This window comes from Vanessa cardui, chromosome 6, assembly GCF_905220365.1.
Source record: "Vanessa cardui chromosome 6, ilVanCard2.1, whole genome shotgun sequence".
In the NCBI taxonomy this organism is placed as follows: Eukaryota; Metazoa; Arthropoda; class Insecta; order Lepidoptera; family Nymphalidae; genus Vanessa; species Vanessa cardui.
In genome coordinates this window covers 1,660,626-1,804,804 of record NC_061128.1, presented here as the reverse complement: position 1 = coordinate 1,804,804, position 144,179 = coordinate 1,660,626, and the positions used below count along the sequence as shown (strand labels likewise).

The 144,179-nt window shown below is 31.9% G+C and overlaps 1 protein-coding gene across 2 annotated transcripts; it reads right to left on the bottom strand.

Annotated features, from left to right (window-relative positions):
• Positions 1 to 67,037: 67,037 nt before the first annotated feature.
• Positions 67,038 to 138,253, bottom strand: LOC124530415 (netrin receptor UNC5C-like). 2 transcript variants are annotated; one of them, XM_047104581.1, is made up of 13 exons: positions 138,032 to 138,253; positions 125,898 to 125,982; positions 115,268 to 115,840; positions 109,461 to 109,660; positions 104,430 to 104,508; positions 90,557 to 90,727; positions 88,492 to 88,545; positions 81,990 to 82,142; positions 70,914 to 71,051; positions 70,390 to 70,537; positions 69,990 to 70,111; positions 69,483 to 69,716; positions 67,038 to 69,141 (listed from the first exon to the last, which is right to left on the bottom strand). In XM_047104581.1, exons 2-13 carry the CDS (start codon positions 125,956 to 125,958, stop codon positions 67,970 to 67,972), a joined length of 3,105 nt encoding a protein of 1,034 aa, XP_046960537.1. In that variant the 5' UTR covers positions 125,959 to 125,982; positions 138,032 to 138,253; the 3' UTR covers positions 67,038 to 67,969. The 2 variants fall into 2 exon arrangements, with proteins under 2 accessions (XP_046960537.1, XP_046960538.1); XM_047104582.1 differs by lacking the exon at positions 88,492 to 88,545.
• Between the last annotated feature and the right edge of the window lie 5,926 nt (positions 138,254 to 144,179).

The following is a 144,179-nucleotide window of genomic DNA, read 5'->3' as shown; positions in this document are numbered from 1 at the left end:
ATCGGCAAAATTCGTAAAACCGATCACATCCGAATTAAGTACGCTATCCCAAATTATCAATATTTATTTCTCACGCGAATATGACCTTTGCACAAACGTAATAACTTGTAATATCATATGACCTAATATATTCGTCAATTTGACGCGTCGATTTACATGCACTTGCTTTCTCTAACGCGTGAATCTATAGCGACGACTAGCGTGGAATGGCGCGATAGGGAGCAATTTCTATTGGTTGTGTAAATCGGCAGTAATCGGTTTTATTTTCATTCCATTGCATTTTCCGATGCTACATCTAATTTGTGTCTTACTATATATGCCTGATGTAAATCAGTGGAGCTGTTCTGTACTCAAAACTAACAGATCACAATCGTAATATGTCAGTCATTTGATTTGTGACGTCAAAATAAAGTATCGTCGTGAGTCATTTTTCGAGTAAGATAACCAACGTTTATCATCTATATAAATATAATAATATCTTTATTACTATTTTTAAGAACATCCTTCAGTCGTATCAAAGAAACTAAAATATTCTTGTGAATGATGTACGTAAACTTTAATATTCAGTTCAAATTCCATATAGGATACTTCAGCAGTACGCTCGATAGAGAGAGCTAGTATGTAATTAATGTGCTTCCGAAAATAGTACTCAGTCTTAAGAACATACTTGACAAGGTAAAATTTTGAATGTTAAATATGTCAAAGCTTTTATATCAGTATTAAGTAATACATTTTACAAGAGTTTTATAACATTTCCAAACATCTTCCGATGTATGTATAGTACGAAACAACTTAGATGTAGCATCTGCCATATTTGTAAAACTGATCACATCCGAATTAAGTACGCTGTCCCCAATTATCAATATTTATTTCTAATGCGAATGTGATCTTCACACAAACATAATAACTAATAATATCATATGACCTAATATATTCGTTAATTTAACACGTCGATTTACATGCATTTATTTTTTCGGTTTGAACTTACGCGAGAATCTAAAGCGACTAATAGCGTCGAATGGCGCGATAGAGAGCCTGATTGCTGATGCCACATCTAAGTTCTATCGTACACATCGTATGTGTATTATTATTCTATTTCTAAACTATTATTTTATTACGACGTAAGTTTTGACTTGACTTTGACTAGCAACTGAGTTTTGTTTAGTTTAAAATATATAAAAACATATTCAGCAAGAAAAGGCGTTTGTTTTAACTACAGAAGCAGGTAATGGTCACATTCCCTCTTTATGTTCTAATAAGAATGGAATTTTTATCGAATCTATTAGAAAAATCAAATTTTTACACTCATACATTCACATACAAGTATGATGATCGAGCTATGTGTTAATAGGCAGCGAGTAATACTTGAATATTTAGTAGATTTAAAAAAAAATAGTAGAATGGCACAAAATTGAAGCACGTAAAAAACTTTTCAGAAATATTCTGAAATTAACACCATAAAATTTTAATGAATTGGATCCATAAGCCAAGATAAAATACCGATAAAAGTGATCGGGATATAAAATTGGACAATAAAGGATTTCTTCTCATTTTAGGGCCTCGATTATAACTTTTTTTGAGAGTTAAGGGAAGCAGATTACTTTTAATCAAACGAAATGAGGGACTTTGTCATTTTCATTGTTAAATTTTAATATATTTTCCATAAACCATTCAACCTTTATAAGATAAAAGGTTAAGTAATAAAGAAGTTGTAATCATCACAGAAACTGCTAGATTATTTTTATGGACCATTAACAGGGGAAACAGTTGGCAGGTTACAATTTTCTGTAAAAGAGTTTTTTTAAAATATTAAAACGTGTATGTTAAAAGCACGTTTGTAGAATTCCCTTTCTCGTTTTCCTCGTTTTCGAGATTGTATGATTAAAGAATAAAGGGGGAAAATGTTTAAGCTCCATATCAATTTTCATTATCATTTAATTCTCCAAAATCTCCCAACTTAGTATATTACTGGCATAAAACAAAAATATGCAATAAAGCCTTTTTATTTCAACGTTAATGAGTTCCTCAGTTACTGGACCGACCGAGCTGACGGGGATTTGAGATACTTCTACTAAGCATTGTCGATGACATTTTGATTAATTTTTTTCTCTTATCATCTCGTAAAACCTTTAGATATCATAATTATTATTGCGATATACAATCATATCGTATCATATATGATATCATATACATATCATATCAATATCAGATGCGATTTATTATCGCATCCGATATGCGATTGTAAAGCCATTTGATAGAATTTCTATTTTCTAGTTTACCCTGACTTGTAGATTGGAGGCTACCACAAACTTTGTATTGCTGTATCTATATATATTTCAAAATTACAATTTTAACACACAACACAGTCATCATACTACAATTGATCACAATATCTGTAAGGCTAATGATGAATGACATTTTTTTAATAATGCTTATGGGTAAAGTTTTTTTCATAAAATGTATTCGAATTTTAAAATGGTATTAAAAAAAAATCTTTGCCAAAATATCAAAACTTTTTTCTAAAGAAGTTTATCGTAGTGAGTATGGAAAGTAGGGGCTAGTAAAAATTGCAACGTTGCTTGATGGTCTAGTCATTTTGCTCTTATTCCGAAGGTGATTTTGCAGAGGAATTAATAACTGCTTTCGAGATTGATAAGAAGTGAAAGTTGTTTTAATGATGGAGGAGTTTGCACAGTCTTGAGGGGGATAATTATGCACATCATCTTAATTACGATACGCTTCGATGGAGTTTGGACTTACTTTGAAAATATTAAGGGGTGTACAAGTAATAACACCCTCGACGAAACCGTATCTTAACAAAAATATCGATACACCACCAGTTAATACATAAGAACATTTATAATAACTATAATTTGTATTATTATATTCAAATTTACAAATATAAATTGCATTCCTTTATTAATTCTAATGAATACAATGGATGAATTTTGACAAGAATTTTATTCAATAAAGATATTAAGAAGATATCTGGGAAAACTTAAAAAATTCCGAATTGTAAAGAATAAAGTCAGTAATTGCGAACAGCAGATATAGTTAAAGTAGAAGAATATAATCGTCCTTATATAAGAATTTATCATATATTTTATCCGGCTTAGTTACTACTAGGAAGAGTATTATAGATGCGAACAAACCAATAATTGTTCAATAATATCCTCTCCGAAGATGACTGGTATTTGATACTGGCCGCTAAGAATATATTAAAAGAAAAGTTTTACGCTAAAGTATCTTTCACTTCTACGGAAGACTTAGATGTGACATTGTAAGTGCTTTAGTGCAACAAATTAAAAAATAATAAAGAACAATTAATAAGAAAAATAATGATAATTATAAATTCTTTCTAACAACACTAACAAACTATTCTGAGTCGTATGTTTATCATGATACGTATCTTGAGCACGCATACGTATGTGATGATGGAGGGCGCAAGAAGTGCGTTTGGATTTGCGTGTACTCGTACTCTCGAGCACTATTAAATCTCCCGCGACAATTTATCTGTAGTCAGTTCTCTGTAGTCGAATTCAGGAGAAGATCATCATCAAGTTGCTTTAATTCAAGACATATTTATAATATCTTCAATATTCAAAATCCACGTAAATGACTCCAAGCCACAATTCGCACAAAATAAATTTAGTAACTTTATTTTATTAGTGAACAACAATGACTGATAACCGCAGAACCATAACTTTCCGAAGATTACATGTACACTGTAAGACGCAACAAAAACACCCAACAACAAAGGCTTGTGGTACAATACCGCAACGAAAGGAATCATTTCGAATTTATTTCTTACTTTGTTTTCTGTATCGGTTCTTTGTGATCGCCTTAAGCTCACTTTACCGAACCAAATGCTTGTAATGGATCATTAAAATTCACTTTCAAATCTACTTTTAGATATTTTATCACTGTTGGCCTGTATATGAAAACATGTGATTCGATTACTCTGGCTTTAGTCTTTAAAATGACTTAAGTTTAAGGTATTAATAACTTTTAAAGTATCTGATTTAATGTCACAGATCATGGCATAGTACACCTAATTAAAGGATCAAGAACTAAAAAGTACGATAATTTTTAGTCATTTATAGTTAAATAATTCCATTCTTAGTCAGCAATGTGCTTTAATTTTTTTTTAAATATAGGCTAGTATAAAATTAAGTGAATAAGACAATTTAACATATCTATCTGTTCCAAAGAAATAAGTTTGATTTTTCAGTCATTGCAAATATAGAGAGTAGAAATCATAACAGTAATTAGGTAATAACTACACGTAAACCCCTTATAAACAATATATCTTTCGTCTAAAATGTTTAAAGACCAAACTAATAAACAAGATGTTGTATAAACTAGAAAATACGTGTTTCAAAACATTTTAACTGTATGGAGTGTTTTGTTTAAATTTAGGGGATAGTACGTGACCTGAAGGCTCCTGAAGGGGACGACTTACGAGCTAAGTTTCTAACGTTCAAAATATATACTCGAGTTGGGATCTTGGAATCACGGCGTAATGGGTACGTAGCAAGTTGGAACAAGTCCGCCAGTTGGTTGTGATTTGTTGGGGTCATGTGTGACGTTTTAAGGTTATGGAGTAATATAATAGGCTGAGTATGAGGGAATATTGAAGTAGGGAATGAATTCTAAATAAATGTTATTATATTCAATAGAAATTTGTAGTATTCCATAGAACGAAATACAGAAATAAAATATATATTAAATATCTATAGAAAGTGAGTGATATAGAAGTAGTTTTTGCTTAAAGGTTGTATACTATTGATTAGAGGACTTAAAATCGAAAATAGTGCTGAAAGATTTACAAATGATTCCACGCAGTCCAAATCACATCTGTGAAATAAATACACCAGAAATTACACGCCAAATACAACATATGTAAATAATAAGCACAAATTAAGGGATGTATAGATTTAGATTTACAGTCTGTACCTCTATAAATAAAACTAAAATTATAAACAAAATTTACCCTCTATGATAGTAGTATGATATCAGATCAATAGAAGTCAATAGAAGTACAGTAAGAAAAAATACCAAAAATCAATAGAATTACTATTGATATTCAAAAGGTTTTTTTTATAACAATTTGTCAAATTTAATAGGAACAAATCATCTTGAAATTTATCCACTTTAAAATTCAAGTCTCGAGCGATTCCGATCGAACGAACAATCGCATATAAAATGCACTGAATCACGGCTCGTTTGGAATTGGGCATAAATAAATTATATCCATGTTAAACATGCGCTTTCAAAGTTTTCCCTACTATGACATAAAGGCTAGTACAGATATACAAATGGGCATAATATTAATAGTATTAATAAGAAACTATATTAAAAAGGCTTAGAGGAGCAATTTTCAAGAAGCAGAATTTAATTAAATTTAACTACCGTCATTTTAGAAATTCTATTGCTGATTGTACCAAAAATAATTGACAATTAAACACTAAGTTAATCTGACTATAAACTATAAACGAATGAACGCATAAATAATTGTATATGTTGTATAAAAATAAATAGACACAAATTCAATTTTTTTACTGTCTTCATAATTGTATATAAAATAATTTGACGTATCTATTAAGGTGTCAGTAAGATTTTACTATGAGATCGAATTCCAGCTGCGCTAGTCTGTAGGATTTCACTTCTGAACTCATCGCCTCATCGAAAGCTGATTCACCGACTGACGTGATTTGTTTGTTTGATGTCTAAGTGCTATAATTAATTATAGACGATGTTTCACATCATCTCTCATCAATAGCCGATCAGGTTTTGACGTGAATTTTGAGTTTGTTCTTAAAGAATTACTCTTCTTTTTAAGTTTTAGCTTTTTTTAATATATTATTGTTAGGTTTTGTTTCGTGCGTATAGTAAGTCATTTATTCATTAAAATTTATGTTAAAACATATTAATTGTTCTTGTTAACCCGTGGTTTTTTATCATATTAGCAAATGAGCAATATAGTCCAACTCAACTAAACGTCATCTCAACCTAAGAGAAAGTACCGGATTTTCAGGCTCAATATTTTTAATATATATCTTGAGCTCGATATTGAAGTAGGTCGTAAGTCACACAGAGTTGAACAAAATTCAGTCATATCTACAAATAGGTTCACCTTTTCCTTTTAAGGAGAGGAAGCCCTAACCCAGCTGTATGAGATTAAACGACTGTTACTTTAGTAGCAGGAATACAGATGAGGAAATCGCTATTGAGCAAACTGCTCATAAATGTAGGCAGTGGGAATATTAGCCAACCTTACATTAGAGTAGCTGTTATCCGTGGGACCTATGTTGTTAAGTTACTTCTAACTGTATTCACTGTGCTAGACTCGGCAGACTTACCGTAATATAGTACAGTGATTTAGTAAAATATATAAGTGAATGGTATCTTCTTAAATATAGAGCACGGAATTTTTTTATGGCAATCGCACAGTGGCTCATTTGATGGATAGCTACTACCACTGGACAACTGCAATACCGAAGGGCTGGCCTATATAGTTCTTGTTGAATATAACTGTTTTTATTGTATATTTTTTACGTATTATCTATAGTAATTATGAAATGATTTCATTTTCATCAAACAGGCTATGCTTGAGAATTGTTCCACTGATGTTAAGAGAAGGAAATATCCCTTTGTTTCATTTAAGCAGTATAGCTAGAATATCTATCTTTAATATACTAATAGGCTTGATAGCACCACAACGCTAGAGAGTGAATAAAGTTAATCAATCCGAGGGTCGAAATAGATTGGGATGGTTAATGTTTCTAACATTTCCAATGTCAGGATGGGACTTAGTGATAACCCTATATTATCTATATACATTATTTCTACATCTACATATATATGTTTTTATGAATATAATATACGATTTAAAAAAAAATAGAACGATGGTTTTTTAAATGATATACGTTGGCGGGCGAGCATATGGGCCACCTGATGGTAAGTGGTCACCATCATCTATAGACAATGACGCTGTAAGAAATATTAACTATTCCTTACATCGTCACTGCGCCACCGACCTTGGGAACTAATATGCTATGTCCCTTGTGCCTGTAGTTACACTGGCTCACTCACCCTTCAAACCGGAACACAACATACTGAGTACCTACTGTTATTTGGCGGTAGAATAACTGATGAGTAGGTGGTACCTACCCGGACGGGCTTGCACAAAGCCCTACCACCAAGGTTTCTTCGGGGTTGTAAATAATTTTCAAAAGTAGAACCACTGAATACAAATTGTTAATTTTTATTCTGAGCCAATAATTAAAAAATAATAAATAAATATACATTGCTTAAAAATTTACTTAACGATCAGTGCGAACTAAGCTTAAATATAAAATCGAAATAGTGTTCAAACTTCGAGGCAAGGAAGCAGAGACATTTAGATAAACTCCGATGTTAATTTATTATTCACACGCCATTAATTCCGCCATAACTGAGTTGCAACAGTAACATAACTCATGGAAATGCATAGTAATGTCTTCCTAGACGTTGTTTGTTTCACAGGATGTCTTGGCTTGTAATTTAGGCTATGTGGACATCAAAGTGAGTCCAATGTTTGTGCAATTAAAAAAGTAGTATGAATGAGAAAGTGTATGTTGATTTTGGTAAATACGAGATTTGATTTATGATCTTTTAATTTTCAAATGAATCAATTTAAAATATTAAACCAAATTAGTATTGAAGATGTCGCTGCAGCGAAAAGCCTGTCTATGCACGCTTTAAGTATGCTTAATATCGTATGATAACGTATGTTGTTTATCTGCAATATGGAATAAAATTACTTAATTGAATAGTCCGCATGAAACTTAGAAACATGCACAGCTTCAAAATATTATAGAATTAAATGTACTATACACTTCTACTGTATAATATTAAGTTGTAAAGTCCATTTTGCACACCTAGTTTTTTACATCTTCTAGGAATATCATAAGCTCTTAGAGGCCTTTTGCAGATTTCTTTTGTAGATTTACCAAAATCTACTTTGTAGCCGTACTTAGTACACTTGACGTTTAAGAAAAGCTAAATACATATCTAGACATAGATAAAATTATAGTATAAAAATTACAATTTCACCTATAATTACACGCCGTAACAACATTAAAAGTTGTAAATTTTGCAATTTTGGACAATTATTTGATACAAATTTATTTGTCTTTCGATGGTTGTTTTCGTAATTTTCACTGTATCTAAGGCAGTATCAAGACGAAGTAACTACTTAACCCGAATTAATATAACTCTAAAAGCCTTTGAAAACTCTTAATTAAGACTTTCGCGGATTGCCCGAACAATAAAACAAGTTTCGAGCGATGAAGTTACAATTTCTTCGAGTTTACGTCGATTTATAACAGAGAGGAAAAGTTTCGTAACAATGGGATAAAATTGATGGGGCATTTTGTTCGAAACCGAAAGGTGAAGACATTGGGCGCTGGACGTTTAAATTAATTATGATAGACTTAATGGATTTCGAATAAAATACGTTTCATAAATTAATTTATGGAAATAAATTTATACTTACCTTCTCCTTCGTATATAACTGTCCACGGCATTGTTATTCTTCGTCATATATTATTTTATATACAGAAAATCTAAATTTTACCTAATAAGTGCCATGAATTTTGAAACCGTTAATGTTGGGTTAGTTATATTTCTGTCATACTTACCTCCTCGTATAGCGTTGATGTGGCACAAGCTAGTTACAGTTGGTAGGTACTCTTCAGAGTGCTTGTTGGCCTTCGTTAATGATGAAAATACCTAATGTCATACCTTACGGCTACTAATAGAATGACCTGTATGATCAGTCTTGGCAAGCGAAAAAGCAAGAATTGGCTTATTTGGCGCTGTCAAGTATCAGTGGGTGAGGCAATCGTCCTTTATAATGCTACCTCATGCGTTGTTGTGTATTGAATATATATCACAGCGTTACATGGGATCGGAAGAGTTGTTTTGCTTGACTAAAGCAAGAGATTCGATACTTTACGAATACTTCAAATGATCACAATATTTTAATCAAATTTGTATCGCCTTAATCTACTTATTTCATATGTGGTCGAATTATGTGTCGAAAAAAATAATTGAAAGTGATTATTTTTATTTACTATCAAGTATAATTTTCAGAAAGTATCCATACGCCATAATCTCCAGACACATTAATTATTCGGATAAACATGGCAACATAACACCATAACAATATTAACACGACTCAGAGCTAGATACGTTCCATACTAGATTATTAACTAAAAGCAAAACAATGTCACGCCGTTGGACCACTTCGTGCATGAAATAAGCCTGAATTTTCGTGTGTTTCCTTAGCGGGATCGCGACGGTAAAGGATTTTGCTTAAGACTTATCATAAATATGGAAATTCATGCTACGAGAGTGTGTGTTCTTATAATATTTACCTCGAATTTGTAATTTAAACTTGACATTTCGTAAAACGTGATAACTATTTGAGTATTATAAATAACGGGCTTGGATGTGGATGGGAATGAAGCTATCGCGCCACTGATTTACGCGATTTTAATTTGTCTTTATAATACATTTTGCGTTCGGCCTTGAACTATTAGAAGAGCCCCCTAAAAGGCACAATTACACTTGTACGTAGCTCACAGTGGACCAGTGTATTATTTCGTTATTAATTAAGAACAATTCTATCTTCTATGATGATCAAAAACAGGGTGTTACATTTTATGTCAGATATTATTCACGACTATCCCAAGTTGCGATCTAAAATTTTTAAGCAGTACTGATATATTATTTAGATAATTTGTAATTAATAACAATTAATTGACATCTAATCAACTTTATTATCACTCGATGGTAAATTTTCGAACGATGCGGTAATTTTATTACGTTGAATTGATTTCAATGAACTGCGATACGGTGTATAAATACGAAAATCAATATTCTGCGGTTCAGCGCTATTCAGCCGACTATGATTTATATCGTATGATTAACATCACCATTTATCGTATACACGTAAGTGTTATCAAGTTTTATTTTGTAACTAATTGTCACCCGGGGCTTTGCTTACGTTTTAGGTAAAAAACTTTATTCGCCTATTTGCCGAGAAGAACCGGCAAGAAGTAGTTACTCTTTCTCAACATTTAAAAAAAACAAAGTCATTTTAGTTAACACAATTATTTAAATTAATATATCCTGTTTGGAAGTCAAAAGGTATTAACTCCACGCTTTTTCATCATCTATATATAAGACCTTTCTTGGAGTTCAAGTTTACTTCACATCAAAATTCATCAAATTCGGTTCATCGGTTTGGTCGTGAAAGAGCGACAGACAGACAGACAGAGCTACTTTCACATTTATAATATGATTATAGAAGTATAGTTTAACTATTGATTTTTTTATTCTTATATATTTCTTAATCAATATAAGAAACCACGAAGACAAACACATACGCGTTCTAATAACACATGCACATTTCACAGTTCAGCCTTAAAACCGAAATGAAAAGTGAAAATAACATTGAATATAAACGAATAGGAATTTATTGTGCCAATAAGGTAAACATTACCTAATCTCGAAGTTCTAAGAAGTTGGCTAATTTTCGCTACATCCGTGGCAGGTGTGCCAAGAATAGTCGATGAGTGCCAAACTGGCAAACTAGGCCAGCGGGAACATTTAATTAATTTTTAATTGATCAGGAAACTTCGATGGCGTATTATTCTGATCACCGTGGCAATTTGTATTATGATTTTCTAATTTGATTTTAATTTAACAACTTTGTTGCTTATTGATATATTTTATACTGATATATATTTTAGTTGCATACGAATAGGAACGAAATAATTTATAAGAACGAAGAAAAAATTAATTACTAAGCATATTTAACTAAAGAGTATTTACTGTCCAAAGGCTAACTTTCAAACAAGATTGGTATCGCAATCATGTTCATTGATAATGATTCTAATTTCAAAACTAAGGAAACACACAAACTAGTACCCTTATTTGGTAAGAGACATACCATAAACTTTAATTGACAAAATAAATTGTACTGTCCCTACTATTGTATCTACTATTCAATAATTTAGTTCCCATTTACGACGAGAATGTCGTACGATTTAATTCTTACAAAACTCTTTTCAAATAGATAACAATTTCACTTGGTGTAAATAATGGAATTATCAAATCAATACTCTTTTATTCACATTAACATACATAAACTAAAAATACATATACAACCTCAATAGCATTGCGGGAGCTAATTGGTAGAAAATTAAAAAAAAATTTAGCCTTTCAGGAAATTTTTAAATTTAGAATATTTTAAAAAAAGAAGGACGTGAGTTTAAATTCAGTACGAGGAAAGATTACGCAAATTAAATGTGAAGTGATATTTTATAGACGGTTCACGTGATAGGTGCCTTTTCACTGGAAGGATATCCTTGGCTCTATTCCAAGCAGGGCACTGCGCTATGCTAACTGATTACAACCGTCCGTTGGCAGAAATAAATTAAATATTGAGTAAGAAAAAGTTAGTTTTTAAGATCAAAACTTATAGGTTTGTGGGTATGATTATTATTTAAAGAATTTTGTTTAAAAAAAAATTGTTATAAAAATACATAACCTGAAAATTTGAGTTGCTGCGGATAAAATGGGAGCAATTGTCCGAGGATCCATTATTTTGATGAGATGCTATATTTGAAACATATTATTTGGTTTATATGGAATAAAAAAAAAAATCCTTCGAGTATCACCGGCTCCGCGGAGGTTGTTGTGGACTCCTGCATCAGAGTACTTTTACTTAGCGGTAGTGGTCTGGGTAAGTACCTCCCATTCGTAATTTATTCTACAACCTTAATGTGTTCCCTTTGAAGGGTGAAAGATCTTGGTGAACTACAAGCACGAGAGACATAACTACCTCTCCCTCTTACAATGCTAATGTGTATGTGTAGTTGTGACCACTTACCATCAGGTGGCCCTGTAGCTCATCTATCCATTACCTATAATCTAACTCTTCTCCGTAATTAAAATAAGAATTAAAAAGAAAAAAACGTAATCTTAAATTTATTACTCGCCGAATTTAAAATGTAACTTATTTCGCTTAAGTCTGTTCATTTTCTCGTATAAACTTAAAGCGACACCGTTAATCTCGGTACAAGTATTCCTTGCATTTAAATAGTTCTAAAATTTTCTGCAATGTTCTTAGAAGATAAACAAGCTATTCCGATAGGTGGTAAGCAACAGAGAAAATATATATGAGGGTATAACGTGGCTGACGATCGAGAAAGTTTAGCTAAAACCTTCTCAACAATGCAGTGAAATTACTTTTTCTTGTTAAATATATTGAATTGAAATCTCTTTAAATTTCTTTTTGATATCTTAGACTTCTTAAAATTATAAGCTAGATATTTGTATATCATTAGTATTCATCGTATAGGTAGTTGGAATACGACCATAATTGTTATTGAAACATTATTTCTAGATTTGACATTGAAAATATAATATACGTTTTGATTCATTATCATCGCGTTCAAAATGTATATTAAATCAAAATATTTTTTAGTCAGTTAATTTTTAGTTTATAAAATCAATAATTGTTAAAATAAAATTAAATGATAGTATATAATATAGGCGGAGAGGTAGATTTTTGTACTGAATGAAGATTTTTGACTTTGCCAAAAGTTTAATTAATCAGAGGTATAAGTTGAATGCAGGTTTCTCTCTATGTTTTTTTTTTTGTATATTATAATTTATCTACACTCTACAGACATGCTACCCGTGCGTGCGTAACTCTGTGTGTTACTTACGACCAAACCACAGAACCGTATTTGATATAAAGGAAGCTGGAACCCCGTGTATAATATTTTTATACACTGACACTTTAAAACGTAACGCGAGTGGAGTTTTATGTGCGTATACAGCAACACAATTTTAATTTTTGGATATATTGATTGATTACCAATAAGAACTTCGTCATAAAATAAGCATTTTCATAATAAGATATACTTTTTTAAATAGTTCTAGCAATTCAATAGAGTTTTAAATTATTCAACGAAGAATATACGAGTAAAGAAATGGTACGAAAAGTCGCCACAATCCAATTGAACTACCTTAATTTAAAACTACTTCGAACGTCTTCGTATTCATCGTATAACGATTCTTAAGTTCTCAAAGACTAAACGAAGTGACTCATTTAACAATGCAATTAAAAGTTCGCTGATCGAAAAATGAAGTTATCTTGTGTTTTATTGAGTTTCACCTTTAATGGAAATTAAATAACAAGTATTCAAAAGTTATTTAATTAATTAATCATATTTACTGTCTCGAAGTATATTCGTTTAAAAGTTTACGACTGTTTCCTATAATTAATCGTTTGTTCATAAGCATTATTACATTTTTTTTCTTAAAATGTTGATACATAAAATGTCATATGTTCGTCAGATATTTAATATTCCGTGTCAACTTTGTCAGTATTTGTGACGTATGCATTTGAGTTATCTACCTTGTCATGTATTGGTTAAGTTTTCGGCCAGAGAATTGGAATTAGAGTTTCTACAAAAGAATACTACAGCATTCTTGCATCCATGAACATTGAACGCGCTTATGATTTGTATCGCAGTAACCTATTTCAATTAAATTTACACATATATATTTGATTATAAGTTTTTTATTTGAGTATAACTTCATGTTTTACATTTGAAGTTGATATTGATAATAAAGATTAAAGGTTATTTTGATTATAAGAGATAATAATGCCGTCATTATCCAGTGGACGTAAAAGGAGAGCGAGGGTTTGATCCCGGACAGGCAGCACCGAATATCATTTGTTTTTTATGGTATAGGTTGGCGAACGAGCATATGGGCCACCTGATGGTAAGTGGTCACCATCACCCATAGACAATGACGCTGTATGAAATATTAACTATTCTTTACATCGTCAATGTTCCACCAACCTTGGGAACTAAGATGTTACGTCCCTTGTGCCTGTAGTTACACTGGCTCACTCGCCCTTCAAACCGGAACACAACAATCATGTGCTTAATTTGTGCTTATAATCTATCTCGCGCTTGAAGGTGAATGAAAGCATCGCGAGGAAACCTGCATGTGTTTAATTACAGTTTTATGTCACATGTATTTCCACCCACCCGCAACTGGGAGGGATAAGGATACCTTCTTTAATAAGGGAGAGGATGTACTATTCCAGTAGTAGTATATACAAAGGCGGTTACTTTAATTTTTAACTTTACAAGATATACTCGCGTCTTTATTTATTTCGCATATTAAATCTTTATTTACGGTAGTCTCTAAAGGGCGCAGGTTATATCAAATATCATCAATACAATCTGCTAAAACGTTTAGCCACGATGAAGCAATAAACGTTATATGTTTATGTTACTAAATTACTTGTATTGTTTTACTGTTTTTTAATGTTTTCCACTATTATTTATGTATAAATTCTTAATAACTGTCATAAAAAAATGTCGAGTTTTGAATACTAACTGCATCATAAATAAAGACACATAGGCAGGTAATAAAATTGAATTTAACCTACGAATAATTTTCTTAATCTTTTTCTTTCTTTTTTTTCTGTATTGCATTCGTGATATATTCCAAATTTGTGCAATATTGCGACCATTAATACATTTAAAGTTCAAAGGGCTTCCTAGAATAGTTAAAATTGCACATCTTCGGGCAGGTACCAGCGCCGGTATGTTTCACTAGTTCCACTACTTAGATCATTCCGGGCATACTTCTTGTATGGTACAGGTACAGGTGGTAGGCGATGAAATTTAAAATATTATTGTTTTCAGTTGAAATATAATGCAATTCCACGCCTACTTAAGCTGTATGTAGAGTAATGCTTAAAGATTATTTTCAATTCTGAATAAATACTAAGAATTAGGTAAATATAAAATTGAACTAGGTGGTCTTGTATCTCTTAACACTATAGCACTTTTCAAGAAATTTCATTATGTAAGGTAAAGGTGCTACAAATCTCGTAGCTCCGTGGCTGCTTTATTTCGAAATTATTTATTATTTTCATTGCAAACATCATTGATGTAACATTCCTTATCACGGATTTTCTATCTGTGAAATAACCTTACCTTACCTTATACATATATATTAAATATATATCACACATTTCTATTTTAGAAATTTTATATAGTTGATTGGAATAATTACAATGACTATTTTTTAACAAACTATAAAAATAATTGAACCACCAATTAGAAGAAGGGAATAAACGCCACTTTTCGACATATTCACTTTTATACACTCTTACATTCTTTAGACGGAGGGTTAAATATTATACATTTAAGGCAGGTCTGTCGGTGAATAAATCAGGATTGATATTTTCTTCATAATCATCGATGTCCTATAAGTTTATAAGTTGAGAGACAATATTTATAAAGTTTTTTTTTATTTGCACCGTTCCAATTTTTTGGATTTATTCCCTTCTTCCAATTGGTGGTTTAATTACGGTACGCACGATGTGCTGTCGACGCAGTTTAAAGTTTCATATAATCATCTTCGTTATTGATTGTTGAAAAACACTAACTACTTTGCTTCTTATCTGTTCCTTTTGATCCGAACCATCTAAGGCTTTACACTTAATTAACTGGTGTGAAATATTGATCCGAATGTGCTCGCAAGACCCAATTTGTATAATATTATTACATTTTGATTCTCTTATTTCTAAATCTGTCTGTCTTTAAAACTTATAGGTTATATTTAAGAAAACCATTGTTATTTAAAACGCTTGCCGCTCGTGACACCTTGCTCAATTTTAAGAACTTTTCCAATATACGTTACCTCCGGATAGCGGTACGGTCAAGCCACCATTGTTATGCTCCCGTCCGATTTAAAGTCACTTTTAATCTTTTAACTCGTTGATTATACCGGATTCGTATAAAGGAAGAAATTCCTTACATTTCGGTTTAAATTTGTCGGTTTCGAACAATGGATTCAAGCTATTTCATTTATATTGAATTTTGAAGCTGTGCTTCGAGAGAGCGGCATAGTTTTGGATGTATTCATTAATTCATTTCTTGGAAATATAAATAATACTTTATGCAATCAGGCCTTTACATAATTGTAGACAGCATAAACTTACCATCGGTTCGGAATTGATATACCGAGATGAAACGGCAAGGAACTCAGTAGTAAATCTTTTCCAACATTTGAAAACCCACGTTATGTACAAATGTATTTGTATAACATATCCTTGAAAGTCACCTAGTATCAAAAATATAAGTAATTATAAGCTAAAATTTGAAAAATTGTATTGCACTATTATTTATTTAATTGAATAACTACTTTAATGTTTTAACAAAAAATATTTATAAGTAACGTATACACATTCTTAACCATGAGAAACCTATTTATATCAACTTATTAAAATTGGTAAAGCTAATAAAATAACATTTGCAAAAAGAAAAGTAACGGTAACATGTTTATTTCGATATTAAGATTTTGTAGTACACAAAACTAATAAATTTGCAGGCGGCATCCAGCTCTTAGTAATATAATATCCAACGAAACAATGACAAACAACGTATATTACTGTTTATGAAAAGTAAATATCAAAGTAGCATAATATGACTTAGAACTTTATTGCCAAGCCCATAAGGTTCAAAACAAGCTAAGATAAAGTCTTAACCTCCCCTGTCAACGTATAAGTTACGATTTTTTCTAATTCCCCGACACGCGACACCTGCGGCCAGTGTCAAATATTATTTTCCTCGTTAACACGATGTCGGGAACTCGATACTAATAATCGAGTCGAATATCGATTTCGGAAACCTTAGAAAGTTAGTGACATTTTTCGTACGTGTGCCATGACAGCTGATAGTTTTCTTAGTTAACAATTCAGTCGATGAACTGTCTTTTGTTAAGAAAGCACATCATTAATGCGAAGAAATATATGTATGAATATTTTGACAAATACTATCAAAATCTAATTCTGCACGCACGAACTGCTTGAAGAAGAGACAGTGGGCGGGGCAAATTGCTTTCAGAACTAATGGTACTGGTGAATATAAACAGGAAGCTGTAGCGTTGGTATGCTTGCTATGAAGTAATCCGGAGATCTGCAAGAGTCGTAGGAAGCGGATAGCGCAAGACTGTCATGGTGGAAATCCTTGAGGTCTGGCTTTGTCTAGCAGTGGACGTATCTCAGCTGATGAGTTTGATGGTTGAAGTCCCTAAGATGCAACTTCTGAAGCATGGATTAACAAAATAAATAGGTATCACCGCCTAGGAACATAGATTCTATTGTGAATAATATCCTTCATTATTAGTTTTTTGTTAGTCCAGCGATTAACTTATTTAGATATATACATTTAGTTTAAACTAATATAAATTTGATCGATTAAAACTTTCGGATGGGCTTAATAGGCTCTACTAACCTTTAGACTATAATTAATAATAAATATTATCAAATATAAGTATTGGTAATTTGCCGATAAGTAAAATCGTGGACTCGAACTGGGATAAACATTGTCGAATTTCTATTTGTTTTTTTGTATTACTCATTTCGTGTTCGTTGGTGAAGAAAACCATAGTATGGAATCTGTATGGTTTAGATGAAAATCTGCCACATGCGTATTAATCGTGGTTGAACATGCTCCAAATCATAACTGCAGATGGAATAAAGGCTTTAGGTTACGATAGTAAGACAATTACAGTGTTGTGATTTAAAAATATGTCTTTAGAAGGCGTACCTTAGATATGAGAAGATTTTATATGAAAACTTTGTCACATTATTATTATGACAAAAATAAATTATTTTGGACAATATTCAAAAACCGTCTTTGTTTGTTTTATCTTCATAATGAAATGATTAAAATTTAGCAGTCCTTAATTAAAACCATTCTTAATTTTTCATCTAATTTAGAAAAACATTAATTCAATATTTTAATTCTCATTAGGATGATACAACATCAAAGAATCACTTGTCTTAAAAAATATGTCAAAAATCGTAGTTATAATTTAAATTCGTTAAAGAACAGAGATGGGAGATGAATTTATCAATTGTTAAATATTTAAATCTAAGGTAGATCGAAATCCCAAATTGGAGATATAATATTAATTTCGGCGATAAGCTGGCATCGTCTGAAATAGCGACTCAATATCATTCGGGCATAATTATTATTAGTTTGTGGTTTCTTGGCTAACGGTGGGATATCGTTGTCTCGAAAGTGGTTATACTAGGAAGCAAAATGGGTTATAAAATGGTTTTATAAAACTATATTGTACATAAATACAGTAATTAAATTTAGTTTCCAAACGGTTTTCATAGAATGCGATAAATATGTACCTACATATATATGTACACTTGATGAATGAAGTTTACAATACTAGATGGCGTTACGATTAATTGTAGAAATTTCTTCATCGCGGTGGCAAGATTCGCGAACTATTGTATATAATACTGTGATATTTTTATCTTACCGCCGGTACAGACAACACACACCGACCCCGCCGGCGGGGTCGAGGTCCCTATTTACCGACACGTCGGCGCCTAGGCGCACGACGTTGAATGCACACGTCATTCCTCCCTGGAGTCGACGACGGCGTCCTAAGCCGAGGTCCGGCCTCATAGGAGGCACCCTTAGGATGCGCGTATTCTGAGCCCTTCAGTGGACTCCCATCACTAGGCCTGAGCATATAGCTCGCCTACCCCACCCGGTGACGCTGTAGAGGCCAATAGGGCCAACAGCAATACACATTTCGAAAAAAAAAAAAAAAATCTTACCGCCCCCACCGACTATCCTACCGAACGACCGGTGACGCTGTAAAGGCCAGTAGGGCGAACAACACTTCTTCACACGGACAAAAAAATAGATTACACATGTTTATCAATGGCACCTATCTATAGTTTTATCGTTAAATAATACGACCGCGAAGCATCCTTAGAATTGAGTGATCTAAGTTGTATAGTGAAATCAAATTATAATGCTTTACTCAAACAGGTGTCTGCTTAAGATTTATTTTTATATTAAGGTAACTGGCAAGAATCTTAGCAGTTGTACATTTTCAAGGAAAATATTGTTTATCTTCTGTAATTTCAGTAGTTCGGGATGGCCAAAATAATATTATCGTTTTTACAATGATGCTTCAATGTCTCTATCTTTTTCTAGAATGCCCCACGCTATAGTTCAATTGTATTATAATGACAGCTCAATAATATTTAAAATAAGAAGTAGTGTTACATGCCAGTATTAAATGCTATGCCATATAAAATAATATTAATTACAGTTTTACAAATTATTGATCAATTAATTACAATAATAATTGTATGTAATAAAGTAAATTCAATAGCTCCTGTTATATTAATAATATGCAATAATAATGTGATATATATTATGATATAGAATCAAATGTCATAAAACCGTATTGAAGGCTAAGGTTACGAGACATTTCTGTTATGTTCGTTTATCCTGTATGAATGAATCAACGAATATTAAGTCGAAGCTCTTCTATCATGTATTGTGGTTTGAATTTAGTATAGACAAATGTAAAATGATCTGCAGAATTTAGCGAAGTAAAAGTCTTTAGGTGTCTTTCTTTTTAAAAAGAAGGTCTGAATCATATTCCATCACATTGATTTAAAACGTGCTTATAATTAAATCACTCGAAAAAAAATTGCATCGAATCAATACAAGTTTCGATGTTGTTGAAAATAAAGTGGTTTTAAGGGTATAGACAATGTTTTTCCCAAGATCATACGATGAAGCAAAAAATTTCTTGATGTAAAGAAATGTGGACCAGCATAACGCCATTTATGTCGTTGTCCCTTTCTTTATTTATAGCTTAGCTAGGCAACTTGACAGTAAAATAGTCCATCCGATTTTAAGATATAATTATAACTATTCCTTACATTGGCAATTTGTTTCAAACTTTGGGATCTGAGATATAAGTCCCATGTGCCTGCAGTTACACAGATTCTGACACCCAGTAAGCGGCTTGGCGGTCTTACGAGTACAGAGTGGACCTACAGTACCTATAGGTTAAGCACCTAAATATATAAAAATATTAAATGAAAGCACAGACTGAGGTATGTTATTTAACATTCATTATTTATTAAGGAAAGTTTGTATGTATTTAACCAGTTAAAATTTTAATAATATTTTCATCATATTTTAGTTATTTTTAATTAATTTATATGTATTTATTACTGCTACTAACACGGTTAATCCTGATGTTTTGAATTTAGGTTGGAAAATAGACAAGAGAAATTAGAAAATAGGAACAGTGAACAATGTCAATAGTTCTCAAATTGAGGCTATTTATTATTATGTAAAAGACCGATTTGATTTAAAATAATAAAGCAGACTGTATTTTCCTCCTTCTTAAAGCGAAGGCTTGTATCACGTAACTCCAATGAGATTTGGTGGAAAATTATTAATTTCCTTCATCATCGAGTACGAGATGCTTAATTCAAAACACATATATATCATCAAATTAATTTTACCTTCTTTGTCATGACTCAAGTCACTTTGAACTAGAAATAGATAATAAATAAGGCGAATATAGTCTTCATTATTACATATCTTAAAATTCTAGTCTTTAGGTTTTCCTTATATCTGAAGTTCTCGCTAACCTAACCTAGCTCAGCTCTTAACCTTATATCCTGTGCCGTCCAACACATCGTTTACTGCAGCCATGTTATAATAGACTTGATTATTTACGGGTTGGAACATACTTAAATAAAGACTCATACACATTGCTCCAAATTTAAAAAAATATATATGTGGACTATAAATGTAATAGTATCATATTATCTAATCGTAAGCTTTCATATACTGCTTTCTGGTTACGTCATACATAAATATAACAAAGCCGCTTTGAAAGAGGTAATAATAAATATTCAATAAATTGTAACTTAATTTACAATAACATAAATAATGAAAAAATTTATATAATTTATTTTCTTTATTTAAGGAGGGTTTTTTCTAACTAGATACTGTCAACCTCATAGTTCTACAGTTACATTATTATTAAACTAATTTATAAAAGAAAAATAAACTAAATACTAACACAAATACGTTACTAGGTTACATTAAATAAAGTTAAAAAACCATATTTCACTTCTGGTAACACAATTAAGACATTTATCAAAATTAACGTTAAACGTAGTCTTTGTATAAATGTATCGTAAAAAGCATTAAATTTGGCTCAAATGTGGTATCTCGAAAAGCGCCTCATCTCTTTGCCCGACTTCGGATGTCGTACTCATCGTATTAAGACACAGATCAACTGTTTATAAATAATTATAGATAGTTCAAATATGTGTGTAGTATAGTGCCTTTGGTTCATAGAGCTAATATTGCAATGGGACAGGATAGCTGATATTTAGAGCGGGATCAGTTACTTTCATTCAAATTGTAATGATATTATTAAAATTAACTGATACCTGTTAATACTCTTCATGGATTTTATTTTCTGTTCATTACTCTACCTCACTTACTGATATTTGTTTTACTTACATAAACCTTGATTAAATATTATAAATTTCTATAATAAAATTCCGCAGACATTTTTAACTTTACCGTTTCGTAAATTCAAATCGTTTGTAAAAAATACATTGTTAGAAAAGGCATATTATTCGATACAAGATTTTATAGATGATAAAAAAGCGTGGATTTAATACCTGTTGACTTCCAAGCAGGATATATGAATTTAAATAATTGTATTTAACTAACATGGCTTTGTATTTTATAAATGTTAAAAAAGAGTAACTACTGAGTTTCTTGCCGGTTCTTCTCGGTATAATCTACAATACTTTCCGAACCGGTGGTAGCTTCACTTAATTGTAAAATGACGATTCAAAAGCGCTTCTAAAAGCGTACTTGAATAAAGTTTATTTTGATTTGATTTGATTTGAAATACAGTATAAATATATTTAAAAAATAACCGCAACTTTGAACGCGGCTTTATGTAGGCTTTTGTTGTCCAGTGAGTGACGACATCCGCAACACTTCGGAAGCGTTATTGTGTTGTTAATTTGTTGTATTTTTGTTTGAATAATGAATTAGATAGAGTTTTGTTGTTTGACATTAAAAAGCTTTTATTCAGTGTCGTTTGTTATTTACGATGAAATGGATACAGTTATATTTGATAGAAAAGTAGCAATTGTTGCTATTGAATAGTAATTCACAGTAAGTTGAAACATAGTATTTGTATATATGCAATACATTTCAAAAGATTATCCTCTAAGAGAAATTAAATTTCATATCATTAAAATTTTCATTAAATCATTACAGATACTCTTTTTAAATTAATTACTTAAACTCAGCTTGTATCTACTTATCGTTTACAATCCAAAAGGTCCAACATTCTGGAGCTTCAAATAAACAGAATAACTTCAACGAATTTGTAATCCAGCAAACATTGAATCATCGAATTTCTAAACAATCTTACGCTCGCAGTACCGGAATACCGAAAATCCGGAATAATTCTGATATTGAATTGTAATAACTATTAATATTAAATTGATGAAATATTTCTTGGTGGTAGGGCTTTGTGCAAGCCCGCCTGGGTAGGTACCACCCACTCATCAGACATTCTACCGCTAAACAACAATACTCGGTGTTGTTGTGTTCCGGTTTGAAGGGTGAGTGAGCCAGTGTAATTACAGGCACAAGGGACATAGCTTCTTAGTTCCCAAGGTTGGTGGCACATTGACGTAGTAAGGAATAGTTAATATTTCTTACAGCGTCATTGTCTATGGGTGATGATGACCACTTACCATCAGGTGGCTCATATGCTCGTCCACCAACCTATTCCATAAAACAAAAAAACAAACAAAAACATTTTCTTACGAAGCAGTAAATTTACTAGGTATTAATTTAGCTTTGTAATAAGATGGATCTCTAAGTGTATGTGTTTTTTTAGAGTCTTCTAGAATATATGAAGTAGTTTTGTAAATATGTTAAGATAAGTAAGCTATTTAGTTAACGATTAAGGCTGCAAAAGTTGAGAAACAAAATCGACTTCTGGAAGTATTTTCCATCTTAAACATTTTCAAACGTGAATAGTTGTATGTTATCAAGTTTTAAATAAATCTATAAAAGCATTTGTTTTAGACAGTACAGTAACATGGTGCCATCGAACTATCTGATGAGAAAGCTTGAAAATTCTTGAGTTATTAATTTGGCAATGTGTCTTGGCAATGTGAGAAAGGATTTTTAGGCTGTAGTCACAATCTATAAGTCCAGTATTGAATTGAAACAAAACGAGGATTGGGCTTAGTGATGTGACCTAGCGAGAACATATCTGAATTTTTTTATATTAAATACTTACACGATGGTATTGGTTCTAACTGTAAATGTCCAACTGCTGTGCAGGGCCTCCACTCCTTAGCCAAGTTCCAATATGGCCTGAAAAAATATAACACCGTAAGATTATATTAAAATATGATCAAAAATAAATACATGAAATTCAATGCTACTTGCTTGGGTTTGAAATTGGAATCATCGTTTAAGAATCACGTCTTCTAAGCTTCATCTTTCATACTCTCAAATTACTTAAATCTTTTCCAGATCTTTTAAATAACTGAATAGATGTATTATACATTATTACACGCCTTGTCCTCAATTTGCGCTTAAGCGATAACAATCGATATGTCTGTAATGTACAGTTTAGAGTCTCTTCACATATCAATTGAAGTATAAAACGCTAAACGATGCGAAACTGGTTTCAATATTCCAAGTATATTAAAATTTAACAACCTATGCAACCACGTACCCTGCATTAGGACGGGGACCACATATTAATGAACCAGAGTACGTTTAGTCTCGGAGGACTCGCCATGTGCGGTTATACTCGTATATTGTTACTTCCTATAAAAGTAAAGTTAGGATTTTTTACTGTTTTAACTTCTGGCTCATTTTTGGTGTGTCCAATTATTCCTGTCTATAATTCATCTCGTGCTCGGAGTAAGGAATATATTTGCCTGTTAGGGGTGAAAACCTACGGCATGTGCAATAAATCCGCATTGGAGCAGCGTGGTGGAATAAGCTTCTCACCTTCGCCCCATACGTAGGGGAGGCCTTAGGCCTGCAGTGGCACATTTATAAGCTGCAAGATGCTATTAGTACAACTTCCGTAGTTGTACCTACTAGATGTTCAAGCGCGAATCAATATATTTGTTTTGCTCTATTTGTATTTGCAGTAATAATTATTTAATTCATTTACTTTTAGTCATCATTTTCCTGCCATAATCCCAATTTTATTTGGAGTCGGCGCAGCATGTCTTCTCCTTCCATACTTCTCTGTCGGACGTCATCTCACAAGTAAAATTATTTCTAACTGTATCTTCTTTTACACAATTAATCCATCGCTTTTCTCGTCGTTCTCTAACTCCATATCCATCCAATTTCAATTACTTTAAGTATGAAGATTAAACACTTTAAAAACTATTTTAGATTTAGCCAATCAAGTATTAACGAAATTGGGGTGCATTCAGATACAGCGTAGCTATCGGTGTATTATAGATTTGTGTTGGCGGCGCCGTCTGTCTTTCGATATATCCGGAATCGTACCGTTTCAATTTGAATCTAGCTTCAAAATGTCCGGCTTTCATTTAACTAAGTAGCGAACGGAAGAGGTGGTCGGGATTAATTACTATGGAAATGAATATGCCAAGTATCAGTTGGCTATTGGGATTATGGATATTTGGAATCGTAAAATTAGAACGGCTTACTTCCACTGTGACTGGTGTTGATTACGTGGAAAACAATTCTGAGGAACGGTTTACTTTTGTCGGTTGACGCTGATAATTCTGAACAGTATATCTAAATATATTTGACAGGAACAGGACAGTACTATTTATTTTTTTATATGATTTGATTTTCTGATAACTTTAGTAGATATTCTTTTATCATTCGTGCATCACGTAAAATGTATTAATAAAATCTTGTTTATTTTTGCTGACAAGGGGAAGGATAGAATTAATAATTAATATAAAATTGCTTACGTAACATTTGAAACGCTTAATTAAAATTTACCTATAGTTTTTAAGAAGCACCATGAAGCTGCTACAAGTTATAAAACGGTAATAAACATATATCACTCCATCTAACCCGCTACTGCCCAACTGTCGATCACTGGTACCGCAAGAACAATTTTATCAATTCTAAGAAAACTTACTGTCAATGTTTAAGTACCTTATCGTACGATAATAAGGGTTATATTGCAATAACAAGGTCAGTCACAGAGTCGGTCGTATGAAGTGACGCGGGAATGACGCGACCAGCCACCCGTGAAGCCTCGATAGCGATGTTACGATAAAACTAATAGAGTTTTGGACTAACGTCCAGTTAATGTAGTTTGGGTAACGTTTTCAGTAAAAATTAGTGGACCGTGAAACGTGCGTTTTATGAAATTATTAAACAGGCACATTTTTGGGTTAGTATGCGGTCGTGGAATTAAATTGATTTAGGAGAAATTGTGTTACACGTCGATCATGAATGGTTATTTAATATGGATACATTATATTTATTTGAATTTGAAGTATATCTGTATTGTATATATAAAAATACGAAGTAACTTAAAGAGGAATTTTAATTAAGGAGTCATATACTTACTTGGAGGGTTTTGGTCCTAATACTCCTAACTCTCCCACGGTGACCAGCCGGCTTGGAAATTATTTTTTTATTTTTTACAATGTATTCATTTCGTTGTAATAATATTTAATTATATAATATTGAAAATTTTTGAATCGTCAAACAATTTCTCAATATTGCGACGCTAATATCGGTTTAGTATGTTAATTGGGTAATTTTAGTCCATATACATTATACTACTATAGCATACAATATCAATAGCACAAGCCAATATGCTACTAATATCACGTGTCGTTTTCTCAATTATGATTGCTATTACACTGGGCTTACCACCGCTATGCTATGACTGTTAGTTTTGTCGTTAACTATTGAAAGTGACTCTAAACACTATACTTACTGGAATATATCCTGGCTCAGTGGTTAGAAATTGTGTTTTTTTTTAATAAACAAATATTGGAGAACGTCACATACATTACTCTGATCTTGTGTTACAGAATATCAGAAGTAGCGACGGTACCACAAACACCTAGACTCAAGACAACATAGATAATTATGAACGCCGGAAATCGAACCCGGTACTTGGAGTGGCGTACCCATGAAAACCGGTGTACGAACTGTTCGACCATGGAGGTCGTCGTGTGTCTTATGGGAACAAATCTGGGTCTACCATTGAATTATTTAAGGAAAACGTCGTAAGAAAAATTACGTGTGTCCGGTGAAAGATTACTACGTGAGTACAAATAATGGTGGAGCATGGGTAAATAAGCGGCAAATTTTCTCCTTAAAGGGGAACAACCTTTAGCCTTGTTTTGGGACTTTTACAAGACGTTGCTGTTAACCCAATTTTTTATTGTCATGTCCCTTGTACCAAAGAATTATATTGTATATTATATGTCGGCGCAAAATCACGAATTTAAGAAAAACACGTGTCCAGAAATTATTATTTTAATAATAATAATAATTTAAAACTGTTTGATTGATAAATTAATATTTTTTAGTGAATTTTGTCTGAATTTTGTTTGTTTTGAATTTTGTTAGTGAAATATTTTAGTCTTTGTAAACAGCTATTATGTTGATTGAATAAGTCTACCCACCTATTTTTGTTATAAAAGATCAAGCGCCCGCCGGTATCGACAAGCTTGGTCGAGCCGTCGGAGCGATCGGACCGCCTCATATTGGAATAAATCAGAGAAGAATATTCCCAGAGTTTAATTTCAAACCTCCGAGCATGTATAAAGATAGAAACCCTGACACTCGTGACGTCAGCTATACAGACGTCATGTTTTTTAAAAACGGGCTCGGACATGCCTGCTCCGTTACATATTATAAGTATTATTATTATATCACTGATTGACGGTAGATGGTGTTTTTATGTAGACACGCTATTTTGTCATACTTATATTGTGTAGACACCCACTTATGAAGGAATTTTGGAAATTCTACCCCTAAGGGGGTGAAATAGGAGTTGAAAGTTTTTATAGAACTGAAGATTTTTTAAGTTAAAAACATGAAACAAAACACACCAGTGTGATATACAAGAAATCTGATTAACGTAATATTTTAAGTTAATCTGCAAAAATATCCAATTTGTTATTTCCGCGTAAAGAAAGTCACCGGTAGCTGCTAGTTAATTATAAAAAATATTAAAACGAATTGTAAACAAAGCGTTAGTGCAGTGTAAAGAAAGTAATTCCAGCTTTTTCCAGTTCCAATTTGTCATGAACATCGCGATGAAGACTTGCGTCATGGCAAGGCGAAATCAAAACGTGACTTTCAGCTCTACTGAGGCATTTTGTTGTTTGCTGGTAACTCATTTCATTTTAACTGTTTTATTTGATTTTTTGAAACGACATTCAATTAATTTTTATGTTTTATTTTTCTAATTGATTCTTAGATCTATATCTATACATATAATAAAATTGGAGTGTCTGTTTGTAATATATGTGTGTATACACAGTACATATACCAAAATAACATTTTTTACAATTTTCGTCTGTCTGTCTGCCTGTCTGTCTGTCCTTCGGTCTATCTGTCTGCCTGTCTGTCTGTTTGTCTGTCTGTCTGTCTGCCTGTCTGTCTGTCTGTCTGCCTGTCTGTCTGTCTGTCTGTCTGTTTGTTTGTTCCGGCTAATCTCTGGAACGGCTGGACTGATCTTGACGGGACTTTCACCGGCAGATAACTGATACAATAAGGAGTAACGTAGGCTACGATAATATTTTTTTTTTGTTAAATTCAAACGCGTACAAGAAAGCCGCTCGTTTATTAATAAAAGACGTGATGTTCTGATGGCTAGGACATCAAAATTTTAGCCGAAATTTAGGAATTGAATGCAATCGGTTTAATGATGCGTGCGCTCATAAAATACACACATACAAAAATAATAGCTAACTAACAGCTGTCTAGTGCATATGTAAATTATTTTCTGGTTCAATACTTTGTTAAACGGTCGACAGCCGTATTAACACCTGGACTTTAATAGAATGACATAGGGCTCGACCTTTTATAAAACAAAGTCGCTTACCGTTTCTGACTAGCTGTCTCCAATTACTACTAAACCACTTAACGAATTTTGACGTGGTAATTATTAATAAATAGCGATACACGAGTAAGGCTTTTACATATACTTTGTATAAATTAGCTGATCTGTGACGGTTTATTAACCATAAATTGATTCATTAATTCAATCAAAATTCATCAAGTTAATTAATCATTGTGGAAAGTACAACAGAATGGAAAAAAATATAAATACTCTCAGTCAGAATATATTGCTGGACGATATATGTATGTATAAAAGCCCGAACCTGCTAATCTACTACTGCTAGACAAAGGCCAAAAGCTTCCCTTATGAGGAGCCTAAGATTTATAGACCGACTGACCCCAACACGCTGCTTTTGTTAGATATTCGTAGCAGATTTTAATCTACTACAGGTTTCCTCACAACTTTTTCTTTCTCTAATGAGTACGAGATGTATTATAAACACAAGTAAATTACAATCATTTAGTGGCTTGCAACGGGTTTGAACTCAGAATCATCGGTTTGGATTCATGTTTTGTAACCACTGAGCCATAACGGTTCTTACTTATTTGTCTTACAAATAAACTGTCTATTGTTTTATATTTTAAAAGCTTAAAACTTGTACCAACAACAAAATTTTGACTTACAATGCAATTTTATCTACGTCGATAAAGAAAGCGCATTGCGTTGGTAATATTTTTCCAGCTACCAGACACAAAGTGAAGAAATTCTCACAGGACTCATAAAATATGCGTCACATATGCAAAAGTTATCGTCACAGTGAAATACGTGGCCATTCGAAGTTTTCGCCGGCAGATACTTACTTATAATACGCTCTGTAGATACAGAAAATGAAACTTAATTTTCGATTATAAGGTATCAACATAATTTTGTCGGATTATAAGATACTGAGATAATAGCATTAATACACGGTAAATATTACGAACTATTGATCATTCGTATGGGTGCCATTTTTTAATACAGAAAGGTCAAAGCATTTTTTTTGTTATAGGTAGATATCCCTGTTACTACATTTAAATTATATATATACATATTTTCAGTACATATTTTGTTTGTATGTCTTTATCTTCTTGGACTAGCTGAGTGAACTAAATAGGATTTATACCCTTCGTAATTGGGAAATAATTTAGCTTTTCAGCAGTGTTTTTTAAATTTGGATAAATTCTGTGATTATCTTTTTAATATCAGCACGCAATCGAATGATCATTACCATTTTCAAAGTCAACCACCAGAAAAGATCTTAAAAACTTTATGACAATTCTTAGCTTAGGTATAACTTTTTTATAAATATTTATATTTGTGTGATTTGGGCTAACTCTGTGATATCATATTTAAAAACGACCAAGTTTTAAGTTACCGATACTGACTTGACTTGACTTAAGTTCCTATGTCCCCTAGATGGGGCAGAGGGCCTCCACAGTGCTCCGCCAGCCGGTTCGGTCTTATTACCGATACTACTATGCCTAAAATCCACACATCAGCTGTTTCTCAAAAATAAATATTGGTAATACTAAGGAATCATATTAATTTTGAAACACAACGTCTGATATAGCTACAGTTTAATCTAAATTCAACTCAACGTCAATATTGAATATTCCTATATAAAAATATGCTGAAAATTTTAATCATCAGATATATTTAAACCTACAGTACTACCATTACATTTGACATTGACAAAAATTATTAAGAATTTAAAGCACTAGCTAAAATAGTTCATATATGTACCTACATCTATGTCGCTTTTCAACATTATACAAACGAAATACAATGCGAGTCCATAAAGAATAGTACTGCAAATCTTATCCAATATCAGAAAATGTCATTACTTATAAAATATCAACATTAATTTTGTCCGTGCGAAATCGGAACAGCTACCAGATTATACATTACTCACATGTCTGAGCCTTTTGTCTAATCTTCAACAGGATTTGTTTTGTCATTTGAATTTTACGCTACTGCTCGCACTTCAGAGATATATCTTGACGCTTTACTGATATTGCTATATCTTGAAGAAGCGTATGATATTTTCTTTGTTGTAAATCTCCTGGAGGTGATAAAGTTATTCTTGTTTTAATGTCAATTGTTGCCTTTCTTCGCGACATTTCTTTCATTTTCTATTTAAATTTGGATTTTTTGATAGAATTGAAAATTAATCATATTGAGGTAGTATGTTAGAATTATGATGTCACAATTCGGATTCCACACTGCAATTAGAATATTACCATAATAGCTTTTTTGCTGTACAAGTTATTACTACACTTAGGACATTTTGGTTGAATAATCTTGCTTGATTGTTTCATTGACTTTCAATATTATTTGAAACATTTGCTCTTAGACTTAACATTTCTGGGTATCACAGTCACAAAAATCCTTGCCGTTCTCTTCAATGCAAATGCTTTTGTGGATAAAGTGTGGAAAAATTGAGGCATAATTATAGTTATTCAAATTTCAATTAAACTCAAATTAAAAAAAATAAAATAACAAAAGTTATTGTTCTTGTTGTGTTTAGACTCGTAATTTCAAAACTTAATAATATTTTTTTCATGCCAACGTCTCTTTCGCCTAAATTCAATAACTATTGATTAATCACAGCTACGATAAATATAATACGAGGCCTTTCACATTGTAAGCTTGCCTTTTATAAATATGTATATCATTTAATTCCCTATATTATTAAATAAATTGTCTGATTCATCTTTCACCAATACCCATAAATAAGCACGAATCACAGTCAATTAACTACAGAATAGCTAGTCTGTGGGTGGTAGATTTTGTGTGACGGCACACAAGCTCTGCTGCTATTGGTTAAAATATTTGAAAGCAATTACGATCACCTGAATTTTATCAAATGGGAATTGGACAAGATACGCTTACGAATGGACCGATAATTTAACTGAGCGATAATCAAAGAAAATAATTCCTTATTAAGCTTCTTGTTATTAGAATTTTATAGCTATGAAAGTTCATTAATAAAACTTAATTAAGTTCACATTAAGACCGTCAGAGCGGATTTACTGAACGTCACTTAAACGAATTAATGGGGATCTGGAGAGATTAAAGGGAACACCTTTAAGTGTACATACGGGTAGAGATCGAGTCTCAAAACGCAGCGTGTGGAAAACGTCAGTCATTGACACTTAATATTATTGTGAATGATAAAGTGTTGTAAAATTATTAAACAATTGAATAACGTTCAGATATCCAACAGTTCATCAAATCTAATGAAGTAAATTCATGTTTACCAAGTCTATTTTATTGATGTTTGTAATTGTTTTTTCTTAATTATGTATGATATTTCTATGTAGATTAAAATTAATCACATTAGGTACAGTATTTTTAGCTTTACCATAAACGCCGATTACACTGAAATTATTGTTAAAAAATATCCTTCGTTATTTTTAATTTTCCTACCACGAGTATACAATCAACCAGCGGTGGCTTTTTATTAATTTCTAATGAAAAAATACTATTCCATATTAATTTCCACCCAGCGAAATAAAATTGTAATGGTAAAAGAAATGATCGTTTTCGACAAAATATTGTGCTGTATGTAGATGGTTAGTAACGTTTTCGCTTCAGTTTTGAGGTGCTTTGACCGCCTGTTTTCGTGAGATTAAATCTGTAATATAATGGACTTTTCTTCATCGTTAATTGTGGGCAATGATTAAATCATGGTGCGGTAATTTACCACAAAAGAAGGAATATTTCAAAATTATAAGGATATAATAAACCCAAAAAAATAAATCGATTATTATCTTTAGTACGGTATTAATACAAAAAAATCTGTAGACTCTCATATTTCATATTTTTCTAATAAGATCTATATAAGTACTGATATAATTTTTCTTTAATTTTGTTTCAGTTCATTTGTGATGATCTTATATTAACGAAATGTGAGTCCACTACAATCCACGACAATCTTACAAAAGTTTCATTTAGAGTTTACTCCAAAATACTTTTTTACCATAGTTGATATATGCTATTCTCATTATAATGTATATATATAATATATATATAATATAATGTATATTTAAGCCATTAAAATAACCTATCCTTGCATTTGACTGAATTTTGACTTAAATCTGATATAATGCAAGTGATTATAAAAAATATTATACACATGCTGATATGTTGCTGTAAACGATATCAATACAAAATTGTGTTTTATAAATCATTGATACTTAAATGAAGCCGGGGCGGGCGCTATTCATTTTTAATTCAAAACATCATAATATAATTTTTTGTTAAAGTTGGTTACTTTTCCCCTAATAACGCGCACGTTACAATACACGGTAATACTATTTAAATAAACAAAATCTAGCAAACAAAGCCGTACCGAATGTAAAATTCACCTCGTTATTTTTATCTTTCAGTTCGGAGTGTCAGACAAAATAAATATTCGTATGTCACATCAAACAGGCGAGACGGAAGCAGAAACGCAGCGTATACAAATACGACGTTTATTTCCGAAATTGTCTTCCAAATGTTATCTTTCTTCATACTTTTGTTTCTTATTTCATTTTCTATTTTGAACAATTTACAAATATTTAAAATGTAAGTTATTAAATAAAAGAGATTCTAAAAAGTATCTGTTTTGATGTCGATGGAAAAATCGCGTTTCGCGGAGTGTCAGTAGGACACACCGGCCTTTCACGCGGCTTCTTCTTAGGAAGTATCACGAATTGCTCAAGGATTTTAGTGAGAGATAAACATTCTTAAAAGTAACAAAACCTAATTTATCTACTAATTACAATTATCTTCACACATATATTATCATCATTGCTTATTAGTACATTACTTTTGATTTAGTGTCGGTTTGAAGGGTAAGTGAGCCAGTGTAAATGTACATAGATGATCAATCAGCTACCCTCAAATTTATCAACTTATCATTATCATCATTATCATTTCATAGTATAAAATAAAGACGCTTACCGCTGTCTGTCACTATGTATGCTTAAATTTTTAAAATTACGCAAAGGATTTGGAGGCGTTTTGTTTTAATAGATAGAGTGATTCGAGAGGAAGGTTTTTGTATATAAGACATGGACAATGTAGTTAGGAAACACTGATCATTTTGGAAGTTTTTGATATGATGTATATAAACAAATCCTGTACTGTATTTAGTATCAGTATTGCATCAGTGCGGAGCCGGGGTGGTACGCTAGTTATAAATAAAAGTTATTTTGTATCGCGCATAACTTTGATCTGTGTAAATATATTGTGACAATGGAATGAATAAATACGGTTCGATAGGCTTATAATAATTTTGTATTACAAACGAAATGTCATCGAAAATTGATTAATGGTTAGAAATACATAGCGGTTAGTGGTTGTTTTATCCCAAATAATATTGTTATGAATTCATTTCAGTTTGGTTTTATAACAATAGATAATTTTTTGATATTACTATAGAAACAATCGCAATTAACATTATAATTTATAATATTGTCATTAAAATAATTTTGACTATAGTAATAGTTTGTAAATGTTTTATTGTTGGATAAAGCGTTCAACACTTAAGGAAAAATTGTATACTGAATCAAAATGTTGAAAAATTTATAAGTGCACTGAGTATATCATCTGTCTTATATATATACTTATTTAAACTTACTTAAATAGTCTTTGTTTTTGTATAAATCAAATGTTTAAAAATTTACGGGTATTGAGTATCGAAACTGTTTATCCGTAGCTTTATTTAAGTATACTGATAGTATAAAACCTATAAGTATTGTCAGTATAAATTTCTCACCTCGGTTCTGAGCAAAAATTATGCTAGGATTACGGGCGAAGGCGTTCGCGTCGTTGCGGTAACTTTCCATGCCCATCCATAAGCCTGTCGTATATACAGGCGTATTTTCTAAAACTGTTAATACTATATTGAAAAATCAACCATTAAATTCTGGGCCAGGAACAATTATTATTCATCTAAGAAGGTGATTTATAAACATATATGGAGAAAATTATATTTATAATAATGTGTCTAGTATTGCCAGTAAGTCTCGGATCAAACTCTGCCTAATGCTAATCCGCACTGAAATAGAGTTGTAAGTTCCCAGTTCCTAGTATATGACCAAGCAGTCGTTTTTACTTAATTGAAAAATAAAAATACGTTTAGTAACATGCTATGTAAAATAATTAAAAATATTGACACAAAATTCGAATGTACATGATTTAGGAATAGACCACATCATAAACCAATTCTGGGAAATTAATAGGCAATTCTTTTACGTTTTAATACTATAAGCAATAAGTCAGACGTTATATATGTGAGTATAGTTTCGCATATAAAATCATACTGTTCTATATATACGGTCATATTTCTTAGTATAAAATTGCGTGATTCAATAAAAGATGTATAACTCAATTTTTACTACGAGTCAATCATTGTACACAATACGTTCTTATCTTGACCAATCCTCTTTGAAACTATTTCAAAGGGAATACCATTAAAAAGAAATCCGCTTACGTACATACCTACAATACCGTAATCAATTCTGAAGTACCCTTCTAATATTTGGGGTCGATTACAACATCTGTTACTGCAAAACTTGACAAATTTTCAATAAACATTCAATCGTTCGAATATGATTCTTATGACAATGTAATAAGAGTCGTTAAAATTGTAAAATAATGCAACACGACTCGTGTTTGCCACATACCGAAACATCGATACAATACAGGCTGTATCAAACAAATATGACCCTTATGTCTTTATGATAAGATTGGATTGGAATGAAAAATTAAATTTTTATAAATCCCGCGTTTACCACATGCTAGTCCGTAGCAGTTATTAATATACAATTGGGCCTTTTTTACCCCGGTTTTAAGCCCCGTTGATAAAAAGATAAAAATCATGCAATTTTCGATTTTTTATTATTTATTAATTTAGATAAATTAAATTGAATTCTGTTGGGTTCCTTCATGTTGATTGATATTTCAATAATAATTTAAAAATATATGCGGATTGAAAGCTGTCTATGGTTTTGTAATGAATCCTTTGGCTGGTTTTTACAAATGTTTTGGTAAATACTATGTGTAGTATAGGAGTTTGACTTGTTGTTAGCTTCCTTCCTGCAAGACTTTTTTGCCTTACCGTTAAGCGTGATACTTGATTTGTGGTTGGCGGACTAATTACCGTCGCCAATGCGCCACCAACCTTGAAACAGAAGATTCTACACGAATAAACACAAATATTATTAAAAAAAAATTGGAAATGTAAATAATAGTGGTAATATCAAAAATATCCAGTAAAAATTCCGAATACTAAAAGCTAATAAAGCAGTGTTTACACTAGCCGAGCTAGCAGTCGAGTTGAAACTATCCCTATCACTAGCGTACTATAAAAATACCAGGATAGAAGCGATGCTTACTAAGATAATAATAGTGCCAGCCATAACAGTGGATGTTGCGATAGTACCTTCATGTTTTACAATTTTAATTCTTCGCTATCAATTTCATTGAAGTAGTTTTTCACGAGCGCTTTGAAATCGCTTTATATCTTTCTTAAAAATAAATCACACATTATTCAAATTTGATTTTGTAAGAATTATAAATAATTAATCATTGAATTTTCCTTTTTCTAAGCCGTAAAACCGATCACATCTGAAAGTAAAATTCAAAGTCAAAAATCGTTATTCAATATGGAAGTGATTAAAAATCTTATCATCGGTTTGAAATTTAACACCTTGGACCTGAATATAACAGGCGAAATAAACTCAGCGGTATATATTTATTTTTATTTTTCAATAATAATAAACACATTTTTGTTATTTGCAGTAGCCTGGGTGCGATCCTCTGTTTCCAAGATATACAATCAACTAATTAAGTGACAAGTGTAATGCCAAAATGTAGTCTTTATGCAAACGTAATCTTTAATGTCATATAACCAAAATATACACCGAATTGACGATTGATTGTTTTTGTTTTAAGTTTTCGATGAACTTTTGCCGTCTCGTAAATTCAAATCGTTTATAAAAAATACACTGGTTAAAAAGTTGTATTACTCGATACAAGATTTTGTAAATGATAAAAAAGCGTGGAATTAATACCTGTTGACTTCCACGCAGGATATATTAATTTAAATAATTGTATTAACTAACATGACTTTATATTTTTAAATGTTGAAAAAGAGTAACTACTGAGTTTCTTGCCGGTTCTTATCGGTAGAATCTACTTTCCGAACCGGTGGTAGCTTTACTTAATTGTTAATTAACGATTCAAAAGTGCTTGTGAAAGCCCACTTGAATAAAGTTTATTTTGATTTTTGATTTTTTTTTTACATTTAAATTGTCTGACAATATAAGTAACTGACAGTATAAGTAATATTGTCAGTAAAGAGTACTACCTACTCTTTACTATATTTTCATTTTTTTAAATAAAAGCGGGAATATTAGCTAACTATCCTGCAAAAATACAACTATACCCACTTAACATACGTGGTCGTCGTACACGAAACTTGTATTGCTCGAAGCCATTGTATATAAAAGGTATTTAAAAATTTAGGAATTAATTTTGTGCAATTCTACAGTTCAACTAACATTCTCAATATGTGCTATGTCTTAATATATCTTATATGAGCACAACATTATCGATACTTCATACCTACTTACTTAAATTTAATTTTCTAAATTTTAATCAAGCTATTTGAGGTGAATAGAGGACTTCAGCTTGAGGTGAAGAATTCAGCCGGGTTGGGCAGCGTTTGGGAAGTTACGTCGAATCTTTACATCGTCGATGCCACACTGCCTTAAGACGAAAGTCTTCAATCAGTACGTCCTACCCGTCGTGATATACGGAGCCGAAATGTGGACACTCACGACAAGGCTGGTTCACCAGCTTAAAGTCGCTCAGCGTGCTATGGAAAGGGTTATGCTCGGCGTTTCTCTAAGGGATCGCATCAGAAATGAGGTGATCCGTCAAAGAATTAAAGTCATCGACATAGCCCACCGGATTAGTAAGCTGAAGTGGCAGTGGGCTGGTCATATTTGTCGCAGAGCCGACAAACGTTGGGGAAAACGCGTTCTAGAGTGGAGACCGCGTCTAGGACGTCCTCAGGCACGGTGGAGTGACGATTTACGCAAGGCGGCAGGCAGGAGCTGGATGCGAGTAGCCCGAGAAAGACCACAGTCGCGTGCACTTGGAGATGCATATGTCCAGTAGTGGACGGAAACTTGCTGATGATGATGATGATGATCAAGCTATTTGAGCGTAAAGGTAGTTTAGCAGCGTTAAATTAACTAAAAATGCAAAAATTTGAAAAAACTTGGGTGACCTCGCAATTACCGATTGTTGCTGTGTAGACATGGAACTAAAACATTACGCCCTCGAGCCTGTAGTTACAAAATAATATGAAAAATAGATATCATTAAATATATGATTAAATCATTAATCTCGCTATCTCTGAAAGCTGTTTTCACAGAGTTCAATAATACAAGGCAAGGGGAAAATGCAATTAATTTTATCACAAAAGCCATTTCGATTGGGGCGACCAATAACATAATAGTTTGGAATGTCTTATTCGCAACTAACAAGGGAAGAATTTTCTATAAATCTCCGGGGAAAAGTCTTAATTGTTCGTTATGGTATTTGTTATTTGGTCTCGTACAACGTTCTGAACAGTTTCCAAAGTTATGAGTACATTTTATTATGACTTAAGTTCAGTACATAAATCATCAATATCAAATCATTGTGGTTCTAGCAACATAGAACAAATATTTAGATAATATTGATTCATCAAGTGTATATACTTTTTATCTTCAACAAATTTCCAACGGATACAGCTACAATAGAAGTACCGTAATTACACTGCTCTTAAGGAAGGTGTTCGCTTATAAATGACTAATAAAAATCACATGAATTGAAATGAGGGTTGAATAAATTTATTTCGATTTTCGGAATCTTTGGATAATTTAGCAAATTCCATCTAGATTAACAGTTTGTTAGCATAAAGGTCGTAACTAAAATAAAGTGATTACGTAAAACTGTTCTACGAATTATGATCATTAAATAACTTATTCATTGAAAAACTGTGTGGAAGGGAAGGGACACTATAACGACCAATGTATAGAAATACGGCTTGTTGGATTAAGCTTGATCCTTAACGAAACAGCGAGAGGCAATTATTTACATATTTAACGCTGTAGAAAGTATTTTTTATTTATTTATTTAGATTCACCAGAGGTATTTACACCGAATAAACATTGATACATTTGCTTATATTTTAGAGTATCTTAATTTCTTACGATTTAATATTAACAAATATTCAGATAACATTGAAAAAATATATAAGTAAACAGTTTATATGATATTTTCGTGTGGAATTAATTGAAGAGACACTAAATGGATCCCGAGAGGTAGTGTGCTCGTTTAAAATTGTGTATATACCTGGATTAGATAAAGCAGTTTTGCGAAAATATATTTTAGAGATACATATGAAAGATTTGAGACTTACAAATCTGAAACCTAGCAAAATAAAAAAAAAAAAATTTGTTCAGCAATTAAGGAATCTTTATTCAAAATACAACTCTGTATAATGCCTCACAGAATTTCCTTCGTTTAATCTTTCAACCCCAATACTCAATCAAACGTTATAGCGTATAAAACCGGTTCAAGTTCTCGCTGAAAAAAGTTAAACACAAGAGGGCTGAAAACAAGCAAAATCGCATGCAACCTGTATTTACATAAAACATCGCCCTTATCCCTCCTAAGCCAGGGTCTTGAACCCTTAGCCTTTCACAATTAAAATAGGTCATTATCGGCTTTCCCTAATCCAGCAGGTTTAGGGTCCCACCTGACCCGACCTGGCACGACTTGAAAATGCAAATCAATAGACGATAAGAAGTAATGTCTGCCAGGGAAATGTATTTTGCTAAATTTTCCTTGTACACTAGAGGGAGATATAAAGTTGAATGTAATTTGGCATCATGGTCTTCACGCATCACGCAAGGACGAGCGCTCGGTCGCTGTTTGTATGGTACATTTGTATTCACTAAAAATATATTTCTTATAGTTATAGAACTTAACGAATTCAGCATGTGTGAACAGATAACAACGTATTGGATTTTTGGTTAGGATACAAATTTATTAGGCTATTGCCTTATATTTATTTGCTTTACACTATGTAATCACCAGCATTGGAGCGGTGTGTAGGAATATGCTCCAATCATTCTCCTGAAAGGGAAGTCTCTCTTAGCCCAGCAGTGGGAAACTTACAGGCTGTTGATGACACCATGTAACATCTATAATAATATAGATAAATACTAAATGCTACAAAAGCACATGCTTTTGTATCTTCAAATTATAAAAATAAATAAATTACACACTCTCAAGCCGGGAGTGTGCCAATTATGGACGTAGGAACGATTTTTAGAAAGAGACAATTTATATCGTAGATCATAAAAAAAAAATAACGTTAACATTGTTTTTAATCTGAATCTTTAATATTTGTGAATAATTAGCTACACATTTGTGTACTTATTTTCTCCCAATTATTATACGTACATACATAAAAGGAAACAATTATTTCCCTACATGTATTTCAAATTGAAACAAAATTATGACATCACAAATGGCTACCGAGCAAAATTCTAATTGCAAAAATATGCTCGACCACGCATGAGGATCGCTCGTTGGCAACTAAATAGGAATCTTGAGATAAAATCGACATCGTGTCGACGCCGCTATTGTCTTCAAAAGAAAGGCAAGACTCTACGAAGTTAAGAATCTAATTAACATTTTAAATGCGAATCAATTATAGCCCTTACCTTTTGAACTCGATTATAGATTATTTTTAAAATATAGTACAAATTATAATAAAAAAGTAATAAATAGAAAACAGTATGAATATAATTGTCTTTTGCTATGTTGTGTTCTTAAATATAAATAAACATTTGAAAAGTCATAAAAGACTTTTTATTCTATTTTTTTACTGTTTTTTTTTTTTATTTTCATTTAATAATGTAAGGATGTAAAGGAAAATGTATCTTGTAACTCAATATTTATTTACTTACCTAACCGATTGCTGTTCGTGATACAAAACAGGATAAAATTATACTGTAATAGATTTGTTTTAGTCGAGATGACATGAGATGACAATGACATAATAACTAACTTGTTTTTTATGATTTTATTGAAATATAACTGTAAAAAGTTTCTATACGTATTAAAATCAAATGAAAATAATAGCATCGAAAACACGTGGTAATCTATCAATATTTATTCAGCCAATTATGCGTGCGAAGCCTTTAATTTATCGAATAATACCGCCTTGTATTCGATAATCAATTTAAGTCGTTTGCACAATGGTTTTACGAATGTATTTTCTATGTTAACTAATTATTATAATAATACATTTTAATGCTAAGCTCTTTACAATATAAAGCGTCGATTTTTGTAATTGATTTATAGTTATTAAATAGTACTTTATTTTATTAGTATTGGACCAGGATATGCATCTTAACCGATGGTTGCGGGTTCAAACCCAGGAAAGCACCGCTGATTCGTGTGCTTAATTTGTCTTTATAATTCATCTTGTGCTCAGCGGTGTAGGAAAACATCGTGAGGAAACCTGCATGTGACAAATTTCATAGAAATTCTGCCACATGTGTATTCCACCAACCCGCATTGGAACAGCGTCGTGGAATATGTTCCAAACCTTCTCCTTAAAGGGAGAGGAGGCCTTTAGTCCAGCAGTGGGAATTTACAGGCTGTTGTTGTTGTTGTTTTTGTTGTATAGGTTGTTCTTGGTACTACAAAATTCTATTTCACTTACCTCAAGTTTTATTACTTACACCCATATGTGTGTGTTAGTGTGATTGTTACACTTACATATGCAAGTGCTTTTTGGTTAATTTATCCTTCCTTACAAAACATTATGTGACCAGTGTTTTGACATTTTGTGTTGGAGATTGATTTTGAACATCACAAGAAGGAGAGGACTGATTATTACAAGAAAAAAGTAAATAAAAAGCCTTAAGTCATTTAATATTTAATTAGAAGTATTACAAATTGTATTAGTGCTTCGCTATAACCTATTTTATAAAACAAATAAACGTATTTTTGATATTGATGCAAAAATACATCAAACCGAGCCCTCAGGCTCGAACCACGCAGGACTTATCTGCCTGGGGGTCTTTGTTCAAAGTGGGTCATATGAATAACGAATTGGTTATACAAAGAAACAAGAAAGTTGCCACTGTACAAGATAAATTGACTACATCCAGTTAAAAATACGTGGAAATAAAACAACAGATTTGTACATTTAATAATTGCACAAACAACTTACATGTCAATAGTATGGCTTTCGAAAGCTACGTTCGTTAATTGGAATTCCGCTGGCCTAGACAAAGTAACGTATCGATTGACAAATTCGTTTGCAGAAAAGAACCAAAATGTATGCAGCATGTGTATGGAAACTGTGTAGGTATTTGAAGTGTCGCGTGATCAACGAGCTTTGAAAAGAAAATGACGTAGATAGTTTATTTTTTGAGTGACATATTACAAATTCAATGGTTTTTTCATGACTTTTTTTTTCTTTATGACTCAAGCAAGTGATAAATAATTAACAATGAAACTACAGCGAATCGAATATAGGTTAAACACTTTTGTATATTTCAAGTTTTTTTTTAATTTTATTTTTTCATAATCGATTCAGAACCTAAAACGTCGTAACAAATACAAATAACGGTTTAAAATCGCTACATATATTTTTTGGCATAGGCAGACGAACTGGCAAATAATCCATTTGACGGTAAGTGATCCCCAATGTCCATAGACTTTAGAACTGTGAAAAAGAACTAATCTTTAACTCATTGGTGCACCACCAACCCTGGGAACTGATGGCTACAGTTACACTGGCTTACTCACCCATCAAACCGAAACCAATGGACACGTTACCTACCTACCACGTTCGTTTCAATCGTCAGTGTTATGTTGAAATCGCTAAAGTAGGCGAATCACTGATATAATATCGAATGCACTTTCTTAACTCTGTGACGTCATAAAAATAATTTAACCTGTGTATATATTATTCGAAACAATTTATTCGCTAAATTACATGTCATACAAGAAAACCCTTAAATTGTAATAATTTTAAACTGTTTATTATAACATGAATTCACTCATGTAAATACATCTCAATCCGCATACATCCTAGTGTTTGATCGAGTTATGCATTATTAATGAAAACCGATAGTAATTATGGGGCTTACAGATTTATCGCTGCAGGCCCTCGATGTTTAAGGCGTTTCTCCGAAGGGCGGTGCGTGCGGCCGAGATTGATACGTCCGATTTTATATTGAATACCGATGTTGGTGTTATAAGTGAGTTAATATCGAGTCACGTGTGAGATATGAATCGAATTTGAGGACTCTGTTAACATTTCTAAATAAATACAATCGTGGAATGTCTCAACATTTAAAGGATAATAATCGTGGTAGCGTTCATTCTTACAGAGAAGTACTGCTTCAATTTTCTCAACGAACAAGCGAGTTCGAGTCGAGTTAATACAATATTAGTAGTTTAATTACATAGTATATAATAACTTAATAATGGCATTCATAAATCATTAGTGGAGGCGTTGGGTGTTCGAAAAAATTAAGGTATAAAATTCATATAAGTTTTTTTATTATTTATACTTGATTGTCTTTACGAGTGAGAAATGTACGTGAGGATGTTGCGAGTGAGAATCGACTAATAATTGCAATAGTAGGAATGTTAATTATGCATTCAAGTACAGAACTATTCTTATGTTAGCTACCTATTTTGGTTCCACGCGGGTATTATGTGAGCATTATTAACTCTTTTATTAAATGGGGTTAAAATAATAATAATAAGAATACAAAGTTATTGTGTCAATCCGTTTCTTCGATGTGTATAACACTATTATGTAGATTTTTTAATGTATTTATGTCTTACAGAATTTAGAATAGTCTTATTTAAATAATCCAATAATTGTTGAATCTTGAAGATTTATCAGTACGAGTATACATAATACTCGTACTGATAAATCTTTGACGATAATTTTTGGTTAATTGATCAGCTAATGAAGACAGCCCGATCTAACGTGATGTGGAAACTTCAAAAACCTGGTATATGTCCAGCAGTGGATTAGATGTAAGATGATGTTGATAGAATCGTACCTATGACTATTTACGTCACGCACAAAAACTGTGGTGAAAATCTTATTTTGTTTTATTCTAGAACTTCATTTTGATCTTGAGATTTAATTTCTTATATTCATGCATCTAATTTATTTAACTTTAATAAATATAATTTTAGGAAGCGACTTTACGGGCTTATTTACTAAACGTAGATAACGTGTTTTTATCCTTCACAACAACACAACACAACAACAGCCTGTAAATTCCCACTGCTGGGCTAAAGGCCTCCTCTCCCTTTGAGGAGAAGGCTTGGAACATATTCCACCATGCTCTTCCAATGCGGGTTGGTGGAATACACCTGTGGCAAAATTTCTATGAAATTTGTCATATGCAGGTTTCCTCACAATTTTTTTTGTTCACCGCTGAACACGAGATGAATTATAAAGACAAATTAAGTACATGAATCAGCGGTGCTCGCCTGGATTTGAACCCGCAATCATCGGTTAAGATGCACGCGTTATAACCACTGGGCCATCTCGACTCAATTTATCGCTCAGAACACATCAAATATTATGTCAAGTATAGTGACATATGTATTGCGCCAAACTAAATAAAGCACCGCATTTGTACTACTAATGAATTAAATAAATTATAATTTTGACCCAAAACTTCATCAATAGACGTGTTGTTTGCATGTCACATATGATGACTCTAAATTTTGAATAAGTTAATTAGAATGGTCAACTATTTAAAGTTATTAAATATTTGGTGTTTGAGATTAAAATTTAATAAGTAAATAAACGCAATGTGATGTTCTATAATGATTACCTTGATTACACCATCCTGTATGAAAGTGTCACGGTGAAGAAGGCAGCCGTGGATTAGGAGCATAACGAGAATGTCTCCGTTGACGGGCTCCAAAGAAGAGGACTACAGTGAATGCGCCCTTTATCTGGAAGGCCTGCAATGTTGGGTCAAAAATCAGAACTACAGGGTAGCACTGATGGAGTGGGTACCGCAAGCCTTTTAGTAAATATTCCGGTGTACTATGACGTACCAGGAATTATAGGCATCAGTAAGCCCTAAATAACGAGTCCAGCAGGGAAACGAAAAGACCGCTAGCTTCCAATCTCTCCAGTACTTACAACTGAAAATTTCACAAGAAAAAGCTTTATCACTTTTTAAGCTATTCCCGGGTATGATGAATCATTAGCCACTAGATCTCCAAAACAGTTAACCTCATATTAATAAATTTAAAACATAACCTGACATTACCGCTTAGTCAAATTAAAGAATATATATGTTATATGCAAACTTCGCTTTTCATTTTGTTCAAACAATAATGAAGAAATAAATAAGGCAGAACATACGTAAAGCTATTTAGTAAAATATTTATGTCATTTATAAAAATGGACGGAAAGAAACACGCAAACATAAACAAAAACGAGTTGGCTAACATTGCGGTGCGAACAGTTAATGGAATATGCGAACATACAACGCGATGTGAAGTGCCGTCATAACGTGTCCTCGCATTAGATAATTATCTGATGACGTTATGAATATTATGCATGCAATAACGAAATTTTAGGACAAATTTGTTTAGGTTTTTAATAAATTACTGTAGATTTAAATTATATTTAAAATAGTAAGAGCTGTAAAATCTGTCCGAAAAATTAATGTCATTGAACCTCTTGGAAATACCCTTATACTTCATTCCATAACGCTGGTCCAGTATGATTTAGGACACACAATCGTGTTACAAATCGGACGAATGTTTCCTCACGATGTTATAAAGAGGTACGTAACTAACCATGTCTTTTTTCTGTTATGCGTTTACAGCTAATTCACTGAACAGAATTTGAAATTGAAGGCAGCTTGCAAGAAAAACATAGGCTACGTTTTAAAACCTTATTAATTTATTTAACATTATTAGGACAATATAACACACAATTATGGAATTTTTTCGAGTCGGCATCAGTCAAGTAATAATAAATAAATAATAACTATATATATATATATATATATACAAGTGGTAATATGTATATGACTACTTATATATGGGAATTTGAAAGTAGGTATTAAATTTGGTATCGAGAAAGTACCGTAGTAACTACCGGGAAAGGACATAAGATAGTTTTTATCACATAAATAAAGGGTGAAAAGTTGGTTGGGATTTAGCATAGAAGTGCCATTTAAGTATAATATATATGGAGACGAAGTCGCAGGCAACGTCTAGTTTAACATAATATGTGAAAGTTCATTTTGCGGTTTTTCTCCATTTTGTTCGTATATAAATTACTATAAATTTGGACACAATAACAACAATAACAATATCAGGCTAAGGCCTCCTATTCCTTTGAGGAGAAGGTTTGGAACACATTCCACCACGCTGTTCAATGCGGGTTGGACGTTCCCACAGGGTCACAATGGAGTAAAATTCAATATGCAAACCGTCTAAGATAAGATACTTTTCATTAAATGCTAAAACTAGTTTTTTGTATGTCATATTCCAATAAAAGAGAAATAATCGATTTTAAAGTTCGTGCGTTGCAAAATTGCCATACAAAATTTATAGTTCACTGACACGCGAATTACAGCGCATCACATTATTGGAGTCTCGTTCAAAAATTCGTTTATAATAATTAACAACGCACGGCGAGCTCGTATATCGTATGTGTGGAGTGAATTTAATGTGAAATAAAATTGTTGAAATAAATTCGATGATACATTTTTTACCTCCATTCTGCTTTTCAACTCTGTGAAGGAAACCAGGTATTATTGAGCATAAAGTATTCCAATATGGAAATAACAAATTGACGATAGCTATATTACTATGTCACTTTAACAAGTCTTAAAATTGAATATTAATTACTTTTATATTATTGGCCTTCATATAACAATCTGATGAAATAGATTGTAGATTGATTTGATGGTGGTGTATAAATCATCTACGAATAGATTTATTAAATCAATTTGAATCCTTGTCAAATAAAATGAAAATGATGGAATTTTGCGAGGTTTGCGAGGAGATGACGGACAAAATAGTTTTGGCGAACACCTAAATAAATCAATAATACAAATAAATATTCTTATGACAGAATGTCGGCCCTAAAGAACTCTCAAGTTGCGCAGAATAGGATTAAAATGCACAAGCATGAACGCAAACAAAATGAGACTCACAGAGTTATGTATATGGTTTATGAAACATGAACTGCCAACTGTCTAAATCTGAAATGAAATCGTTAAGAACTATCGGGTATGGACGATCATTATCTTGGTTTCACCCAAGGTCAAAGTGCCTTTAAAAGTCTACTTGAACAAAGTATATTTTGATTGTTTGATATACATAAGGTCGCAGAACTTAAGCTACAGTGTTCAAATCCTAGATCGCGGTGCTTCACTTAAAATAGTTGTTGAATGACGATTCAAAAATGCTTGTTAAATCCTGCTTGAATATAGTATAGTTTAATTTTAATTTCAATTTTATAGAAAGTTTCAGTGTGGACCGTAGAAAGTGTTATTCATAACATTGCATCCAACTGCACTGAGAGCGACGTCACAGTGTACATAATTATGTAACAATACAAATGCCTCGTCATCGTCTGCGATCAACAAATAACGAGCTCATTAACTGTTTAAATCCGATTTGTTTGCAGTTAAAAGCTTGTTCGCTCTGATTGGGTTAAGCTGTGGTAAATAAATGGCGGTTTAAACACAACTAACGGTGTCACAGAACAGATATTGATGAAATTGGTATATAAATACAAGATCTTATGTATCTGATTGTATGCAGTTTATTATTATTTTTTATGGCAAAAGTGATAAATGCAAAGGAAGAACACCTGGAGATTGATATGCCGATGCCTATAAAAAATGAATGGACCCTTGTCTTCGCAAATTGTATCGAGTCGTAAAAACCGCCAGTTAAAGCTGGTTCTACAGAGGTGTTGTGTAAGTCAGTAAATGCTTCAAATTGTCACAATATTAGTCTGCTTTTTCTTCTTGAGTCTACTGGAAATATATTTACCGAATAATAAACTTCAATAACTAATATAGTTAATAGAATAATAACCACGTATATTAAGGTACATGACACTATATTACATGATTATCATCCGTATTCATTCAAAAATACATTAATGATTAAAATATTTGATATCATAGATTTGTATTATATATGTAGGATAAAACGTAGATTATCTTAAAAATAAATAAGGAACTGTATTTTTTAAACGCTTTGGTAATGGATAGTTCGATATTTAATCTAACGATTATTTAATGTATATGCAATAAGCTACAAAAAAAAGTTCATGTAATAAATGTTTCAATATGTTGATTATTATTTATTTTATAATATTCAATTGCAAATGATAAATTTAATACCATTACAGTAGAAGACAATGGTGTAAATTCTATATATACTTGCCTTTCTATGTAGTATATCACATTTGAACTAACGCTAAAGCTTGTTATATCGCTTTTATTTCGACGTACCTTTAATCCGTGAGCTCGATAAATACGCCGAAGATGCCAATGTACGGCGCCCACGTGCAATTAAGTATTTAGATAAAGGACAGTATTGTGTGCGAACAGTGAAAGCAATTTGGTGATGATAAAGTCTTGGCTCATAATGTATAAAATGAAATAAAAATAGCCTTTATTTCTGTAGCCTTTGTATTTATGAGCCAATATTGTATCGATTGCTATAATTATAAGGGATGTTAGGTTATAGAAAATTAATTTAGGGCTAGACTTAAAGCCGTAATGTTTTCTGCTGATATTATAGGTATAATCTATAGTAGATTCAACACGTCTTACACTTAATTTATTCTTGTCCATTTTTTTTTAGTCAAATCAAACTACATAAGTTTGTTTTTTTTCCTTGCCACCATCAGACTCAGACCTACGAAAGTAAGTATCATTCCTGCTATAGCTTTGATTGACATAATTCCATTCCATTGATTACCATTGGTATGTAAAGTGTACGGGTCAAATCCGGTAAGTCTATTTTACAAATTTTAGAATGTATTGGAGCATAATTTAAACGGTCGGCTGGCTCGATTCCAGGTGAACAAAATGTATTTTGAATCTAGACATTCTCATTAGCATTTCGGAATTAGGAAAAGGAAAATTTTTATGCTTCATTTCTACCTTGGAAAATATGACATTAGCTCCCCACCCGAACTATGACCGGACCGGTGTTGCATCGTTCGGATCATTAGTATAATAGAAAATTGTATATGCGTTTGCGTACATATTTTTTGCACTAAAATTTCTCTTGCGGTATTTGAGGTCAGTTGTGGCTGAAATTCGATCAGAAAGATATTATCATCATATATTATTTCACACCCACAAACAGAATAAAGACAAAACTTTTTTTTTTAATGTAATTTTACTTAAGTTTATAAATAACATAATTATATCTAATCACAAATTAATATTATTTGGAACGGATGAAGGATTTCTAAGTCAGTATGGAAGACGAGACGCAAATAAATCGACGGACTATTCTAATCAAATTTACCAAAGAGCGCACCTTCCATCATTTGAAAAATCGTCCTGCTTCATTCGTCCAGGCCCAAGCTCCATTCAGATGGTTTTCCTGATCTCAATAGCAATATTCCGCAAATCCGACCTACAAATGGGTAAGGTCAATGATCCTTAATTTTTTATTATATAGAAAGGATGGACGGTCAAATAGGACGTTTGATGGTCAGTGGTCACCACTGCTCAAACAGATTAGTGATCTAAAAAAATTAATTAAACAATCTTTCCTATCTTGAACTAAGATGTTGAACCCTTCTGCTTGTAGTAACACTAGACTCCATAATCTCACGACCATCACAATCGCTAAGTATTGCTGCTTGGCATTAGATTATATGATGAGTACTTACCCAAGTGAGCTTGCATAATCTAAACCCAAGAATGCCCTATAAAAAATCATGAATCATAAATAAAACAAATTAATATTGAATCGGAGCTATTGCTTTATATATGGCTGTCTCTCATATTCTATTACAATTAACGATTAAAAATTCGAAATACCGACTAGATTAATATGCTAATGTAGTTCATAAAAATTGATTTACTGATCCAATCGATTTTACATCTCAATCATTAATAAAAAAACAATTATAATTAATCGATACATTTTTACAACCTATGTTATTATATTCGTTTTATTTATGCTCGATATCTTTCAATAATAAATTGTATTAATTACATGTTAGATGGAATAATAGTATATGTTTCATTATAGACTTTGTTCCCTGGTTGAATTTATAAGGTTTTTATTATGATTCGGTCGAGGAGCGCATAAGGCCTTATTCACACTAGTTGATATTGAATTTACGTCTATTACTTTTTGAATATATTTTTTTCTCATTTCTGGATTTCCGAAAGACTTTGAATTTAGCTAAAATAACAAGATGCCTTAACTTTACTGTATATAGTACGTGATTACTCTATTGAGGTAGTTCATAACAAACCATAATTCCATAAGAAATAATATTATAAATAATAATAAAGGCGTACGTACACTGTCATAGTAAAGCAAAATTTGTTTGTTAAATTTTTTACATGTCTATGTTGACTAAATGCAATTATTGAAAATTATTGGCTCGATGAAAACAAAAAATTAATACAAAAACTACTTTTGAGTTTTTATTAATGCGTATATCGATTTATCACTTTAATTATTTTTTTATTAAACAACGTTCTCGGACTCACAGTTACCCGTGCCTTTATAAACTTTGTGTTTTTATTTATTTCTGGCGGTTTACAATTTTATCACAGTAATTTTGTAAAGCTGGTACTAGTTGCTGAGTGCTGATGACAATGATTTAAGGATTGACCCTCAACTTATATACGGACTTTAAAATAAATTTTGGTAGATAATATGTTACTGTAATTAAAATATATATTTTTATATTATTCAAAAAATTACAAAATATGTCTTGAATTTCATTACAGTTTTTCATAATGGAAACGTTCTTTAGTTTATCTGACTATCGAATGCGAATTCCTCAAACTTTCAACAAACTCACACAGCGTCACTTTGAACATTACACGTTTTTAATCACGGTGTGTACAAAGCATCTTCATCAAGGACCGGCCATTAAAGTTTGTGATTGTTTTTACGAGTTAATGAGCCGAAGTTTATTTATGGATAGGGTTATTGACATGATAAGTAGGTAATTTCTTACTTAATGGGCAGCACGGAAACTATTACTTAAAACTATTGTTAAATACAGACAACATGAATCTAAAGAGTTATAAAGTGCGCTTGAATCAATTAGGGAGAACAAACTTTTATATTCTATATCTATATATGTATATCATTATTTGTATTCGTAATTTCGTCGTTGATCTAGTTTATAAGACTGCAGATTCTGAGTTGATTACAACCCAAAAGGGTTGTAATATTGTTTTGGGCTAACAACAAATCGTGTCCTAGAAGATTAAGATTTTTTTCAAATTAAGACATAAATTGATTTATCCGAAGAGTTATGTTATTATCATTATTTTTGTGTTTCAAATGTCGGTTATAATGTTTTTCTTTATTTATAAGTGACTGATATAAAAATAAGGTTGAAGATATTACTTCTATTTTCGCGTATACTTCAAATATTTTTAAGATTTATACCTGACATTAAATTTATTTGACTGGGAAATATTATTTCAATAACAACTCCCTAATCAAAAGCGACTTCAAGATTTACCTGTGAGGTGAAATCATTCCGAAAAAACGAACCCTCAAGTCAATTTTAAATTTACCCTCGTCATAATAAAAGTCTTAATTTTTATCAGTATTGATCTCCACATAAAGGCGAGTTCATATTCGTTACTAATTTATAAAATAACACAAGTACGTATGAAATAAATAATGATAAAATTATTGATAAGAATAATTTTAAAATAAAAAAGGGAATTTAAAATAATTTATATGTAAATATATAAATGTAAAAATGATGACAGATATTATATGCTATGTTAAAATTATTGGAACATAATTTAATTACCGTAAAAAAATGTAAAGTATGAGTGGGTAAATAGCACTATTGAATTTAATTATTTCAAAATATCGTAAATTGATTTCCAATTTAAACATGCCTTTAACTTCAAAGTTCTCACCGTATCTGATCCACCTGTCGTGAAGATTCGTATAACATTTTATGATTTTGTTCCTAGCTCGTTTGAGGAAAGAGACGGCCTCACATTGCGCCATGATTAGGGTTGCCAGCTAATATAATATTTTTTTATTATATATATATATATATATATATATATATTATATATTATATATATTATATATTTTTCTTACCTCCTAATTTTCCCTATCAAAAAAAAATATTCATATCTAAATATTTATTCTCCTTTAAATTATTTGTTAAAATACGAGAAACTAAAGAAATTATAACTATACTGGTTTTATTAAAAGTAAAGATGTAAAATTCTTATAAATAAAGAGAAACTTGTGAGTTGATTGTTTTATTTGAATATTGGAATTCCAGAAATAAATAAAATAGTTTTCAATTTAGGGGTAATATTCCAAAGTGGTAACACTGGCTGATATATGGTGAGCGATTAATGATAATGAAAATCGGGTGGATCAAAGCGACGAGTTAAACGAATGACGCTGATGTTAAAAATTCACAGTGGGTGGTAATTAATAAAGAAATGTTTCGTCTTGTTTTGTTTCTATAACATATATTCTGGCTTAAGAGAGTGAAGAATAGCCTTTACGATGCAAGCGATTGCTATACGAGTGCAATTTATAACAATTGATGCATATTTTTGAAGTAAAACTCTTTTAAAATCGTTGTGATTTGAATCTCGTTGAAACGAAAATGCGTGATGGCAAAAGACAAACACAAACACACACAGTTTTAATAGACTTTTGTAGTAAATATTGGTTTTATTGGAGCTTAAAGTCGTAAATCTCGGTATGTCGTTATTAATGTAACTCTAGAATTTGTTAAATATAGCTTATAACAGCTAAACAATTTACAATACAAATTTCAAATAAAACTAAGAAGGAAATCTTCAGAATGTATACGGAAGAATGAAAGTAATAAATACATAAAAGTACGGATGTACATAATTTACAAAATAAATTAGAACCCTGTATGTGAAGTCAGTTATAGAAAAAACCATTACATGATCATAATCATTAACTTTAATATGTATGATGGTAGAAAATAATTAAAAAATGAACAGTAATAACAGAGCTTAGGTCTCTCCTATTTAACTATTAGATTTACAGTTTCACCATTATGCTGCCAAAATATGGATTGGAGGATATACTCGTGACTTTAGTGAATTTAAACACATTCCGGTTTCTTTTAAAATTAAGTGAATCAGCAGGGGTATAAACACGCAATTATTCAGTTAAGATGTACATGTTTTAACCACGTGAATAATTGATTTACTATAAAGACTATTTTTATATATATATAATAATATATTGATGAAATTGCAATTAGGGCACCTAATGTCACCACACTAGTACTAGTAGTACCCATAGCAGTGCAAGCAATATTACCACCAATCTATGGTATCAGGTACTAAGATGTTCCTTTGTGCTTGTATTTATACTGATTCTACAATATACAATGCTAGGTTTTGCTATTATGGGGCAAAAGACCAAATGTGTGGTACCAAAACGGCCCTGCACAAAGTCCTACCACAAAGTGTTTCTCAGATCGAATAGATCTCTAAGTTCGATTTCATCACCATAGAAACGTGAGCACATTGAAATATTTTAATGAGGATTTTATTAATTTCTTTAACGGCCCTTAGTAAGCGGAAAACAAAGCGATTAACAGCTGGCTTCCTGGCGCGATCAAAAGGTTTGAATAAATAAATATCGCTTTTTCCTTTGACTTCACGCCATATGGATATAACTTTGTATGTTGTGGATTCTATAACAGTGAATAGCAGTATTGCTTATTTTTATAAAGCATTGATATGGCTTTGCATGAAATTAGACTTTGAACTCATAAGAAATTGATCAGTGCATTGAATGTGTGGATTTTAATCAAAGGTCAAAAGTTAACATTCAAGCATGAATTAATTTGACTTTACTGTCTTTGGCTCCGTGGAATAAGAAATAGTGTTAGGAATCCTGGATTCATAGGTTTCAGATTAAATTGTCTGTCTTTGGCTCCGTGGAATAAGAAATAGTGTTAGGAATCCTGGACTCATGGGTTTTAGTTTATAAAAAATATTCAAAAATTTTCAGCATGAGGTCCCTAAATTTATCATTAATAGGAGAGATAGTTCTTGTCAATTTGTGGGACAAAATTGACATTGATGGAATACCATTTTTTGTTTTTTTTTATTACTTAAAGAATTATATAAAAATATCGGCAAGATTTTAAATTATCTTCATAAATCTTTATATTTGAAAAGTTATTTGGCGAGCTTATAAGCACATGTTATTGTCTCTACCCGATTGTTTTGCGGAATTCGCCGTAGCATGACTCACGCGAGCGATCGTGGGTCGCGGAGGCAAAGATAAGGATTTCCGAGGTCTAATTTTTTCGCTACACTTACCTTAGTTCTAATTGGTTTTCTTTGAAAACTGTTATGTGATGTCAGATATTATAAAACTTTTAATCCATTTATAAGTTATCATATGTATAATAAATACATACATATTACACTACAATAAAACCTCGGTTTATATAAGACTAGCTGAACCTGTGGCATTACTCGCAAAATTTCATCTTCCAACCCCAATTTTACCTTAAGGTTTCGTAAAAATCATCCTTAGTTAAATGCAATGAGAAATCTACCCCCCGAATTTAAGTCGCATTCTCTAAGATTTCGCAATTACTCAGTATATTTTATGTAGATATTGTCTACTAAGATTGTCTTTAATAAAAATTACAATGACAATGAGAAAACAGTAAAAAATGACATAAATATTTTTCATACTGAAAAATAAATCAACAAAATTGATGTTCTTTTTTTTAAAATAGCATATACAAAGTATAAACAAGGAAATAAATAAAACAATTCATTGAATATCTTAATCAATTCCAATCGTTACAACATTGCTCTTAGTCTAGAATATATTGTAGTCTCTGTTGGTGGGCTTTATTATCAGCAGAGATCGCTGTTCCCAATCATTAGGGCATGTTTGATTATACCGTGTGTGGTAAAAATCGTTACGTTTTATCTCTATTACATCGGATAGCGACGTGATCGTAAACATGCCCCTGAGATCGCTTTGTATCTTCATAGATAAAAAAACATGATGTATTGTTTGATCAATTTGACTCATTAGGTTCAAAGTTCGTTTGTGTTGTTAAAATTAGAATTTCCGGTGTTGCCTGGTGAAAAAAACTTTGGAATAATTAAAAATCATTCTTAAAAAAAGAATACCTAGTATTAAAACAAATTAACAAGTTTAATAATAATTTGAAATAAATATATCGAATACGATTAAAGTTATGCATTGTTACATCGGTTTAATATGTTTTTCTGCTTATGTTATTTTATGATATAGATAGGCAGACAGGTAAACGGGTCAACTGATGACAAGTGGTCACCACTGCTTGCAACTTGTCATAAACAGATGTCATATCAAAATATTAACTAGAATTTTTATCGTCAGTGCACCGCCAACCTTTTGACCTAACGGATGTCTTTTGTTCTTAAGTAAAACTACTAACTAACTCACTTCAAGCTCTAACACTACAATACTAAGTATAGCTGAGTAGGTTACTTTAGAGTAGACTAGCATAAAATCTAACGACCAAAAATCGTTCCATTAATATAAATCGAATTCGGTTAGATTTATGTACATTGTTATGGATTTTTTCATAGATAAGCTTTTTACTTTATTAAATAAATATTTTAATGATTATAATGATTGTGTACCGTTCCAACGATCGCAATGACAACCGCTATACATTTGGGCACGAAGTATTTTTTACAAACAAAAAAGAAACGTTACAGCTAATGTCGGACATCAGCTAGTATATATTCTTGACGTTTTTGTGTAAAGTCATTTCAAGTTATAGCTTGTCCCAAATTTTTTTAGCTAAAATTATTAATATAATAATAATATGTGAAATATTAGGCCTAAGTTCTTTTAATTTTATTTTTTGTCATCAACTATTGGCACTGTTGATAGAATTTACACTTTTGCTTCGAATACTACGTGAAGCAGTTGGTCCTGCGCTTCTCTTCCTAGTGGCACTTTAACGGTGCCTTTACCGTCACCGCTGAAGTGCACTTGTGTGTGTTCAGTGTTCACTTATGCACTCTTATATGTCTGATGTAGTAGCTTGAAATGAACGCCATAATCAATATCAATTAAGACTTCATCACTGGTCAAACTAACTTCGTGGTTTAAATATGTTAACGGTATCGCGCTGAGCTGGTGCTGATATGTGGTTTTAAAATGTGTACGCAGTATTTCGGCTATTGTGACTGCGGCTTCAAGTACAGAAAGTATATTTTGATGCAAGAAATAGAACTGGTTTTAACAGATATTCAAACCTCTTTAACATTCTTTGACTTCAGTATAACTGTTATTTAGTCAGAGGAATGTTCTCCTTTAAAATTTCCTCTATTTTCGAGACTAACGCTCAATTTTAGACCATTACCGCATGTCCTGAGCCCTTGAGTACTGAATTTTCAATCAAGATCCATATCTTCAGCTCATTAAACTCAAAATAAACAGTATCCACTCTTAAATTAACAATTGTAAAGCCGCTCGCATCATTCTTCGCCCACTCCTTTGTCCGAGCTATTTAGGATACAGGTACACGATGGAAGATGTAGCGGATTTACAAAACATTGTTAATAAAAATTATAATTTTATTAATATGCCGTTTGAATAAATCAAATTATTGAGCTGTAAAGACAATATAATTTTCGGATGACCGTTTTTTTTTATCGAAGGTCATAAAGTAGTGTTCTCAAGTACGACAAATGTGTAAGTATGTTATAGTTAATGTTCCTAACTTTAGAAAAAATGCAATTTTATTCATTTGCATGGCTTTTAATTATAGTCGCTTCGAAAAGTTAAGTCTCTCATAATAATCACTATAAACTTCAAATAACAGATAATTGTTTCCTTTAAAAATATTTAATAAATAATTTCGGTAGGTTGAACAAAAGTAAGTAACTTATTGTTTTCCATCATTTTTAAATCTCCAAAAGTTAACTGTAAATTTTCCAAGAGTCGCTACCGCTCATGGCTTAAACCAGGAACCGAACGTGTAAGGTAAGTCACGACCGGCCACCGAGCCAAAAGCGACATTTGATAGTATCGTTCCCGTTTTCTATTGACCCCTTACGAACCTTTGAACGCTATTGGACCTCGCTTTGCATTGGCTAATGTTTAGCTAAAATTATTTAAACCCTCTAATGAATTAGTTAAAAGCCAAACAATGATAAAATTTGCTACAAAATTGTGGTTTGGTTTATCTTGCAGCGGCTGCTAACAAAATTGTTTGCATTCATTATTAAAATATTCATGTTTGAATCATTAATAAGGTACGTAATTATTTGTAATAGTTTGTCGCTGAATTTATTAAAAAAATATTGCTGGACTATATACCGGTACTAGTACAGGAACTTTTAGATATTAAGTTGAAAAGATACGGCATTTGGATTCAACCAAAACACCGACAAAAGATGCTGGTGTAACCTTTTTAATGAGAAGGTTTAAAGCTTTCCTTAGTGGTTAGTGTAATATTAACGTTATCCTGCACATCCAGGTTATTTATTATCGCTGAGCACAATATAAATTATAAAAACATTAAAACACTTTAATTTAACCTTTAAATGGGATGCATTTGTGTGTGATATTTAAGGGCTATTGAATCTTGTCTACGAATAAATGTACGTGTATAATGTTGTTATAGTCATCAGATGTACAATGACATATTAACGCAAGCATAGATTTTCAGATTCAATAATAAATTTAAAACAAATCAATCCATACATATAATAAAATTGAAGTATCTGTTTGTAATATTAAATTAACCACTTTTACCAAATACGTATACGCGGTACATATACCAAAATAATCTTTTTTGTGTATCTGTCTGTATGTTTTGGCTAATCCCTAATGGAATTACTGGACCGCTTTTGACAGGAATTTCACAGGCAGATAGCTGGTGTAATAAGGAGTAACAAAAGCTGCCAGAATAACTTTTTATTAAATCCAAACGTGTACCAAGTCGTAGGCATAGACAGTGTATTATATAACATAGTACAAAATCGGTTCTAAGTCCAAATACACCTTAATGATAGAAGATATATCAATGTTCATAACCTGTCATAATTATACGCCTCCACGACATTATCTAAGTCGATAAAAACATCTCACCCCTAAATCCATCAAAGTCTCATACCAGAAAATGACACACCACACAACGTTACATGACTACAAAATTGACGCCGTAATTAATTTGCCACCTACAAAAAGGGCTCGCAGGAAGTCCCTCCTGACCTTCCGTTGATGAATTACCCTTCTTAGCCCTTTGTCGCTGTCGATAAGGGCCCGTGCCCTTTGCGATTGATTAGCCGACATTTTAGGCCCTTTCATTTGTAGGGCGTCTTGGAAGAAGCCGCACAAAATAATGCATAGGTCGACCCTAGCTTTGAGTTGCGGTGTTCATGAAAGGCTGATTGATTTTTGACATATGGAAAGGTCACATTATACAAGCTGTTTCTTTGCAAAGGAAAAGTTTTATGTTTAGGTTATATATTTCAACCATTAGGGTTGGTGCCGACGGAACATTTATTGATTCGGTACATACTATAACCTTTTTGCTTGATTGAAAAAAAAAGACATTCGATTGACGATTATTTTTTCTTATATTTTACGTAGCTGCGCTGGTAAGTGAGCCATTTGATTACCACCGATCATAGACACAGGCACTGACAGTATCAAATATTTATTATTCCTTAACTCACTGAATAGTGCTTGTTTTAACACAATTTCTGCTTCCACAAAGTCCAACCATAGAGTGAAAATTCCAAACTTATTATAATAAACTAAAAAACACATAATTTTGACAGATCCCTGACTACATACCTACATAATTATATGTAACATTACACACTGTTGAGCGGATTGGTGAGGTAAAGAGGGACATAATGTGTTACTTTCGTATTTAGAGTATTTGTTTTGTTTAGGGTAATTTATATTAAACATAATTTATAATGAATCTTTTCCTCGGCGGTGAAGGAAAGTTCAGAATACCAAAGAAAAAGATGAAACCTTCTAATGTAGCATGAAAATGTTCATTAAAACAGTGTGGAGCTATTACCTGTAAGCCCATCACTGAAACATTTCATGCTTATATTACAAAAAATATTTCCGTACTTAATTAAAAATATAGACCGATCAGTCTTGTATCATAAATTTTTTGTTACGTATTATACATATAAGATAAACCCTTTTCTCCAGAGATAATTTCCATCACTCACAATAAAGAAAAGAAAAAAAAAACATTTATTGACATACACACATATAAAGAAAAAAATATATATATAAAAAGGGATATAAAAACAACATAAACAAAGAAAGATATAATAATAATAAATATAAAATGAATGTAAAACTAGTGTGCAGTCAAAAGGAGACAGCTCAGGCTATGAGGGATTTTTATCCCTCTGCTGATTTTCATCTGTCTCCCTTGTAGCCAATATTTGCAATAGTAAATATTTAAGGGGTGTGTATTGGTAATTAACTGCAACTCAATACTTTATCTATTTCTCAGCACGTGACGATATTTTTATATTGACATGTTATGTTACCTATAAATATGCTTACATCTGATAAATTAAGTTTTCCACCGGTTTTCTTGGTGCTTTGTGCTTTTTTGGCTTTGTGCAAGCCCGTTTGGGTAGGTACCACCGGTGATTCTACCGCCAAATAACAGTACTCAGTATTGTTGTGTTCCGGTTTGAAGGGAGAGTGAGCCAGTGTAAGTACAGGTACAAGGGGGCATAACATCTTAGTTTCCAAGGTTAGTGGCACATTGACGATGTAAGGAATAGTTTATATTTCGAACAGCGTCATTGTCTATGGGCGACGGTGACCACTCACCATCAGGTGGCCCATATGCTCGACCTCCTACTTAAACGATAAAAAAAAAATTTAGTCCATCGTCCGATTGACCATCGAAGACAGCTATCCATTTATTTAACCACAAGAGATTAGACATTAATCTCAGGATAAATGGATTTACGAACTGCCGGTACATGAGACCTTTTTTCTCGCTGGTAAAATACATTAAAGTGGAAAGTTATGTGGTACCTGCGGTTCATAGTAAGCATAGTATCCACAGCTTACTGGAATACCCACAAAAAAAAACCAGTGGTACCCATTCCGTCTTTTCAGTGTGCTCACCTTAGGGCCTCCAATTTCCTAGTATTCTACTAATAAAGTTGACAGAAATTCTGACCAACTTACATGACTCAGAATTCGAACCCAAAACATCGGGATCCGTTGATTTATAGCGACTAGACTAACAAGGCTATATATAGTTTTGTAATAAATCGTTTAACTGTACAGTAAATTAAACAGATCAAGCCAATCAAAGTTTATAACCTACAATAAAATTGCTAGTGTAAATTAAAGTAATTCATTAAAACGCAATAAACTTTTATAATTTGTAAAGCGATTATAAATAACGGTAGCATAATTATGGTTCCGTTTTAAGCGGCACATGCACTGTTTATTGTTCTCACTGTACCAAATGTCATTTTAATAATATATTCAAATATATACCAAAAAATTTAAGTAAAGGTGTTGCATCAGTATCAGCGGGAATGCTATGAATAATTGATGGATTTGTATTGAATCTTATACAGTTTTTGTCACTCAAGCAATTTTTCCTTTTGATTTTATTTGTTAGGGAAATGGCTGCTTCATTGAAATATAACCAATAAATTATAAATAAAGTAAAGTAACAGCCCGTAAATTTCCCACTGCTGGAGTAAAGCCTCCTCTCCCATTAAGGAGAGAGGGTTTGGAACATATTCCACCACGCTGTTCGAATGCGGGTTGGTGGAATTATAAATATAACTAATCAAAACACGTGACATCTTAACGTAAACCAAAATGTCAAAGATTTATTCGTTTTATTTAGATTACTAAAAATAGTTTTTAAAGTATCATAAATTCCTTAAAACCACATAGATTTGTGTACTAGATAATTGACATAAGTATTTAAAAGATATATATTCTATGTGTTAAATTTCATTTTTAAAGCCATCACCGTTCCGTCAACCCGCTATAACTGACACCACAATAAGGTCAATTAGTCACTGCCCTGACGTGTGAAGTAACCCACCGACACACCTGCTCACTATACAAAAACACCGGTCTATTACTATTTGCATTATAAAGTAGCACTATTTATTTAAGTCGGTAGTTAGAATGTAGACTGGTATTGTAAGAAATTTAAGTAATGGTAACATTTATTTTTAAAATATACAATACTAAAGAAATATTTCTATTACATATTGACACACTTGGATAATATAAAATAAATAAATATTGTACAAAATCACATACATTTCTCTGATCCCAAGGTAAGTAACTAAATCACTTGTGTTATGGAAAAGATTAAAGTAATGACGGTACCACAAACACCCAGACACAAGACAACATAGAATCGACCGGGAGTCGAACCCGAGACCTCGGAGTGGTATACCCATGAAAACTGGTATAGTTACTTAACCCTGGAATTCGTCTACTATAAGTATGACATAAAGTTACATCAGTGCAAACTATGCAAAATTTATCGAAGGAACAGTTAAATAAAAGAACTGGATAGATTACACCGTACAGGCGATTTGGAATATTTTTAATAAGTTTTAATCTTTAAGTATCACACGTGGCATTGGCGAAATAATCAGTGCCGTTTTGGCACAAATAAAAACCAAACAAGAAGAAAAAAACTTCATTGAGTTTTGCTTCTTAAATTGAAGGTATTTTTATTTTGCGTAAGCACTAACTTGTGAAACGATTTTTTTTTTTCGAATATATTACCAATTTTTGAAATATCAATAGTCTGTGATGAAATTTGATTACCAATACCAATCGGCTAATAACAATGGTAAAATTGTTAATACAACCAAAAGAGGATTAAATTATTCGTAGCATTAATTAAACAATACAATATATACATTATCATTTTGTAACAATAGATTTTATTTCATTACTGATTATATGTTAACGGAACGATTTAATTGTTTCTGCTTTTATTTAATTCCATATTGTGGTAACAAAATGTTTTAATTTTATATTTGGTAATTTTTGTTTCGTCTAAATAAAATAATTATATAGGGATGTAGCATCGACAACTGATTTAACGCCAAACTTTTTTGTATTTAAGGTTTTTATTTTTGTTATAAGCCAGTATCCTTCAACAGGCGTCTTACAGAGTATCTGTATATAATTTCTACGAAATATCAATATTTTGTACATTTGCTTTGCCTTTAATAAAAACTAATTCATATGACAAAATTCAAAATGATAAAAAATAAAGTAATTCATTTGCAATCGCCGTGTTCTCTTTGAACAGACAGGGTTTATTGTTTAATCCTAGACTCGCGGGACATAAATTGTGATTCTGCAAGTTTAATACTTTTATTTGTTTTGTTATGATATCAACAGTAGATACAATATCACGTCAAAAAATAAAATTAAGTTTCGAAATTATTAATGTATCATTGGCACATGCTCTACTATTTACAGGTACTCTTATTATTTATATTTTAGTCCTAAAATGTCTAAAGTGACTAACAGTGTAACTTACAGGCCGATTTACCTTCATCTTCTAAATAAAAACAAATCTTGAATACGTTACAAAAACAAAGTCATATAGCTCACATATCGAGCCATTACCGCCAAATTATCGTAAGCGACACTTTTGTCGAAAAATCGTTTTTTATTGATACTAATATTTTAAACCGTAACGGACCGATACCTGTTGATATTTTCCTCAGAAAAAAAACCGTTACAAAGTTATAGCAAATGCTAAAATTATCGTGAATACATACGTTTTTAAAGTCTTAACGTAAGCGACAATAGGCATTTTTATCTTATTTGACTAATGACCGATTTTTTTTAGCGCAAGCGACCCTACTTAATATCGCAACCGACATTAGTCCTTGATCGTAAGGCGCTTACTATAAAGAAACCTGTCGTGACATATTTATTTCCGCGAAAGTTATTAGGATGCAATTAACAGCGTTCCAAAGGGAACGATGTTATTTTTTAGGATTTTTAGGATTATTAGGATGCAACTAACATCAAAAAAATAGTTTCACTCATAATAACAAATAATCAAAAACAAAATCAAAATAAACTTTGATCAAGTGGGCTTTTACAAGCACTTTTGAATCGTAAAATTAACGTTTTAAATAGTGTTTTTTATTGTGTAGTATTTGAATTAATTGAGTTATAAGTGTACTGCAAATAAGAAGCTCAAACATTTATCAAATAAAAAAGCAATGTCGACTTCAGCAGCTAAGGTATGTATTGTATTTTAATTTTTTTAAACGAATGCAAGAAAAATGTAATATGCATACAATTTATTGCCTGTAATATTGTTCTCCCATTTTAATTGTTGGTGTGTTAGTTTAGTATTGGTTAAAAAAATAGTTAAGTTAGGCCATTCTCGTTGATACGAGAATGGCCTCTATTTTACCTAAGTTTAATTAAAGAAACAAAGAGTGGATGACAGAAAATTCCTTAACGATCTCTCAAAGACGGGTTCTTAATAGGTTAGTGAGCACACTTTTTTTACTACAACTTTGTCCGTCCGTTTATATGTTTTACATCATGCGATTCTTTTTAAGATATCTCTTATTTGTTATAGCTAATATCACCACTCCCCGCAGAAAAAAAAGCTATCATGAAACTGCTTTTCCTGAGAACATACAGCAAGATGCAGAGGCTTTAGTTCTTGATCCATTCTTTCCTAACAGGCAGCAACAACGATATTAATATAGACCCTACACTAACTGTGACGACATCACGGTCTGATACCGTTTTAAATTCTGAGCAAAATACCAATCCACGTACAACAATAACTCTAAATAAACTTGTTGATTATAGTGATTCTGACACTGAAAATTCTTATACTTTAATGGATTTAGATAATCAAAATGAAATTGCACAAGTAGATATAATAAATTATGATCAAACTAATTTAGGGGATCCTGATTGCATTGATCAAATCAAATCAAAATAAACTTTATTCAACTAGGCTTTTACAAGCACTTTTGAATCGTCATTTTACAATTAAGTGAAACTACCATCGGAAAGTAGATTCTTCCGACAAGAACAGGCAAGAAAATCAGTAGTTACTCTTTTTTAAAATTTAAAAAATACAAAGTCATGTCAGTCAAATACAATTATTTAAATTAATATATCCTGCTTGGAAGTCAACAAGTATTAACTCCACGCTTTTTTATCATCTATAAAATCTTGTATCGAATAATACGCTTTTTCTAGCAATGTATTTCTTACAAACGATTTGAATTTACGAAACGGCAAAGTTAAAAATGTCTGCGGAATTTTATTAAAGTAACGGATACCTTGCCCCAAGAAGGATTTATTGACTTTGCGGAGTCGGAAGCTTGGCGTTATAAGCTTATCCTTACTCCTAGTGCACATACAATGATTATCACTGAAAGTGATCAATGTTATAGTGAATATACATAATATTGTTGTAAATATACTGTGACGCAACAGTGAGTATTCTTACTTTGTTAAAAACATCCCGAAGAGAGTCTCTTATTAATACAGCCTAGCACCAGTTCATTTTTCACCAAGAAGAACTAAACGGGAAGTCTTTGGATATCTACGACAATAATGCCTGCATTGATAGTGAATACTCGTGGAAGCCTCAAGAGACGAGTGTTGGTCAAAGAGGATACAGAAAAATAAAACCTTTACCGGAACGTCTTTTATCAAAAAAAAAAATCGCAAAGCTGCTGTAGGGAAATCTGTGCAACCTCATCCTTGTATGAATAAAAGATGTGGTAACTCATGTTCAAATAAATTTACTGGAGTTGATCAGGCTAATATCCTTGAAAACTATTGGGGATTAGGTTGTGACAAAAGACACAAAGGTTTCCTACTGTCATGTGCTAAAGAGAGGCCGATTGGCAGAAAAAGAGCTAGTAGTAATGTTCGTAAAATGTCATACGATTATTTGATAAACTATAATGGATAGCCTATTAAAATATGCCAAAAACTTTTGCTTAAGACCCTAAACTTATCTCAAATGTCTTTAAGATACGCTATCGAAAATACCAATAATTTTCTGAATACCGCTTGGGAAAGCAAAAAAGCTCTTCATACTCATAATAAATCTGGTGAAGTAGAAGTCGCACAGTTAAAATCGTTCATTGAGATGTTGCCTGCTGTTCCATCCCACTGTTGTCGCAATAAGAGCACGAAAGTATAATTACCTCAAGAATTTCAAAACATATCGTTTCTATACACACTGTATGTTGTCACTTGAAAGAAAAGAATCTAGAATGATGATTCCATCAAGAATATTTAAGTATGCGGCATAATGAAACCATACGTGATGCTTTAGCTGAAACGGACGAAGTATGATGCAAATAATGAGAATTATAATACTTTATTTATTTTTATATAAGTACGTTGTTATATGTATAATTTGCTTGATCTTATTATTCCAAATGATTAACATAAATATATTTTTAATGATACAAAATTTATTCTGTTTAAAAACTATGATGGAACAGTACGTGGTGTTAAAGCGGACGAAGTAGATTCGTACCACAAGAAATACTTTATTTTATTTTATATACGTTGATTGATCTCATTATTTTAAATGTTTGATATTATGAATAAATATATTTTCAATTATATATGTGACTATTTCCTTTAAAAACCTTTTAAAATGCTTATTTATTTACAGTTATACTTACTTGGAAATAGTCATTTTAATAGACATTTTTATCGTAAACGCCAAAATCACTATCGATTATGACAGCAAAAATAATGTAAGCGCCATAAATGGCATAAATACTTATAATTTTCGTTTTATTTTCAATTATATATTTAAATGTTTAAAAAATATTAAAGTATGCGAAATTTTTATCTCCTAGCACGCTTCTGTATAAAAATATTTAAAAAAAATCGTCTCCTGTAAAATTTGGTTTTTGTCGGTTACGCTAAAATGGCGGTAAAGGCTCGATATGTTCCTCACATAGCTGACGTAAATTTTCTTCGATCAAACAATTTTATTATTATCTTACATCGAGTATGTTGCACATTAAGTTGTGGTTCACCAGTGACTGCGGTGTACCACAACCTGGCTGAATGTACTGCATGGGGGTTCCAAAGCGATCAGAAATGCGTTCCTTCTGCGAAAACGTCATGTCGCAGAAGGCAGTGGAACAGGATCAAGAGGTGAACGCTGCAGACCAGATCTTTCGAATGAGACCGGAGTAGAAAAATTTATATTGAATAATTGAATTAGTTTTAACATGGTATTTGTTTTTTCGGCTTCTCGATTGCAGCTAACGTAATGTTGAATTTTGCTTACAAATAACCGTCAGTCAAACTTAAAAATGTTTTGTGTCCAAATACTTAAAATGTGTCGCATAAAGGGATATTTCATAGTTGCATCCAACGTGACAGCTCATTGTAAGCTGAATGTTAAACGTGTTACTAATTCTGTGTTTTCACGGTCGATTTTACAAATTTCCCGCCTGTCACTTCTATGAATTCAAAGTCGAAGCTCAGGTATGTAGACTACGTTTTAGGAATATGTGTTTTGGTTTGTTTATTTTTCTTTTAAATTTTTTCGTAATTCATATGTAAAGTTAAACTCAAATTAGTTTGTATTGTAATACATTATGAGTAATAGCATCTTTTTTTTCTAATTTTCAGCTTTAGTGGACAGAAATAATATTTTATTTTTTTTAAATACAATATGAACGATAGGTAAAGATGTAAATCATTGTGCCATAGTAAGACGCATTTTTAAATATTGTTTTTTTTTTTTTTTTAATATGTTATAAGTGTTTTTAGGATGTCTTTTCTTAAGCAATGATTGGTTTTAAGGTCGCATATATGACTGACAATGTAGTGAAACAGTTAGAATTATGAATTACTAATGTAAAATAAAATTAGACAATACTTAGAAGACGTCAGTCATTGTTTGCAGGTCATAAACAAACGTTGTTATTTATAGAAAATAAATAAATAGAAGACGGTTTACTGAATAGTTTAGGCTCATTTATTTTCATGAAAGTCTGAAAGAAAGACTGAGTAATTGTTAATTGTTTGAACATAAACATTAAATATTGGAAATAAGATAATTATGAAAATGTATGAAAATATTTAATTAATCTTATATTACAAAATAACTATCACTTAAATTTTACTTGCACTAGGATTTCGTGTTCGTTCGAGGTAAAGAAATAATTTCTCACCTATTAATATTTGTATAGTTCAACAAACTTTGATTTGGGTAAATAAGGCAAGATGTTTTTATTTATTATATACATCTATTTGGTATTTTATATGTGAAGTATGAATTAATAAGGCTTACTTACTTTAAAGAGACTAAAGTTAAATTTAAAGTTTTCACGACTGTTTATCCGAATTTAATAATATTTAATAAAAAGATAACTTGACCATGAATAAAGAATTATGTTAAAAACATCCATCAATAAAACATAAAATATTAGTTAAAAATTTTCGTGAACCAAACAGAGTCATAGTTTAAAATAAGTATGTTAATTAATAATTTAAAATGAACGAACGAGAATGGTGTCATCGTAATTAAAAAACAGTGTTCACAGTTAAACATAATTTATTTCATATTATTTTAATTATCACAGATCCATTTATTTTAATAGTCATCACGTTAACAAAAATATATAATTATAGTCTAATGTGGTGACGATTTCATATACAAAATCATGTTTTGTTATATTGATTCTGTACCACTACATGTATGTTTTAAGAATATTTACAATCTATTACTTTATATACATACGGTAAGTAGAAAATTGTGAGTCGTAATTAAAATAGCGTTCAAGCCAAAAATCTTTTCCGACAAAGATAAACATTTCTTACTTTAGACATGTCCAAATAATTGTTGAATTCATTCAGGTTATTTAATATCCTTGCGAGAAATTCTTAAGATTGATCGTTACGAACGAATGTGAGACTAAATTTTTGGCTCGAGCACGAGGCAGTGACCGTTTAAGTGAGATAAATGCATTGGACAAATTATTTTGTCTAACAAGATAACGCTAAAATCTACTTTTCGATAGTTCAAGCTCAGCATAGTGCGTATAAATTTTATTATTGCCAAAATTAATGCTGTGACATCGTTCATTTGGCACGTAGTCTTAAACAATTAAAACTCGATACATCCAAAAACAAAATTAATTCGTAAGCGAAATAAACGTTTACAAAGCGATATATTTTCGATATAATGAACACTCAAACACTTATAAAAATTAACAAAATAACCAACCGCGTACCAACCATAAAACGTTGGAAAATTCTTTAAAAGATATTAGGCACTATTATTGCTACTATAATATAATTTATTCTTCCGCTTATCTACAGCATAGATAGCTCTATACAAAATAAACTACCACGATTTTACAATTTAGACCGGCGGTCTAAGAAACTAACTCTTTCTCTAAATAACATTTAAACTACACAAATTTACCAACAAACGTACGTTAGAAATGCACATTTCCTAACATTCACTCGTATATGCGGAGTTAGGGATTCATAACCAAGAAGGTCTTCCGTGCAATAGATCGGCTGCATCGTGCCTGTCCATTTGACGTAGTGCGGCAGCCAGCGAGGCGGTGGCGCCGGGCCCGCGGTCCCGGCACTCCCACAACTCGAGGATAGCCTCAGTGGGCGAGCTCTTTGTGGCGAACCACGTTGTATAACGATCCACTCCCAACCTCGATGCGAGCGCGCGCCAGTCGTTACCGCGAGCGTTCGGTGGATCCAATATAGCGCATAGTTGCCTCTTAACTCGAACGCTCAATTTAAATGGGCTCTCTGCACATTCGTTTATGCCAGTTTCGTTAACAGTCACGTTCCTTTTAGCACTACCCTCACTACCGTCTTCGCTTCGACACATCCTGGATTCCAGGAGGTTTTCTGTTATATTGAAACTCCGTTGAGATTCACGTGGCGATCTACCGCGTGGTGATCGGCTTCGTAAATCGTCTATTGATATTCGGAATGTTTGCTTATATGATGGATTAGTTCTCTGGCAGGCGGAGATGCTAAAATCAATATTGTCACAGTCGTACGTCCGTTCAAGATTGAAAGTACAATGAAGAGCGTTGTAATTCGAGCCCCAGACATGATTGAATGGAATTTCCTGATAACCAATTCCAGGTTTAGCCTTCCACCCGGGACTGAGGTGTTCTAAATTTAAACACAGATTTGATCCGCCATCTTGAAACAATAGTGTTTTTGTGCGTTCAAGTAGAACTCCGCCTAATTTCTTTTCTTGCTCTTGACAGTAATACGGTGCACATGGCGTGTCTTCGAAGACATACAATCGTATAGTATATTCAGTACAAGAGTCAATTAATGTCGCAGGTGCGTATAATGCTAATTGAAGTGTTTTAACAGCTTTTCCGTTGAAACTTTCACCGACAAGTACAAATGTAGAAAGCATGTCCGTAACAAGGAAGATTTTGTCAGTGTCGAGTTGCGTAAAAACTGGTGTGTTTATTGTCTCCTGCCCGAGACTTACGACTTTTTTCCATTGAGGTTGGATGTCTGTCTTTGCGTTATTGTGGTCTATAGCGTAAAGGGCAAGATTCCAGAAGCCGTGTTTAAGGCTAGCACAGTGAGGAATTTGAAGGATAACCGACTTATTAAGCTGAAGACGAGGCGGACCGCATTTAACTACTGGGCTCAGTTGCGTGATACCTGCGGGCAAAAAATTGTTTTAACAAAATGTTCTACGATGTTACCGAGGTCGCCTGAGGCTCGCTTGATATTGCGTTGCATAAATTACGCGTTTCGTTTTCATTTTATAATTACATAGAACGCTCAATCGTTTAGACTTCTTTATAGTTAAATCTAGGTTTATTTTTATTAAGAGATCTTATCAAAAAGCAATCTTCACAGTACACAACGTGTAGTTATTATAAGGAAATAACTCTTGTCGTAAATATAGTCAGCATTTTGTATTTGGAATATAATTAAGAATTAAATCGATAGATAAATTTTGATCTGATTATTGTTGAAAGCAAAATCATTTTACAAACCTTTTCCTAGCTTCAATCTGTATCTATCGTCTTTGACAACAGCTACATATATTTGCTCCCTGCGTCCTCTATTGAATGCACCTTCTGGTATCGACAAAGCAACGCCAGCTGCTGGTAGTGCTAATCTTGCACCAGAACTCGACACCGATAGTGATTGAGATATCGGTGAGTTCGAGACGAGTTCCGCTAGTTGCAGTGTTACCGATTCGTTTGCTGCATCGTACATAGAACCGGCTGGAACAAGGTCTATTATGAGCCAATTGTTGGTCGTTGAATTTCATTTGTGTTTATTTTGATTGTATTCCAACTACATAGTTTGTTATTTATTATTTCCTTTAACGGACTTTAATGTTTATTCTAAAATGTTCTCTTCAATGGGATATTTACGAAATAGAATAATTTTAGATCATGTTAGAGTTATGTTAATTGTCAATTAATCAATCACCATGTAGTTGGGTTTGAGCAAGAAGTTGAGATCCCTATCAAATGAGTTTGATTAATACTTACAACTTGTAAAACAACTGGAGGCTGAATGTTCTGACTCTGTATACGGCTTGCTGTCGTATTCGTCACTCGGACCCTTGCTTGAAGCACATGGAGTTGTTTGATGGTCTACTGGTGATGCATAACTATAGACAAATTATTAAAAATTGCTTTTAATCTTCCTTTTTCATTAGGTTTTAAATGTATTATAATTAAAAGTAATACAATTTATTATAGAAGGGTGTTCTGTTATACGTTAAATTATTTATGACTTTATTATTAGTTTGTTGTATTATTCTTATTTTCTCAGTGTTGTTATTTCACAGATGCTATCGATTTTAAAGACATAGTAAATGGGTACAAATGTAAAGAATATTAATACAAATTAAAGATATTTGATTAGATATACTCATTAAGGCGTTACCTATTAGTTAAGTGTGGAACATCATAATGATGCTCAGTCCTCGGATCTGGTTGCGGATGTTCGTATCTTGGTGGACGGTGCTGCATCAGATCCGGTGCCAGTGACAGCGATTGCTTCTCAACAGTTGGGTACATTTCTGGTTGAAAATCTGGTAGACAAGATAAGATTTTTTTTTAATGACGTCATAAAACTCCTTTAAAAACTTATTACAAGTTCAACTTTAGACTCGATTGATAAATCTCATTACTGAATTTCTTACAAAAACTTTAAATATAATTTAATAAAGAAGTCTAAATATATTCAATTTATAAAATAAATTGAATATTGTTGAATATATGGCGTTAACTTTTGTTGCATATACTTAAAAGTTATTAAAATATTAAGTGTAATACTGAAGTACAAAGTAACGAGAGGAGTTTATAATAAATTTAATTTACACTGAGATAATTCCTTATACACCGTGCTTCACAAGAGAAACTTAAGACGGAACAAAGTTTGGCACAAAAGTTATACTGCGAGCTTACCAGTCCTGGTCATTGTGTACAACGAGTGGTCCCGTGTCTTCCTCTGCAATAATTTGTAGACCACAGCTGCGCCAGCCAGGAATACAACCACGGCGACCGCTATTCCAATGTAAAGCGGAATATCGTTGTGGGCCGCAACTGTCAAATCGAATTTTAGATTAATAAACTTATAATTGCTTTTGTAATATTATACTAGTAAGTTACAGATACACGGTTCATATTTTTGGGCTGTAGATAATTCTTTATATGTTTTACTTATAATGTATCTTCACTAAACATTATATAACAACCCCAGCCGCTTCTGTCTGTCTGTATGTTCGCGTTGAACTACAAAACCAGTAAACGGATTATCATGCGGTTTTCAATAATGGACAGAGGATTTCATAAACAAGGTTTAAGTATTTAATTTATTAAGTTTTTGTGTAAAAAAGTGGCTATAAAACGTCAATTGTTAAACATCGCGAAAAGACAGGGTAAAAATATTTAAAAAAAAAACTTATTTCCGCCTTTGCGAAGCCGGGACGGGACGCTGGTATTGTATAAAAGATTATTAAATTACTTTAATTTTTAAATAGTTCATAGTTCTATGATATAAATACAGCTTAATGTAAGCATTAGACGAATTTATATTTCGCCCCTTTTAAAACAACCCTTTAAATTATCGACTAAAATTTAATCTTAATTCGAATTTAGTTCGAGATCAATTTAATAATTAATAATACTCGAACAGCTAAAGTAACTCAGGGAAATTAATTCCTCTTAATCCGGTGGGGTATTACGATGATATAATATGCCTGATAAATAATAACTCTTTCGAACAAAAAATAGTATAAAACATAACCAGCCGTTAAATAGTTTAAGTAAAGAAAATATCTTGAAAGACAAAATCTTCTAGCACGTTGTTCTAATCCGTTTATGTTTGGATTTATTTTAAGAAGATTGAGTTTGTAGCGGTATTTTCACTCACAAAATGTTTTCAAAACTGAACGAATGCAGCATAAATTACGAACTTGGTCTTGAACGTCGCAAACTTTTATTACGACAAAATATTACCGCGTCACTCTGAACAGTGGAAAAGTTGTTTCACCTTCAAGAAATTAAAATGATATTTTGATCATAATGAAAATACACCTGTACGAGCTTCTAACGTACCGGTACGTCTATAAAACGAAACGGTCGACAAAAATAACGGTGGTGTTCGTTTCAATGGAAGGAATCGTTGCGGTTAGAACATAAGGTGCAGTTTCGTTGTGGTTAAAATTTATAAAACGAAATATTATAGTGAATTTTTATAGCATTCGAATGGAATAGGCATCGAGTTTCTGGCAATGGGCTTTAATATTATTTATGTCATCGCTTCTCCGAGTTTACGATTGGTCTCGCGGCGCATTTTAACGAGTCATATTTTTTGTGTAATTTGGTGCCGTGAAAAGGACTTAGAATTAAGGGACGTTTTTAGTTAACCATTTTATTGCTTGGAGAATTGCTTTTAAGACGCGCGTGTCCTTTTTGGGTTTGTCGTTTTTAGATGTATACTAGTGTATTCTGTTCACGCGTTTGTGACGAGTTATCAAACAAAAAACTTTCTTTTATGTTCGACCGAGAGATGGTCTGTTGAGTGGATAAAATATTTTGTCATTATTTGCAGACAAACGTATAAAATTATAATTGAAAAGACATACATAGAGAACTTTATTCAATAAAATTGTCAAACATATCACAATAAAATAAAAATTTGACATGATTAATTTATTACTTTATTCATTTAGTTTTCTTTGGAAGGCCTCTGATTTCAACTTTGAATGAGCCAGTATAAACACAAACTGTGTAACTATCTTATATAGCACTAGCAGCCCGTCCCAGCTTCACACGGGTTTTTTAAACCTTGGGCTACGTTACTTAAGTTTTAGTAAGGATTCCTTATCTCTTCTAGTAATAAATATGTTACTCGTGGATAATGTAGCTTTCGAATGGTAAAAGAATTTTTAAATCGGTCCAGTATTTTTAAGCCTATTTATTACAAACAAACAAACAAAGTTTTCCTCTTTATAATATTAGTATAGATTGTTAACGATACTTTAAGAAGGCAGTGTGTATGGGTGAATATTAGGGTATACCATAAGATATTGGAACGGAAGTGTGAAAATAATCAATTGGCGCCACGATTGGTGTTTAGTATCGGGCATTCCCCACTATACAAGAAGCATTTGCGCAAATGCATTTTTTATATAATTATTGTATTTTGCTGACCAATTTAATTGCTTATTTATAAATAAATTTAAAGAATTAAATAATGGAGGTATTTTAATGCGATCTCAAACCAGTTAAGAGATAGTATTTTTTACAGTCAACACACACACTTATCGGAACGTTTATTTTTAACAATCTCATTTTAAAATAACCCGAGGCGTAATATACGATTCGATTAAGTTCAATTACAGCGACAGAATTTATAGATTGAAAGAGTTCTTTCCAAAATTATCTTCTCAACTAATCAAGAGTTACGATGAGGCAGTCGCATTCAATTCCGATAATGATCGCAAGAATCGATGGTTGGATAATTAAAAAGACGATTTTGAAATTGTTTTATAAGAGACTAGTAATCGAACGCGGCTTCGCTCGTGTTTTATGGTATTGGTTGTCATGTGTTAGGTAAAAAAGTAGCCTGTGTCTTTCTTTGAAGTTCAAATTTGTTTCATTCCAAATTTCATCGGGTTCGGAGCGACAGACAGACAGAGTTACTTTCACATTTATAATATTAGCATAGATGGCTTCATTATGTTTCTGCTAGGCGATATTTTTAGATTGTCAATATTGTTTTTTAATAAAACTATAATATAATATTTTTTGTTGATAAATAATAATAATAAATATGAGACAACATCACATACATTACTCTGATCCCAATGTAAGTAGGTAAGGCATTAGTGTTATGGAAAATCGGGAGTTACGAAGGTACCACAAACACCCAAATCCAAGACAACATAGAAAACTTATGGTAATCTACAATCGACTCGGCCGAGAATCGAACCCGGGACCTCGGAGTGGCGTATCCATGAAAACCGGTGTACACACCACTCGACCACAAGTCGTCTTGTGATAAAAGCGATGTAGCTTAAATTTAAACTAGTAGACGCAGGATGTTATGTCCCTTGGGCCTGATTACACTGACTCACTTACCTTTCACACTGAAACATAGATCTACAAAGTATAGATGTTTGACCGTGGTTTAATTATTGAGTGGGTGTTACCACCTAAAATGGCGTAAAGTCATGAGTGCAATAGTATATTTATTTACTTATAAGATACATCGCAGTAAATTTATACTTATCGGTGGTATATTCATAAAAATGTATGCGGTACTTGTAATTCGAGTTATTTAAATAATTTCGAGTTTTTATAAAAATGACCAACCGCGTTCTGTTCATATAAATAAATATTAACGCAAAAAGTTGTTATGTCGCCTTTGACGTAGTTATTGGTATAGTACAGAGAATTAATAGCAAAAAACGAGTTCATGTTTTATGAATGTAAAACAAATAAAAAAAAAGCTATTTGCGGCGAAAACATTTTTAATTCACGTTAAAGCTCTTTTTTTATTATATCCAGAAATGCAGAACGCATATTTTGTATTACGATTTGAAATGTTAAATTTTTAGGAATGGAGTAATTGACTTGTATTTTCGATTTTATGTGTATAATTATTTAAATTTAATAATTATCAAACCAGAAGCTGGGTATCTCATACACATACGCTTTTCCTTGTTGCTACATAAAGCATTTTGAATTGCTATTGAGGCAAATATAAATAAAATTAAATAACACAACGTTTACTTACACGAAATTCAATAATTGATTACATTAAACGTAATATTTAAGTTTGCATCACTATAATAAATTTATTCTGATGCAAATTAAAAACTTAAATTCAACAACAGCTTTACAATATTATTCAATATAAGACAAGAGTGTGAAGCTAATACTTGCTGACTTCCAGTCAGGATATGTTACATATATTTATAATTGTGTTTTACTAAAATGATTTTGTATAATTAAATAATGAATATTTTTAATCTAGATTCCGAACAAGGTTGTTACTTTTATTCAATATAGTTTGTTAAATGACGATTCCAAAATGCCTTTGGAATCGTCATTTAACATTTGCCTTCCTTTTAAAAGCCTAGTTGAATAAAGTATATTTAGATTTAGTATAAGCACTCAAATAACACCGATCATTAGTCAAATAAGGGACTCATTACGGGGAATGATTCATACACCATTAGTTTAATTTCGATAAACTTTAGTTAAATCTTAAATCACATTAGATTTACTATCAGCTCTGCAATGGACGGAGCTAGAGGTTATTTATTAATGCTACAAGTCTAGGCACTTACATTTAATCTAGACTCGATACAGTAACAATTGTCACCCAGGCCACGTTCGACCTACATCTAAGCACCGAGATATTGCTAACTTTAATACATAATATGTCGGAGTTTTTAAATTACCCGTTACATGGAATATTTAATATATCCATGAGGTAACTAATAGTTGTGTGAAAAGATATTTTAATTGCGATAGGAATATATTTAACATATGTACAGTACAATACATCCATAAAATAGATTGACATGTTATATTTTCAGTCCGTTTGTATTCCACATGTTGAAAAAGAGTGATGACTTTTAATTAAGTTTAAATGTCCAAGTGATGACCGAAAAATTAAGCCTAATATAAGGCATCAATTATAGAGGTATTCTGTAACAAAGAAACTCAAAACTCATCCATAACATGAGCGTGGAATGTAAAAATTTGATGCGATATCGACTATAATAATTATACAACTTTTTAGATATACGTATCAAAATTGTGTTCACAGTAAGGCGTTTGAGTCGTTTTACGAGTGAGAATAATTATGGAATACTGGTCAAAGAGCAAGGAAAATTTTGTATAATATAAATATAAGCATATGATCCTTCGACTTAAGACCTTGGTCTGTTTAACACTTCTGCTATCTCTCATGATCTTAGGCTCTTATAAGTATAATGGATCACGAGAAGTAAAGTTTAACTTGCAGTTTCCGATTTCGCAAAGTCAATATATCCTTCCTGGGGCAATGTATTCGAATTTATAATAAAATGCCCTGGATACTTTTACGTTGTATATAAAATTTTATTCAGAAATATAAAGCTTGGACTTTTTATAACTTTATTTTTGTGCTGGCTATATAAATTTAGTTTTATTTTATAGGCAATATTATTAAACAAAAATATATTAATACACTCTAATAAAGAGTCTTGATACTTCTCAGTAGAAGATATTATTCTAAAATGGAAATTTTATACCTGTTAATTATTATGACTTAAAAGATCTTATTATCAACGATCAATTATTTAATTACAGTAAATTATTTTGAATATGTCATCGTAAAAACATATTCTTCTGTCACATCTCTGAGTTCTTTGTCTAGCTTTAAATTTGTCGATTTTTATTGTATAGGTAGGCTAAAAGTCAAACATGTCATCACTTACATAGCCAAACCTCCACGATCGTTGAATATTAAGACGTTATGTTCCTTGTGCTTGTAGTAACACTGGCTTATTCACGTTTCAAACTAGAAAACAACAATACTGAGTACTGCTATTTGGTAGAATTTTATAAGTGCGTGTTACCTAGACGGGGCATACAAAACAGTACACCGGATAAGGTCTTTTAAGGTGTTATGGAGCTCTTGTTTTAAACGACAATAAAGTGTACACTCGTACGTCAAACGCCAAAAGCTTTGCACTCATATCTCACACGACAAAATCCTGCGCTCTCATTTCACCTAACTAGGACACGTTCTATCTAGATGTCTAAATGTCATTTCTTATGTCAGGAAATGGAGCTCGAAAACTTATTACATACATTTAGAATATTATCAACCTTAGAAGAGAGATATATTAATAGGAATACTTATTAATATATCTCTCTTGGAGATAATATACGTAGGTCAGGTAAATCTTAATCGAAGGTTGTGGGTTCAAATTCGAGTAAATGCTATAAATAAAAATTTTAACAAAAATAAAAACCGATTTCAAACAAAACACTAATTTAAATATGCACTAAAATAATAAAAATAATTGCGTATTCAACATATTTTTTACAATCCAAGTAAAATGAAATGAAAAAGATTAGACTACTTAAAAGTTGATTTACGATTATATAATGTAGTTATAGTTATTGTTATATTTGGAGCCGCTATCATTGATAACCTCCTCGGTTTTGAAGTCGGTTGATAATGGTAGAAAACCAACAAAAAAATTTGCGTGTTTAGAATGTAACTCACATTGGGAAAGCGTTAGTTCTAAACGTTTTTAAAAATCGAATTCGCAGCAGAGTTCTGTTTTAGGTTGTTCTATATTTAAAAAGTTCAAGAAAATTTTGTGGGTACTCTTTTTTTCATTTGATTTTCGACGAATTATTTGCTTATGTTCTATTCCCTATAAAGTGTGATTAATCTAAGTTTAATCTCCAGTACAAATATTTGTGTATCGAGAATGATATCACTGGTTCGACAATAACAGGATTTAGTATCTCTCAATCAGAATAACAATAACTGTCGGCTACTTCTATTAAAATGGAAAAGGTATCGGTTTCGTAAAATAATATTATAGTGCTATTAATATTTACTACTGTAATATCTTTGACGTGATTACAATAAAATTCCAATTGAGGCACGATAAGGGATTGTAAATCTGATTTAGTATAAAAGTGAATTATTCGTTTCCTTTGACTTTTCGTCTTTATATCTGTACAGTTTTATGTTTGTGTGTGTGTGTGTGTGTGTGTGTGTGTGTGTGTACTTGGTTGTTGGGCTTTTTAAGCTCATCTGGATACGTACCACCTACATATTACATAATTACAGACACGAATGTAACTTAGTTCCTGAGGTTAATGGTGTATTGGTTGATATTATATTTTTATTTCTTACAAAGCCAACGTCTGTATGTCTATGCATGTATTAGTCGATTTTATCTGACATACATACAGATAAAACATATTGTCTATTTTAGATATTATAATCACTTGGTGGTAGGGCTTTGTGCAAGCCCGTCTGGGTAGGTACCACCCACTCATCAGTCATTCTACCGCCAAATAACAGTACTCAGTATTGTTGTGTTCCAGTTTGAAGGGTGAGTGAGCCAGTGTAACTACAGGCACAAGGGACATAACATCTTAGTTCCCAAGGTTGGTGGCACATTAACGATGTAAGGAATAGTTAATATTTCTTACAGCGTCACTGTCTATGGGTGATGGTGACCAATTACTATCAGGTGGCCATAAAAAAAAACATCATTTGCTTATTCCATCCGTCGAATCCTTAATATAAATATTATTTTAAACATCAAATTGAAAAAAAAAACGAATACAAAATTTTATTACAATGTAAGCCTAAGCCTTTAAATTAAATGTAAACGATTTTTATACCATAATATTAACTTAACAAGTGTCCACACTTAAATCGATATCTATAAATCTCGAACGTAAACAAGTTCCGCGGTTCCATAAGTTTTATGGCGGCTCATATTTATTACTATAAATTATCCATCCGCTACTCGACTAGCTATAACTAAAATATCGTAAAACCTTGACGACACCAGAATTAATTTGCGTGATACGTGCTATCCGATTAACCCTTCGCAGCCTTAAACTGAGAACCGAGTATTGAACACGTGCAGGCCTTTATGACCCATCACAATAATGATGTTTACGATTTTGTTGGAGGCAGATAGTCTCTCTGTGATAAAAATATATCCGGGGGTTTGTAAACAAATCATTGGTCACAAAAACAATTTTGCAAATATCATTTTCTATCTTTATTTTATGTGCTTCGATAATGGTTTACAATATTTATGTTTCAAGAAAAATGATTGTCAATATAAAGTCAATATAAAACAGTCGGGGTATAATGCACCCCGCTGATCTAGCCAAGGGTTACGTTGAAATTTGTACACTGTGTAAACATTTGTCAGTGCCAGCCGTATATCCGAGTCCACTGCAGAGAGATTTGAGATACTGAATCCAATCGAAATCTACGAACCCTTGTCGCTTAGCCATAACGTGGTAGGAGGCCATTCTGAATTAAATTCTCGACCTCAGCTGTGCATCGAAATATAGTCCTATTGCCGTTGAGTATAATGGTTATTACAGCACGTAATGGTTAGAGGATATGTGAATGCAGTTTGCGATCACCCGCTGAGCCCTCTCGACGAAATCACAACAAATCATTTACGGAACCCACCTCCAGTAATGAGAATTGCATCGCGTACATCCCTTTACTTATTTCGTTTGTGTTGAAAAAAAAGTTTAGCGATTCAATTTATTTCAACGCCAAACAAATGAAGACGTACGTTCCGACATTTTTTTTTTTTTTGATTAGATCTACATTTAGATAACAATGTCTATAAAATATAGGTACATAAATGTGTAATGAAAACATTGATTACACACGAATTATAATAATTTAGAATATCTATTTGATATTTAACGAATTAAATAAAATTTTGTTTGGATTTTGTAAGTATGATATCATAACTCTTTTTTTCACCTCAGTCGGGTAAAAAGAAAGGCATCTGTTCCCATGTCTATAGATAAACTGCTTTGTCACTCGGTGATAATACAAAAGAAAGATTTACAAGCATAGAATTTACATTTGAAAAACTCACATGACATAAACGATGAATAAAAAATTTACGCCGAACATAAATGATAAAAAATATACGAATTCGACGATAAATCACCGACAACAGATTAACAAAACACTTAAAAAGCGGTAAGATGGAGCATTAACAATTCAAATTTCTTCAAAGCACCTTCGCATGCCTAAGCGAACGTTTCGTGAAACAAACGGGCCACTATTCTAATGTTTAGGCAACAAAAGATGAAAAGAGGCTATAAAATTTCACCATTTCCCCTTTGTATGTAGGCAATTAGGCTAATGAAGAGGGCGCTCGCCAGTGCAAATGAATGAGTCTTTTCCACGGTCTTCGCATTCAGCGGTTTACCTTTCATGTGGGCAATTTACTGATGCTCCACTGTTGCTTTACTTGAATTAGTTAGAGCTGCGTTATGAGATCCTACTGACCGCTTTATGCTTTTCACGAATAAAAATTTAATTAAAGCAACCCCATTTAGACTATTAGCGCTTTTATACGTTCTGTTATAAGATTTTTAGTTGGAATATTTTCATAAGCAGTTTTTATAACTTCGATATTATTTTTATTAACATTTTATAAATATAAATATTTTTTATATGACATATTAAAGAAGAAGAATCTTTTGGCATCGATTGTATGATAACCCAGATGTACTATCCTTTGTCCAAGTTTTAAGTGGCAATATAAACATAAACAGATAATTTTAGAATCAAATATTTTAGTACGAAATTTTTTTTAAAATCCCTAATAGATAAACCAAATCAAACGAAACATAATAAATACAATTCGATAAATAAATTGATACAGAAAATGATTCAGGAAAGACGAAAATCGTAAGACCAATAAATAACGAATCTGTATCTAAAGATAAACAAAAGCTATTTATAGGCAAATATGTCAGATTGCAAATTTATTTAGCGTGAAAGAAAGCGCTGGTGGATAATGTTAAACCAAACATTGGTTGCCTGCGGCTATTTATCAAAATGTACGATAAACAGAATAGGAAATTGAAACCGAGTCAACGGGGGCCACGAAAGTGATTTATTGATATTATAAACAAAATATGGACTGATCATTTTCCATTCAGTATATTGGATTGAAACCAATCATGGGAATTACGACCGATGATAGAAAGGTATAAAGAAATCTATCATTAATAATATAATTAAATTCTTATACAATATATCGTCGTCATTAATATATTGATACAGATTTTTGTGCAGACAAAAAAAATGAGCCTGCTATATCACTACTACGACCAAAAAGGAAAGTATGAATCCATAAAAATGAAACACTTCTAAATGAAAGTCTGAGTCATAATAGAACTGCTTTAGACGCAAATTGTTTGCATTTACCGAAAACTATGGTGACATTACATAAATAAGCGTTGTTGGCACTCACTGAGGACGTAAATAAAATATATGGTGCATTTATTTTAAAAAGAAAACGTGGTATCTGTTTATCCAATTTAGACGGGCGACATAAAGATATGAATTTTTAAGTCAATGTTACGTAAGTGTACCATAAAGTTTTAGGTCCTCTTCTATATTTAGACGGTATGATACGACCCAGATGGTCACGGCACCCGATTTTAGTATCTCTCCAATCTTTTAACGTGACCACCCAAAGCGGAGCCTTTGTGTACCTTATCTACGTGCTTAGCTCATAAAATTTCATGTACTCACAGAAGGTACGGCGGGTCAATTTAAGCTGGTAGGTTAGGGTTACAACCGATAGCCTGTTATAAAGAGACCAGTCTGTGTAACATTTCATAGTTATGAGCGAGCGCGGAAAAGGAAGTGTATTTTTAGTCTTATGGCATCTGTTTGAACCGAGCCATACGCTTTTCATAGAATCAGCTTAATTAACATGTCCCTTAAGGAATAGTTTCATAACTTGAAGATGAACCAGCGTCAGCGGATCATATACATCCGAATCTTCTAACCGATATTTATTAAAAGTTTACACGCTATTTCTATTCGGAGCATGCAATAAACATAAGATGTTGCGTAAATTTGTGCGTGTTGCAGGAAATGAAGGCGTAATAAAGTTCCTAAGTTTATGAAACGGCTATCTTGGAATTTCGATGGCTCTTGATAACTTCCTCTTACGGGAACTGATATATTTGACACTGGTGAAAGTTACTTTGAATATATCAAGCCTGATTTCTTTCAAGAGAGCCCTTTGAGTAGTTACTAAAAATTGCTATGACAAGCTGTATAAATAAACTGACCGGGGTTTCCACTTTGTAAATATATAACATTTTATTAATATCGATCACAGATTTAAATAAGTCAAATGAGAAACCTTAAAATTACTTCGAACACACCAGAATATTTTAAACAATATATAGTAGTTAAAATACTAGGTAACATACCTCCGTGAACTCCACAGTAGTCTCCAACACAGTCAGCATGCTGAACCTGAGCTCCGGAGCAAGCATCACCCATGCAGGCGCGCCGCCTAGTCTGTCTACAGTCAGATCCGCAGACAGACCACTCCGTCCACACTCCCCATCGACCGGGAGACGCTGAGAAAAAAAGACAAATATCAATATGAGCTCTAGACAAAACCTTGATATATTTTTAAACTATTTAAAAATTGAAAGAACAACACAGCCGATGTTTTCTTTGCTATTGCTTTATAAGAAAAATAAAATAATAAAGAAGTTAAAAATAAGCAAAATACTGATAATTATAAATCTTGTATCGATTACAATACTTTTATCACGGGATGAATTGGTTTTCATATTAATTGATCCAAAACTTGCTCCAGTTTTAGTCCAAGTAAACTGAATCGTTTGCACCAATATTGGCTATGTTAGCATAGAGTTTCATTGGATACTTAAGTTCTTGTTCAATAATTATTACGATCCTGTTTCATATCGTGTTTCAATTTAGTGTTATCTTGTTTATCGTGTCATATGATTTCAGTGTTAATTCCAGTAATATGAACAAATATGTTATTTGTGGTCGAGCTTTGCATTAATAATATTATAACACCGTAACTATTTGAATCCACTCAACTGGCTTAATCAATCGACGTCCCCTTTAATATTCATGCCCTAATCCTAATCAAGGACCACCATACATTTATGCATATTGCGAGTGAATTCAGAATATATTATTGGTTTATTTGGTTATATATTATAATTAGTTTCTGTACGTACGTTTGTTAGGTAGCTTATACTAATTATTCGGTCAGTGTTATCCTATGTTCCAAGGATGGAACTATATTGTGTAAGGTTGGCTGATGATCGATTGAGACGTCAAGGCAAGTGAACTGACGCTTATGTACAGGCATATAAGCTTAGATATATTTTAATATACATACAGAAAGATAGTAACTTTAAATTATTATGTAATATAGAAATGCCCTCTTTTTCTATTAGAAGATAAATTCACTATCACTAATAAGAGTTAATAAGATATTAATATAAAATTTTGATAGTTTATTATATACATTTTTACACTATAACAAAAATATTTACATACTATTGAATCAAATCTTGAAATTGAAATCAATATATGTTGGATATGTGTCGAGATTTCCTCGATAACTTCATTTTAACAAAACATCGTCAAAATGTATTGCAGCATACATTTAGGACACACAGAAAATTTGGGAATATAACGGAAACCCACTGATACAAAACATAGATCATATCAATGATTTAAAGAAATATAACAAAAAGGTGCAAATCAAATATACAACGCAGCATTCACTTGGCACTTCTAGTTAGTATTAATCATCTGTAGGTAAATATGGATACGTGTAATATATAAAAACAAATAACGATAAACGTATTTCGTGTTTCACGAAAATACATCCCTATAATAGCAGGGAAGTACTAAAATACCATGTATCGAATTTGCAAATGGTCAGATCGCATGTTCTGCCGTATTAATAATATTGCACGGACCTGACGTAACATATCAATTTCCTAATAGGTACAGTCGGCTACGTATACAGGTGAACATATCGTTTATATTGTAACAAATTATTATATAGAGCTATTTTTATTATTGAGAAATAATAATGGATTAGTTTGATGTTGAGTGTACAGTTTTAAAACGATTGCGTTATTTTCTCGAATGCTTTTATATCGACTTTGATATTTAGAATTAGTGCACAACTTATTATGCAATACTTGATACATATCGTAATAGTATATTTCTATTGTCGATTATAATCATACAAAATACAAGCTAACTATTTAATTGGTCGTTGTCAAATGATATTTTTCATTTTAGCCAATGAGTAAGCTTTTGTACTACGTTATATTTTGTAGCCGAATTTGATTAATCATTATATTATAAAATCCTGTAAACTAATTTACGTTTACAAACAATGTTTAATGACATTTGTTATTGCACTTAAGGATCAAATTCGTCTGAACAAATAAAGTTATTTTAATTAGATTTATTTTCAAGTATGAATCTAAGTCTCAATTCTTGTATTGTGTCTTGTAATTTACATAACGAATGCAGTTGAGAATAAGACACATTTCATTGCCATATACATCGTTGTCATGTTATTAATTGTATCTAATAATACAAGCACGTTAACTCATAAAGTATTACCCTATAAATTGAAATTAAAGTACTCGGAGACGCCCGAGGGCCTTACAGCGGGGATAAATCACATGTGTTTTTTTACAAAAGAAATAATAGAGTTGAGAATTCGTCCTGCACTGTGGTACAAGTTAAGAACAAGTAACGACTTTAATCTTTACATGTATTATAAAAAAAAAAAAATACAGACGAATTGATAACCTCCTCCTTTTGGAAGTCGGTTGAAAATATGTTTTTATTAGACCGACTTACAATATTGAAGCGTAATTCATAAGATTTAAGGTTGATTTTTCAATAGTCGCTATGATATTTGGCCTTATTTTGTTTAAAGTGTTTGTTTTAAAATTTCATAAAATAGTGACTCTGTAAGTGATCGGTTTGTTTTTCTTTTTTTAATTTATTTTTCCTTATTTTAGAATTTAACATTTATATTAGTTTAATCACAAAGATTTATCACTGGTAGATAAAGCATATTATTCGATACAAAATTAGTATACAGACGAATTAATTACAGTGGAATTAATAAATAATAGTTGACTACCAGGCAGGATGTATTACATACTAATATAATTGTATTTAACTAACATGAATGTATTTTCAAATGTTGTAAAAGAGTAACCACTGAGTTTCTTGCCGGTTTTTCCCGGTAGAATCTACTTTGCGAACCGGTGGTAGCGTTGCTTAATATAATTGTTAAATGACGATTCAAAATTGCTTGTAGCAGTCTACTTGAATAAAAAAATTTTGATTGATATATATTTTGTATAGAATGTCAGAGGCCATTTATATTGGAGGTATTTATTAACATATTTTATAAATGTTTGTTGCTTATACCTTGTACCAATCAATAACTCACTCCCCTCCGCGTGGGTGTTATGTACGCATATTAAACTACATATGTGTGTAGCATTTCTTATTAATTAAAACACACACATAAATCAGTCGAGGTTCGTTAGAGATGGAACAATGTGAACTTTCATGTCCCGGTCATCGAATCATTCGCGTTAAACAAATTACTTGATGACTGTAAGCGCTATCGTAATATTATGTAGGTTTATCATATCGATATCAAAATGGAACACTTATGGAAGAAAACGCTACTTGCTCACTTCGATAAAATCTAGAAGTGATCTATTGTTCAATTATTAAAAGAGTATTTAAATTATCCATAAATGCCAGTACAATTATTTGCTTACAAAAGTTTGAATAGAATTAAGGAACTAAGGAGTTTTGTTGGTTGATGAAAAGAAAGTATGTGCATTAATTTATTTTATATTCTATTTTAGTGAAATTAAATAGTATAGAATATATTATAGTATTTCATAGCTAGGTCATTTCAAATAGGTGTACAGTTTTTTTTTAAATTAAATATCCATAAACAACAACAACAACAGCCTATAAAATTCCTATAATCTCCTCTCCCTTTTTGGTTTGAAAGATATTCCACCAGGTTGTTCCAATTTTTGTTTCCTCACGATGTTTTCCTTCACAGCCAAGCACGAGATGAATTATAAACACAAATTAAATAAATGAATATAATTATATCTCTATAATATATAGAAAATCATCATTGATCAAAACTAATATAATACAAAAGACGGTATAACAATATATTTGTAGATGGTTAAGACTACACACGCGGGTGGATTATGACGAAAATATTCTGGAATAGTAAAATCGACGTTTAACGGAACACACTCGACATGTGTTAGCAATTATAGACACAATGCTCTGACATCTCACTGAAATAAACGCGCTTGATTACGTTTTATTGTCTACTCTGTTGGTCCTCTTTGACATACATCGTCACCGAGTTCAGTGTACAATACGGTACTCTACAATACAGCAAACTACAATACATAACATAACACATAACATTCATTTTAAAATGTTGTACATTGAAACTACATTGAAAAAAGAAAGTCATGTTATTTATATATATAAAATCTAAATTGTAAACATTGTAATAGCTAATTTTATCAACTAAATACCAACAACAACTTACAATATACTATGTCAAAATTAAGATTATTTTGAAACAATATCCCCCCGATTGCAGTTTCATGTTTAATTTTCATGACTCTTAAATAGCGTCTGTTATTTTCGAATTATGTAAATTATACAATTATACAATGTAGTTAAATTAAATTAAGCAATCTAGTTGGATGACCTGAAGTTGGTCTTTTTAAAAATAACGATTGATTGCATCTCAGATATTCTAACGCTAAACAACAGTACTCAGTGTTGTTGTGTTCCGGTTTGAAGGGTGAGTGAGCCAGTGTAACTACAAGCACAAGGGCATAGCATCTTAGTTGCCAAGGTCGGTGGCGCATTGAGGATGTAAGGAATAGTTAATATTTCTTACAGCGTCATTGTCTATGGGTGATGGTGACCACTTACCATCAGGTGGCCCGTATGCTCGTCCGCCAACATATTCCATAAAAAAAATCTATTATAACAGACTATGTAGTCGCCCGTGGCTTTGCTCGTGTTTTATGTTGTCATGTGTCTGGCAAAAAGTAGCCTATGTCCTTTGTTGGAGTTCAATTTTGCTTCATACCAAAAGAGAGCGACAGACAGACAGAGCTAATTTCATATTTATAATATTAATATACATTATATTTTATTTAAAATCCTATGAAAACACAAAATACAGAACTTTAAAGTGCAATAAATGTACGTAATCATTTTAATAACGAATATTTTAATGAAGCCTCAAAAATTGGTTTCAAACTGCAAACTTAACGTTGCTTAACTCGATATTATTGTCTATTGAGGCTATTAATTCGATTTATAGAAGAAATAAGTTTATCATATTTAAAAAAATGATAATTTTAAATACCCGTGTGTATCAAAACAAATCCTTTTCTTCAAATGCCCTCGTGTAGTTTTACTAACGTTACGAAACACTTATGCCTTTGATGTGAACAGCCGCTGTTTTATGCCTCATACATTAAACCGCAGGATTTTTATAGTTTATAAGCAGTTCCAAGCCTTTTATTCTAAACATTGCTTATGATATCTCGATCTTTACATACAGATATTTACACTTTACAAACATTAAATATTTATTTATTTTAATTTATAATCTAATTATATCTATGCATCCGCATGTATCATAACCGATGATTTTGGGTTCAAACCCAGGCAAGCACCACTATATATGTATATATATATATATATATATATATATATATATACATACATATATAGTGTATATATATATATATATATATATATATATATATATATATATATATATATATATATATATATATATATGTGCTTAATTTGTGTTTATAATTCATCTCATGCTCGGCGGTGGAAAAAAACATCGCGAGTAAACCTGCATGTGTCTAATTTCATGGAAATTCTGCAACCAACTTCTTCTTAGTGGGAGGGGTGACCTTAGTCCAGCAGTGGGAAATTTACAGGCTGCTGTGTTATATCTATGCAAAATATGACTGGTTGTCATATTGACTCGTTGTAAGCCTATTTTTGAGATACCAAATGACATCAAAAGTAAAATAAGAGATGACACAATATTAGATATTACATTAATAAACACTAAATGAACATGCTTTTAAAGGACTTAACAAATTTAACATTTGTTTATACAAATTTTAAGTGACGCACGCGGACCCCAGATTGAGTACCCCTGGTTTAGATGGCAGATATACTTGAAAAGAAATTTGGGCACGTGCGTTTTATTCCTTTAATTTTTTTGTGTGAGTATGAAGTGGGTGTTCCTGTTTCATTCGTTTTAATTCGTCGTGCAACGCACAGTTGACTTTTTTCGTATAGATAGATGTTAACATTAAGTATTATGTAAGTATTCTTATACATTTTTGTTTTAAGCCATTATTAGTGGATGATTTTGATCTTTTTTAACTCATATATCTAACTATGTAATGAGATAGATTCTAAAATTATCCGAATATGTTTTTATTTGTGTGGTTCGAAAATATTAATCTTGAAAGTATACATTACATATGTATGTAAATAATTTCCACCAACCCCATTTGAACAACGTGGTGGAATATGTTCCATGTCTACCCAGAGGGAGAGGAGGCCTTATCCCAGCAGTGGGAAATTTCATTCCAAAAATTAAATATTTGATCACTTGTTAAAAGTTTTATATGAACACAAAATTCCCCAGTCGTTATCAAGTGCAAATATTTTTAAGAATTTCCTTAATTACATTTAAAATAGACATAAAAATTAAAAAAAAAAACGATCATAGCGTCCAATTATTAAATAAAATTTTAGAAAAAAATAACTAATTATGTTTATGCAATTACTTACCTATTAACAGTTGCTGTGTGTTATCATACACTTGGAGATCCATATTGTATCCGTCTTCAGGATAAGCATTAAAAATAAACGAACATTAACTCAATTGAATACAATACTACCAACTTACAAATATAAAGTACAGTCGCATACACAAGTTTTCAAAACACAATATGTCAAAACTATTTCGTAGATAACATGAGAATTGTGAGCTTTAGTGTTAAACTATGTTTAATTAAATGTGTTTTTACTATCACATATTCGAAAGTAGAATTGTAAACAATAGTTTTGAAATAGTTTATCAAATACGTGTAACAGTAATTAATTTATTCGTATTGTATTGTGTACACTTGAATGAAAAAGTTATTGATGTTAAATTTATAATTGGATTTTCGCTCTTTAGTAAAATTATATTTTGTTATGCCATTATGTTTAGATAAATACCTTATTATTATAGTTATGTCGCCTTATTTTACGTTCAATTGTACTGACAGTGACGTTTATGTTCAAACGGGTAATTATCTAACGCTTTAATTAATTTTACAATATATAAATACCGTCAGCTATTTTATTATAATAGCTGTAATGACGTCACATCATTTCCTATAGCGATTCGGATCATTAGGGAAAATTGAGAGTTTGATTTCGAAATTTAAAATAGTGCATGTAAACGTGCATATATGTATGGAAAAAATGTCACAATTATACCAATAGCTAGGTAAGGCATTTGACAGTTAAATAAATGCCAATAGTCTATTGGGATACTATATATTCCTGCCAGTTATGTTGTAAGCCAAATAAAAGAACTTGGTTTCAAAAATAGAAATAATAATTATTATTATCTTCGTCTCCATACATCAGTATCTTTGATGTTCGTATACATCTTGCAGAATTAGAAATACGCTTCTTATGGATTCATTAATCTTATACGGCTATTACTGCGTAAATCCAACGTCCCATACTTATTATACTTGATATGTGCCATCAAAGGAATCGACTTACCAATCAGTGGGAGTCTTTCACTCCTTGTAATTATAATTTCTTGGTTCACGATTGATGTTTGTACTTTTGTTGCAAGTGTAAGATCAATTCGATACGGTCTGGCAACACATGACTTTGAATTTACAGCTTATAGAATTGAATAATTTAAAATTTCTCGATAATTTATTTTTTGCTGGTAACTTTTTGTTATATGACTATTCGCAATTTTGACAACACTAGTAAAAATGTTCTAATACTAGCGCGTTTTAATCTAAAAATTCAAAATTAGAACAAAACGTCCAAAATAATTTTATTTTGATTTGTTTTTGTTTTAGTACGAAATATTAAAAGCTTACATTTTTTGCTATATAGATAAAAAATATTCGTCTGTCATAACAGTATCAGATGCCACAATATTATTTTACGGAATTTGTATAGTTCAGTTTTTATGTAACATTTTTCACTGGCAACATTTCCTATACATTCTATTTGATTTTTTGACACTGTTTAAAAAAAATCTTTCTTTTGGTGTCACAGTTCGTTATTTTAGTTTCTAAAAAAACTGAATGGGTACTGTTTCGAGTCACTCTAAGAACATATAGGTATATACATATTCGTTTGTAATTTGATTCCGGAATTCTTAGGTAACATTCAACCAAGTTTAAGCAGATTAGTGAGATTATATTATCTATCAATTACTACTTTCTTTATAAATGAATAGATAGACTTTGATGAATGTCGCTTCTTCATACAAATATATTGAGACCATATTATTTATTGAGGTTCTTGTTATATTTTATAGTTTATTTAAATCATAGCAACATCTCACTCCGCTTGAGAGATACAAAGTAATAGTTAAGGGCAAAGACCTTACACAAAAAGTGATGAGGTTTCTGAAGCGTAAATTTACGGGGAGATGGTAATCTTTAATTACTTATTCAGTGAATCTATACAAATAAGACTCGTCACAGTTCTCACCAGTTACTAAATAAAGTTTAACGGCATTTAATGATATATAAAACTTATATGTCTATATATAATTATAACTTGGTAAATGTAACGTTTTTTTAAAGTTAAAACATAGGAAGGTACTCACCACTCTGACATAATACACAGTCAGCTGTTTTCTGAACGCTTTGACCTTGACAGGGCGCCCCTCCATTAAGGGGGTGGGGATCAGTGCAGGTGCGCGTGCGCCGCTGTCCCGCCACGCGACCGTTGCAACGGCACTGCGTCCATGGGCCCCATGAACTCCAACCGCCATTGACTGCAAGTTTAATAGTAATTAATACGAGACTGGAAAAAATACCTAAAGAGTTAATTCAAACATATTTGAACGTTGTGGTGTTTAGAACATAACAATAAATAAGAACTGACACACTGAAAGTAGAAAGATTTTTCTTAGATTATTTATATGTCTAGACTAGCAGGCGTAATATATGTTATCGAGATTATGTTTGATAGCACACCTTGGGAATGAAACGATCGCCTCCTGGCTATTTCTAATCATATACTACTATGAATCTTATTAATTTGACAAAAAAAAAAAATAACAAAAAAAAAGACCCGCTGAGTTTCTTTCGCCGGTTCTTCTCAGGTCAGGGTGTTCCTTTTTCCGAACCGGTGGTAGTGTTTATTTGACAATCAATAAGTAAGTGTGATGCTTCTGTATTGAATAAAGGAATTTGAATTTGAGTTTGAGTTGAAAACAATTGGGTCCAATCTTTGGTCTCTAATATAAATCGCATAATAGATAAAAGTTGAATGACGTTTGGCGAGTGTCCAGGGTAGCTGTTACGCACACAACGACAAAAAAGTTGGTCCGTTTGGTTTAGCTCGTTTGTAGTAATACCCTGTAGCTAAATAAATGATTACAGGTGAAATATAAAACACATTTTTAAAGACAATAATACAAAATGAACCGTAATTGCTTAAAGTTTTTCGTTTGCATGTAGGTATTATAAGCCTAAACTTTCTAATGGTATCATTCGGATGTGAATTTAGTAGCTACATACCAACATCTGAATTAAGTAGCTTAACGTTCGAAATATTCTCTCGTATGGTACTTAAATGGCTTAAGCGACTTTAACATCGGCGAATAAATATCCCAATATGCTTAATACATACAAAGTTTATATTGTGAATGTAACTGATTTTCGTTATATACCTTTTTGATGAAATCTTAATATTCATGACGCTTTTTCAGAGAAAAACACAATACCAAGAAGAAAATCGTTTACCGAAATTACTTTTCGTCACGTCTTTGATGTCGATTGAATAAAATCGTGAAATACAAAGGAAAATAGCTATTTATATATTTTATAGAATTAATTTCTGTTTCACACGAAAGGCTGTCGTTCGATTCAATTTCGATTTCATAAATTACGAGACTTTTTAGGGTTCCGTACGTCTGACACAAAAACGGAACCCTTATAGGATCACTCGTGTGTCTGTCCGTCCGTCGCTTACAGTCAATTATCTCCGAATCTATTAGACTGATTAAGTTGAAATTTGGTACACATATCTATTCCTGTAACCCAAATACAGAGGTGTGACGTGAGCAGATGAAATCTGTATATGGGGGGTCATTTTTGGGGGGGAAGGGGAAAATTAAAAAAAAAATTCTGAAAACTGCATCGTGTGGCATATCAAATGAAAGGTCTTATTGAGAAGATCTTAAATGTATTTTTTTGTAATTTTAAAATAAATAGTTTCCAAGTTATTCAAGAAAATAGACGAAAATTGACCATTCCCCCCCCCTTATCTCCGAAACTACTGAACCTAAAATTTTGAAAAAAATACAGAAATTAGTTTTCTCCTTATAGATTATAGGAAAACCTATAAGAAGTCCATGATATTAAAATAACATGGTAAATCACTCAATATTGTGCGTACCAACTTACATTTGCAGGTGGAATGTGTGGGAAAACATATTTTTTAACTCCAATGTTAAGTTTTGTTGAATCGGTTTGTAGATGAATATTTAATGAAAAAAATAATCCCACAATGAACATTCTACGACCAATATTTTAGGAGATATTAACATCGCACGGAACCCTCTTCACGCGAGTTCAACTCGCACTTGTCCCCTTTTTTTTATTAATAACACGCTATTACCTACAATGAATAACGATGATCAGATGGTGTATTGCCAAATAGCAATACTTATTCGTCATGTGTTCCAGTTTGAAGAGTGAGCGAAACAATGTAACTACAGGCACAAGGACATAACATCTTAGATCCCATGTGTAAGGTTAATTAGCCAATATATTATATTATGATGTATTTATTTAATACTATGTAATATATACACTAATAACTTTTTAAATTCATGAGTTATAACTGGCCATAGTCACATAATTACTTTAATTATGTAACTATGGCAACGGAAAAATAAAGAAGAGGAGACTGGACATTCTTTGGTGGAATATATTTTTTTTAATGTTGAAATGTGAATAATAAAATTTTAATAACAAAAATAATCGAATTTACTTGGAGATAATCTTAGATCCTTTTATCTCAGAAGTGGATAAAGGTATTGCGCCCACAATATTCAGTAAATATTGCCGATAACTAATCATCAATTATAAGAGTTGCATAGATATTGTCGATAAAGTATCTCCGTAACAATGGATGAAGTTACTAAAAAAAGCGAGCACAGGCAGCGAAAACGTCGTCGTGACCGAAGCGGAATGCACGAGCAACGAAAAACCGAACGATTGTTCCTTGGGATTTCTTCGTGCTAAAAGTCGCAGTGTTCGCGAACAGTCTACGATACGTCGTGATGAATCGAACCGGAGACGCAGCCGTGGCCGACGTCGCAGTCGGAGCAGCAGCTGTAAGCGACAGAATCGACGTCGCCTCAGCCGGGACTCGGATGGCAGATCCAACAGGAATGATCGTGGCGGACGCTCAGAGTCTAGTAGCGAGCGTCATACACCTTCAGTTTCTGGCCATCGACGTCGCAGCCTTCGCCGGCGCTCCGCCGGAAGATGCAGCGGGACAGGCCTCAGCGGACGCTTAGAGTGCAGCGGCGAGCGTCGTGCACCTCCAGCTTCTGGTCACGTGAGTACTACTAATGTTCTTAATAATGACACACAAGTGATTCTTGCCTCATTAGTAGAACTCTTAGCCAAAAGTCGATCCCAGAATAATAAATTTCCTATGCTCGGTAATGTGATTCCCGATTTTGACCCTATGGTCAAGAGCCAGACCATGTCTATGTGGATCAAAAAGGTTGAAGAGTGTGCGAGGCTTTACGGTTGGGGGGAAGAGCAGAATATTCACTACGCATTGCCTAAACTGACAGGGGTTGCGAAGACGTGGTATCAAGCTCTACCATCCATGTCGTATTCGTGGCCTGAATGGAAAACCAAGTTAGAGGAATCATTTCCAACTAGTGAAGACTATGTTGAGTTATTGACTGAGATGCTATCAAAACGTGTCAAATTTAACGACTCTTTGGAACATTACTTTTATGAAAAAATTAATTTATTAAATAGATGTGAAATACGGGGTAAACGAGCGGTAGATTGTTTACTGTACGGTATTGAGGATCGATCCTTGAGGTTAGGTGCAAAAGCTGTAAAGTGTCAAGAACCTGAACAAATTCTAAAATATTTTCAATCAATTAAGCAGCAACCTCGCGAATTTGTCAAAAATATAATGAATCAAGATAAGCGTAATAATATTACCTCCTCGATGTCTATAAATAATGCACGGCAAATGACAAGTAACAGCGAAAATAGGACCCTTAGATCTCAAAATAGTACGTCAGTTGTATGTTTTAATTCCAATGAAGCTGGGCATATTAGTTCTAGATGCTTGAAAAATATATTAAAATGAAATGTTTGTAATAGACTAGGTCACTTGTCTACCTATTGTCCTAAACTACCTTCCGATTCTATTAGTAAGGATGATAAATCTAATGATACAGATGCATAAGTACGACTAATGACAAAAATGTTTAATGCTGTAAAAAATCAACGGTGAACTTATTCAATGTTACGTCAATTTAGGTAGCCAATGTACTGTTGATTCTTGCTAATTGCGTGGACTGATAATAACTTACCAACCATGAAGGGTATATAGGTAATAGCATAGTGATGCCTTTGGGTGTCCCTGACATAACGATACAAATTCAGGACATCGTGGAAGAAGTCAATGCGTATATTCTACAAATTCCTTACTATTTACGCGAGATTGTTCAGTTAAATTGTAATTTAAAAACAGATGTTATTTTACATTCTAAAGAAATGTTTGCATTTCCATGTATTTCCACGAATAAGTATTTGAGGTCGATTCGCATTAGTGGTTCTATACGAGGTACGTTGAATAACGAATATTATTTGATGCCGGGTGAGTATAATATAGATTGACAGGAGTAAAATACTGGTACAAAACTTTAGTGATAATACGATTTGTTTAAGTCAGAGCTCATTGGTTACACGTGCTGCTTGTATTGGAAATCACTTAAGTTTAAATTAATTGGGTTTTAATAATCCTAAGACTAGTTCATCTATTAATCACGATAAGCAACTTAGTGAGGATGAAATTAACAGACTTAAAAAGATACTTAAAACATGTTTCTCAGTAAATTTACGTGACTTAGAGTTGAATAATGTGGTTCAAATGGAAATAGACTTGAATGATACGCAACCAGTAGTTTACCGCCCGTACAGACTCTCTTTTTCGGAACGTTGATTAGTTCAATTCATGGTGAAGGAAATAAAAGACGCAGGACTTAACCTTAAATTAAAGAAATGCAGTTTCCTTTATACTGAACTAGACTTTTTAGGATTTCAAGTAAGTGGTCAAGGGATACGTTCAGGAACGCGAAAAACGTTAGCTATAACTATACATAACTTCACAACCCCGCGAAATGTTATGATGTCGAGCGCTTTATTGGCCTGGCTAGTTTCTTTGGTCAATTTGTGAAAGACTTTACGCTTATCGCCTCTTCATTAACAGACCTACTTAGGCCTAAATTTGGATGGAAATGGACGACTGAACAATCTGAATCGTTTAGAATATTAAAAGCAAAGTTAGTTGAACGTACAATATTAATGTTATATATAATTTAGAAACCGAAATGCACACAGATGCATCAAAAATGGGCATTGCTGAAATTCTCCTGCAAATCGATACAGACGGTTTACTGAGGCCTGTAACGTATTATAGCTGTAAAACTTCAGTCGATGAACAAAAGATTCATTGCTTAGAATTAGAAAATTTAGCAGTTATCGCATAATTGAATCGCTTTCGGGTTTATTTACTAGATATATAAGATTTATGCGTGGATGAATTATAAAGGTTACTCCAGTTATAACAGTGACAGTGACTAGAGTGAGAGTTCAGAAATTAGAGAGTTAGAGATTTAGAGAAAGAATAATAAGTATAAAACAAAATATATATTTTTTTAAATATTCTTTTATAATGATAATAGTAATATAACATGGATTGTTTTTTAATATGTGTGTAATGCAATAAACAATTGATTATTTACGATTATTATTTTCAGTTGATCAAATTCCTGCAATATTATTAATTTTTTTTTTTTTTTTTGAGATTTGAGTTAATGATTTTAAGTAGTGTGTGTCATTACTAAGAATGTTGATATTTTGATGTAAATTTGAAACATATGAGCAATCCGTGCAGATAATGAATGGCATTCAGAAATGGATGTCGCACATATGATTGCAAGATAGTTTTTAAGGCCTGAGCGTAAGTTGTCATGACTGGTCAGTGCAGAAAATGAATGGCACCATGATAACGGTGTCGCACAGATGACCTTAGACTGTGACAAATTGCGCAAGAAAAAGAAATAGAGAATGAGAATGAAGTATTATTAATGAAATTGAATTATGATACAGATTTGTGATTATGATAATGATTATATAATGAGAATTTGATACATGAATATGATGTACTAAATGAATTCGAAATGTGATTATGGATTATGTATATTTATATATATTATACTATATTTATATATATTATACTGATTTTGACATAGATTTTCAGGTTGTTATGTTTAATATGCAATTAATAAATTTATATCATTTGTATAAATAGCCTAAAAATTTACAGTATTGATGTTACGATTTGTAATTAACTTTTACCCGCCCTATGTGATGTCTTTGGGCCAATGTATGTTCTATATATTATCATTAATTGTATACCTTAATTAAGCTAGTATTATTCTGTTTATTTTTATTTTTTTTTGCTTTTTGTTTTTTTTTCCTTCCTATGTAAAATTATACGAGCTAGTGGGAGGACCCACTAAGATAGGATGGCCGAGCTGTAAGGTTAATTAGCCAATATATTATATTATGATGTATTTATTTAATACTATGTAATATATACACTAATAACTTTTTAAATTCATGAGTTATAACTGGCCATAGTCACATAATTACTTTAATTATGTAACTATGGCAACGGAAAAATAAAGAAGAGGAGACTGGACATTCTTTGGTGGAATATATTTTTTTTAATGTTGAAATGTGAATAATAAAATTTTAATAACAAAAATAATCGAATTTACTTGGAGATAATCTTAGATCCTTTTACATGGTTACCGCATTGGCAAAGTTAGGAATGGTTAATATTTCTCAGAATACCAAAGGCAGTGGTGACTTCTCATAATCAGGTGGCCAATCAATATATCGTTAGGCGATCAATGAGGATAAAATTCGGCTTCAGGTATATGAACTAAATCGTATTTGACTACGTTTTAAGAAAAGCGGAAGACATTGCCCTGCGTTGAAACAAAATACATGCTTCTATAACTTTTCGATCAAATCAATTATTTCAATCTCAATCACAAATAAAGGTTCCATTTTACAGTAATACTCAGATTTATCGGTGATACGCTATTTGGCTATCCTTAAATATTTCAATTATTATCGTTAGTGAGCTATCGTGTTCTACGATGAGTTTTGATACTGTTCTTGCTATAGCTTTGCTGAAAGTTTTGACCAACTATTGAGAACGTTCAAGTTATAAGTATGCTATCCATTGTACATGATATTATAATAACTTATTGATAGTTGATTAATTAACAACGTACGTAATAACTTTTTTAAATGGAATAGTGACAATGAAACATTAGAAGGCATTAGGCTAATATTCTTATTTACCCCAAGTTACCTTAAAATTTTTTATTCGTAGTGGGGAAGATAATACCCCGAGGTGTCCAGATCGATCCTACGATTATTTACATTGCTATCCGGTCGGTAAACCATTGAGCTATCGACGCTTAATATAGATTTCATACGAGGATAAGATATATAATAGCAAAGTGAATTAAAGTATAATTATAGCATTTACCTACAATATAGAGTTAAAAAAAAACATTCAAGGCTCTAAAAACGTCATCATGGTGAAAAATACCATCTGGGGTGGTATGTATGTATTTATTTTTATAATTTTGAATGGGATAAAGCGGGTAGTATCCTCCAAAATAAAATTTGTAATTTTCCAAACCAATTTATTAATTATGGAGTAAAAAATTTAAAACAGGAACATAGATCATACATACGCATTGAGAAGTTCCTACTGTGGTAAGGAGAGTAATAAAAGGAATGAATTATTAAAAATTAAAATATTTCATCATATGAAAAATTCATTTAATTTCAAGATTGAATTATTCGAAGTTCTAAAACGAAACTGTCTAAAAATTTTCTTAGAGCATAGTATAAAATTCATGCGTAGGTTTTCAAACCTGAATATTTTAGAAATTATGTTGATTCAACCCACGCGAGCCATCAAAATCAATATATTATTTAATTAAGTTAAAAACTCAATTTAAACGATGCCATAAAGAAGTTAATCAAGCGGTTAAGAAATACTAAACTAAAAAAGATTTGAACACGCAACGGGCATAGAGAACGTATCTTTTTCCAGATCGCACGTTAGGTTTAACATGCTAGGTCGCGTGTCTAGGTGACCTGGGCGCAAAGAATGATTTATATAAAAAAAAACAACTTACAGATTTCATACGATTTGTGATTAGTTACGCTGGTTTGGACTTAATTTGTTTTTATCAGACAATAACACTTTTATGGTTCATTTTTTAATTGTGAAACCGCTATCTAACTTTCACTAATGAAATTAAAATTATTTTTTAACAAAAAATATATGGGATTATTAATTTAATAATTTGATGAAGCTAAATAAAAGAAAGTTTAATTTAGTAATTAAACGAAATCATAACAAATATTCTTCTCCTATTGAGAAGGATAGTTTTATTATTCACTATGATGCTCAATGTAAGAGGGTGATTACAAATCAAGAAAATATTAATTTGTTTCATTTAGGATTTATAACATTGATAGTTTTACTTTTAATAATTTTGGAAAAAGCGCTCTTAAGAGTTTCTTTAAATAAAGTATTATATATTTTGATTCGATTGAAATAATATAAACAGACAAGATTTACTTGCAAATTTAGTTTAATTACAAATAAAAAACTTGAACAAAAGATACGAAATTATTATCAGAGATAAATTAAACCTACCAAATTAAGAACGTAATCACGTTTGGATATTAACATAATTTTCTTTCCAGTCGAAGGATGTTTTCTAAAACGTCGTATAATAGCGGATACTTCCCTAAATTACAAGTAATGGGGGTTATATTATCTTAACGGTTATAAATTGTAAGACTTCACACTACGCCACATGTTCCCCGGGAATTAGTATTAATGGCGGCATTTTTTCTTCCTTCAGAAATAAATGTAATTTTAGGTCACAATAGGAACATATTTCGTAATTTTGTCAGTGTAACACAAAGTCATAGTTTATTGAATGTACTATTTTGTTTTTAAAATTATATAAAAAAAGATTTAAAAAAAATTATACAACCTTTTTGCCGATCTTAAAAAAATTAAAGATTACTCTCTTAGTTAACATATGAGACAGTTATAATGTACGCAATGTTTTTAAATGAAGAACGTTTTTTATTTTTTAATTAGTTAATTAAAGACGAATAGAAGTGTACTAGTATTGTATGCGATCTGAAGGAAGCATTCTTAGATAATAAAATATAAATACTTATAATGATTGTTGTTTAATTAATTGTATATTAATAAGTTTATTTTGTAGTTGTAAAGAATTGGCGATGGACGAAAATGGTAGGATACATCGATTTATTAAATGTATTGCAATCAATACAATCACTGTTACCTTAGCAGCGTATTATGTTCCTTGATAATCAAAAATGTATTGATTAAAGTGGAACAAACCTGCAATTATGAATATTAAAGAATTCTAAATGTTCATAAATATCCGCTGAATATATGAAACTTATAAAGTACATTTGCAAACCTTTTTCTATATACGAAGGGTAAGTTTCATTATATTATGAGTTAAAAAAGAACAACCTAATTCACTCAAAGAAGCCCCTTTAATTTTGTAATTTCCGTCCATCCGCCCGTCTGTCCGTCTGTCACAAAAATGCTTCCCTTTACGTCTGGCGGTGTTCTATGTATTTAGGATATTTTATATGTCTGGTTGACTAATCATTCCATTATATAAACATATACAATATGCCAATGTACACGGATAGAGGGTGTGTCATCTAAATTATGATTGCGGGTTTATATACAATTTACTTTCATCGTATGTTATATTGGTGTTTATAAGAAATTTTAAAGATTTTAGTATGTTATAAGAAATATTGACGCACACATTGCGTCAATTGATCCACAATGTAGCAAGTAAACTCTGAAATGCTCTCTTTTAGATTTTGTCTATGAGGTTCTGAATAACTGGAGGATAGTTTTAAATCGTTATAAATTTTATGTAGTCTTGGTAGGACTTAATTCGCTCACTCGCCAATTATTATACAACCATACAACTTTATTTGTACGGTGTAAATTCAAGCCAAATGTGAATAAAAACTTAGATCATTATATTGGATTATTTGATTATTACTTTCCTTCGATACAATTGTTTAAGAATGTGATGATTAATGTAGCCCGTTAGATTGCCTTGCTAAAATATTTTAATTAAAAAATATATTGTTATCTATGTTTCAAAATGTATTTGCATATTTATAAGATGAATATAATAATCAATAAAGTTCGAATCAAAACGTTGCGCTGTTTTTTGCGTGATACTCAAACCGTTTCAGTGGTATGTTTAAAATAATAATATATAAAATTAGCGCGAGCAAGATTGATAGTAATTGTAGTAATTTAAAAAATATTACCGCTTTAGTATAAGTCGTCGTGTTTTATAATTTTTAAGCGATGATATGTTACAAGGGACCGGTGACCACCCGCGGTTTATCTCCGATCGCTGTTTTGACGATAAAAATTCATTGCCCATTACATTACAGTTTAACTATCGAATTATTAATATAAATAAAGATATAGCTCAATGGAGATTTTTGAGAATCTATTATAGCTTTGGTATTTGGTTTAATGATATTGGCTATTAAGATTTGAGCAATTAACTCTGTGTACGAACAACGATTTGGAGCTCCTTTGACTGTGTTTAATATAAAGGGAATTATATTTATAAAATAGAATATTATAACGTGTTAAATAAAACAATTGAAGGAAATATGTTAATAATTAACTGATTATAGCTCTTATTTTATTCTTGTCACATTATTTAATAGTCATTTAAGAGTTAATGGACGTATGACCTTTAATGTTTATTAAAAAGGAATAGAACTGGATTTTGAAAAAAGAACAAGAATTTTTATTACATTTTCGTATGCATATAAAGTATAATTTACGATAAAAGCTTCATGTAAAATTAATTTAGAATTAACGATGGAGGTGCTTGCTTATGAAAGGCTGTTCGAATAAAGTAGTTTTTAATATAAGTATTAATAACACATCAGATTGATAAATTAGCGGGGATAATTACTTTTCATTACACAAAACATATCGGGGTAAATGTTATGTTTTCCAACAAAATCCGAAGTAAGCCATTCATCAATTACCCCGTGCGTGACGAAACAACAAACAAGTTCACTACATAGTATTTGTTTTGTGAACAAGCCTTATAAAAGGCTTACCGGCGACAAACACGGACGGTTTTTCGTTAAGAGTATTTAATATTTCAACACGAACAAAGTGAATTTAATTAAGACGGTTGATTGATTGTCATGCAATGCGGAGTAGGGATTATTTATTATTTATTTGTTTATTTGTAATACAACAGCGTTGTTACGATAAATTCAATATTACAGATAAAGGATTATGGCAATTAAAACTGATACTTAAATTGGAAAAAAGTTGAATTTTGAATATATAATACCTATTCTATATTATTGCACATATAAATATTTCAGTTCGACAACCGATTCTTTTTGTAATTGGTGCTATTCCATGGATTTAGTGTTGCCAATAAAAAAAAATAGAAACGTATATAAAATAAATAGTTTTTATTATTATATATAAAATTCAATATATAAAAACAACAGATTGAAATTAGCTCACAAATATATGCTTATAATTCATTTCATGTTTGGCGTTGGAGGATAAAAGTCTTATGAAACCTGTAGGTGCCCGAAATTCTATAACACCTGTACCAATCAAAATGATGCAGCATGCGACTCAGTAATATTATTAGTAATTATAAGAAAAGTATTAATTTTAAAAACAGGAATACAATCTTTAGCAAATATTATTATAACTTAACTAACGAATGAAAACTATTATAGGAAGTAATAAAAGTCATAACCAGAACCGAATTTGATAACAATTCGATATCGACCACTTACCTATCTATACGTTTCTGAATCAAACACAAAGGGCTTTTGCCCTCTAATAAACTTAATTGGTCACAGCCTGAACAGGACTCAACTTAGAATAACAGAAAGTCCCTATATCAAAACGCATAAGGACTAATTTCAAACAACACGAATCTAGCCTACAAACGCTCGACTATATCAAGAACAACTATTCCAATTAGAACCTTCGTTTCTAAAGCGGAATTTACAGTGTAAACAAGGCATTTCCCGCGGATTCGGTCACTTCCCACTAGGTAGCCACTAACTGCACTATTTGACTTCGGTGTCTGAAGGGAAATTAATGAAAATTCTGTGGGCAAACTTATCTACGTAATGCTTTTAAGAGACTTTAACTAGTTTTGTCGACGAATCTAGGTAATTCGTCGCTATGAAATTTAGATTTGACGGTTTGACTTTGTGATGTACTTAGTATTAATTATTAAATTAGTTTCGTTCCGTTAAGAGTATAGTTTCAACTGCATGCTTTGGTGTCTGTATGTTGTTTAGTTTAATTAATTGGGTAATTTAGTTGAGTTACACATGTTATTGCTTTTTAAAACTATTAATTAAAATTTAAACAAAATTAAATGTGGATACAACTGAATAGATCAACCCAATTTGGGATAACAAAAGCAACGATTACAACTAACACTATATCTTAAAGAAGCGTGAACAATGTTAGGCCTCGAATTTTATTTATCAATGAAATATCTTAGGTATTTTATAAGAGACCAGATTTTGGACGTGCCAAGTCAGAGGTACTGATTGCAATCAGTTAAGCAGGCGCCATATTTCCAAGATGGCGTGGGTGAAGCGGCATCTCTAATGACTCTCCCATGCGCTTGCGCTGCAATAATTGCAAGGCATCGGCGCGTGCCCTTTGATCTCACTAAAGTATAGTTATTACGGGCAAGATAGGGTGAAATGAGCGTTAAAGAGGATCGAGAATTGTCGGTTGTCAGATAAATTATACGTGAAATAATAAAACGTGTTATAGGCCTCGTTACGTAGGCTAAGGTTAGGCTGCACGGTGATCATGTTATGATTCCTTTAGATAGCACACAACAGTATAAGGAATTAGTCACTTCGTTTATGTCAAAGCGCTAAAGTGGAAAACCGGTAAAGGGATTATTAAAGGGATTTACAAGAGGTATTATAGCTTGAGCGTGTTTCAACTTCCAACACAAGATTAGCTAATATTTTATTATTATTCGTTAGTATAAATGGAAAAATTTTATGTGTTCGTGTATTGTTAGTCCATTATACGACTAATTTTGATGTAAAGATTATATGTAACTTGATAAATATAAAAGAATTAATTGATATACAAAATGTAATCAACTATTGTCAATGACCGTTAAAAAGCGTCAATAGTTAAATTTTTTACGGGCCGCATACTCGCAAATATTATTTTATACCTTGGGTTATTGTCTTTTTATTTAACTATTTAGCTTTGAGCTCAATTAGAGGGGTAAATAGTAATATAAATAATTCCTAAAATTGGCGGTTTGCTTTATTTAACAAAAAACAGTAAAAAACTAAGATAAATTGTTCATCAACGTCATTTTGTAATCAGGGATTGAGTGCAGGATCTCGAAATCTACAGCCTTCAAGTCTGGTCATTAAATTATGTTAGGTATTTCTTAGGAGTTCTGGGTTTTGTAGTTTTGCTTACGACTCTATCCCTCAGAGACCGAAAGTAAAGGTTTGATCTCACGTCTGAATTTTCTCGTCTCATCAGATTACGATTACGAAATTACCCGAAGTGTTCACTGATTGTAAGTTGATTTCAATTAATCGATTTTTATGAAGAAGTTATACTCTCAGGTTTCTTTGTAAATTAGAAGTAAAATTCTGAACATTAATAGTCGTTGACTAAAAAACACAAAAATTCGTTCTGACATTCCAACACTGATCTTAAAATTACCGTTAAAGCTAACTTTATACTTATAATATATCTTCGAAAAAAAAATCATATAAATCAGTGATTGTACTCGGCTAAAGGCCTTTTCATTTATTTTATTTAATCTTCAACAATATGCATGTTGCCCGATTACAATAGCTCACCGTGCAACGCTGTCTCTACACGTAAATTTTACCTTATGACCTACTTCGCAGGCAATAATTTAAACATTCACTCGCTATAATTGCTGTTAAACATGAACACTTAAAATTAATTACTGAAGCATTGTTAAATTGTATTAGCATAAATAAACTCACCATAAACGGTTAATGTCGCTGACTCCGAAATTCTTTTTCCTGCAATGTTCTCAGCCACGCAACTATAGTTCGCCATGTCCTGTATAACATAAAAAATACTTAATAACTTATATAAATATATATACATATATACTTAAATAAATATACACAACTAGCGACCTGCCCCGGCTTTGCGCGGGTGCAATACTGATACTAAATATACTTCGGAATTTGTTTATTTACGACATCACAATTGTAACTTTTAACATTATCAGTGTTTCTTTACTATATTGTCCATGTATTATATACAAAAACATTACTTTCGAATCATTCTATCTATTAAAAAAAATACATCAAAATCCGTTGCGTAATTTTAAAGATCTAAACATACATAGGGACAGACAGCGGTAAGCGACTTTGTTTTTGTCATACTATAAAATTGTCATACTAGATAAAGTAAAATAATATGACATAATAGTAATACACAGATGAAGTACGCAAAGAATAAAAACATCAATTGATTTCGTATCGTTTTATTCTAAAGTAACATTAGATGAAGATAGCTCTGAACGATGTAAACGCATGACTGTAAACATTACATTTAATTAAGAAAATGGCTCCAACACCTACAGAGATAATGTTACGGAGCGAGTGACACTGGTTGCAATTAATCCATGCCTCGCCGCAAAGGCTAATTAGTGAGTGCTCTGTGTAGGAAACAGGAGATGGTGTGAGTTATTTGCAATTTTGTCGTCATGGTGCTGCGTTGAGTTGATTACGGGGGACACCGGACCGTGATTGTAATTATGAACCTTTATCTATAACGAGTTATATACTTATTTGGTGGATAACCTAAAATACAATAATTTATCATATTGATGCCCGATTTTTAAAAAATATAGATATTATATAAATCAATAAATTTTATTGATTGATATAATACCTATATTATTATTTATAAGAGTTTATTATTAAAAGCAAAAATCAAAAATACACTATCTACCTACTGTTGAATAGTATAACTAGTTCTTCAAAAGCTGGCTGTTACCAATATTAAAAAAAAAATGAAAGCTTTCCTTGCTTTCTTAAAAATATTTTAATGAGACTTCAAAATAAAGATTTTCTAAAAATACGTCATGTTCATACGCAAAATATTCCTTATGAATAATATATTCAAACCGACAAGGACAATAAAATTAAATTAATTACACAAGACAAATGTCCCTTCCCATGAAACGTAGAATTAAATTAACCCCAGCTCTCAGACTTTTATCAAGCACCGTCCAGTATGCTTTGAAGGAGTGTAGCGGAACGTGACAAAAAGGTGATTTCAACCGGCGACACCGACTCGTGTCGCAATTAATAAATGTCTGTCGCGCTCGACTAATTAGTCGCAGTCGGAAAGATAAATAAACATTTCGCGACAAGATGCTGCGATTGTCCGCACCAACACCAACGACTTGGATGTAAAGCAATAAGGACTGCCGTTCTTATCGGATTCAAAATCTTAAGTGAAGAAAGCACCGACATTTAATAGCAGGCATTCAGTAACATTCATTGCATGCTTTTAAACGATAAGACGTCTAGTTCACTATAATGGAAGAAAAAAATACTAACTTTTTCCTACCATATTCCATTGAGAACGAAACGCTTTGTGCTGTCAGTGAGTTTTTTGAAAAACAAAACAACGCTAAAAAAAATCTATTCAAGTGACACGCTTACATCAGATTCGCCGGAATAATACCATTAAAAGATACATCGCAAGTTGAATGAAGGGGTGTCACGTGTGTCAGAATAACTGACTCATCATTTTGAATAACCAAATGTACAAACGAGCTTAAATTAGGATTTGCTCTCTCATCTTAATGATAAATTTGCTTACAGCTATACTTTAGATTATATGTACGAATCGACGCGTAATTAAAACACGTGTTTTTAATATTCGAACATCAAAGTCATTGTTTGACTTAGTGGTTCAATTAATTATGACTTTTATTACTATTTTTATGATAAATCATTGGACAAAGAAAAGGTTTGAGATCATCATTACGATAAGTGGGGATGAATAGTTTAATTTAAAATTGACGACGAGTTTAAATGCTAATGAGGATATTTGTCCAAGTCTCACGCTTATTAAGACATAAAACTGTCACACTGACATGGAATACATTAAAATGGAAATTCTAATAGATATCATTATATAATGGAAGGTATCGCATGATACATATATAATGATTTCGACAAGCCTTGGTATTAGAGTTATCTGGGAGATTTTTATGCAGTAAAGCTTTTTAAGCACGATAAGAGTTACGTAAAATAAATTAAAGATTTGTAAGTACGCATTATTTTTTATTAATGACATAATAATATTTCTTGGAATAGAACTTGGCAGTGTAATGCCGCCTGGGTAGATATCATTCATCATGTCAAATTCTACAGCTGAACTTAGTATCTAACCAATACTAACTATAATATTGGTGCATTCCAGTTTGAAAAGTGAGACAATGTAACTGCAGGTACAATGGCTATATCATTTCAGTGCCCAATTATGTTAAATTGGCGATAAAATAAATTCTTACTATTTCTTACAACACTCATTTTTGTATACATACGCCAGTCTGCTTATTTATTATAAATTTTCATGTCAAATATAAAAATAAGCCGTGATCGCCCAGTGGTTAGAACACGTGCATCTTAAAAGATGATAGTGGGTTCAAACCAGACAAGCACCAGTGAATATTCATGTGCTTAATTTGTGTTTATAATTCATCTAGTGCTTGACGGTGAAGGTAAACATCGTGAGGGAACCTGAATGCAGTGCATGTGTCTAGTTTCATAGAAATTCTGCCACATGTATATTCCACAAACCCGCATAAGAACAGCGTGGTGCTATATGTTCCGAATCTTCTCCTTAAAAGAGCGAGGAGGCTTTAGCCCAGCAGTGGGAAATTTAAAGGCTACTGTTGTTGTTATGACAAAATATTCTGAGGTTTTAAATCAGATTTCAATACGAAACAAAGGCTATAAACTGAAGTGTTCAATAAACTAACTTATATTGAGATTACGGATTATGATATATGTAATTGTAAACACTTTTGAGATTTGTAGCGGACTTTAAAATATACAGGCAAACTTAATTGTGAATCAAATTTCTGTCTGAAATAAACTAAAACATGAAATGAATACTCTAGGACAATTTCCCCTTTGACTTCAAGAGCACTTTTGGCTCGTTAATTTTCAAAGTAATGATTGCGTTAGTTCGTTAAGACTTAACCTTTTGTAAATTGGTGATTATATTCAGAAGTCCTAAATTCACACATTATTATTTTCGTTTCATTAAATATTTAACTAGTTAAATATGGCTTAATTTTTTTCATAGTAATCGGCATATTTAGATTTTCGTCTGAATGCGATATGATCATTGCATTTTTATCTATTATATATTGGTTGACAATTATTGAAATGGGATTCATATTTTGCGAATAAATTAGGTAATATTTCAAGAAAAACAATTTACTCAAAACCGAACAAAGGGCATTTAACTTGGTGACAGGAAGGTTTATTGTTAAAGCTATTTTTAGATCTTTTTCATAAATGTTATTCTTCAACACTTGTAAGTCATTAAATATCAAGTACGTACATATAAAACTGTAGATCAGACAGAAAAATGATATTCTATTAATATACCTGTTACAGGTAATCTATTTTTAATTTCTGGTAGTTTCTCTGAATATAATCTACATTCCGAATCAGTGATACAAATAATAAATACATGACAATTCAAAACTGGTTTCAAGAGCCTTCTTAAATACAAAGTATTTTGATTTATTAACTTTGGTATTTACTTGTGGTAATAAATCATTGTACTATTCCCACATATTTTATAATCGGTCGCTTGTTCTACGGTCGTTTAAGAGATCGTTGCGTTAGCAATGAATGTACCGGCGGCACTTAGTACTAGTTTTTGCTTTTCTTTAACATTTATATAAAGCTGACACTATATCTACTACAGAATTAGTTTATTTACGACATTAAATTAGATACTTCTAAAATTAGCAGTGTTTTTTTATTTTATGGTTCACGTATTCTACTATATTACTCTATTAAAAAAAAACGCATCAAAATCTGTTGCGTAGTTTTTAAGATGTAAGCATACAGAATTGCTATACGTACAGAGCAAGCGTCTTTGTTTTATACTATTTAGTGATGAAGTTCTTATGCAAAACAAAATAAAAATATATGCAACGAAAAATAAAAGGGCAAGCTTCAATAAAATTTAATGTTGTTTAAATTATATGTTTGTTTATAGCAATAGCCATTTAAAGTTAAATTACAAACAGTTTGTGTTCGGCTAAAGTTAAAGAGACATACGCAAAGAGCTGTATAATTAAATTAAATAAATTGTAAAAGAATCAATCTCGTGAATGGCGCGATTTGAATGTATTTATGTAAATAAATTCGTATTTAGCGGAAAAGCAACTTCAATATGCAACGTTGTAAGTTGTTTTGCAATTCAATATGTTTCCAGAAAATCGTGTAAATGTAAAACATATGCAAAATATTACTGTATATATTTTATTTGTGAACGTTGATGAAGATTCCCGTAAAAGGCTTTGAGGATGTTAAGGATTAAACGGTTAATACTAGCACACCGATGAAACAGCAATTCAATTAAAGGCTAAGAAGAAATGGAAGAGAATTACCTTTCACTATTATCACTAACGCTTATCTGGTATCGAGTTGACATTAGCGTAAATTCTTAGTAAGAATTTTAAAGAAATAATATGCATTTACTTGTCAATATTTTCCTTTTGAGTGAATACGTCTTTTTTCATTTGTATTCTAGAATACAAATACTATAAAGCATACTGTCTTGTTCTGACAGCTTTGACTAACCTTATTAATGTACTGTGGTTATGTACTACTATGTACTTATGTACTACTATGCACTGTGTTTTTCTGAGAGCCTTTAATAGCTTAAAAAAATCCTGGTATTTTCAGCTTCTAATATTATGGTGTATATATAATATACATAGATGTAATAATTCCTACCTGTAAAGTAGCTCTTGATATAAGGAGATTTCCTTCAGCAGAGATTAGTACGTTGTGATCCTGTTGCAATGGTATTCCGTGTTTCAGCCATGATACTCTGGGTGGGGGTGCGGCAGTCGGCGGTGAGCAGCGAAGTGAAGCAGCAGATCCTACCTCCACAGATGTAGGTGATGGCGATAGAACGAATTGCTTCTTCAGATCTATATAAACAAATTTTCATATTTATTACATCTCAAATATTTCTCTTTAACATAGCTATGAAGAATAGATAGAGTAATAAAATTAACACACAAATAAGTTATCAGTTCTTCTGTTTGGAGTTATGACGTCACGTGATCCAAAATGGCTGAGCTAACGTTCGTATTTCAAAATCTTTTATCATAAGATAACTGTTTATTTAATTATCTGGACAGCAGACGGCAGATAGACATGTGAATTTGAATCTGTTAATTGAAATCCCGGTAGCATATATAAATCAATAAATTGCGTTCCAATGCTACTCCTAAGCCGAGTAGTGGTAGGAAATAGTCCTTTTGATCAACAAAATTTAGATGTGATTTTTTCTTATACTTCAATTTTTTACATGCAATTATTTTCGCTCTTATTTGTTTACTAGTATAGTGCTTACTTATTGCGATTTCATATAAACCTATATTAAATTTGTAAATTTCGAAAGTACCTCTGTCTGTCAGTCTAACTCTAGCACGGGTGAAAAGAGATCCTGATTTGATGATATTTTATATGAAGCAAGCTTGAATTCGTATGAAGAACATAGCCCACTTACTACGACTAACCCCTATAAAGCAAGCGAAGCCGCCGGCAAAAACTAGTCATAAATAAATTTCACTACATTTCCTCTTAATGACCGAAACTTACAAAGATTATTTTTCTATTGTATAGACTATCAGATATTGACCATTTTTCCTTCAGCTATTGATACTCAAATTTATGCTGATTATGAATAGAATATAAAAAAGCCATTTCTATTGTAATGCTCATAGAATGCAGTAATCGTAATTAGATCGGAACCCGCATACGTCACAATTAATATCGAACAAAGTAATCCTTGATATGAAAATCAAACGTCAATATCAATTTATAGGTCACGTGATATCTCAACATTGGCAATTGAATAATTGTTGTTATTCCTACAAGCGATCTCGCATTGTTGACGGCATGTGCGGTTAGCTTTATCTTCTGACAAATGCGAAGTGGTTTTTGTTCGGTGACGTCATTTTATAGTTGTGGAAACAAATCCATGAAAGTATTAATGTTGTTTTTTTTTGTCACTGGTTATGTTTTTATCCGATTTTTGTACACCAAAAAGGCTCTATAGGTACCAAATATTTATATCATATTCTAGTGTTAGGCCGACGAGCTAGCTGAACTATAGAGTCACAATTATGTTAATGGTCACTGCTCACAGATGTTGATGTAACATTGGTAAATGTTTAATTGGATATAAGATTTTATTTTTAATAGCTCCTAACTTCAATATTATACTACTAACCTTTATAAGTGTCTCCCTATGTCGGTAGTTACGCTGTTTTGACCACCCTTCAAATTGGAACCCAACGGAATATATGATAAGTGGATAGCATCGAAATAGTCTTGCATAGTCCTCTACCAAGTTAAACTTCCTTAATGATTTATTTATACATATCAATTTATAATAAATTTTATAAATTATAATTTTAATATAATCGCTGCAAATACGTAAAAATATGTTTGCAAGTATCAAGAACGTTTCGGCGATGTTGACAATGTTATAAAGATTTATCTCGAAAACAAATTTTAAATAATGTCGGTTAATGAAGACATCGAAATTCAATTCAACGTCGTTCATTGGTTGCGTAATTCTATAGCATCTCTTCCCACATCAATCTTAATAAAAAACATAACGAGACCACCTATTACATAATATAGACCTCGTTCCCTCCCACGAACGATAATTGCTCTTCATTAAACAATTAACCGCTGTTTTGGCGCGTTTCAGCCGATCAGTCTTTAATTAAATATATTGACATCTTCTACGATCAATTATTAAGACAGCATTAAAAATAAAATGAAAATGCTGTAGAAAATATTATCTATATTAATATTATAAATGTGTAAGTAACTTTGTCTGTCTATCTGTCGCTTTTTCACGATCAAACCGCTGAACCAAATTTGATGAACTTTGGTACGAAGCAAAGGCTACTTTTTTTGCCTAACACATGACAACGCTATACGCGAGCAACTATATGTATGTGGTATTACATAAAGTAAACTTTAATAAAATTTAGTAACGGAGATTGAATTTATGAAATAAGAAATTTCTTGGAGACATATCCAAGAATAAGAACAGTACCGAGTGGTACATAAATATCAACTGTTTTGAAACGATCGCGAACGAAACTAATATTCTCTAGTTCACGTACACTCGGTGCAAAATGAACGTTTCAACTCTTGAGTGCTTTAAGCGAAGCGGAGCTATAAATCTGGCGAGTGTACGCTCCATTACTCGTCCGCGTCCCGATGCAGTATGCACGCTGTGATGTGTTTGCTTAGCTGGCCTCTGTGCTGCGGTTGTTTTAAAAGAGATTTGCTAAGTCTATTGTTTGTCCTCTATGGATTGAAAACAGACTAACCTTTTTTGTGTTTACTATGTTTCAGTTTGAACGGTAGTATGATGCATCGATGTTTTTGCTCTTTTAAATGATTCAGCTCCTATTATACTTTGTTTTTCATTCATAAATATCGAACTACTATACAATTTCTATTCGAGTAAAAAAGTTGATGAAATTTTAATCAAAGATGTTTTAATATTAATTTTATATGAGCACCCTAACAAATACTGAAGTTACTCAAATGGTCTATTAATAGAGTCTTAATGAGAAAACACAGTTTTGTGCGCAGTTATAAAAGACAACATTCGAGACAGATGTTATAAATTGTAAGCGGACTTTATTAAAAGCATTTTAAGTCACAACAGATAAATCCACGACACTATAAATTATTAGCCACAAACTATCGTTTATTTTTCGGAGCACTTACGGTTCGCAAAAACGAGCATCTGGATGTGAAGCTACATAAATTCTTTTATCTCAATTGTTGTTAGTCTTTACTCATTTATTTTTTTCACACTATTGCGCATTTTTTGTTAAAATAATTATTTCCTAGATTATATATTTTTTGAATATGTGAGTTTGTAAAAAAATAGTTAAATTACTTTTTAATATATTTTTGTAAATATGTATATTATGTTGATTATCACTTATTGTACTGTACGATACGTTAGTACTAAGCTTGAAGCTCTAACTCACACAATCCTACAATGATTGTCAAAAACTTTAACTAAATTAGATGAACTATTTGCGTATACAGAAAAAAACAGTCACTTCCTTATACTTTGAAATTTATATTTTTCGATTTGGTATTTTTAATTTACTCAAAATAATTTTACTTCATTTCTGTAGATAAACAATCTTATTTTCAAAGTTCATTTCTGGACTCTCAAAGGTTTAAAAGGTAGTTAATAAAAGCAGTAAATATTCTTAAGCAAAGAGACGAACTAACAAACTGTTGGCATGCTACCAAATGTTCAAGATTAAGTATACTTTGGCATCAAGTTTCAACACTAAACGCTACTTCAAACACGGTGCAGTAAAAACTTAGCGAATTCGGTGACAGTGGTACTGAACAAGCATACGCAGTTGAAACTCATAAACGTCTAAATATACACGAAGCAGAAGCTTGTGAGACATCTCCACTCGCTCCTAATTGCGCGAAGCAACCGTGTGTAATACAAACGCCTCTAAATTTCAATTCCGACAGTTTTAATTGTTCCGTGAGAGCTTTAAATACGCTCTCAAGTGGTATCCATGTAGCTATTAATGATGATACCTACGGCATAGTGAGTGTAAAAGTGTCACAGCTAAGTCTTCTTGTTAAAGATTTACAAGCGACCAATGTACTTTACTCAATCTCCTAAGTACCAAAGATGCTTAATGGCGTAACACATGTTACAAATAAGACGATGATATTAACATTTAAAAAAAGCAAGATTATATTAAGAGACGAATATTAAAACGTAATAAGTAACATTATATCTTGAAGAGATTTCGTAAAATTTTTGCTTGCTAATTAAACTTTTTAAGGTAATTTTCTCAAGTTTAAATTATGAATGAAGAAATAATATTTCATGAAAAACTTTATGGTAAATGTAGAACTGGTTCAGCTGATGGGCGTAAATGATAAGTGGTGGGTAACACCGGTGGCGGGGTGTTCGCGCAGTGCTATAAATTCAGCCAGCTACGTTTCATTTCCTGAATAAGATTCGTACCAAGTGAACCGTATAGATATAGCGTAACAAGTAAATCATTTCATATGCACGCATATTTGTATTCATATTTAATATTAAAATTATTTAATTTTTTACTTTTTTTATTAATTGCATCAAAATGTAATTTAAAAACATTTTGTTAAAATTCCCTATACATATCATGTTAGGTAGGTTCTTGTCATCTTAACATTGTAATATCATAACTAAATTGACGCATGTTATATTTATTAAAAATAAATCATTAAACAATTTGTAATTTAAAGTAAAATTACGAAATTATCCATGCACTTAATCTTCCTTCACATAAATCTGAGAAGCGACCTCCACCGACATTCATTTAATATTCACAGAAGATTTACTTCCATTTTAGATTGAATTTAATCGAGGCCCACCGTAATGGATTTTATTAAATAAAGAACAACGTTTATAATATAAGAACAAGCACATACATCTTTGTTGAACATCAGTTTGATGGCTGCCTTTGGTTCCAGCCATTTGTCTTGTCAAAATAAATCCAAAATTATCGTGTTTGTATGGAAATAGACAACTGTATAGCTTGTATACGACATGAAGAATGAGATAGCCGTTAATATTTTTTTCATTTTGTAATTTAAATTTCGAAATAATTGAAATTTATGAGGTTTGTGATTTTTTATGATTTTGTACCGAACTCTGCAACCAGTAGTTATCACCGTAAAAGCTGTAGATGTTGCTGGTCTAGTCTCTTTTAGTTACTAAAATTCGGCGTTTATCCAAGAGGATCTGGTGACAGAAACTTATTATGCATTACGAAAATCTTCAGGACGATTTTTTTAATCGGCAAAAGAAAAATTGTAAATTCAACAAGCACAAATACACAACGGAGCTGAGCCCGCAATATTCAAGATTTTAAATAACTTAACCTTTAAGCCTTATAAAATAATCATGACGATATTTTGGTAAGATAATTAAGTTCTAACCATTTTTAATACTACAGTCCTGACTATATCATTTAATATTACAAACCATTTAAACAATGGCGTAGCCTAAAAGTTTCTATAGTCATTTTAAGACAGCGGCAAACGACCGATAAATGTAGGTTAGACGAAAATAGCTAACGGAAATACTCAAATTATTAGTTTTGATGAAATACTTTACCACGCCTCGTTTGCAGCGGAAACATTATTTTATATATATCTTTGTTAATGTCATGTAGTTATCGATAATGTGAAAAATTGTATAACTTCTTATTTCGCGGTAATCTAATATTCATAGTTTAAATTTATTTCCCAAAATACGTTATGGTTATGATATGAATAATATAAAAGCCAGGCCTAGATTAAATTTACATAATATTATTTATGGAAATTTAAAATTGACAGATATCACAGGGCGTTATGAATGTAAACAGCATTTCGTTGAAACATTGAAAGTAATATGTTTAAGTTAGCATCGATATCAGATTGATTGTTTTTGTTAAATATGAAGTAATTGTAATACTCACATGCTAATTCAACGATGGCTGGCTGACTTCTGATGTCACCTCGACTGCTCCAAGCATGACAGGTGCAAGAAAATCTATCTTCACCGAAATATTCTTCCAAATGATCTCTCGTCACATTACACTCGGCTTCAACGATTCTAACACCACTTTGTGGATCCACGAATTCAAATTGTGTACTACCAACTGACCGGATGTCATTACATTTAAAATAAACTTGCAATGCATTAGCTGCACGACACCTTAGCATTGCTGGCTTATTACGTACTACGTAAGCGTGTTGAGGCTCAAGTAGGAACATCGGTAGATCATCAGTGGAACTTTGGAGTAAGTGGTCACCAGACAACGACGGTAGTTCATCAGCATCTTCTCTATTTTCATGTTCATCTTCTTTATGATTTTCATGATCATAATCCTCCTCTAAATAATCGCGGTGGTGTGGTGGTGGATTATTTTTCTCAGAATTATATGGATCTAACGCTTCCACTCCCGCAGGGTGTGCATACTCAGGGCGCAAAGGAATCGGTGGTGTTGGCGGAATTGTACTGTGATCTGGTTCAGTGGAGCTGGGCTCGTCTGTAACAAATAAAAATATTGTAATCAAATAGGAAAAGATAATGACTAAATTCACTTTAATCGTGCTACATGGTTGTTTTTTGTTAAATATTATCAAAAGAAATTGTTACAAGCATCATTGAATAGTTTTTGAAATAATTGATGATTAAAACTATATAATATTCCTGCAAATAAAATATAACCAATTAAATTAGTTACTTGGTACGCGTCAGTTTGTTTCAAGATAATGGGTATCATGGCTATGTTCATTTGTAACTTAGTAAATTGGTTCGAAGCATAGCAATAATGTATTTATTTTATTTGGAAACCATTTCTAATCTTAATATAATTCACTTCAATTGTTAATAGACTGTCAGTTGAAATAAACGGCAACTGTCACAATAACGCGTCCCCCGAGTGCCGGCATCGATTTCTCTCAAAAGTCCACACCTGGTTTGACGCCTCACTCACGCCTGTTTACACGCAAAACATAGCCTGATATTTTGATACAGCATACCCTACAGAAACAGTACGCTTGAAAATTCTAAATTGAACCTATTGTGAAAGTCATAAAGTAAAAATTCCAATATACAATTGAACACCCTCATCAAAATTTCGTTTAGAAATTGTTATCAGTACATCAGTGTTCGCTACTCTTGCAATAGCGTTGACAGTAATACTAGGTTTGTATTATTATTTGAAACGGGGAATGGCACGAAAATAAACCGCAAGTCGAGTGAAGCGAGGATAACTTAATTAGTTTCACTTCCGTTCAGTATATTTCTATTTCCGTTTACGTTGAGACCGAACGTTATTTCCTTTTCGATTGTATTTTTCCTTAATGGGATTTGTTTTGAGAGCCTTTTTTGCTCAATCCCATAACAAGCTATTTAATATTCACCTTAGGTATTGGTAATCCATGCCGAATTTAATATTTGCCCTGCACTTCATAATAACTATAATAAATATAGTTTTTAAAATAATCATTCTACTAGATTTATTGGTACGATTCTAATTAAATATTGATAAATAAAATAACGTATATTATCGTTGTTAATTTGTTGAAATCCCTTCACGTTTAACTCATTGATGTAAAATTTGTATTAAAAGTTTCAAATCGGTCAATTAAAGATCTTTTTTTTTTCTTAAGTGTTAAAAGAATAATCAATGTTAATTTTTACGGGATTGAAATTTATTTTAACTGTGAGTTCAGATCGATATTTCATTTTATGTTCATGTCATTTACGTACTTATTCTGACGTGGGTAAACCAATTACATATGCTATTAACCTTCAGATCGTCCAAGCATCTGATTTAGATTGGGAAATACGTTCGATTCGCGTCCGATTATCTCAGGCGCATAATTCATTACATCCTCACATACATAACTCTGATCCCAATGTAGGTAGCTGAAGCACTTGTGTTATGGAAAATCAGAAGTAACGACGGCACTATAAACACTCAGATCCAAGACAACGTAGAAAACTTAGGAACTTATTCTACATCGATTGGGCCGAGAAATCGAACCCGGGATTTCGGAGTGGCGTACCCATGAAAACCGGTGTACACACTACTCGACCAAGGAGGTCGTCTTATTTCAACGACACTTCAATTACAATCCGCATTACAGGAAATAATGCGACGTTTTTATTCTGATGATATTTGATAGTTTGAAAGCCACACGTGACAGCTTCGTACCCATTCAACTGTTATTCTTTTATTCAGTCAAACAGTAAGGCATTGTGGAGCTTCTTCCTGTACGAGTGTGTGAATCTGTTATAATTACGGAGTCAAGAGACGTATCAATTTAGTTCCCAAGCTAACAAAATTATTATTCCAACTTATAGCTACTTATAATAAATATTGGATAAATTCTCTTAATGACCTACAGCCTCCGGCATATCTATTATCATTTTTGATAGTGAAACAACTTCATCAATATATCTTTTAATTAGTTTTTACCTCTATAAATAAAATCTGGTTTCTTTCTCGACATCGCTATTTGTCTTTACTGATTTGTTAATTTAATTAACGTTCACCGTTAAATACAATTATCTGAGAGCGCGTGAAGTTCTATTTGAAAATCAATATTTCCTAATTTAGGTCGTTCTTTGAGTTGTCAGATAGAATTAACTTTTTAAAACATTGACCTACATCGATGATATTTATGTATAATATATTCAAGATAATTGTTAATACCGTTAGCTTATAAGAAATCTATAGAGTTAATGTGATGGGAATTGTGGACGAAGCTTTCAATTTATAGTATCCCTAAACGGTCTTAAATAATCCTAACTGAAGGCATGTCTGGAATAAATTACAAAACATTCAATCCACTATATTTAGTATGTTTTGATACAATATTTAATAATGTAATAAGTTAAATATAATAAATCTTATTATATTAAACTGTATATGTGTATTGAGACCTTATTTTATAATATTATGAAAATGAATGTATGTTGTAGTAAAGCTAATTCATTCACTTCGCTGGTAATCATATTACTCGAGCTAGATTTCATTTATAAACATTTTTTTTCTCTTTGTAAGCCCCCAGATGTGATCGAAATCAATTTTGTCGTAATGTTATAAGATTAATATAAGTGTGTGTGGTCCATGCATAAATATTTTGTCGCTCTGTTTTGAAATGTTTGTGAAACTTTTAACTTTTTTTAAATCGATTCGAATCGATTAAATTTTCCAACTTTGATTCTTCGTATGCTTGGAGGTAAATTAACAAGTATCAAAACTTATTTCACAGGTCCAATCCGGCAAGACTAAACATTATCTCAACATTGAATTGTTTTTCAACACCGCGGACATTGAATACACGATTAGTACTTTGTATAACAAACATTAAACTATTTAGATATAATAGATGGGTTCATTTAACATAACATCTTCGACTACGATTACCATGGTAGATATATTTATAACTGTGTTTCTGCTTATGTTAAAAGTGAACTAATTTTAAGCAATTTCTGCTTTTATAATTCAGATTAAAACACAAACACATTTTTCATTTGAACCTAAAGCCATAATTAGTCATTAACAACCATATAAATGTTAACCCGAACGTAAATATTTTCACAGTTTTAAAATTCCATATAATACAAAAATAAAACATGACTGAAATGGGAAAATTAATCCGAATGGAGAAATACCTTATCACCGACACGATGTGAGATATGTTTGAACTGATGAATGTTCGGATTCTTGACGCGACTAACGAGATCTAAAAACAAAACAACATCGGACCAGAGTCATCCAGTTGAAAGGAACCGCATCTTGTTATTTCGTCCGAAATTCGAATAATTAAGACGGGAATTGATTATATTTAGGAACCTTGAGATAAATTTGATCTGCATGAAATTAGAATGTTCAAATGAATAGCTATCGAATTTGCAACAACTGAATTCCAAGTTAATCCTGCTTTAAAACTTATCTCCTTATTCACACTTAGAGAAATAATATTTCATTGTAATATAAGTCTCCAATTAGTTTGGATTTAAGATTTCGCTGCAGATGATGCAACTTTATAAGACTGAATTGTTGCAACGTATTCAAAATTTCGCCATATCAAGGATTTTAATTGATAGAGCACCTTCAGCTTGAAGCGGGTGGATTGCAGTTCAAATCAAATTGCAAAATTCAAAGAGCAAATCTCTGGTTCATTATTTCGCTAAAATTGTCTAATTTAGTATCCTTGAATTATGGTGAACTTTTTAAGGATATAAATTGAAATGCACAGCCCAAAAATAATACCAGAAAATACGATAAAAAATCCAGATTAGTTTTTAGCAAACTATATAATCCTGACGCTGACGTTTATGAAAAAGCACATATGAACATTGTACAGTCAGAGTAGGAGAACCTTCGTCAGTTTTCAAATGCATTCCTCTATTAAGTATTAAGAAACTAAGGTAAAGGTACTAAGTCTCTTAGTACCTTTTGAATCTAAACATATAATTATTGCAACGCAATATTTCATTCTCGATTGGTAAAGCAGATTATTATGGCTCATAATGAGCACATGAAAATAGACCTTAAGGTGACGAAACCTTTTCATACCCCGACTGTAAATAAAAGCATGTAACACTTTAGCATTAGAAGGCCCTAATAAGTTAACGTTATATTGGTCATCTTATGAAAAAATAGTTGTAATTTCAATCTTGATACTTTAAGAAAAAAAATATATAATACTAAAGCTCGAGATCTAAAAATAGCGAATTTTTTTATATTACTGTCGATAAGAAAGCTCTTATTATAAAACTATTATTATTCACAAATTGTTGTTACAATAGATGTTTTTTGTCGGGTAGATGAAAAAAAAAACCAATCGCTCGTATATTGGATTCGATCTCACACTTGACCGATGTTATTCTAGATAGAGGAGACTTTATTGATGAGAAATACTTAATCAACGTCCGGAAAGTATTCTTGAAGCTCGAATGCACTTGATACGTTTGATTCGTTCGTTCAATGTATACAAAGAACCGTTCGTTAAAATACCTTTTTCATATTATTTACTGTTTCATGCAAACACAAAGTGATTAATCTGAGCACACATTTTCAATACAATATTTATTTTTGCTATTGTAGATAATGTATACTTATTGAGTCGATATGGCCCAGTGGTTAGAATGCGTGCATCTTAACCGATGATTGCGGGTTCAAACCCAGGTAAGCACCACTGAATATTCATGTGCTTAATTTGTGTTTATAATTCATCTCGTACTCGGCGGTTAAGGAAAATACCGTGACGAAACCTGCATGTGACTAATTTTATAGAATTTCTGCTATATGTGTATTTCACCAACGAGCATTAGAACAGCGTGGTGGAATATGTTTCATACCCTCGAAATTTACAGGCTATAGTTGTTGTTGTTGTTGTATCCTTATTCGCGAAATGAATTTATTAATAGTTTGTGATCCGTATTGTCTCAGAACAGTTTCTTAATAAAAAAAATATATCCCAAAACTGGGAAAATTGCTCTGACTTTTAATATTTGACTTGGGACTAATATTAGTTTTCTCGCAGAGGTAAGTAGGTGAAAATATTCATCTTGCTAATTTCTACTCCGCTCATGCATTTACCTACGACGTTTTCCTTCAACACCGAGTAGATGAATTATAAACACAAATTAAGGACAAGACAACTCTGTGGTTTGCCAGGATGGAACCCGCGGTTTACGGTTAAAAGCGAGTTGTTTTATCTCTTCAGCTAACTCAGTTCATCTATTATTTTAAATTCATTGTTATGTAAATGAGTTGAAAGTTGTTTTAGATCAATCAAAAGTTTTCAAGAAATTAACATTAAGATCAAGATAAATGATTTATTTTTTAACTTATTAAATTAATATCATTAAAAAACATAATCATTATTTATGACAGCATTTAAATAATTAGGTTCATAATTAAGTCATAAAAGATTTAATATCGAACAAACAGTCACATTAAAATTGTCATAAATTCTAATATAATATATGCAAACTAAAATTTATAGTTGATTTCAATTATGCCATGTATAAGTTTTGAATAAAAATGCCAAGTATTTTAAATATCGAATCGAACAAAAAATTGATACTTCAATAAAAACTAATGACAGTTACGATGGCAACATTCCGATTGGTCGAATTCTCAAGCTTTATCAAACGTCGATAGATGATACTTTCTTAAATTACAACTTATGTAACAAGCTTCATTAAAAATGCTCCAATGTTTTACTCACACATTTTATCACTGAGCATAACACATGCTAGCAATAACGCGTTACGAGTGGTGCTTGAATTATATGTTATTATATCGTCCAATAGTGGATATCGGACTTATAAAGCGTCTGTTTTTTGAGTGCATCGATAAGCCTGTATCTTATTATAGTTTCCCGCAGTTTCAATTTAGTCTTTAATTTTCTTGTTCATACGGCTTTCTGTGTTATAAAAAATAATTACGAAAACATCTCAGTTCGTTTTTTGCTTTGATCGATGATGATGTCGTGCAGACTTATTTCGGTTACAGCAGCTAATTTTAAGGGAGCTTAAACAACTACACAGGACACATTATAGTTCGCAAGTGTGTGCGTAAACCGAGGTGTACCCTTTATTTCCACATTCTTATAATCTGACATGTCCGGAAAGAATTCAGGCGCAGGCCCAAAGACTACCTGCTTTTCGAGGCACAAGAGTGTACATACTTTAAATTTCTAGACTACGGACTGTTATTGAGATTTTTTTGATAGGGAGACCAAGCTTTTTTATCTGCCTTTTTCTCTGCTTTGGTTATTGTGCACATAAAGTTAATCACGTGACAAAATTCATAAGTTATTTTAATTATTCCACAATTGGGCAATTCTTAATTGAAAACTTGATCCTTTTATTTTAATACTTCAAGCAGCCGTTAAAATAATGGGCAATAGTGTGATATACTATTTCATACCCAAGCCTTGTTTTATGTTAAATCTACAATTAGCAAATTTTAATGTTAATAAGAGATAAACCATATTGCATATGTACAAAATAATAGATAGAAACATTAATTAAATTATATATTTAAACTTGCAATGAAACACATGCTACTGAAGAGCCATTAGTACTGTCAAAAAAAATATCAAAGACTACATTTGATATATGTTGCGAGCGAAACGTCATAAAACATTCAAGGATAGAACATTCGCATCCGTTCCTGAAGACGCTCGCTTGATGCAGTTACTCGTAAATGCACTTAGCTCCGAGACGTAAAAAGATGTGCCAGTTAATGGAACCGTGGGTGGTGATGTGCTCATAAACTTTACTCAAATCAAATATTAAGGGATATCATTGCGATATTTTAATGTTTTTCATCAGATTATTTAAATGATTTGCGGATAGTTAATCGTTCATCACATTTTAATTTTTTTTTTTTTTTTTTTTTTATGGTATAGGTGGCAAACGAGCAGGAGGCTCACCTGATGGAAAGTGACTACCACCGCCCATGGACATCTGCAACACCAGGGGGCTTGCAGGTGCGTTGCCGGCCTTTGAGAAAGGAGTAGGCTCTTTTCTTGAAGGTTCCCATGTCGTATCGGTTCGGAAAAACCGCCGGCGACAGCTGGTTCCACAGAGTGGTTGTGCGAGGCAGAAAATGTCTAAGAAATCGCGCTGTTGTGGATTTTCGGACATCAAGATGGTGCGGGTGAAACTTAGAATTTTGACGAGATGTCCGAAGGTGAAATTCAGCAGCCGGGATTAATCCGAACAATTCCTCGGAACATTCCCCGTGAAAAATTCGGTAGAAGATGCAGAGTGATCCAACATCTCTACGCAAAGCCAAAGGATCAAGGAGATCGGAAAGGGCTTGATCGTCGATAATTCGAGCCGCTCTACGTTGGATGCGGTCAAATGGAAGGAGCTGGTACTGGGGAGCACCCGCCCAGAGGTGAGAGCAGTACTCCATGTGAGGCCGAATTTGCGCCTTGTAAAGTTTTAGGCGATGGGCCGACGTGAAGTACTGTCTCGCCTTGCTGAGCACACCGAGCTTCTTTGAAGCCAATTTGGCTTTGCCTTCCAATTGACCGCGGAACTGAACGAGGCTCGAAATATCAACGCCAAGTATTCCGATACTACCTGTAGCGGCTATCGGGATGTTCTCAAATCGTGGAGATACGACAAATGGTGTTTTTTTAGCGGTTAACGCGCAAACTTGCGTCTTTTTGGGGTTGAAATGGACTAAATTTAGCCGGCCCCAGTTCGAGACTTCGTTTAACGAAGACTCGATTTCAGACACAAGTTTGTTCCGGTTTTCTTCGACGTTTTCCCGAGAAATATTAGCGTTACGTATAAGATTTATTTTGTATGAAATCATATCTCGGATGTCGATTTTAAGCTATTGCTAATTTTGGTATCGATTTGAATGATATGAGGATTTCAAAAAACTGATCAATAGTGGAGATAGGATATTGACTCAGTTTGTTATAACGGTACGATACTTATGTGATCATTTATTTTTATGCCCATTCGAACGTGTTATATTGCTAACATTTTGGTTATGGTTAACAATATACGGAAATATTTACTTATTTAAAATGTTTCAAGATTACAAAATAAGGATTAGTAAATCCGGAACCGAATCCATTAACACAATGTACCAACAAGGTGCAGACCCAAATCTCGAAATTACCTTCGAAAATCTTTTGAGCGTCGGAACCGACAAATTCTCACCCTATTGCAGAAAAAATACAAAAGCCGACCACACCTACAAAAACTTTGAATAGCCACCTTTTACGTTAGAATTGTAACACGATATATACAAAGAGTAGTCGAGTGCCAGTCAAGAGGTTCCCAAACAAGATAATCCCTTTGTTAGTCAAGTTATAATGGTGTCTCCTGGGAGTCTTCTATTATTTTCTGTTTCGTTCACAGCAGCTGTGATGTGTATTAAAGTTTCATATTCCAACGTAAATGATGTTACAGTTCCTGGATGGAGAGCTACAGGTTACACGTTGGAAATAAGATATGTGTTATGTGCTGTTGGTTTTCTCTTTCAATGAGTTCATTCTTTTCCAACAATTGCCAAGATAAAAATTTCAACTTTTCGCATGTGGGTAAGGCACTTCCCTATACTGTATTAGCACAGTCTAATAATATAAAAGAAGAAAGGATGATACGTCATGGTTTAAATGCTAATTATCTTACAATCGGAATGTCTATGTGTGGGTGAGTATGAGTACATTTAATATTATGTTTATCGCTTTCAATTTATAAAAATCATTTGGTAAATTTACTTTATTGGTATAAGTAGGTAAGAATTGAAAAAAATATTTTCATATACAAACATCCGAAACAAAGATTTTATCTTTAAGTACACTTTCAGCTATGACTAAAAATGCACATAATCATACAATAACAATTTAAAACAAAAATTATAATTAAGTCTTCATTATGAATATATTCTTTGTTTTAAAATCATAAGTCTGAGCAAAACTAACGTCGTGATGAATTGTAAATTTCAAATTTTCATACATTAACTATTATTCTTGATAAAATGAATTTCTTAGATTTTGTTTCTATAGACGGTTCTAATGCGATAGTCGTGTTCGGAAGTCGCCCGCAGGTCGTCACGATTAAGTTACTTTTTTGCGAGAGCTTCTTCCTTAGCTTTCTAAGAACTGCCTTTTTTGGTAACGGTTCCATGAACGTAATGAAAGGTCAAAGAATTTTCATTGTAATGTCTTATAAGGCGATTTCAAGTAACTGTCTACTAGAATTGTAATCACTGCATCGCAAGAAATAATGTACATTTACTGCTTTAATCTTATAAGAACAATTTTTAAAAACTTTATAAAATTTTTTTAGTCATCAGATTTGATGATCTTCTTTAATAAGGAAAAATAAGTAAATAATAGTCTCTACTTGTTATACAGTTGGAATTTTGCAATTATTCCAACACGTTGCTTTAATGCTGGTTGGTTGCTTCGTTGGATATGGGGCAGGTTATTCAACATATTATTCTTCACCATGTAACACAAATTAAGCACAGAAATTTCAGTGATTTTTAGATTTGAACCTGCAATCATCAGTAAGATTTTGAAGTTCTAATCTCTAGGCTATCTTGGTTCAACCATCTTTGTATTCAATTTTCATTTCAGCAACAAGCAATTTACTAAGACCAATCTGATTCAACGAATTTTTAGCCCTCCAAGTACAATTTCAAAGTTCCCGTTTCTAAGACGTCGGTATTTTTTGCTCCGCAACCTCTTATCTTACTCAAGATTAGGTGCTAAGTCTTTAAGTGAATTTTCGGCATCTTTAATTTTTTCCAGACCCTGGGTTGGGTTTTAAAATGCGTTGGGTAAGTGAAATTTATTAGGGTAAGAACGAGGCACTGTTATAAGTTTTTACGCTTGGTTGAATTAAGAATTTTTCCTAGGTAAAAGTTTTTCGACTTTATAATTAAGTACCTATATGTTTGAATAAAATAAGTTTATATTAAAAAAGGCTGAATTAAAAATGGAATCGATCTTTTGTTATTGGTTTAGATTATCATTTCACTTAACATTCGAGTTAGAATAAGATCACGTTATAAGGAAAAAAAAAAGACTTACCATGTTTATCCGCGGCGACGGCGACCACCCATAGCACGAGGAGCACGCTCCTGCGCGCCATCACTTACATGCGCGCGCGCATCACCTAAAACAATAAGCCTTGTTTGAGTACGTGAAAGCTGACCAATATTTGATCTCATATATTTACTTTTGACCAAACGATTAAACAAAGAATGTCTGACGTTAAATATATAAAGAACAAAATTTTATACAACAGGACATTTCAATGTCAAATATTATGATATATTTAATAAATACTCTTTTGTAAGTAAGAAACACATGAAAACTTTAATTAAATAAGTTCATTATTATTTAAAATACTTGAGTTCTTTAATTCACCTTTTTTACGTTATGATCGTTTTAGTAAGATTATACCCAACTATTTGTATCTCTATTAATGTACTTTTTCGTAATAACTTCATATCCTTCACATTAAGATTAGGTATTATAATAATGCGCTGGAGCGTCGTGGAGTGTTTCTCTAAACCACGGCGGAACTAATTGGGCCCTTTAGGGGCTTTTGGGGTAAAAAAAATAAACGACCGTGTGGGTTCCAACACGAAATGTGGTAAAACCGCTTTTAAATCGGTCGAATTGTGAAATAATAGAGTCGGGAACTAATGCTTGGCAATGGACTGGGCGTGTATCGGATGGTGCGTCATTATGTAGTCTACGGCATACACTTTGAGGACGACTTTGAATTTATGTTTGTGACTCTGTTTTGAAGTTTTATTGATTTATGCACTAGCTCAAATTTATTGACAAAATAAGGTAAGAATTCCACCCGTAGTTCCAAATTCGAAATTTAAAAACCACCAAGCTTAGAATGCCAGTAGCGGATATTTTTGGTCAATAATAGTCCTATAGGTGCACTGCGTAAATTAAAATGCAACGCATTCCAAATTGTTGTTTTATGTAAGTATTTTTTATTATTATACAGGATTAATACACAATTAGCTTTCTACTCGCCTTTGATTATTTGTCATGTAAGCTTTTATTTTAATGTATAAGTTTCAAATTATAACTTCAATTAGCGAAGCGGTCATTATAAAGCTGCTGGGTGTGCTTACATAAATTCGAAAAAAGTCCATATAGCGCAGCATGTCTAGTAAACACCGAAGATCTTAACTGAATCAAACAATCATAATCTTGATACGACAAAATTATTAATGTTATTTTTATAAATGAACTCTTTCAGGTGCATAGTAATTTAATTCCAATTTTAATTTGTCTTTCCTGATGAAAATATTAGATTAAGTTATAAAAAATAAATTTCCAATCCTGTCGCAATTTCCTTTCAAAAGTATAATCTTTAAGCAAATTGTGACGTAAGTAAGCATACAGACGTGGGCGGTCGTGTTACTGAGATCAGATAAGACGGATAGAACAGTAGCACCTAGTTAAGGCTTTCATAATTACCACGATGATAACGACTTTGATAACACTGTCGGAGAGATTAAACTAGTTAATGCTTGTGTAAACGTCATTAATATATTACCTTCTCGAATAAGAAGTGATTAAGTATAATGAATTGGTATTTATTTTATAATAAACATAAATAAATTAACTTGGGAAATAAAAACATATCATTAGTTGGTTTACTATGAAAAATATTCACTTCGATTCTTTACAGGTTTGATGTAAAATCTAAAAACAACAATACAAAGTAAAACAATACACGACAAGAAAGTATATTGCTTATTTATTAAGTATTTTTGAAAGAAAAAAGAAAAGGCTTTTAGAAAAGTATCCGAAATGATCCATGTCACATGTCATCTTCAAGTTAGATCGTTGGTTCAAATCTTGTACCTTTGAGTTTTTTGGGCTTTAATTTTCTTCATAATTTATCTCATGTTAGGTGTTGTATGAACTGTCGTAATTTTTTCCTACGAAATTATACTTCATGTTAACCACACTGCTGTGGATTTGCGTGTTGGATATTTATTTAGCAGAACCAGCTTGACTTGGCAAGCTTGCGCTTCTTACTCAACACGTGGATTCAGCCACATGAAACATTTATATGTGTTTATTAAAAAATATGAACTTTAATCAATAAAAAAAGGGAATGTTTTTGGAATGGAATAAGTCTACCTTTGTAGAGATATACAAATACAACCATCGACCAACATCTGTCCAAATATTTGTCACCAACGAAACCCAAATCTGTGACCGCTAACGCATCAGCCAATTCCTGAGACCACTATGTCAACTAATCATCTGTTCTGGTCGAGATATTTACGAGTCGTTTGCTTTACTATTATTACAATTCTTAAGTCTCGTCGTAAATCGAATTAACCATAAAATCCACAGTTTGTTTAACTTTCTCGTCATTAGTTCAACGAGTCGGTACACAAGTTCAACGCCATTAAATTACAAAGTCAAACTCAAAGTATTTTCAGATATTTACTCGATACCTTTTAAGGGTATCGGTACTAAAATTTAACTACGTATAATTTGTAAGCTTTTAAATGTAGGCTCTGCGAAAAACGAACTTTAATGTTTGGAAGTAACAAAATACTTTACTGAATAGGACAATAAATGTTCACTACCTATGGGACTAAATATGATTTTGTTGTAATATTATATACATTTTGTTATCACGTAATCGTGATTTTTTTAAATATATGTTTTATGATGACAATTAATAAGAAATTAGTTGCAATTTTAAAATTAGTTATTGCACGCGGCTCTGATAACGGTAAGATGATTGTGAGGTACAAGGTAATTCCTGCATCTCTGATTGGAGTTCTGGCTTGCTTTAAGCCAAATTTCATTAAATTTGGTTCAGTGATTTGACAGATATACAGAATTATTTTTGAATTTATAATATTAATCAAATAAAATCAATTTTATTCGAGTACACTTCACAATGACGCGTTTTTGAACTGTCGACATTTAAATACTACCGTTGCCTAAGAAACGGTAAGAAACTTGCAGAGTTGCGCTTTTCAAACAAACAGATTCACATGGCTCTTTTTTGCAATAATTAGTATCCTGTGATGGAACAAGATCCTATATCCAGGGTCCTTCTTTCTAAAAAGTATTATTTTAATAATATTTTTTTATTTTAAATTAGTCTTAATTCAGTTTTTAAAATCATTAGTAGGTATACATAGATGAACGAAATAAGTTAATTGATTGACACTACAACCGAAACGCGACGAAAAAATCTTTAAACAAAGTCGTTATGTTGACTTCATTGTGTATTTGATATTTAATATTAGATCAGCTCCCAAGGGAACATTGTTTTATTAAAGATAACGCGTTTCCGCCGATCTTATCAACCTTCGTAAATAACCTCGATGTTGCTTTCGCGTCTTAGATGTCTCATATTATATGGATGATGAGCTTTCTCAACCACGACAATGTTTTTATGGGCGTTTATAAAGATTGACATTAAAGATTGATATTGTTGTGTGTGAGTGTTTTTTAAACATGTTGAAAGGTATGAGGACGTTTTTTTGTATTTAAAAAACACACATCGGTGTGTTTGGTATTAAATTTTTGAAGTAATAATGAAGGTACTATTGACTTTCATTTTAAATACATCGTTAAAAAATCAACAACAACAACAGCCTGTAAATTTCCCACTAATGGGCTAAGGCCTCCTCTCCCTTTGAGACATAGTTTCGGAACATATTTCACCATGCTGTTCCAATGCGGGTTAGTGCAATACACATACGGCAGAATTTCTATGAATTTAAACACATCCAGGTTTCCTCACGATGTTTTCCTTCGCCGACGAGCTCGAGATGAATTATAAATACAAATTAAGCGAATGAAAATTCCGTGGTACTCGCCTGGGTGTGAACCCGCAATAATCGGTTACGATGTACGCGTTTTAACCACTGGGCCATAATCTTTATACGTAAGATATTTTTTGATATATGATTACCTATTTACTCGTATATATTGCGTAGCCTTCCTTGCCTTATTACGGTTTCTAAATCTTGATTTATTCGTGTCACAATATTATCAACTTGTTAATAAAGGGTGATAGATGTCAGTCTAATGCTAGGCTACGTGTCTTGATAATTACTGAGTGATCATTAAACGGCGCTAGTGTCAGAACTTTAACGTTCGCTAAATATAGTATACTGTGTTGTAAAATATTAATTAAAATATTTTTATTTATGTAAATCTATTTGAGTATTATTGCGTCAAATTAGCGGCTATTAGTATTTTAATATCAATGTTAAGTAATAATATAAAATGATTGCGCTTAGAGTGAGGTATTATTCCCTTATTTTAGTAATTTTTAAGAGGCTTTGGCACAATAAGAAATATTTAACAAACCATACAGGTCAATTACTAAGTCAATAAGAAATTAGCACTTCAATAATTTTTAAATATGGAATCGAACTTAAATTCATTGAATGAAAATGCGTTTTCAAACCAACTTATTAGAAAAACGAAAAACACCGATGATGGCCGACGCGATCTCCCATTTGATACACGTATTATATAAAAACATCCCATTGACAACATGTATTGTAGTTACATATAATATACCTTTTTAAGCATTACCATTAACACAGAGCCTTCGTCCGTTTAAAGTTTGTCAAAGGAAGAACGTAAAATAATTACTTTGTCACTGAAAACACATTTTAACAAATCCACTGCAAGTTACGAATTCCATATTTAAAATTTCATATTGAAATGTCTTTTAACGTAATTAAAACTTTGTGTTCCATTTTTAAAACTATCTTTGTTCCATTTTATTTAAACATGGAACTTGAAAAATGTGTGTCCCTATTTAAGGTGCGCTTTAAACACACTATTGAGCAATTATTTATGTAGCTGTTTGAGTGTCTAATTCAGTGTAATTACTGACACAATTTACTTAATATATTATTGTCTGTGTCCAGTGTTAATTTTAGCTGCATGCCTTTAAGATATGACAAATATAATAGTTGATGTTGAAAGAAAAACTTACATTCCAAATAGTAATAATTGTTATGTTTAATCTTAAAATATGGTTACGGTATCATTTGAAGAACTCCAATCGTATGTAGATAGATATGCAAAAAATTAAAGGCGATAAATCGCCTTTAATTTTTGCCTTTAATTTAGTAAACCAAATTGTAATAATTTAACAATTAATTAATTTTAGAGAGGAAAAAAAGTAACTGGCCTTTTAGAGTATGTATGAGTAAGGCTATGTTAAAAAAAGTCATTCAAATAATGTTTTATAATTCTTACAATAGAAGTCAATTTGGCATCGAATTTAACGAATGCGCAAGTTCACGGTAGGCGGACAAGCGATTCGGCGATATTTGGTTCGTATTTTTGCGTTGAATATACGAGATAAAATCTACGAATATGCATAATGTACATACAGAAACAACCACCAGTGCTTTGTACGGGCCAGTCTGTGCGGATATCATACCCAATCTCCATTTATTTTATTGCAAAATGGCGATACTTTGTATTGCACTGCAATTACAGACATATAGGATATAGTATGGATAACGATGTTCACGGCACATTACTTGTAATCTATATTAATATTACTGTGCTGAGATGGCCCAGTGGTTAGAACGCGTGCATCTTACCCGATGATTGCAGGTTCAAATCCAGGCAAGCACCACATATTTGCTTAATTTGTGTCTGTAATTCATCTCGGCGGTGAAGGAAAACATCACGAGGAAACCTGCATGTGTCTAATTTCATCGAAATTCTGCCACATGGGAATTCCACCAACCCGCATTGGTTGAATACGTTCCAAACCCTCTACATAATGGAAAAGGAAGGCCTTATCGCAGCAGTGGGAAATTTACAAGCTGTTACTTTACTTTACTTTTATATTAATATTATAAATGTGAAAGTAGGTCTGTTTGTCTGTCGCTCTTTCACGGACAGATCGCTGAACCGAATTTGATGAAATTTGGTATGAAGTAAATTTAAACTCCTAGAAAGGACTTGGCTACTGTTTTGCGTAACACACAAACACAAACACTCCAAAACGTAGTACTAAAGTAACAGCTTTTTACTAAATGCATCATTTTTCTGTCTGTCTCTAGTTGTTCCGGCAAATCGCTGGATCGGTTGGACCGATTGTTACTTCACTGGTTATAGCTGATGTTATAAGAAGTAACTTAAGCTATAATAATACGTTTGAATTTAATTAAACTTTTATTAAATTCAAACCCTAAAGATTAGATTATAAAATTAAAAAAAAATACAGATTCAGCTTAATCTATACTTTGAACTAACCATCAGGGACATTGAAGTCGATTTACGGTAATATAAAAATTAAGCGCGTATATTATAATCGACGTCGCTTATAACTTTCTGACATTGCACGATCTTGTTCTGCAATTAGTTTCAAGTTTGTAACAAATATCTTTAGAGTTCATGAAGTGATATATCTTCATTGTATTATGAATATCAATATTTTTTATGGTATAGGTTGGCGGACGAGCATATAGGCCACCTGATGGTAAGTGGTCACCATCACCCACAGACAATGACGCTGTAAGAAATATTAACTATTCCTTACATCGTCAATGTGCCACCAACCTTGCGAACTAAGATGTTATGTCCCTTGTGCCTATAGTTACACTGGCTCATTCACCGTTCAAATCGGAAGTAAATTATTTATTTTATTAATTATGATATTAAAATTTTATAATTATTAATTATTTTATCAGATAGATTGATTCTTTTAGAAATATTAAAAATGTCAAATTACGACTTCATGGGATATTTGCGTAGTAGTATTTTTAAGAACTACAATGAATGTTCAAACATCTGTGATGGTCTCTTATCAAAAACTTTAGTATATTAACTTTTCTATACAATATAATCGTGACTAATTACCAATACAAATCCGTTGATAATCCAGCTTGTTAAGAAATAGGTGCGTGACGGCGCAAAACTCGTATTGAGCGTAAAATCGTAATTAATGGTATATTATAAGCATTTTATTTGAGACGAACAAAAAGCTAGTCGAATGGTGCGGGGTATTTTATATATTGCGATTTTCTTACAACAATTAATCGTTCAGTTATAATTTCAACGGTGTATAAATTATTATAATCAAGGTAGGACAAGAATTTCAATTCGAGTTATTATTATTCAGAGATTTTTTTTCAATTTTTATATATATTGAAATAATAATGTTACATATTTCATTTGTTTATATTATCAAAATTTCGAACTATTCAGAAACACTACGAATATCTTAGTGTTAAATAAACATATGAACATAAATGAAAACAAAACACAACATAAATGTAAAAAGTTTGGCCTCACATAAGTTATTTGGTGGTAGGGCTTTGTGCAAGCCCGTCTGGGTAGGTACCACCCACTTACCATTTATTCTACCACCAAATAACAGTACTCAGTATTGTTGTGTTCCGGTTTGAAGGGTGAGTGAGCCAGTGTAACTACAGGCACAAGGGACATAAAAAAAGTTTTCCTTAAAAGTCACGCAGAAATAAATCATTGCACTATAAAGCGAGCAACAAAGTCTTACTTTTGGTGAACATATGATTAATTCAAAACCACGCTGTAATAATGTTATATACACACAAAAAAATAATATCCTATGTTTTTAAATAACAAGAAATGGTATCGTAGTCGTTAGTTATAAAACTATATAACAAGATATTAATCTTTCATGACAAATAAGACCTTACCTAAGATCAAAAGGCCTTCGGCAACCATTAACAAGATGATAGTACAATGAATATCTGTTGTAATAGGCGTTGGTAATCTTAAATGTTAATCTATAATTTAATAAAACACGCTATAAAACTGACGACTTGAAACGAGACGTACAGCAAATTGTCTTTGAATTTATAATAATGTTTATTACATCGAAAATTGCGAGCCAATCCCGGTTAGGAACCTCAATATTCATGTGCTTAATTTGTGTTTATAATTTTGTACTCATGAAAGAAAACACCGAGTGGAAATCTACATATTCTATGGATTTGATACGTGTATCCAAGCGCTGTCATGCATGTTAGTGAAATACTGCAACAATTCTCCTCAAAAGAAGAGGAGCCTTGGGCCTAGGAGTGAGATGTATTTATACATGTTGCTTGTACTCTTTAAGAAAAACTTTATTGGGACTGGCAATTGCGCCTGGTGGTCAAACATTTGTCACCAACATTGGGTACGAAGATGTGAAACAGATGCCTGTAGTTAGACAATAAAATTGCGCACATACTCATCAAGTATTGCTAAGCATTATTGCTTGGCGGCAGAAATTATGATGTGTGGGTTGTATCCACTCAGAAGGATTTCCCCCAACTACCAGTAAGTGTTATTGATACTCTTCGCGGTCATAAATTGAACAGTTGTTATATTTAATTATGATTTCCATATATTTATGTGAGTATTCAATGTAAATAAGCCTTTGGGAATGATTAAATAATATATTCAATTATTTCGATACCCAGAATTAAATCGTATACAATTGAGATCGGAAATATCCCCCAGTGATTTAAATATTATTCATGAAGCAACAACAGTTTATACAAAAACTATTCGGAATTTCTTTTATATATAATATGCGCGAAGAACGACCATGTTTCATTATATATTGGCCATACAAAATTATTCCCATAGAAATAACTTTATGAAACAACAATAAACAGCCTATGATATATATCTCTCACTGTTAGGCTAAGATGTCGTCTTCAGTATATAAAAACGTGATAGAAATTTCGACATATACTGAATTCCTCAAAATAATTTCCGTCGCCGCTGAGCAATGGCTTACAAAAACAAATTAACCGCCAGAAATTCAATCAGCTTGTTTGCGCTTAAAACCTATCCTATACTGCTATTAGCTGAAGCCAAGATGGCCAAGTCCAGTCCTATAGCCAAGATAGATCACCTTATTAACTATATATGAACTTATTTAAACAAAATATGGTATTATTTCATCTTCAAACATTGTTACATAATAGCAAAACAAAGTACTTTTACTCAAAAGTCGAATATCTAGAGATTGTGGAGGTAACGGTAATAACGCAGACCTCACGAATCAACTCGGGGGCATCGCTTCACATATCAGTCACCTTATTAAAGTTTTTTTTATCTGCACCCATCACCACGTGACTGAGCATTATAATGGGCACCGCTTTAACCTATTTTTACGAATAGCCTAATAGTACGTTTTATCAAACGTAGGGATCTCTTGAGAGAGTTGCATCATTTAAGGAGGGAAGAACAGTTCAATTTCATATATAAAAGTGCCTACTCGTTTCGATGTTTATGTTTCGTAAAACTTTACCAATTAATAGATGTAAATTCTTTTGTAACAAAATCTCAACTCATAAATCATATTTAGTCGTAACTAGCGACCCGCACGGGTGCAATACTGATACAAAATATATTACAGACTTTTTTAACTGACTATGTTTCGTTATTCCATGTCAGATGCGTTTTTGTTATACCACGTTTTATACTGACTTCAGGGAAACGCAGTTGAACGGCATAAAAACTCTCTTTCAATTTTCACCCAAATCGGTTCATCCGTTCTCGAGTTATAAGTAGTGTAACTAACACCATATTCGCCGCATATATCAATTGGATTAGAAAAAATAAATTACTAATTACTCATATTATTCCCTGTTCTTTTTGATAGAATTTATGATGACAGCTTTAAATTCAATTTAATTATATAAAATCTAAAGTGCTTGTAAAAGCCTACTTGAATGAATATTTTCATTTCAAATTTTGATTTTATAATTTATTTCTATAATTCGTACAAAGTGAAACAAAGGAACTAATTAACGTCTTCTTCTCGATGAGGATGTTTAATACAATTTCCTTTTAGCACATTTAAATCAAAATAAATACTTTAAATAAAAATATTCCAAAAGTAGAGTGACGTTTAAATTTAAATAATAATGAACAGAGTGTCTTTCACAGGAATTTAATTATATATTGGTACATACATAAACGATTAGTATTTACATCTACTTGTATTTTAGTTATCGTTATATTTTTAGGATAACCTGACAATAAGCGGTACTCTATAGGTGCACAATGTAAGGGATATTAAGCCAATCCTCATATCACTGATACGCCATAAACCTTGGAAACTAAGATGTTATGAAAGCGCTTGTACTTTCCCTCTACAATAGTAATTATTGTTGTTTCGCTGTATGTTAATGGTAGAATGTGATGGTGATGAGTGGCTGGTACATTCACAGAAGCTCTGCACCCAACCTTAGCATTGAGTAAAATAAAAAAATAACTTTAGTCTTTTTTTATACAAAAAATAAATGTAGAAGTATACAGGATAGTATTTTTATTAGTATTACCAACATAATCTTCAATATTATTTTTATTTTGTAACAATATACATTTTAGTCTTTATTTCTGGTCCTAAAACAAATTCGTATATTGTGTAAACCCAGAAATACTAACTTAGTGCATTTGGTAACAAAACTTAAAGCGAATAGCAAATAGAATAGAATACGTTCCAAATTTAAAAACGGTTGTACCAAACAATCATATTTTATACTGTTAAATAACAAAAGTTTATCACTAAAAAGCCGATACAAAAATAAACTCAAACTCACTGATAACTCTCTGACCGAATTTGTTATCGTTGACAGTCTATAAATCTTGTTGTTATCGACTTATCGAGAGTAATGACTTGTGATTCATCTAATAATTAATTATAATAAAATCATAAAATAAAAATTCCAGATATAAATTAGTTGGTACAGTTCTCGTGGGACGTTTTTCAGTAAATAACTATATTTGGTTTAGAGGCGTACAGAATATTTGTCTTGGATTTTTTGTGTGCATCCTTATAAGAAAAGCTTCTTATTAATTATCGATGTATGTATTTAATATTACAAAAGACATGTATTTAATTTAGGACGTTGTTATTATATTTTAACTTAAAAGAAAAATCCGCCGCGATTATCATAATATACAATTAGATAATATACATTTTTGCCATATCACAGTGCGATTGTTCAACGTATATAAGGAATAAATATATATATGTATTAAAAATTGAAGTCTGAAAATATAAATATTCGATTCTAAAAGGAATCCCCCTTTTTGTATCTAAGGATTAACAATGGCGGAACGCTATACGTAAGCTTCTTGGAAGATGCTAATTTGTCTTTAAGCGAACTTAATCAGAAAAAAAATAAGAAAACGAACAGCCCTTGTTAATAACGGACTAAAGGATGAGGCGACTGGTAGGGAGAGAATCTTAAAGGCAAGTAAACAGAGAAATCAGAAAGGAAATTCTTTTACAGTACCGTCTTACTAGAATACATAAATCTTCATACATATTCAATTGAATTTATTTAATACCTTGTATTCTATTTATATATAAGTAATGCTTTAATATTAACATCAGGCTTGCGTTTTATGAATTTTCGAGTTCTAATTGAAATTACAAATGATTATGTTAAGCAGATACGACTGGTTTAAGCAATATCCCACATTAAATTGTAAGCATTACAATTTTGTAGAAATACAATATTGCATATAAATAATAACAGATTCATCTGAATCTATATTATTCATATATATGATACATGTACTGAATTAACTTCTTGATGGAAAAGCTTGGTTTAGGATTTTATAGCTTTGAACAAATCAAAATCGATCCTTTACTATTTTCCATAATCGGCATAGACTTGTATTGTATAAAAATATACTATAAGTTGAGTTTTAAGTTTGAACAATTGCTTTGTATAATAGGTATAAGTAATTCCCATATACAATAATAGTATCCAAAAAACTATATACGTTACCAAAAAAGTTCATAGATTTTTTTAAACCAAATTAATAGAACAGGTGTACAAAAAGCGTTACAATATGTAAGCAAAAAAAAAAATGGATTGTTATTGTTACGAGCGAAGACCCCTCGTTAATATTAATCATTATTAATTAGAAACTATGGACTTCCAAACTACTTTATAATTAGAATTTTTTTGCTTGTCGGTGAACGATTGATCAATGGAAGCTATGAATAAATAATAACGTAAATTTTCGTACTTTGTTTTGGGCTTACTAAAACTATTTAAAAACTTTGTAAAATAAAATAAAATATATCCATCATGCTGATATTTCTTAACGCAAATGTAACACAAACAATAATAATCAGAAAAGTACAGAACAAAAACAAAACGAAAACTCACAGGATAAATTTAAAATCCGAATCGTGCGAGCACTATGAATTAATAATCCACAGAATCCTATGTATTCAGTAAGTTATGGTAAACAGTTCTATTCACATCACACCGGTAACAAATCAAGTTTCACTTCACGTATGCAAATGACACCAATGAAAACAGTTTCCACAAATTCGCGCTTACGAGAACGGTACCAATCGGGAAGTCGACACGTCCGACCCTCACCGATGCCGCGTTTCGACTGCCTTAACTGCTCCAAACAGAGGGGAATTGGGAATGGTGGGGGCTGGGACGGGGTAAAGGGAGACTCCAACTGAGGAGATAACTTTTGATCTTTTTGGTACCGAAGACTTTTAATGACACACTCACATCTGGATATTCGACAGAAAAAGTGCACGTCAGCCCTAAGTGTTAATGCATGTCAAGGGCTTAGTGGAAACGATGTGTTAGAAAATTTGAAGCGAAGAATGCGGGTGACATATTTAAAAATAGCCCAAAATAAAAGGCGAGGATAAACTCGACGAAATTATCGGCAAAATGTTGAGATAGTACAAAAAAAACGTTTTAGGCGAGATTAAAATCTCTTCATACGAATATTGGACGAGGATCAAGATGGAATATTGCGTCGTATTCTTTCGTATTATTTTCACATCATCGCAGACGTCTCGGGGCAGATATTGCACAAGGCAGTTTTTGTCGCAGCCCCGCACATGTCAGGGGTAGTACAAAAGGCTCAGGAACAGAGCAGGTACAAAGAATCCCAACCCCGCTTCAAGTTACAACGGATTCATAGATTAATGACGGGAACATTGTGGAGTTAAGAACCCAAAAATTTACAACTGCATTGTATTCTACGTGTAACAAAAGGGCACAAAAGATCGGATCGGCTTCTGTTATTAACGTATCGTTTATCGGTTCCCTGATTCTCTCACTTTTGAGTAATACGAGATCTATTATATTTGAAGATTTCTTTATTTGTGATTATTCTGAACACATGTTTTGAGGGCGGACCGTTAACTAGCTTATTTTTTTTTTCATTTATAATATCTCTAATAAGGCATATCAAAAATATGTAACTTTAATATAATCTTTCAAGCAAATCAATTATAACTTCTATTACATTCCAATATCTGACTATCGATCACTGCACTTACATACTTTCTTACATGATAAATTCAAAAGTAATACTTAGTTACATTTTAAAATGTTTACATACAATTCTTCAAACGTTCGATAAAAATAAGTTTTCGTACCCAAATCATTCTTAAATGATTTTTGAGGGTTCATTAGTCAACGACGCTCTGTATTTCAACGGTCATCTGTCATCGCCGTCTATCTGCGGTGTACCTTTATGTTCCTTTGTCTTGAAATATGTGTCAAATAAAAAAAGACAATAAAATAATAAGATGAAAGTTGTATAAATAAATTCGAATTTAGAATGAAATTAATTAGCAGTAATTTAAATAAAAGCTTTCAAAAGTCATTGTAATGAGTAATGTTCGAATGTTCATTACTCAGCGACGCCCCGGAGTTTACCCGTCATCTGTCATCGCCGTCTCAGCGGCGTTGTCTATAATGGCCCTACGCTCACTTATCTAGACATTCGAGTGTGAAATGCTAAAATTTAGATAACGGTATAGTCGGTATTTGTTTGTACGCTTGTTCAAACCTTGGACGTCTGTTAAAAGCGTACCGCGAAAGTGTGTGTTAAGCTTTATATGAATATTCAATCAGATAAGCAATAATGTATGTGTGAGTTTGATATGGAATAATGACCTTCTGTCAATATAATTTACTTTTTTAAATTGATAACTTTTATTTTTAAGACGAAACTACATTTGGACCTGAATTACGTCAATTTGGAGTGCAAATTGTTTAACTTTATCGATTACTTCGTCAAACACTTATTAACAATTACGTCAATATAAAGTACAAATTATTTAACTTTATTGATTACTTCGTCCAACACTTATTGAAGGAACTTCTGTTTTTGAAAGATCTTACTACCTGTATCATAAAAAAGTTTAATTACAAAGTTAATTTGATAATATGTAAGAATAGCCAGTAAAACTCTCAGCTGCATTAAGGCGTCATCTTATCTTTGTAAGTTGGTTGGAGCTTTTTCTATCTCCCTACCCTTATGCGGCTTGATGTATCTAAATGTTAATAAATACATTTTATTAAACAAGGATTATTATGTTTACACCTTTTTACAAAACATTGCTCCAAAACGCAAATACGCTATACATGTTCCATATATTCATCCTACAAATGCATATTACCTGACAATACTGCCAAATATCAGACGCATTATAAAAAGTACAAATTAAGCTCATAGAAACGCATGGGTGCTTAGTCACGTTAGAACTCGCAATCTTTGGCAATAGCTCACATATCCTAATCATGCGGCATCTTAGCTGTAACTGTCGATATATTTCTAGTTATTCTAGAGATATTTGTCACATTTTTCGCCTTGTTTCAAGAACGTGTGGCATCTTCTTAAAATAAATTGTAACGAAAATACTTGAAAGCGAATTTTATCGGTAACAAGTTTACCCCTTTGACTCGCTTTTTGTAAGCTCCGGGTGGTGGTGGTGTTTTTTTGGTTGAACTTAACTATCTTACTTATGATTTTAACAGCCGGTTCTTACTCAACTGCAAGCCATATGCGTACACCCGTTGAGATCGCAATCTCGTTTGTAGCCTCGAGGAATTTATCACCTACAGTTTTGTATTTAAATTTCATAATTACTACTGATAAGAACTTAACAAGTGATATTTTTTGTGATTACTTTGATGTTTTTTTTTTTAACATATATTTATCTGGTCAAGACGTTTACTTAACCGCCATCTTTATTGGTATGTTTTATAAGTAAAACTACCGACCCGCCCCGGCTTCGGACGGGTGCAATGATATGACATCATAGTAGAAACTTATAAAATTATCGGCGTCTCTTTATGAAATTTTGCATGTATTATATATAAATACATTCTTTTCGAATCGCTCTACCTATTAAAAAAATCGTTGCGTAGTTTTAAAGATTTGAGCATACATAGGAAGATAGGACGGTAAAAGTAACTTTGTTTTTTACATTTATGCATACTTTAATGAATTTTGCAGAAAATTGTCTATAAACCAGTTTAATATTTTATTCATAATCTTAAGCTTCAATACTACATAGAAATGTAACCTTTTTACTATTAAATTTCATCTTCGAATATTTTAAAACTTTAATAGACTATTATTAAAACTCAGATTTGTCACATTTGTTATTAAACTGTAAAACATTTTTAACTTCTTAATTGTTCCTCATCAGAAGTTTTATTTGTATTTCGTAATTAACTACTTTCATATGGTAGTAAAATGTAATACAATACAACTTTTATTAAAACTACTTTTTCATTAGACTTTCTTTGGTCACAAGCGTTAAGGATGTCCGTCTGTCACGATCGATTCCTTGAACAGATAAACACATCTGTGATGTAATCGATATGTCATAATTTAATCAATTAAAATTCTCGGTTCTTGTAATGGAATGATAATTGCGTTGTATTTAATATTCGTGTGGCGACGTCTTCATGATTATGGTTATGAGGTGAAATAATTTATATTTTTATCTCGAGTACAAACTTTCTCTTTATGATTTAATTGTAAGATAAATGGATTCTTTTACACTTTATTTTTGATGTTTACACATATATAAAAAATCGTTATAAATTATCGTTTAAAGAACTGAAATGCTGGTGAAATTTGAGAAGTTTTTTAGTAGCTATTCAAATTCTACTATCTATATCGTTATCACCAAATATTTTAATATAAAATAGAATCATTAAAATTATATTTTTAATTAATTAATTAATTTTATTAATTGGATATACGAGATAAAGGCCAGAATATACTAGTTAGCACACTATTATATGTATACTAGCATATTGATGGGACTATTTAAAGTTGATTATGATTTATATAAATACGTTATACATATTTAACGAAAGATCTCTGTTCGTATTTGCTCCTTATAAGTAGATATATTTTTGTCTATGAAGGCAATTTGAAATTAATATATTAGTTATTGCTGGGAAAAATTGAATCAATAGACTAATAAGCACCTTTAATTATAAAGGAAATAATTTGTTTCAAACATATTTACATAAATAAAATTCTACGGAAAATTTCGAATAATTATGCAAATTTTAATAACAACAAAATCACTGAGCATTTGATGAGATTTCATAAAAAATTAGTAATTTCGTAGCTAGATTGGGTGTTGTTCGAGCGTCCTGATTTACTTGTCTTTTTTCGCAGCAAAATATTCGGAGATAATTAAAAGGCTCCCCGTTGATTGCTTTCTTTAGCTTCTTTAATCCCGCCATGCTAATTAATCTATACAAATTGTAGGCTCTAACCGCCCTTCTGATTGCCTCTGACCACTGCGCTTGGTAGATGGTATCTGGACTGCATTTACTCGTTTTAATGAGACAACTTTATTTAAATAAACCAGATGTTTTATGTTTGTTAAGTGAAAATATATTTATCTGATATTATTATTTTGATCATAAAGAGTTTCAAAATTGTTGGTGACACATTTTTTAAAATTTTACAATTTTTATATTTTTATATTTTTATGACAGTATAAGGAATTGATCTTTATTTGAAGTGTTGAAAGTAAAAAAATATATATCATTTGAATAAGAGATTTAGTGTCAGTTATGATTATGCTTAAAAGTGTACATCTAATAGTAAAAATCTTTTTCCGTTTATTCTCAAATATTTATATTTACTTTATGAACCAATTATTTACATTGATTGTTATATAATGTAATCATTGATTTTTTAATAATGACTGACTTATATATGTAGTAATATCTAGTTAATAATACATATATTAGTAGTTATAGAATTACAGTTAACAAATCAATATTAGAGCCCAATTATAATAAGTATTCCATATTTTTAAATTGGGATGCTATTTGAAAAGGACCTTAAAATAAAAGAAAAGATACACCAGAGCGTGTTATGTAGGTATATCGCGTCTGTGGAAATTTGATTATTAGAAAAAAATCAATCGACTTTTCCGTTCATTATATCCATTTCAGAATTACAATGTGTTTAGATATTTCCCTGGATGAAGTCATTGCCGGAATCTATTCTATTGTTATGCACGAAGCGTTCCACCTTTACTCATCCGCCGTCTCGTGTCGGTGCACTGCTATCAAGAATTTCTTCACGCTCAATGCATTGTACCCACGTTATAACCAATTTGCCGAGCTGAAAGAATTGCGAACATGTCCTGCAGAATTTTATTGCTGTGGGCAGGGCTATTGCTTTGAAGCCTTCAATTCATATATGTTATTTATAGACTTGTTGTCTGACATTTTGTTCTCTTTGTTAAATAATAAAAATATTTAAGTGGTCTGTGAATGGGCCTGCTAATCAAATATATTATGGCTTAGGAGAAGAATTCCTTGTTTTATTACTATACATTCTCACATAGTGCTCTCTAATGCAGTAAAGTAACAGTCTGTAAATTTCTTACTGCCGGGCTTAGGCCTCAACTCGAGCTTATTCCACGACGCTGGTCCATTGCGGGTCGGTAAATATACATGTGACAGAATTTCATTAAAATTAGACACATGCATATAATGAGGTTAAATATAAACATAAATTAAGAGAATGAAAATTCAGTGGTACTTGTTTGGGTTTGAACACGCAATTATCGGTTAAGATGCATTAGTTCTAACCGGTAGGCCATTTTGGCATACTTAATACTTAGTAATTTTAAAGTCACATGGATGGTATACTCAATATAATACATATTTTATTAATTTAACATTATTATTTTTATATGATTGGTATCGTATTAATATTATGAACAAAATAATTATTTTTATTTTAAGAAACAAAACATTATATATATACTGATGCTAGCCGAGAAACTTCTGTAATATAAAGACGTTTTTGCATCATTCGTTTTTTGTATCTAATCTTATGGTGGTCCAAAAAGAAAAAGGGCTTTAACTTTTTCTTTAACACAGATAGCTAGTGATTCCATTTGAAAGGTATCTGACAGAATCACAAACAGTTAACGGTCAAGAAGCATCAAATCGTGACTGTAGGTGATGCAACGCCATTGAAATGTCTAATAAATTAAAA

Bases quoted from the DNA above. Each gene is read 5' to 3' on its own strand.
- LOC124530415 (XM_047104581.1), bottom strand. From the start codon at position 125,958: ATGGCGCGCAGGAGCGTGCTCCTCGTGCTATGGGTGGTCGCCGTCGCC. The intron at 71,052-81,989 runs GTATGTTACCTA...TCGATTTGACAG, and splicing joins CTACTGTGGAGTTCACGGAG to TTGCGGCCCACAACGATATT. The intron at 69,142-69,482 runs GTTTGTAAAATG...TTTTGCCCGCAG, and splicing joins CAGATTGAAGCTAGGAAAAG to GTATCACGCAACTGAGCCCA.